Source organism: Rutidosis leptorrhynchoides, chromosome 3, assembly GCF_046630445.1.
Source record: "Rutidosis leptorrhynchoides isolate AG116_Rl617_1_P2 chromosome 3, CSIRO_AGI_Rlap_v1, whole genome shotgun sequence".
Classification (NCBI taxonomy): Eukaryota; Viridiplantae; Streptophyta; class Magnoliopsida; order Asterales; family Asteraceae; genus Rutidosis; species Rutidosis leptorrhynchoides.
The window spans coordinates 664,160,912-664,305,090 of NC_092335.1; the positions used below are offsets into that span (position 1 = coordinate 664,160,912).

Genomic DNA, 144,179 nt, shown 5'->3' on the forward strand with positions numbered 1-144,179 from the left:
TGTTCTGGACTACATCTTCTAACATAAGTTAGCAAGTGTGTCATTTTGGAAGACTTTACTTTCTTAATGAGATATTCAGGTTTGTACATTCCAAAGCGATGATATCTGCAATACTTCATAGAAACATGTGATAAATAGTTCTAAACATATGGGGTTTTTAAATTCTGTTATACTTGGTTTTCTTTTATATATTTCAATCAAATAAACTTATGTATTTTTAATGTATGGAGACAATAATTTCGGTTTTTTGACACCTAATCTTTAATTGCTCGTTATTACCTTAAAAATTGATTAGTTATATTTGTTTAAAAATTGTAAAAATTTTCATAAAAACCACTAAATTATAAGTTCTCGAGAATTTATATACTCCCACCCCACACTTAAGATTATGTAATGCCCTCATTACATAAAATCAGATTAAATGTATAAATTTGAGAGGACAAAAAAAATGTAAAGTGTTTAGAACTTCCTTTGTTAAGCAATTGGAGATTGTAAAATGCTTAATGTATGAACATATCCAATCCTTTTTATCACAATAATGCTTTCGTGTTTCGCTATGTCGAATCTTATCATCGTAAGTACCTGTCAACAAATATGTCAAACACAAACGAGATGGGGTTGTACTTTAGTAGTACAAAAATTTTACCCCACACTAAAAGTTTTTGTAGAAATAAAATAAATAAAGGTAAAAGTAAATTAACACACCATAAAAATTATTTTATACAAACAATTACAAAATAAATAGTTCTAAAACTAAAAAGAAACTAGAAAAATGACCACGCAGGGCCTCCCTGATCTTCCTGTTCTCGCTCCTGTTGCTGCCGTTGTTCATTTAGGCGTTGTTCCTCGTAAAAACGCCTATAAGCTTCCTGACTTGCGGTTAGGGCAGCGTTGGGGTCATAAGGTGGAGGTAGAGGGTCACCGTGTCCTTGCCATTGGGGATATGAAGGAAAGACTGAGGGTGCGTATTGTTGTGGGTTAGCTGCGTATAAATATGCTTGATGATGCGCCCACTCTAACTGTGCTCCCTGGCCCCTCTGATCGTATCGGATGTTTTCTAACATATTATCCTGAGCCAGTTGGGTATGTCTAATTTCCCCTATTTGCCTAGACAAACTAGTGTATTGTTCTTCTGATCTCCGTCCCCAATTATCATACGAGTTCCTTAAATCTAAACTCAAAGAATTAAATGAATTTTGTAGCATATCGAAATCAGAAATACCTGCATTAGACGAACTAGCCTGATCTGGCTGTCCTCGTCTCCTCCTAGTTTCCCTAGCGGGTTCCTCATCCTCCTCCATAGGAGCTGGAGCGACAACTTCTTGTCGTCTTAAACTAATTACCCCACCCCTCACGTGTATAGCCTTTGCTGTCCTATACACATCCAATCCTAAAGTTTTAACAGCTTGATCTACCAGTTGGATTAGAGGTTCTGATTCACTCGGGTCGAGTCCGAACCAGTTTCCTAGGCACGTTATGTAGTGACCCCCCGACATGTCACTTGTTCCTCTAGCCCCTTTACCAACATGGGCCAAAAAGTAAGTAACTCCATAGGGTATACTAACAAATGTATTCCTGTCTCTGATCGCATCTAAGTACCAAAGGTCGATATAATTAATTTTATCTGTATTAGTGAATGACCTTTGGTTTATTGTGTTCGCTATAAACTTATGAATTATTCTAAAGCGAACATCAGAGATCTTTAGGTATAATTCTTGGCCTGGCTCATATGTATTTCTATTAGTGAAAGATTGTCAGACTGTCGAAGAATCATAATTTCCTGTATATCTAGCTCCTGTAATAATATACTCCCTAAAACCTGGAGTCAACATCTCCTCAACGGTGTAAATCCCTAATGCGTCAGTCACGTTACTTAGGGACATACTTCTATCTACCCCACCCAGTCGAAATTGTAGAAAATTAAGGTCATTGATAGTTTCTGAGTGTAAACTTATTCTAACAGTAGAATAGAACTCTAAACACCATTCTCTATATACAGGGCTATTTAAACTAAACAATCTCTCAAAATCATTAATAACCAAAGTCATTCCAAATTCGTTTGTAAAACTTTGGTTTAAAATTCCCCTTATTTGCTCATCTAAGTTGACTGGGGGTCCTAAAGGAGCCCAGTCCACAACGTATACTGGAGAGATGTTTCTACTGACCAGAGAAAGTAAGTCCTTAACCTTTTGTAATCGGTTAGGTACATCATCAGGAAATCTCAGGTTTGGGTGTAGATTCTGAAGTTGTTGTTCCATTTCTGGTGTTACTTGTTCTTCCCCTTGCTGTTGGTTAACAGCTCTCATTCTAAAGAATCCCTGAATAACATTTTAAAACAAGAGAATTGTCCCGATTGGGTATGTTAATGTTAGCAAAGAATTCATCCTTGACATACAAGCTTGTTTCAACACCATAGGAATTAATCAACAGTTTACTTCTAAAAATTAAAACAAACAACAATAAAACAAAAAATCATAATCATAAATCAAGTTTCAAAAACAAAGTTTAATTCCCAAGTGGAAACATGCAATGAGCTAAGCATATATAATCTAATTCAATCACATTGCGTATAATCCAGCTCCTAATCATCTTTATACTTGATTCATGACAATTACAAAAAATTATAAAATTTAGCCGAAAATTAAAATCACAAAATCAATCAATCAAACTTAAATTCAAAGCTTCTACTACTATCAAAACATCTTAAAACATCGAAAAAGACCCAAAATAACACAATTCAATAGCAATTCCTCAATTTCCCCAATTTACATAAACCCTAACTTTTCAATAATCAATTAAACATCAAATTCTTATGCTAATCGGGTTTAACATCACACTAACAACATAGATATAGCATTAATCAAGCAAAAATTCAACAATATCATGCATTAATTCGGATTAAAGCCATAAAAATAATAAATAAAAAAATTGAAAAACAAGTGGTAAAAACGGGTTTAGGACCCTTATCAATCTCGGCATGTTGAAAGGTAGATGAATTGGAGGAGATTGATATTGTTAATTTAGTGTTTGGGTGTGATTTTTGGGGTTTTTGGGATTTTCTCTCGTCCACAGCAAAAAAAAGAATAAGAGAGTGTGAAGAACAAGCTGCTGCTCGATCTGATATCTGGACTGATTTTAAACTTTACGCGTTTCGCGTAGATTTTATTTTTACGCGTTTCGTGTGGATATCCCCACGATCCGCGTAACTATTCGGCTCTTTTTTTTTCAACTTTATAATTAATCAAACTTATAAAATTTCTTTTTATAAATTTATATTTGTTGTTACGGAAATTTCGGTTGTTATACCTCGTCTTTATCCGTTTATAAATTTTTAAAAATTAATTTATAAAATTTAATAATTTAAAAGTTAAAGTTTTTAAATATTTTACGAAAATAAAAATAAAACAAAACATTCTATTTATTTATTTATATATATTTTATATATATATTTTTTTTCAACTTTATAAGTATTTAAATTTCAAAATATCAATTTTAAATTTATATTTTATGTAACGGAAATTTCGATTGTTATACCTAGTCTTTATCCGTTTAAAAATTTTTAATTTCAATTTATAATTTAATACTTTAAAAAGTTAAAGTTTTTAATATTTTCCAAAAACAACTTAAAAATAAAACACTCTATATTTTTTTTTCTTTTTAAATTTTATAAAAGAAAATTAATATTTAGAATTAAAAACAAGTACATGAAAAATAAAAATTAAATGAATTTAAAATACACTCTATATTTGTTTTTTTTTTATTATATATATACTTTTAAACCAACTAATTTTCAAACTTAAAACTTTGTTTCCTATCAACTAGGTAGAGACAATCTCGGTTGTTACACCTATCATTACCCACGATAAAAGTTTACAAGTTATATATCTTTACGGTTATTGATAAAAAGTATATTTTTAGTAGTTTTAATTTTTCTTTTGTTTTTGGTGGTTTACTATTTAAAAGATATATTATGAATCCAACAATTAATTTCGTGCAATTTGAAAAACGACAATTCAGTTATTACACTTAGCATTATCGTTTTCAATGAAAACAGGTTAAACTCAAGGTTTATCAATTTTAAATGGTAGACCCTTTTTAATAAAATCACAACAAACAATTACAAACTAAAACACACCAAAACATAAACAAAAAAAAATTCAAAAACACAAAAATGCACAAAAACACAATTGGCGAGAAAAAGAATTAGATTGTGAAACCACGTCGACTTGCCTCATAGTGGAGTCGTACCATTTCGCCTCCCATGGCTTCGTAGGCATAACCTCGTTGGTTTAAGAGGTTTTAATTTGAACATTTAAAAGGCCCTTCTCGGCATAAGGTTACGTACTCGAAATTAGAGTCAGTCTGGTTCCTTGGGCACTTTCCTTAATGAGCTGGTTTTCCACATTTTACACACTTGCCCAAATGACGCGCTCGACGTTTCTTAGCTGATTTTGATTTTCCTTTAGCATAATTTTTCTCGTTAAGTTCTTGCCTTATTTCTTTACTCGCCTGATCGCATCTTCTTTTTATATCTAAAACTACATCTCTCGGTAAAATTTTATCGCATATCAAAAAGAAGTGGTTGTAGACATATTGATTGCGCATCTTGAAAATAAACAATAAATAAAAACGAAAAGAAGAAAATAAAAATAAAAAAGGTAGAATAGAGGGAGAAGACTAGTTCTTTAGTGTCTGCTAGGGAAAAACCGAACAAACCCCACTCTTAAAAATGAAAATAAAGCTCGAGAATGGAGTTGAAAACCTTAAAGTTACCCTGAATTTACTTGTCCTTAGGGTAGAATGTGATCTCGTCTCTTTTCGTAGTATTGATTCCTTCAAAGTATAATTTGAGTCGATGACCGTTCACTTTGAAAGTTCCACCGTCTTTGCTATATAATTCTGCATATCCAGATGGAAAAACTTGTTTTATTATATATGGTCCAGTCCATCGAGATCTAAGTTTCCCAGGTGAAAACTTAAAACGTGATTGGAATACTAATACTTTATCCCCTTGTTCAAATTCTTTCTTTTCTTTTAACCATGCATCGTGCCATCTTTTAGTTTTCTCCTTGTATGTTTTAGAGTTTTCATATGCTTGTAGTCTTAATTCATCTAATTCATTTAGTTGTAAGAATCGGTTTTCTCCGGCTTTCACAAGATCGGTATTACATTCTCTCAGAGCCCAGTATGCCTTGTGTTCAACTTCGACAGGTAGATGAAACGCCTTACCGTAAATCAATCGGAAAGGTGTAGTACCGATGGGCGTTTTGAATGCAGTTCTAAATGCCCAAAGTGCATCATCTAGCTTTCGATGCCAGATTTTTGGATTATTTTTAACCGTTCTTTCTAATATTCGTTTAAGACCTCTGTTTGTGTTTTCAACTTGGCCACTCGTTTGAGGGTGGTAAGAAGTTGATAAACGATGATTAACTCCGTACTTTTTAAGCACTTTCTCGAGTAGTTGATTTGTAAAATGAGTTCCACGATCACTGATTAATGCTTTTGGAATCCCAAAATGCGAGAAAAGATTTTTAAGAAAACTGACAACAACTCGAGCATCTTAGTGGGTAGGGCTTTTGCTTCAGCCCATTTAGAAACGTAATCGACTGCCACGAGAATGTATTTGCATTTGTTAGAAGCGGGGAATGGACCCATGAAGTCAATACCCCAAATATCGAATACTTCGCATACTAAGATGCTTTGTTGTGGCATTTCGTCTCTCTTGGAGATATTTCCAGATCTTTGACAAGAATCACAAGTTTTTATCATATTGTATGCATCTTTAAAAATTGTAGGCCAGTAAAAACCTGAGTCAAAAACCTTTTTGGCTGTATAGCTTGGTCCGAAATGTCCACCAGCCGGTCCTTCATGACAGTGCTCTAGAATTTGTAGCGCTTCTTTACCGTATACACATCGACGAATAACTTGGTCAGCCCCTATACGAAAGAGGTTAGGGCTTTCCCAAAAGTAAAACTTCAGATCAGCAAAGAATTTCTTCTTTTGCTGATAAGTTTGATTTTTAACAAGAATTCCTGCAGCTAGATAATTAGCATAGCCCGCAAACCATGGAATTTCTTCTTCTATTTCAATTCTCATAAGGAACTCGTCCGGAAAAGTATCGTGAATAACAGATTCGTCGAGTGTTTCTAAGTTAGGATTTTCAAGACGGGATAAGTGATCCGCAGCGAGATTTTCAGCACCTTTTTTATCCTTAATTTCAATGTCGAATTCTTGTAGGAGTAGAATCCAACGAATTAGTCTAGGATTGGCATCTTGCTTTTTGAATAAGTACTTTAGGGCTGAATGATCGGTATAAACAATTGTTTTAGATAACACTAAGTAAGATCTAAACTTATCGAAAGAAAAAACTACTGCAAGGAGCTCCTTCTCAGTAGTCGTGTAATTCAACTGAGCTCCTATAAGTGTTTTACTTGCGTAGTAGATTGGTTGAAATTTGTTATCTTGACGTTGACCTAAAACAGCTCCCATCGCGAAATCACTAGCATCACACATTAGCTCGAAAGGTTTGGACCAGTCGGGTGATACCATAATGGGTGCATTCGTAAGTTTATTTTTTAGAATGGAGAAAGCTTGTAAGCATTCATCATTGAAGTCGAATGTACTGTCTTTCTCGAGAAGTTTAGTCATGGGTCGAGCGATTTTGGGAAAATCCTTTATGAATCGTCGATAGAATCCCGCATGACCTAAGAAACTTCGAATTCCTTTAATGTTAGTTGGAGGAGGAAGCTTTGATATTACATCGATCTTAGCTTTGTCTACTTCCATTCCATCTCGAGAAATCTTGTGTCCTAAAACAATGCCTTCCTTCACCATGAAGTGGCATTTTTCCCAATTTAAAACAAGATTTGATTCCTCACAACAAATTAACATTCGCTCGAGGTTGGAAAGGCATGAATCGAAGGAGTCTCCAAAAACAGAGAAATCGTCCATAAAGACTTCCATACTTCCTTCTATCATGTCATGAAATATTTCCATCATACACCTTTGAAAGGTGCCTGGCGCGTTGCATAATTCGAACGGCATTCGTCGATATGCGAATGTACCAAATGGACAAGTAAATGTTGTCTTGTCTTGGTCTTTTGGATCAATGGGAATTTGAAAATAACCGGAGAATCCATCAAGGAAACAATAGTATTCTTTTCCCGCTAAACGTTCTAGCATTTGGTCAATATAAGGAAGTGGGAAATGATCTTTCCTTGTGGCGTCGTTTAAACGACGGTAGTCTATACAGACTCTCCAGCCAGTGACTGTTCTTGTAGTAATAGGTTCATTATCATCATTAAGAATGACAGTTGTACCTCCTTTCTTGGGTACTACTTGTACAGGACTAACCCATGGGCTATCGGATATAGGGTATATTAACCCGACATCAAGTAACTTGATAACCTCCTTCTTGACAACTTCTTTCATGTTAGGGTTTAACCTTCGTTGTCTTTATACCACGGGTTTAAAATCTTCTTCCATTAGAATCTTATGAGTACAATAAGCGGGGTTAATCCCTGGAATATCGATTGTTTTCCAAGCAATCGCTTTCTTGTGAGTTTTTAGAACGGACATTAACCTACTCTTTTTGTCATTGGAAAGTTTTGATGAAATTATAACAGGTAATTGTGATGTACCTTGGAGAAAAGCATACTCCAAATATTCCGGGAGTTCTTTAAGCTCCAAGGTTGGTGGTTCTTCCAAGGAAGATTTTATTCGGAACCTGTTACCATCAGTAATTTCTTCAAAGGGTTCATCTTCCTTGAGAATTTCTTCCTCACAGCAATCTTCATAGATTACTACTTTCAATAATTCGTCAAGTTCAAGTTCTACATCGAATTCATCACCTTCACTCATTGAGGTGAAGTTCGAGGTGTCGACATTTAGTAATTCTTGCAATTCTTTTTCGACACAACAATCAACAATGTCTAACTTATAACACTCGTCATCGGAGGAGATAGGTTGTTTCATAGCTTTGTCTATGTTTAAGGTAACTCTATCTTCCCCTACACCTAGACTAAGCTTTTTATCTTTAACACGCACAATTGCGTCAGCGGTATTTAGAAATGGTCGCCCTAGAATTAGGGGAACCTTACTATCTTCTTCCATTTCGAGGACAACGAAGTCGGCAGGAAAGATTAAATGATTGACTTTGACTGGTAGGTTTTCGGCAATACCAATAGGATAGTTAAAAGTTTTATCTGCTAGGCGTATACACATCCTAGTTGGTTTTAGATCACCTAGGTTTAGTTTTAAGTATAAGGAGTGTGGCATAAGATTGATACTTGCGCCTAAGTCAGCTAATGCATCGTACATTACTGAATCTCCCATCAGACACGGAATAATGAAACTACCAGGATCTCCAAGTTTCGGTGGCATCTTTTGCTTTTGCAAAATTGCTGAGCATTCCTCATTGAGGAATGTGGTTGAAACTTCTTCATATTTACCTTTATCGGCTATGAGATCCTTAATAAACCTTCCATAATTTGGCATACCCCTAAGAACTTCCGTGAGTGGCATGTTAATGCTAATTTGTTTGATCATATCTGCAAATTTCTGATATTGGCTCGCGAGTTTGTCTTTCTTTAATGCCTTCGGGTATGGAATAGGTGCTTTGTGCACCTTTACAGGTGTTTCTTCAATTTTCTTCGATATGATCTCAGGTGGATCATCTTTTTCTTGTTCTTTCTCAACATGCTCATCTACATCAATGGGTTCTTGTAAAATAGGAGGAGATAAAGGAACTTCTGAGGTTTTACTAGTTTCTGGGTTAACAGTTAAACCACTTCTAGTAGTTATAGCATTTACATGCTCATTCCTTGTTTGATTGTTGCTGGGATTCACTTGAGTATTTGAGGGGAGAGCGCCTGGTGGCCTCTCTGATAGTAACTGTGAGATCCTTCCAACTTCTCTTTCTAAATTCTAAATCGTAGCTTGTTGATTTCGAATTTGTTGAGTTTGAATTTCTGCAGTTTGTTCGTGCTTAACCATAAAATCTCTTAAGAGATCTTCTAAACCGGATTTCTTCTCGGGTTGTGGTTGTATAAGTGCTTGTGGTTGTGGTTGTGGTTGTGGTTGATTGTGTTGGAAATTATTTTGATAAATTCGTTGAGGTTGATTTCGGTTGTTTAGGTTATTGTAACCTGGTGGTGCATTTCTTTGATTTTGATTTTGATTTTGGAAATTTAGGTTATTTTGGTAAACCAGATTTCCTCCTTGATAGTTATTATTATTTAAACCTGAAGGTCCTCCTGTTTGATAGTTGTTAATTGGAGGATATTTTCGGTTATTTGCTTCTATCGCTGAAAAATCGTTGAAATTCATTTCACCTTTTCGCAAGTAACCTAGGAAATTTGCTTGTTCTTCCATCGTTGTTTTATCACAATCTCTAGTAAGATGGGGGCCTTGGCACATTTCACATCCTACCCTGATAGCATGCATATCCTTGGTTACTTTCTCAATTTGTCTTGCTTGATTTGCCATTTGTACTTTTAAAGAAGCAATTTCATCATTGCTTTCTATATTAGCAACGGTTGATGATCTAAAGAATTCTATCTCTTGATGCCAATTATGGGAATGTGCTGCTATATCGGCAATGATTGTGTGAGCGTCTTCCGGTGTTTTCTTCATTATCGAACCACCAGCTGCAACATCGATATCTTTTCTAGTAGCAACATTTACTCCTTTATAAAATATTTGGACTTTTTGGAATGTATTCAACCCTTGTTGAGGACATACCCTAAGCATTTTGTTGAATCGGGTCCAAGCTTCATAAAGGGTTTCGTTAAGCTTTTGTTTGAAGTGATTTATATCACTTTGCAATTTTGCTGCTTTTGAAGCAGGGAAGAATTCTGACAAAAATTTGTCCATCATGTCATTCCAGTTTTCGATATAACCTTCTGGTAATGAGTCTAGCCAGTCTCTTGCATCGTCCTTTAAGGACCATGGAAAGATTTTCAAACATGCGACTTCATCGGAGACATCCTTAATTTTGAATAGTTTGCAAATGCTTACAAACTTACGAAGATGCTCGTTAGCATCCTCATTTGGAGCTCCACCGAATTGGCATGTATTAGTCACCATGTGAAGGAATTGACCTTTTATTTCAAAGCCGTCAGTCATCGTAGGTTGAATAATTGTGTGGCCTTGACCTGTTCTTGTCGCCTTCATTAATGCGTCCATCGTTTGATTTGTAAGAGCCATATCTGGTTCTATGATTTGTTGAATATCTGGTTCAGAGTTAGAATCTAATGAAAGTGATTCTAAATCCTCGGCGAGAGATTCTACTTCTTGAGCTCTTAAGCGTTCGTGAAATTCTCTTTCGGGTTCAGGATATGGAGAAGTTAATTCAGTGTTGGAGGAACGTAAATTCATGCATTAATTTCTATCATAACACTAAAAACTTTTCTAGGAATGAATTCCTATAAAAGGATCGAATAACCTAAAGTCTATTAAAATCTTTTAAACATAACTGTTCCCCGACAGCGGCGCCAAAAAGTTGATGGTTTGAAACAGTACCTTTATTTATGAACGGATTTGAGTTGTTTTGTTACACGAATTGGTATTTTAATGATTTTAGGTTGGTTTCAAACATATATAGGCAACTGGTCCTATCCGTGTAGTTTAGTTTGTTGGTAAATCCGGTTCGTTCCACAGGGAGACAGTGTTCAATGGTTTTTTTAATAGTCTTTGAAGTTAAACTTATTTTAAGGGGGTTTTGGATTAGGAATTGATAATACTACATAATAATAAAATATAACTCAATCCTAATTTAATTGAACTACTTATTAATTTATACGAATACATTATTTATAATTATTATCTTAAAAGTGAATTAATTGAAATTATACTAATAAATTTATTACTAAATGATAATTAATAAAATAATAACTTTTAATAAAACTAATTGCTTAGAATTTTTGTTTTGCGCAATTATAATATAAATTTATTTAAATTAACTAAATAGCATGTTTTAACTAAATTAATATAAATTAAGAGGAATTATAATAATTAACTAATTATAAACTAATTACTAATTATAAATATCATAATTAATACTAATTATAAATTAATAACTTAAATATAATAATAAAATATTTAAAACCCTAGATTTTAACCTAATTCGCTACAGTACCCATATCTATACTTACGCATTTCGCGTAGTATTATACGCGTTCCGCGTATGTTTTAAATCGTACACGTATCGTGTAGAATTATACACGTTCCGCGTATGATATGATTGATGTGACAAAACAATGACGAATAAACTGAATTATAATGTTGTGTAATAATTTTTTTTAGTTTTACTTTACTGAATAAATAAACATAAATAATAATAATAATAATTAGCAATATATAAATAGGGAGTGTTTACTTAAATGTGTCACCTCTAGATCCATGGATTGTTTTAAGTTTAAGCTCGTATTAAAATGTTTAGTATAAAACTTATATTTTCCTTTCGAATAAATAAAAAGTTTTGACTAACTAAATTAAATCTAATTTTCATTGGATTATATTTAGATAGTTACTAGTCCTTAAGTATTTAAATTGAGACCCAACCCAGTTTTGACCTTCGCCAAAACCTAAATCATAACGGTTTCCCTTTTTACAATTTCACTATTATATGACTAGTGATATTACTCAAACCACCGAACCTTACTTTTAATTTAGTGTTAGTAAATTAGTCATAAATTCGTCTAGATCACTTTTAATGTTGAAGCTTAATTTATATAAATAAAAATAACTTTCGTTATTTTAATCTAACAAATTAAGTGACAGGGGTTAAATATCCAAATACGTAATAATGGTTCTTTTAATTAGGCTCAATGTTAAAAATACTAAAGTTACCTTTTAATTTTTACAAATGATAACAATCCATTTCACTAGGGGCTCTACATCTAAGCAAACACTAGGGAAATTAGCTACTCATTATACTAGGGAAAACGTAAAATATAAATATACAAACATAATAATAACGATAAAAATTGATAACGATAATTTTAATAGAATATACTTACGAAAATCTTCACTCTCATTTACTTTAAACGGTAGAAAATTACAATAATAACACCCCTTTAGCGCGTACAATAATACCCTTAATCGCGAACAATACACCCTTGAAATAAAAACTATCCTAAATATTGAATTTTGAAACTGAAAATAAAATACAGTAACTGAAAATAATTGTGATATTTTATATGGATTTTTTCTTTGAACTGTGTACTACTCCTCTCTCACTGTATCTGCCTGTATACTGACTCCTCTCTGTATCTCTTTTTCACTGTATCAGTACTCCGTATTATAAGAGTTTGAGATTCAAGTAGTAGGTGAAATGAGTGTTAATTGGCTTTCCTGCTGTACCACTGAAAAAGAAGGTATATTAAAAACACAAAAGAAGCCGTCCCATTTGTATTTGAATTTGGATCTGGACAGGATATTACGCGTTTCGCGTAGATTCCCACACAATACGCGTACGGCTTAAATACTACGCGTTTCGCGTAGACCTTCACACGTTTCGCATAAGTGTAACCGACAGTTTTCTAATTTTTATTTTATGTTTTGCTCTATGTTGATCCCGTGTTTATGTATATCGACTTGGAACTTTTTATTTGAACTCTTCTCTTCGATCATCTTGAACTTGCATTCGGGTAAACATTATCTTGATACATATTTGGTTTGAATCCGTCGTTTTATCGTTGTTTTATCAAACTTCAAGCTCGTGTTTACTTTTGTAATTTTTCTCATGAATTATACATTTGAATGTCTTAGTTTCGGTAAAAGCTGATGAAATATAAATGATATTGCGTCGGAATATATGTATGTTTAAAGCAATATCAACATCCCATACATAGAGATAAAAATCATTCATACGGTGAACACACCTGGTAACCGACATTAACAAGATGCATATAGAATATCCCCATCATTCCGGGATACCCATCGGACATGATAAAATCGAAGTACTAAAGCATTCCAAATTTCAGAATGGGGCTTGTTGGGCCCGATAGATCTATCTTTAGAATTCGCGTCAATTTGGGGGTCTGTTCCCAAATTCTTAGGCTACCAAGCTAAAAAGGGACATATTCGGCTTCGATCATTCACCCATATACAGTAGTTTCATTTACTTGTGTCTATTTCGTAAAATATTTATAAAATTGCATGTATTCTCATCCCAAAATATTAGATTTTAAAAGTGGGACTATAACTCACTTTCACAGATTTTTACTTCGTCGGGAAGTAAGACTTGGCCACTGGTCAATTCAAGAACCTATAACAAATATGTACATATATATCAAAGTATGTTCAAAATATATTTATAACTTTTTTAATATGTTTTACTATTTTAAGTTTATTAAGTCAGCTGTCCTCGTTAGTAACCTATAACTAGTTGTCCATAGTTAGATGTACAGAAATAAATCGTTATATATTATCTTGGATCAATCCACGACCCAGTGTATACACGTCTCAGGCTAGATCACAACTCAAAGTATATATATTTTTGGAATCAACCTCAACCCTGTATAGCTAACTCCAACATTACTGCATATAGAGTGTCTATGGTTGTTCCAAATAACATATATACATGGGTAAATATGATATGTCAAAACATTTGCATACGTGTCTATAGTATCCCAAGATTACATAATATATTAGAATACATGTATAATACAATATGAGTTAGCTAGGATATGATTAATATAGATTTGTTACCAATTTTCACGTAGCTACAACAAGCAAAAATATCCAATCTTGTTTTACCCATAACTTCTTCGTTTTAAATCCGTTTTGAGTGAATCCAATTGCTATGGTTTCATATTGAACTTAAGTTTATGAATCCATACAGAAAAAGTATACGTTTATAGTCATAAATACAGGTTACAAGTCGTTTTTGTAAAGGTAGTCATTTCAGTCGAAAGAACGACGTCTAGATGACCATTTTGAAAAACATACTTCCACTTTGAGTTTAACCATGGTTTTTTGATATAGTTTCATGTTCATAATAAAAATCATTTTCCCAGAAGAACAACTTTTAAATCAAAGTTTATCATAGTTTTTAATTATCAAACCCAAAACAGCCCGCAGTGTTACTACGACGGCGTATGTCCGGTTTTACGGTGTTTTTCGTGTTTCCAAGTTTTAAATCATTAAGTTAGCATATCATATAGATACATAACATGTGTTTAGTTGATTTTAAAAGTCAAGTTAGAAGGATTAACTTTATTTGTGAACAAGTTTAGAATTAACTAAACTATGTTCTAGTTATTACAAGTTTAAATCTTCGAATAAGATAGTTTTATATGTATGAATCGAATGATGTTATGAACATCATTACTACCTTAATTTTAGTAGGTAACCCTACTGGAAATGAGAAAAATAGATCTAGCTTCAAAGGATCCTTGGATGGCTTGAAAGTTCTTGAAGCAGAATCATGACACAAAAACAAGTTCATGTAAGATTTTCACTCGAAATAAGATTGTTATAGTTATAGAAATTGAATCAAAATTGAATATGAGTATTACCTTGTATTAGAAAGATATCTTACTGTAAATAAGAAAGATTTCTTGAGGTTGGATGATCACTTTACAAGATTAGAAGTAAGCTAGCAAACTTGGAAGTATTCTTGATTTTATGAAACTAGAACTTAGAGAATTTATGAAGAACACTTAGAACTTGAAGATAGAACTTGAGAGAGATGAATTAGATGAAGAAAATTGAAGAATGAAAGTGTTTATAGGTGTTTTTGGTCGTTGGTATATGGATTAGATATAAAGGATGTGTAATTTGTTTTACATGTAAATAAGTCATGAATGATTACTAATATTTTTGTAATTTTATGAGATATTTCATGCTAGTTGCCAAATGATGGTTTCCATATATGTTAGGTGACTCACATGAGCTTCTAAAAGCTGATCATTAGAGTGTATATACCAATAGTACATACATCTAAAAGCTGTGTATTTTACGAGTACGAAAACGGGTGCATACGAGTAGAATTGTTGATGAAACTGAACGAGGATGTAATTGTAAGCATTTTTGTTAAGTAGAAGTATTTTGATAAGTGTATTGAAGTCTTTCAAAAGTGTATGAATACATATTAAAACACTACATGTATATACATTTTAACTGAGTCGTTAAGTTATCGTTAGTCGTTACATGTAAATGTTGTTTTGAAGCCTTTAGGTTAACGATCCTGTTAAGTGTTGTTAACCCATTGTTTATTATATCTAAAGAGATGTTAAATTATTACATTATCATGATATTATGATGTATTAATACATCTTAATATGATATATATACAATTAAATATCGTTACAACGACAATCGTTACATATATGCCTCGTTTCGAAATCATTAAGTTAGTAGTCTTGTTTTTACATATGTAGTTCATTGTTAATATACTTAATGATATTTTTACTTATCATAATATCATGTTAACTATATATATATATATATATATATATATATATATATATATATATATATATATATATATATATATATATATATATGACATCATATAGTTTTTACAAGTTTTAACGTTCGTGAATCACCGGTCAACTTGGGTGGTCAATTGTCTATATGAAACCTATTTCAATTAATCAAGTCTTAACAAGTTTGATTGCTTAAAATGTTGGAAACACTTAATCATGTAAATATCAATTTCATTTAATATATATAAACATGGAAAAGTTCGGGTCACTACAGGACCGAACTCGACAAACGCAATATCGACCTCGATTCAACACTTTGTCCTCTTTGTAATACACATATCGAAACCATTGAGCACATACTCTTCCATTGCCCATCCATAACATCTGTATGGTGCTCAATCCTAAAATGGTGGAACATACCCATTAATAATTTTACATCACTTCTCGACGTGACCACCAATAGCCAAACTTTCACTACATCTCAACTCGGCTCGTGCATATGGCAAGCCACCAAATGGGCCTCGATTTATATTTAATGGAAACATCGTAACATCAAGGTTTTTAATAAAAAGGAATGGAACATCACCACAATCCTATCCGAGATTCAAACTCAAACTTTCGCATGGATCTCAAAAAGGTCAAAGAAATCATCAATCGAATGGCAACAATGGCTAGTTAACCCCTCATACTACACTTCATCAAACGCCCAAGGAACGGGTATTGGCTAACTCGGAAGCATAGGCGCTGTTGGCCCACCGTTGGCCAAATTCACGTGTACTCCCTATATTTTTTCTTGGCTTGGCTCCCCACTTTCACTTGGTTAAATGGAAGTATCTCTCAACTTTGTCATCGCAAATGCAGTACTGTATGGGTGCTACTTTCCAGCTCGTTTTTTTAACAAGTGACGTGGTGTTAGTGGCCCCTTGTCCAAGCAAAGATATAGGAATCCGATTGTATCTTTTAGTTATATCCAAACACGGTAAATTATTGTATAGACTATAGGGCCTTGTAATATTCTGAGATATCAATAAAAGTTTTTCTTGCTTTTCAAAAATAAAAATAACTAAAATAAATATAATATTTAATTAATATTAATGACATCATTAAAATGGCTTAAATTTTTTTCTTTTTATTTTTGATTTTTTCTTAACAAAGGAATTAACCTAGGGGGTGTTTGGATTTGCGTTACGAAAATTAATTATGCATTTTAGATAATCATAATCAAATAATCAGCTGCAGCAAAACGTGATTGTGATAAATGATGCTTGGATTTAATTATGCAGTTTTAAATCATTATAATTAAATAATTACTTTATGAGTGTTTGGAAAAATAAGATTATTTAGTAATTTAACGTGTATATTTACCAAAAAGGACATCTTTTAAAATTTATAAAATATATAAATTCAATACTTAATGATACATTTATTTATGAATTTAATATTTAATGATACATTTCAATATGAATTGTAATTTATACCAACATAAAATTACACTAATTATATATATGATTGATTTTACTTCAACATATGTGAAATATAATCGACATTTTTATTTATTATTTTACGAGTAACATATGTCATCTGTTTAACCACTAGCACTTGTTTCTAAGTGGTACCTCAAGGTTTTTTTTGAATTTTGAGAGATCTCGGGTTCGAGCCTCGTCGGGATGATTACCATGATTTTTCACATGATACATGCTCATATGGAATTAATATGTGTGTGAGGATTATTGAGAATATCTTTGAAACATGTATGTATAGAATATGATCACGAACTTGGTTAATACCCCTCCGGGTTATTCTGTAAGCCGATACTTGGATCATAGGTTTATTATGTTTAGGTTTTGTAAGCCCAAAATTATAAGGGCCCATATTCTAGTATCTTCCAATTGGTTAGCCAGCTAGGATTCAGCATCTATTTATGTACTGTATGATCTCATTGGAAAATTATCAAATCAATTATTCAATACTCAATATCATGTGGATGTTTATCTACGAACATGGTATCAGACAGCTTGCTTCAAAAACCCTAATCACAAAATCTAAACCTGCAACTTCTCTTTTACGTTCAATTTTTTTTTTTTTTTTTTTTTGGTTCTTCATCATGTCTACAACAAACAAATATGAAAAAATCTATACTGTAACCTCTGTAACTCATCTCATCCCTATTAAACTAGATCTCACCAAATTAAACTACACTCATTTAAGCCAATTATTTAGCAATCATTGTGCCGCGTTCAACGTAGACTCTTTCTTGGCTGCTACAACATCATCTGATCCACCATCAGAGGAATGGAAGAAAGCCGATACGGTCGTTATGGGGTGGATATTCCTCACCATCTCCGAACCTTTGCTTGAACGCCTTCTAAACTCTCACCCAACATCATCTCATGCCGCATGGGAGTTCTTAAAAAATGTTTCCCTTGATAATTCTCGCTCCAAAATCATCAAGCTCATAACCGAACTACGTTCCCTTAACATCGGGGACTCAACCACCGAAGCATACTTCAGACGCATAGACTCCATATCAGCCATGCTCACTAATCTAGGGTCTAACATCAAAGATGAAGAGCTTGTCACATATGCAATCAATGGTTTAAACGACCGGTTTCCTCATGCCACTCACATTATTCGTCACCGATCACCGTTCCCTGACCTAAACATCGTTCGATATATGATTACTCTCGAAGATATGCAACTTCAACGTAAGAATCGTGTCTTAAATGATTCACAAGGAACACCTTCGGCACCCACAGCCCTCCTTGCCCAAGCTGCTTCATCTATCTCGCCTCGGGCCTCGAACACCACCACTCAGGTTTGTCACAATTTTTCCCGTGGTCACTGCCGATTTGGGGAAAAATGTCGATACATTCATCAGGTAACGCAACCTTCTCGGACAGGAAACTCAAATCCTGTAAACAATAACATTTTTAATCGAACTACAGGTAATAGCCAGGCCAAATTGCTAAGTATTATAGCAGCCCAACAGAATCTATTAGCCCAACAACATTTTAATCGGCCTAGTTTCCAGAATATTTCAGCTTTTGGGCCACGGACTCCTCTGGCCCAAGTTATTGGCCCACCAGGATTCTGGCAACTCCTCAAGCTAATTATGCAGGCCTTATTTCCTCAGTTACCCCAAATCACTTACTAAGTCTAGCCCTCAATAGTCCATACGGATTTAATTTTCCTGGGCAGTTTTTTCCTGGACCGCAAACTACTCCTACTTCTAACCAATCAGCCCAATTCGCTAGTGGGCCTGGTCAGGCTCTGTCCGGTTCATCTCAGCCAAGTTCACTCTTAGTTGGGCATTCGCAAGTCAGCCCATATGCGTTAACAGCCCAATCCACTCAAGAGACTTCAATTCCAAATGCTTTTTCTACCACGACTCTTCCTGATTACGGTAATTCGGGGTGGATAATGGATATCGGTGCGTCCACTCACCTTACCTCAAGCATTAATAATTTAAGTATTGTGTTTAATCATTGCATGTACCCCTCAATCACCGTTGGCGATGGGAATTCTATTCCCGTCACTAACACTGGCCATAGTGTGTTGTCTAACATAAACCGACCCTTACACTTGCCCAATGTCCTCGTCACCCCTAATATTGTCAAAAACCTTATATCTGTACGTAAATTTGCCCGTGATATCAAAGTTTCTGTTTCCTTTGACGAATTTGGTTTTTCTGTGAAGGATTACTTGACCCGCCGCCTACTCCTCCGTAATGACAGCACCGGAGATCTCTATCTGCTCACGCCTCAGCCACCTACCGTAGCTCATCATGCTCTTCTCACCACTCCTAGCATCTGGCATCAGCGTCTCGGACATCTCAGCACTGATGTGTTTCGTCATCTTATTTCTAGTAATTCAATTGCGTGTAATAATACGAAATATTCCGTACTTTGCCATGCATGTCAGCTTGGTAAACACGCGAGACTTTCATTTAGTAGTTATGTTTCTCATGTTACTTCATTGTTTGATATTGTTCACTCGGACTTATGGGCCTCGCCCATACCGAACCTAAGTGGTTATAAATATTACGTCTTATTTCTTGATCATTATTCACACTACTTATGGGTTTTTCCTTTAAGAAATAAATCGGAAGTATTTGAAAATTTTAATCAATTTCGCACATATATAAAAACTCAATTCAACTCTGAAATAAAAGCTTTTCAATGTGATAACGGTGGTGAATTCGACAATAAACAACTTCTTCAACTGTTCAAAACAAATGGCATTCAAGTCCGCTTCTCATGCCCCTACTCCTCCCAACAAAACGGGAAATCCGAACGCATGATCCGCACCATAATTAACCTCATCCGCACCCTCCTCTTTCAAGCACACCTCCCACCGACTTTCTGGGTCGAGGCTCTACATATGGCCACCTACCTACTCAACCTTCTCCCATCATCTGCCATTAACCATGAAGTTCCTCACACTCACCTGTACAAATACCAACCTAATTACTTTTCCCTCCGTATCTTCAGGTGCCTATGCTACCCCCATCTTCACACCACTCACAAACTCGCACCCCGCTCCACTCCATGCATATTCCTCGATTACCCATCTAATCACCGGGGGTACCGTTGCTACGAACTCTCTACCCACCTGTGACAACCAGAAAATTTTCGACCAAATTTAAACTTAATCTTTATATGTTTTCGACACGATAAGCAAAGTCTGTAATGTTGAAGTCTCAAAAACTTTGAACTATGTTCATGTATTCATTTACCCTTCGACTGTTCTCGACGATTCACGAATATTTATGTGTATATAGTTGTGTATATAATATATAGTATATTAATTAAAAACGTTAACAAAGTATTGGATGTATAATACTTTACATGAACGTATGTGTTTCAATATATGTTTAATATATTTATCAACGGAATTAAAAGATAATATCAAATGATTGAATTATCAGATACATTGTGTAACAACCCGAATTTTTCCGTTTACTATCGTTAATTATCCGTTAAGTATTTAACAGTGATTACTTAGATTTATGTGTTTAATAGAATTAAATACATACTTATTAGAGGAATGTTTGAATTAATATGTTATATTAATTTACGAACTTATTTCGGTTAGCGAAATAACTAGAAACGTTACGATTAAGTTTATCGTCTAGAAAGCTTTTCAATTTACGGAACTCAGAAAAATGACACAATAATTATTTACGATAATTATTGACTTTAAGAAAATTATTTTTAATTTATTATTTATTTAATGAATTAAACTCAGTGATTGCGTTTCAACGACTAGTTAATGTTTCGGAGACCCGGTACGATTAACGGCGATGAAACGGACCACGCGCGTACAAGTAAATCAGCAAAACGAGCCCAGGATACCCATAAAAGTGCCCCATGGCCGAACCCTTCCCCATGCACCCATTAGTGGACTTGTTTGATTAAGTGGGTCATTAGTTTAATTAATTTAGGCCCTAAACTCAAAGTATAAAAGGCTAGTTTTGAGGAAAACCCTCATTATTTTTTTTTTTGTCGATCATTTTTGCTCTCCCCCTCCCCTCCTTGCTCGTCGACTGCAGCCCCCACACACACACAACCCAAAACTAAAAATTAGAAGAAAGCTTGCACACGAACGTTGTTTAAATCGTCGTTCTCTACGCGTTAGCGTGTTCGATTTAATTGTTTGAGGTATAATTAGTAACCCTAACTTTATTAATTCAGTTTTTTTGATCAATTACATAGTGTATTAGAGTCTAGTGCTCAATTAATGATGTCTAGTGTTGTTAATTGTTGATTGATTTCGTAATTAACGTTGTTTGATTGAAAAATGAATTTGATTAATGATGATCTGATTAAATTGATATGAAATCTGACTTTGTAATATGTTTAATTAGAAAGATATCGAAAAGTTATTAATTTTAGACTCCGATTTTGCGTGATTTCGTTATCGTATGCTCAAGATATGCTTAATCGAAGTTTTCGTTAGGGTTTGCATGAAATCCGAATTTTCTGAGTTGCATGCTATGTGTTTTAGCTTATATAAAGTGTACTAATGTATTCCTTGTGAAAATTTATGCAATTTGGACTAAAGATTCACATCGAAAGGTTATGTAATGCTCCCGTTATGATAAAACGAATATTTGATTTGTAAAGTATGCTGGATCTGTTTTTAAGTTCACATAAAAATTTCTAGAATGAACTAGGAATTGATTTAGACTTTTATCTTCTGGAATATGTTATTTGATATGTTACTTGACATGTTTCATTTGTATGAGAACTTACGAGAACGTGATTTTCCATGAGATAAATGCTCGTCTATATGATATGTCCGATTGATGGTCAAAAACTGATGAGTCTGTAATATTTTGAAAATCTATACGAATTTGCTAAAGAAATGCTTCTGATTATTTTATCACTTAAATTTGAGATATCTTGAGATGACACCAATTAGCCGTTCGTTAAAATCTATTTTCTATATTTTTTGAAAAATGTTTAAAAACTGACGCGCGAGCAGAAATTTCTGTAATGAACTCAGACTTGATCCCTTCTGAATTCTAACTTTTAATCATCGTATGAGGCTTTGGTCGGACTTTTTGGAATAAATTTTAAGTCTAGTTATGATCTAGAGTTGATCATAATTATATGATTTATGTGCTATGTGTTATGGATGTATCTCTTTACGACGTACGAATTTCTAAAGTATGTTACAAGGTGCGGAAAATGCGATTTGCTAAACTACGAGCTATAACATGTTATATGACCTAGGTTTGACTTATTGACTATGTTTGCATGACCTACTGAGATGTTTGACTTTAGTTGACCACTTTGACCGAGTTGACTTTTGGTTTGACTTTGGTTGACTTTTGTTTACTTGCTTGGATTAGTTGACTTTTACTTGTTCGTTGAGTCAGTCTGAGCACTAGGACTTTGCGTACACTATGGGTTAACAAATTTTGACCTAGTATACTTAAGATGATTTACTTGATTAGGTTGCGTTGTTCAGTCGAGAGTTTCAACAACAGTACGATTTGCTAAGATCTTTACGAGTGCTTTTGCTAAGGTGAGTCTACAGTCCCTACTACATTTTTACAGGGATGAGATGCATGCTTTTTACAAATGTTTTACGTGTTTGGCACAAGTAACTTACAAAGAATATATATATATATATATGAGTTCAGATCAAAAATCCCTTAGCTTGATTATATTAATTACTTTGTAAGCTCGACTTATAGGGACGGTACCGTTAGGTTTGACAAACCTCACCGCAACGTTAAACAGGTGCTTATGTAGTTGTAACACGTACACTTGATCGGTGTATCGCCAGTATAGGGTAAACTAAAGACGTGTGCTCGGCTCACGCAAAGGTTAAAGCTTTATAATCAAGTGCTCATGATAATGTATACTTTTTCAATGATGTTTTCTAAGAAAATCTTGTGGCCTTACTTAAGAAATGATTTACTAAACCTGTAGATTCACTCAACGTTTTTCGTTGACGTTTTGCATGTTTCATCTCAGGTACATAGAGCTAGTGCTTCCGCTTTATTTGAAGTTATATGTTGTTTGATGTTAGAACTGGACGGCGTCCAGCATGTTTATCGTTTTCATTTCAAGAACATATATTCGCATTTAAACAGTTTTCTTTTAAGATGTTGGGTTCATATACATTAGTCATTGACGTCAAATGTTTCCAGTTACATTTTCTTTAATAAATGACTTTGTTTTAATGATTAATGCGAATACTTTTCGAAAACGTCTCATATAGAGGGCGTGACCGCGAAACTGTGGGACCAAGAGTTAATATTCCGTTAGTGAATTCTGACGGGGTATTATACATTGTGATTATGATTACGGGTCTCTGTTATGAGGTCCACTATAATTTAAGAAATATGTTCTTTTTAACAATATTCGAAAAAAATGGTAAAGTGATTTACAAGTAAGAACAAATGTGTTAATTAACGGTAACTAGACAAAAGTTAGTGGAGAATTGGATTTCATAATATTCAATTCATTTAGTTTCAAACGTGCGGAAACATTTTTTTTTATTCAATAGAATTTGATTATTAAAATGTTTGTATAAATAACATAATTTGAATACATACAATAAGTTGGAATGTTGGTTATTAAATATGTAAATAACTAGCAACGTGTATTTAAAACATGTTTATGAATATTGAATATATATATATATATATATATATATATATATATATATATATATATATATATATATATATATATATATATATATATATATATATATATATGTTTATGAATATTGAATATATATATATATATATATATATATATATATATATATATATATATATATATATATATATATATGATTTCTATAGATAACTAATATTATATGTATATTGTAATATATATAAAATATATAAATGTTAAATATTCAAATATGTTATTATATAAAATAAGTATTACATAATTAATGAAATGTAAGGTTAATATATTATATGTAATTACCAATTAAGGTATAAATGTTATATTAGTATTATGATCATTACTTTCATTATTATTATTAATGTTATTATTAATATTAATATTTGTATCATTAATATCATTAATTCTAATATAATATATATATACATGAAACTTGATATGAACTTGTGGGCAATGCCCGTGCGTTGCACGACTTGCTCCAAATTTTAATGTTTTAAAATTTATGTATCGAATCGTTAGTGAGCAAGAGTTGGCAACCATCATAAAAGATAAAAACAACTATCAAAGAAAGTGCACTCATATATACATATATTAATAAAACTACACACAAATCAAATGTACATCTTTAAGTGAATTCTAAACAATTATCAAAAAAGATAAAAATTACGTGAAATAAGATAAAAATTTATTCCACACCAATTATATATATATATATATATATATATATATAATGTGATGGATGGATGTTTGACATTGAAAGAACAAATCATTCATGATGACGATGACAAATAACTAATGTCTATAAAACTCTATCAATTACTTCAATTGCAAAGTATGACTAACTTTAGTCACCTATACCAATTCTATAAAACTCTACAATAGTCACCTATACCAATTCTTTATTTTTAGGGTTATATCTACTTAATTACCCAATTATAAACGGTAATGTGCTATGAATGTTGATATAAATCTCTCTTTAATTCTATATATTTAAATATATTTATTAAAATTGATAGATTAGTTTTAAAACTTTTTAACTATGATAATATAAATTTATCTATAAGTCTATAAATTTATTAGTATGGGTAGATTTTATTTTAACTTTTTTACTATGATGATAAATGCAAGAGGTAATTCATACTTATGAAAATCAAGAGCTAAGTTATTCATAAATGATACGTATTTAATAATCTAATAATCATTATATTCATAAATAATTCATAATTTTTTACTTTACTATTTTATATTTTTTTATTTAGTTAATTCTATTTATTATAACATACTTAATTTTCTAGGACTAAATATATATATATATATATATATATATATATATATATATATATATATATATATATATATATATATATATATAGAGAGATAATAAAATTATAAATTTTTACCATGTTGTTAAGTGGTTATATTGAGTAAAAAATAATAATAATTGAGTTGGGTTAATGAGTATATAGACATATTTATAGGCTAAAAAAATTACTTACGTTACTTAGAAAATGAAAGGTTTTACATTTATTGATTATTAATTGCTTAAAATTTATTTATGATATTTTTATTTAATATGGTTTTTATTTTTTTACATTTTTATCATAATAATTTTAACCTTTTTTACCAGTCTATTAAATTACGTGGGTAAATTTATTAATGTAAATGTATTTAATACACCATACTTATGATTCTAGGACTCAATTACTATAGATATAGATATATATATATATATATATATATATATATATATATATATATATATATATATATATATATATATATATATATATATATATATATATATATATATATATATATATATAGAAGATAGATATAGATAAGTGGTTATATTATTATTATTATTAATATTATTATCATAAATAATATTAATATTATTATAACTAGTATTATTATTAGTATTATTAATAATACTATTATTATCATTATTATTATTATTATTATCATTATTTTTAAATTATTATCAAACTTATTAAAATCATTATTATTGTTATTATTAATATCATTTTTAGTAGTAATTGATAATATTAATATTATTATTATTAGTTATATTATTATTATTTCTATTAATATCATTATTAGTATCTTTATCTTTATTTTTTTTAAATTATACTTATAAATTGATTTTCAGATGGAAACAAATTATTGATAACAAAAGTCTCTGATTAGTATGAATCTGTTAAAAAAATCAATTTCCAGTTAATTTTATCTGATCAAATCCCTTTCATCAACTGCTCAAGATTGAATACTGTTGTTATTGTTATCAGTCGATCTCAACTAATCACATCAGGTTTCTACTTCAATTATTCAATTCCATCTACATATTAAATGACTGCATTGTGGAAATTAAAACAAAAAACTCAGATTTATAAAGCTCGTACCTCTGTTCTTACTCCATTTTATCAAAAACTCGAAATCAAACGAAATTTCAAAATCTAAAAATGTAGAGTTGTTAGGAATATTTTACTAAAACTATCTGCAAAGTTTCAGCCTTCAATTCTTCAAAATTAGTTCGAATTCGCGAGTCAAAGTTTTAAAATAAAAAAGTCAACTCATTGTTCTTCATTAAATTCGAGTTCGTTGTAAATTTTCTGGATCAATTAATGATATAGGAAGTTTCTATGGATGATTTATTACATATTTCATGTATTAATTTTTGTCTAAAAGTGTTCGGATTTCATAATCAAAGTTTGTGTTCTTGTATTCTTCGCGTAACAGCTACTGCTGCTATTCTATTATATATTTTTTTCTTTTCTTTTGATTCAATTCTCCTAAACTGGTCACTTCTGTTTCAATCAAAGAACATAAGGTATTTAGTCATTGATTGTTTCAATTGTTAAAAGCTTTGAACAATTTGAATATTGTGAAGAAGAAAAAGAAACTGGAAACAGATAGAGATGGGATATATATATATATATATATATATATATATATATATATATATATATATATATATATATATATATATATATATATATATATATATATATATTTTCGGGTATCATATCAGAAGACCAAAAATAGACGGATGGTGGGGAGTGTTGCGGGTGAGCGGGAGGTCGCGGGTTCGAGCCCGGGCAGTGGCGTTTTTTTTCTAGCTTGTCTTCAAAGGTTGTATTTTTATATCATAATTATTATTATTATTGTTATTAATATTATTATTATTATTATTATTATTATTATTATTATTATTATTATTATTATTATTGTTATTTTTATTATTAATATTAAGTATTTGTATTATTATTGTTAGTATTATTATTACTAAATATTACGAATATTATGATTATTAATATTATTATTATTATTATTATTATTATTATTATTATTATTATTATTATTATTATTATTATTATTATTATTATTATTATTATTATTATTAAGACTATTCTTACTAATATGAGTATTATGATAGAAATTTCATTTTATTATTATTATGATTATAGTTACAAGTATGATTTTTTTTAATGTTATTACTAATATTATTATTACCATTTAAAATATAACTTTATCATTTTACTACTAGTATAAGTATTATTATTATTATTATTATTATTATTATTATTATTATTATTATTATTATTATGATTATGATTATGATTATGATTATTACCATTTTATTATTATAAAGATAATGAAATTTATTATTATTTTCATAAATATTAGTATTGGTATCATTTTATAAATACTAGAATTATCATTATTAACTTAAGTATGATTATTAATATTATCATGAGTATTATTATTATATAATTATCAAAATCATTATCAAAATTGTCATTAACAGTAAAATTAATATTTTTACAATTATAATTATTAATATCAATATTATTATCATTAATAGAATTATTAACATTAATATCTTATTAGTATTATTAAGTATTATAATTATTATCATTTTTACCACTGTTAATATTATTTTGGTATTATTATAACTACTATTATTAATATACAAATGATATATATACATACATACATATATATATATATATAGACACACACACACACACACACACACACATATATATATATATATATATATATATATATATATATATATATATATATATATATATATATATATTAAAAATATATTTAATTCATATAACTTAACAAAATTAATATTTTTATATACAAAATGAATATATGAAACATATATATATTATTAATATAAAAAGGATATAACTAATAAATTTATATATATATATATATATATATATATATATATATATATATATATATATATATTTGTTTGATTAAAACTATGTATATTAATAAATATACAAATGATATAGGTTCGTGAATCCGAGGCCAACCCTACACTTGTTCAATGCCGTTATATGTATTTTTACTACAAAATACATTAACGTGAGTTTCATTTGCTCCCTTTTTAAATGCTTTTGAAATATATATTTTTGGGACTGAGAATACATGTGCTTTTATAAATGTTTTACGAAATAGACACAAGTAATCGAAATTACATTATATGGTTGGATTATCGAAATTGAATATCGCCCTTCAAGTCTGGTAACCTAAGAATTAGGGAAATGGCCCCTAATTGACGCGAATCCTAAAGATAGATCTATTGGGCCTAACAACCCTCATTCATGTTTATGGATGGCTTTAGTACTTCGAGATTATTATTATACAGACGATGATGTCTGTGGGGATATTCTATGCATTATGGTTAATGTCGGTTACCAGATGTTCAGTCCATGTGAATGATTTTTATGCAGATGGCTATATGCATGCATGATGTTTATGAGAAATTGAAATATGAAATCTTGTGGTCTATTAAAATTATGGAAATGATTGATTACGATAAACTAATGAACTCACCAACCTTTTGGTTGAGACTTGAAAGCATGTTTATTCTCAGGATTGAAAAAAATCTTCCGCTGTGCATTTGCTCATTTTAAAGATAATACTTGGAGTCATTCATGGCATATTTCAAAAGACGTTGCATTCAATTCGTTGAGTTCAACAAAGATTATGATTAATCAAATGACAGATTAGGTCATTTATAGTTGGATTTTATGAAATGGTATGCATGCCTGTCAACTTTCGATGTAATGAAAGTTTGTCTTTTAAAACAAATGCAATGTTTGTAAAATGTATCATATAGAGGTCAAATACCTCGCAATGTAATCATATGTTATTGTATTCGTCCTTATGGAATAGGACGGGTCGTCTCACCACCAAATTATCCTATCTCGTCACGTCACCTTTGACGAAACCTCATTCCCGTATGGAACCACTACGAGCTCTCCTTCTCCAACTTACGAATTCCTAGACCCACCTCCTCCTAATCTATTTTCCCGCACCCTGTCTAACCCAGTCACTGCCACCTCAAATAACACATAAACCACAACTATTCCAGATCCACCTACTCCACCTACCCCGCCCTCTCCTCCTACACAACCTATACCACCTAATCCCAACCGTGAACCCCAAATTCCTGCTCCCACTCAAAACACCAACTCCACTCACCCCATGGTCACCCGTCATCGTCTCGGCACAACCAAACCTGTTCAACGTCTAAACCTTCACGTCTCCACTATCTCACCCACTCCTAAAACATACACCCATGCCTTTAAAGACCCCAATTGGCAACAAGCTATGACCGAAGAGTATAATGCTTTAATTAAAAACGGTACTTGGACACTTGTGCCTCGCCCCTCGGACACGAACATAGTTCGCTCTATGTGGCTCTTTAAGCACAAGTTTAATGTTGATGGTACTTTGAGTAGGTACAAGGCTTGTCTAATTGATAACGGTCACAGTCAACAGGTTGGTATTGACTGCGATGAGACATTCAATCCAGTTGTTAAACCGGCCACGATTCGGACAGTTCTCAGCTTGGCTATCTCACGGCATTGGCCGGTTCATCATGTAAGACCCAGATCCAAATTGTACATTTGTATATACATAAAAGAAGCTGGAATGTGCGAAACAGGAAGTGTGCGGCGCGCATAACGCGCTGACAGCTCATTTTGTCCTTTTTAGATATTTTAAAGGGGCATTTTGGTAGTTTCACTTGTTGAACGAGTTTAAGGCCCCAAGGTCAGTTTGGTGGGTGCCATAACTTCATTTTCACCCACCTTATCACTCCCACATTCAATTTAGAGAGAGAGTAAGGATTTAGTGAGAGAAAGCTCATTTTGAGGAAGAAGAATAAGGAATCTTGCATAAGCTCAAGTTTTAAAGTTGTTCCCTACGTCTCTAGCTATGGTTTGATAGTATTAGTAAGTCTTAACTCTATGTTTTGAGTTTTAATTGGTTTATGGCTAGGGTTTTGTTTACTTGAGACTTGTATGACCCATTTGGGGGTTAAATGGGTGAATTTGGGTATATGGATGAAAGGAAAACCCTAATAACTATAACCTAGGGTTTGGTCTTGTAGATTGGGATTTGTGAGTGTTAATTGTGTTGTTAGGCACTAATACACTTGTTAAATGTTGAAAGATTTGTAAATGGGTAATGTTGACCTAGTTTGGGCAAGATGGGTATGAAAATACCCTAGATGGTGTTAGTTGTTGATATCGGGCTATAATCACTAGCTTTTAGTGATTTATAATGAGTCTTGGCCATTAATGGGCGGTCTTGGTGTAAATGAGTTATTTAATGCAATCGGGTCATTAAATGCTCAAGTGTTAAATGTTGGAGACTAGTCCAACTAGTTTGTGTGTTGAAAGTATACTTATTGTAATAGGTACTTTGCTTTGAAGCTTTCGGAAGTGCATAATCATCATCTTGGCGTTAAGGTGAGTGGGATAAGTATACATGTACGTATATGATGTGTTTATTAGTATGAATGGATATGTGTTGTCCGAATTAGTGATATATGTTGTTGTACACTAACGGATTTTATGAAAGGATATGTGTTGTCCAATTAGTGCTATATGTTGTTGTACACTAACGGTTTTATGAACGGATATGCGTTGTCCAAGGGTTAGTGATATATGTGGTTGTACACTAACGGTTGTTATGAACACCGATGAGAAATTCGAGTACCATCCCTTTGTGCGATTGGTTAACCATGGTTGTGTGTTGTAGTGTCGCAATATTATATTGTTCGAGTTATATGTTATTGCTATGCTAGCTTGTGTGATCGGGGATTTGTAGCATTATACTTGAGAGTGGTATGCTAATTAAATTGCTAGCTTGTATGCGGTATTGTGTAAGTGAATGCAAGTAGATAGATTATATATGCATATGTATAATTATGGCACTCACTAAGCATTTGTTACCCTCTCGTTGTTTACCTTTTAGGCTCCTGCGTGGACAAGGGAAAGGGTATATGCTTGGATTAGAGATTTTACCTCTTTGGAATTGTTAGAGGAGGCTTTTGTAATTCGACCTAGGGTTTGGGTAGTTTAATCCCAAACACCATGCTCGTCTTTTGTTTGGTACTTAAACTTATGGGTCGAAAATACTTTGGTGTTGTATGGGTCGTGGTACCCTTTTGTAAACTCTAATCTTCGATAGATGTAAACTACTTCGGGTTGTGACCGAGTTTATGTTATGTGGTTTTGGGTTTGGAGGCTTCTATGTGAAAACTTGGCAAACAGCCCGTTTTATGTAGTAACGCGCGCCGCGCATACTGGGGCGCGCCGCGCATACTGGGGGGTGCCGCGCATACTGGGAGTGCAGGTGCCTGACCCAATGTTTTAGTTCTGACATGGTTTCATGCTTTAATGCGCGCTGCGCATGTCTGCGCGCGCCGCGCACCTGGCCTGGCCAGTTTACTTGATTTTAAAAAAAAATGTGTCGAGTCTCGGTATTCGATGTTGGGTTATTACAAGTGGTATCAGATCATGGTCTAAGGGATTTAGGCAACTTGAGATAGGTGCCTAGACTAAGACTTGATCGTGTGTGCGCTTTATGCGGGACTTGTAGGACTTCGGGTCGGATAGGGAATTGTTAGTGCTTAGGTTTATGTGATCTAACCTTGCACTAATTGTTTTGTGTTGTATTTGCTATCATCAAGCGAGATAGACGTTGTACTAGTGAGTTAATGCGATGTGCTCGCATAGTAATGACTAGCTACCATTATTACGGGTGCAAATCGTGTCAAACAAGATTTGTACAACGATTGTTGAGCGAGATGGGGCGGTAAGGTAAATATGTGTTTATGTATGTGTCATGTCTTTTCGTTTCATTGTTTAACCTCTTCCGTTTTATAGAATGAAGATGAGAAACGGACACGACACCGATAATGGGGGCACGAGCGAGGACCCCGAGTTCACGGCCAAGGTTTAGGCCATTTTGAAAAGTTATCATGCGTCTTTCCTAGAAGATGTTTCTAGATACCATAGAAGATGTTTCTAGATACCATTGACGAGCAACTAGTCAACGTAGTAAAGGAACAAATTAAGGTTTTCCTTCAAGAGGATAACGTTGGAAAGCGAGACTTTTTCTATAAGAACTTCAAAGATGCTCAACCTCCTACTTTTGAGGGTGAACGGGACCCACTTAAGAGTGCCCGGTGGATCTCCGATATGGAGGGGGCTTTTCGTACTTGTGAATGCCCTCTTGATAAAAAGACGAGGTATGGTTGTAGCATGTTGAGAGGTGATGCTAAGTTGTGGTGGGATGCGAAAATCCAACTTTATGGCGAAGAACAATGTATGAATTTTACTTGGGATGAGTTCAAGGCGGAGTTTTTCCAAGAGTACCGAACTTCGGTCGAACTTACTAGACTTAAGGACGAGTTGCGTGCCTTGAGTCAAGGGTCGATGGATTTGAACACTCTCAAATCCATTTTCTTGTCAAAGACCCAATTTTGCCAGGAGTATGTTGGGAATGATAAAATGTTGAAAGAAGACTTTTACCGAACCTTGAACGATAGTTATCAAGAGAAGATTAGTGTGAACGTGGTGAAAAGTTTTGATGAGCTGTTTAATATGGCCAAAGGTTTTGAGTCGCTCGTTTTGAGAAAAAGCGGCTTTACTTTTGGCAAAAGGAAATTTGAAGCTACTAGTCATTCGAACAAGAAGAGTAAGGGTGTGAGTGAGAGTGTTGGTAGTGTGAAGAAGGGTGTCTCCGGTGGTCACGTGGTCACTTGCTATAATTGTGGGCAAAAAGGTCAAATTTCTCGTGATTGTCCGAAACCATCATCTACAACCAAGCTCACTTGTTTTAATTGTGGTAAGGAAGGGCACCGAAGGACGGAGTGTCCTGATTTGCGGGGTGATCATGTTAAGAAATTGGAGAAGGCGGCGGGTACGGCTCGGGGGCGAAATTATTTGATGACCAATGATGAGGCCAAGCAATCCAATGAAGTTATCTCAGGTACTTTCATGGTTAACTCTAATCCGGCAAGGATATTATTTGATAGCGGTGCTAATTTGTCTTTTGTGTCACCTCTATTTGTGTCTAAGCTTAACAAACCGCTAGCTAAGTTAAGTCATCCGGTAGAAGTCGAAATAGCGGATGGTAAGACGGTGCTAGGGGTTGATGTGTGTAAGGATTGTAATGTTGTGTTTGGTACCGAAACATTTAAAATTGATCTCATTCTGATGACTTTGGGTGAGTTTGATATTGTTGTGGGTATAGATTGGCTCGATCGTTATAGAGCCGATATTGCATGCCACGATAAGTTCATTCGTGTGAAGACCCCAAGTGGGGGAGAGTTGATTATTCATGGCGATAAGCGGAGAAGACTCGTACCATTATGCACTTATGCACGGGTTCGACGTTTTCTTAAGGGTGGTGGTATGGTTTTTCTTGCCATGTAGTTGATACTCGTGATGAGCCACCATCCATTCGTGAAATTCCGGTGGTTAATGAATTTGAAGACGTTTTTCCGGATGAGTTACCAGGTGTTTCGGCAGAAAGACAAGTTGAATTTCGCATTGAGTTGGTTCCGGGAGCTACTCCCATTGCTAAAACTCCTTATCATTTAGCGCCAACGGAAATGCAAGAGTTGTTAAATCAAACCCAGGAGTTGCTTGAAAAGGGTTTTATTCGACCGAGTTCCTCGCCATGGGGTGCCCCGGTTTTGTTTGTGAAAAAGAAAGATGGTAGTATGCGGATGTGCATCGATTATCGGGAGTTGAACAAAGTGACGATTAAGAATCGTTATCCATTGCCTCGGATTGACGATTTGTTTGACCAACTCCAATGTGCAACGTATTTTTCTAAGATTGACTTACGGTCCGGCTATCACCAAGTGCGGGTCCGTGAGGAAGACATAGAGAAAACGGCTTTTCGAACCCGTTACGGGCATTTCGAGTTTGTAGTTATTCCTTTTGGTCTTACGAATGCACCGGCGACATTCATGGATCTTATGAACTGAGTGTGCCAACCTATGTTGGACAAGTCGGTAATTGTGTTCATCGACAACATACTTGTTTATTCTAAGAGTATGAAGGAACATGAACACCATTTGCGTGAAGTGTTGAAGACATTACGGAAGGAGAAGTTGTATGCTAAATTCTCCAAATGTGAATTTTGGCTTAGGGAAGTGCAATTCCTTGGCCATATTGTGAATCGAGAAGGTATTCAAGTAGATCCGGGGAAGATAGAAACGGTGAAGAATTGGGAAAAACCGACTACACCTACAGAAATTCGAAGTTTTCTTGGATTCGCCGGTTATTATCGTCAGTTTATCCAAGACTTTTCTAAGATTGCTTCTCCTTTGACGAAGTTGACGAGGAAGAACGTGAGGTTTAATTGGGAAAACGAGCAAGAAATTGCTTTCCAATTATTAAAGGAGAAATTGTGTCAAACTCCGGTGTTGGTATTACCGGAAGGGATTGAAGATATGACGGTTTATTGTGATGCCTCATTAAATGGAATCGGGTGTGTTCTAATGCAAAGACATAAAGTCATCGCTTACGCCTCTCGACAATTAAAGGAACATGAAAAGAGATACCCGACTTATGATCTTGAATTGGCGGTGGTGGTTCATGCGTTGAAAATTTGGCGCCACTACTTATATGGTGTCAAATGTACGATTTATTCGGATCATAAGAGTTTGAAACATCTCTTTAATCAACGAGATTTGAATTATCGTCAACGTAGATGGATGGATGTGGTAAAGGATTATGATTGTGAAATACTTTATCATCCGGGTAAGGCGAACATGGTCGCGGATGCGTTAAGTCGAAAGAGTCAACATCCGACAATACGAGTAGGATCGTTACGCATGATTATTACTAACGATTTTCTTGTGAAGCTCGGTGAGATTCAAATTGAAGCTTTTGTTAACAATAAACATGAGGAACGAATCGTGGGGCAAACGGAGTCCATTACCTTAGGCCCGCATGGTTTGTTGTCTTTTAAAGGAAGAGTGTGGGTGCCTAAGATGGGTGGCTACCGACAAGTGCTACTTGATGAAGCACATAAGTCAAAGTATTCCATTCATCCGGGTGCAAAGAAGATGTACTATGATTTGAAGAAAGAGTATTGGTGGCCCGGTATGAAACGTGATGTTGTTAAGTATGTTGAATAATGCGTCACGTGTTTGCAAGTTAAAGCCGAACACCAAAAGCCGTATGGTAAGTTACAACCATTGGAAGTCTCGAAATGGAAATGGGAGCACATTACCATGGACTTCATTACTAAGTTACCAAAGACGGCGAGAACCCAATATGATACGATTTGGGTGATAGTTGATAGATTGACGAAGAGTGCTTTGTTTCTTCCCATTCGGGAAACGATATCGTCGGAGGCTTTGTCCAAGTTGTTTATCAAGGAGGTGATATCGAGACATGGGGTTCCTATATCTATTGTTTCAGATCGAGATACTCGTTTCACGTCTCGGTTTTGGAATAAATTTCATAAAGATATGGGTACTCAATTGAAAATGAGCACGGCGTATCATCCTCAAACGGACGGTCAAACCGAACGTACGAATCAAACGTTGGAGGATATGTTAAGGGCGTGTGTTATTGATTTCGGTGGTAGTTGGGATGAGCACTTACCATTGGTGGAATTCTCGTACAATAATAGCTATCACACTAGTATTGGAATGCCACCTTATGAGATGCTTTATGGGCGTAGATGTCGAACTCCTATTTGTTGGGGTGAAGTGGGTCAACGGGAAATCGGGAGTACCGATTTGGTTTTAGAGACGAATAGTAAGATTGAGATGATTCGGGCTCGACTTAAGGCGGCGCAAGATAGACAAAAATCTTATGCCGATAAAGGAAGGCGAATGATTGAGTTTCAAAAAGGTGACATGTTTATGCTTAAGGTTTCGCCATGGAAAGGTGTTATTCGATTTCGAAAGCGAGGAAAGTTGGCTCCTCGGTTTATTGGTCCTTTCAAGGTTTTGGCACGTGTTGGTGAGGTTGCTTATAGACTAGAGTTGCCCGAAGAGCTTGCGGGGATCCATAACACGTTTCATGTTTCCCATCTCCGTAGGTGTCTTGCGGATGACTCGACTTGGGTGCCATTAGACGAGATTACCTTGAACAACAAGCTAGAGTATGTGGAAGAACCGATAGCTATCCTTGATGAAAAGGTTAAATTGTTGCGTAACAAGGAGGTGAGGACCTTTAAAGTTCAATGGCGTCTTAGTAAGGGTTCCGAGTTCACATGGGAATCCAAAGAGTTTGTTTTGGTATATCTTCCTGCTTGTCATGCGTCGTGGATTGCGAGGACGCAATCCGAATCAAGTGGGGGAGAGTTGTAAGACCCGGATCCGAATTGTACATTTGTATATACATAAAAGAAGCTGGAATCTGCGAAACAGGAAGTGCGCGGCGCACACCTTAACGCGTGGCGCGCATAACGCGCCGACAGCTCATTTTGTCCTTTTTAGATATTTTAAAGGGGCATTTTGGTAGTTTCACTTGTTGAACGAGTTTAAGGCCCCAAGGTCAGTTTGATGGGTGCCATAACTTCATTTTCACCCACCTTATCACTCCCACATTCAATTTAGAGAGAGAGTAAGGATTTAGTGAGAGAAAGCTCATTTTGGGGAAGAAGAAGAAGGAATCTTGCATAAGCTCAAGTTTTAAAGTTGTTCCCTACGTCTCTAGCTACGGTTTGATAGTATTGGTAAGTCTTAACTCTATGTTTTGAGTTTTAATTGGTTATGGCTAGGGTTTAGTTTACTTGAGACTTGTATGACCCATTTGGGGAATAAATGGGTGAATTTGGGTATATGGATGAAAGGAAAACCCTAATCTCTATAACCTAGGGTTTGGTCTTGTAGATTGGGATTTGTGAGTGTTAATTGTGTTGTTAGGCACTAATACACTTGTTAAATGTTGAAAGATTTGTAAATGGGTAATGTTGACCTAGTTTGGGCAAGATAGGTATGAAAATACCCTAGATGGTGTTAGTTGTTGATATCGGGCTATAATCACTAGCTTTTAGTGATTTATAATGAGTCTTGTCCATTAATGGGCGGTCTTGGTGTAAATGAGTCATTTAATGCAATCGGGTCGTTAAATGCTCAAGTGTTAAATGTTGGTGTCTATTCCAACTAGTTTGTGTGTTGAAAGTATACTTATTGTAATAGGTACTTTGCTTTGAAGCTTTCGGAAGTGCATAATCATCATCTTGGCGTTAAGGTGAGTGGGATAAGTATACATGTACGTATATGATGTGTTTATTTGTATGAATGGATATGTGTTGTCCGAATTAGTGATATATGTTGTTGTACAATAACGGATTTTATGAAAGGATATGTGTTGTCCAATTAGTGCTATATGTTGTTGTACACTAAAAGTTTTATGAACGGATATACGTTGTCCAAGGGTTAGTGATATATGTGGTTGTACACTAATGGTTGTTATGAACACCGATGGGAAATTCGAGTACCATCCCTTTGTGCAATTGGTTAACCATGGTTGTGTGTTGTAGTGTCGCAATATTATATTGTTCGAGTTATATGTTATTGCTATGCTAGCTTGTGTGATCGGGGATTTGTAGCATTATACTTGAGAGTGGTATGCTAATTAAATTGCTAGCTTGTATGCGGTATTGTGCAAGTGAATGCAAGTAGATAGATTATATATGCATATGTATAATTATGGCACTCACTAAGCATTGTTTACCCTCTCGTTATTTACCTTTTAGGCTCCGGCGCGGACAAGGGCAAGGGTATTTGCTTGGATTAGAGATTTTACCTCTTTGGAATTGTTAGAGGAGGCTTTTGTAATTCGACCTAGGGTTTGGGTAGTTTAATCCCAAACACCATGCTCGTCTTTTGTTTGGTACTTAAACTTATGGGTCGAAAATACTTTGGTGTTGTACGGTCGTGGTACCCTTTTGTAAACTCTAATCTTCGATAGATGTAAACTACTTTGGGTTGTGACCGAGTTTATGTTATGTGGTTTTGGGTTTGGAGGTTTTGGCCTTCTATGTGAAAACTTGGCAAACAGCCCGTTTTATGTAGTAACGCGCGCCGCGCATACTGGGGCGCGCCGCGCATACTGGGAGTGCAGGTGCCTGACCCAATGTTTTAGTTCTGACCTGGTTTCATGCTTTAATGCGCGCCGCGCATGTCTGCGCGCGCCGCGCATGTCTGCGCGCGCCGCGCGCCTGGCCTGGCCAGTTTACTTGCTTTTAAAAAAAAAATGTGTCGAGTCTCGGTATTCGATGTTGGGTTGTTACACATCAGTTAGACGTTAAGAACGAGTTTCTCAACGGAAACCTTTCTGAAACCGTCTACATGTTTCAGCCCCAGGTTTTCGAGACCCTACACGCCCCGATCATGTATGCCTTCTTCACAAGTCCCTCTACGAACTTAAGCAGGCACCTCGTGCCTGGTATCAACGATTCACGAGCTACGCCCATCGCGTCGGTTTTCAGCATAGTCGATGTGATCCATCTCTCTTCATTTATCAAAAGGGCACCAACACTGCTTATTTACTACTATATGTGGATGACATCGTCCTGACCGCCTCATCACCAGACTTTCTTCAGACGATTATAGCTTCTCTTCACAAAGAGTTTTCCATGACTGACCTTGGCCCTCTCAACTACTTCCTCGACATCTCCGTTCAGCGCACCTCTTCTGGGATGTTCCTCTCTCAGAAGAAGTATGCCGCTGAGGTTCTAGAGCGCGCCGATATGGCTAGTTGCAATCCTTGCAAAACACCTGTAAACATTGGCACCAAACTCACCTCTTCTGGTCCTCCTGTTAAGGATCTGACTTATACCGCAGCAGAGCCGGGGCTCTTCAGTATCTCACCTTCACTCGCCCAGATATTTCATATGCCGTTCAGCAGATTTGTCTCTTTATGCACGACCCTCGCGAGCCACACCTTGCTGCCCTCCGCCGTATCCTACGTTACATTCATGGTACTATGGATCTTGGCCTCCAGTTACACGTCTCCTCCACTACATCTATGGTTGCATACTCTGACGCCGACTGGGCAGGCTGCCCGACCACTCGTCGATCCACCTCCGGTTACTATGTGTTCTTAGGTGATAACCTACTGTCCTGGTCATCCAAACGACGACAGACTCCATCCCGTTCCAGTGCTGAGGCAGAATACCGTTGCGTAGCTAACGCCGTTGCAGAAACATGTTGGATTCGCAACCTTCTTCGTGAACTCCACTGCCCGTTATTTTCTGCTACTCTTGTTTATTGTGACAACGTCAGTGCCGTTTACATGTCGAGTAACCCGGTTCAGCATCAGCGCACCAAACACATAGAGATTGACATCCACTTTGTACGCGATCTTGTCACCAAGGGCCACGTTCGGGTACTTCATGTTCCATCACGCTATCAGTACGCCGATATCTTCACCGAAGGACTTCCTACTGCACTTTTTAACGAGTTTCGCACCAGTTTGAGCGTTCGTGCTACTCCCGCTCCAACTGCGGGGAATGTTTGCCGATATTTGGATCATAGGTTTATTATATTTATGTTTTGTAAGCCCAAAATTATAAGGGCCCATATTCTAGTATCTTCCAATTGGTTAGCCAGCTAAGATTCAGCATCTATTTATGTACTGTATGATCTCATTGGAAAATTATCAAATCAATTATTCAATACTCAATATCACGTGGATGTTTATCCACGAACAATTTCGAATCGGCCGTTCTAAAAAAATACATATAAAGTTGACGTTTTAAAAATAGAGGAATATTCATTTGAGTCCATAAATTAAGTTGAGATTCAAGGGATCAATGAGAGCGCGACATGTGTCGCGAAAATCACATGTGATTGGGAAAAAAAATTCAAAATTTTTTTTCGAAAAAAAATTTTTAAATTTTTTTTTGAAATTTTTTTTTAAATTTTTTTTTTACAATCACATGTGATTTACCTGCACAATCACATGTGATTGAATTGTACAATCACATGTGATTGGATTTGCCATGCATAATCACATGTGATTGACATGCATAATCACATATGATTTAAAAAAAAAATCGAAAAAAAAATTCAAAAAAAAAAATTCGGAATTTTTTTTCAATCACATGTGATTTTCGAGCCACATGTCGTGTTCTCATTGGTCCCTTTGTTTTCAAGCAAATTTATGAATGCAAGTGATTACAACTCTTTAAAAATAATTTAACAGCGGTAACATCTAGGCATTTTGTAATATATTTCTATAATATAATAATGCGGAGTATATAATTTTAATTTGATATTTTTTTTACAATATATAATACTGTATATAACATTTTTAATATATACATATACTTCGTAATATATAATATATAATAATAATAATTGTAGTGATATATATTTATTATAAAATAACAATTAACAATACACATTCACCTATCAAATGAATCTACCTTTCAATTATATATACTCAACGTCACCTAAATATAAAGGTACTACAGTAATTTTAATAACCATCCTAACAAATCCATAATGTCGTTTTGTTTGCAGTAGGTATGAGTATGCTGCAGGAAATCCACGATTTGAAGCGGAAAAAATGCAGAAAATCAATTCTTGCTATTTGTTTGCTAAACACTAAATTAAATTATTTGTGATTTATAAAACGTGATAATCAAATAATCAGACTTAAATCGCAAAAACAAACACCCCATAATGATATCATCACTATAAAATTTTAATAAAAACTATAGATAGATTTTAATAATACCTCTAAAAGAAATTGAATCTCTCTGCAACTCGCAAGTGAAGATAACCCATTTTTCTACCGAAAGTAGTAGGAATAAAATTCCCACAAAAGTTTTCAAAAAAGGTAACTTTTTATTAATATGCATAAACATAAATCAAATCAAACTCTACAACTTCACACACACAAACACATACCAGTTTTATCCCTTTTTCATAATTTTATTTCACAAGCAAACAATTAATCAAAAATCAATCCTAATCCACCTTCATAACCATTAGTCACCGTCACCCTAATCCTTCAGTTAATCAATTAATGCATCACCAAACCCTAACCCTAAATCCCCACACTCTAATACCCAATAATGGATTACGTTATTCTCATCCATTCTCCATTCAAAACCCTAATTCAAGAATTTCACAATTCAGAATCAATGGATACAATTGTCGCCGTAGTTATGTAATTAGGAGTAATTATGTTCCGGTTAACTGTAAAAGTTATGGAATTGAGGTTCCGGTTTCTGAAAAACGAGCTATTTCTTCGATTAATTTAAGCAGTGAGAAGGAAATTGATGTAACTACGCTTGGAAATTTATGTGTGGATGTTGTGCTTAATGTTCCTGAATTGCCACCTTCTTCATTTGATGAAAGGAAACATTATATGGAACAGCTTTCTAAATCACCTCCTGATAAGGTTTTTTAGTTTTCAATTTTTATTTAATTTTAATTTTAGTTAGTATTACATAATTGAAAAACCATTGGCATGCTCAGATGGTAGGGTTGTTTGTATGAGTAAGAGGGTTTTATTTATGATAGGGTTTATCTGGTTATTGCTTATTTTTGTAACTGATATGCAATTGCTTAAAAAATTGGTTATTTCGTTATTTTTGAGGGAATAAGCACATGTTGGTGTATACTTACTTTGAAGTATACCTGGCAAACGGGTCGAGATGGGTCGGCTTAGGTCAGGATCAAATGGGTTTGGGTTGAAACGGGTCATGGGTCAAAATGGGTCAGAATTAAAAGGGGTCGAACAGGTTGGGTTGAGACCCGGGTCGGGTTGGGTCAAGACCCAGATCGCTTGGGTTGGGTCGGGTAGGAAGCGCGGATCGAAAATCGCTCGTCGAAATCTCCTCAAACACGTCGAAAACGCGCGTCGAAAATGTGTCTCGAAAAACCCGGCTTGAAAATGCTTCTTGAAAACGTGCCTCGAAAAACGCACCTCGATTAAATTTTAGTAGGACCCAATTGGGTCAAGCCTAGGACCCATTAAACTTTGAAAAGAAGTTGGGTTTTGATGAGTTTTTAAAATGAACTCCTCCTTTTTAATTTCTAATATGTGCTTGGACCCATTTGAGTCTTCAAGTAAACACAATAGATCTTTTTTGAGGCTTTGGGTCTTGTTTGCCATTTCTACTTTTAAGTGAATGTTTGATGGGCAAATAGAAATGAATAATTTTAGGTTCAGTTTTAGTGCTTACTATTTGGCTTACCAATAAGTTTTTATTGTAATTTACTTTATAGGTACAATGTGTGGTTTTTTTCTTGTAAAAATTCACAACTGTTGCCGTTTAATAAGCTGTAATAGGCAGTGTTTGGATGTTTATTTGTTACTGTAATTAAACTAATATAACTTTTTTTGGTGTTGCATATATTGTAAGTTGTTATATTGTTTAAAGATAGGTAAAATGAGTGTGTTATAGGAGTATATTCACCTATTTAAGTTTTTTACTTTAAGTCTTGACTTATTTGGCTTTACTTATAGAAATACTGGGAAGCCGGTGGTAACTGCAACATGGCTATAGCAGCAGCAAGGTTGGGTCTTCGTTGCAACGTGATTGGTCATATTGGGGATGAAATTTATGGGAAGTTTCTTTTAGAAGTGCTTCATGATGAGGGGATTAATGTGATAGGGATGAGAGAGGAGGAGGATGATATAATCAACAAAATGAGCAGTGAATATGAGACACTATTATGTTGGGTATTGGTGGACCCGTTGCAAAGGCACGGGTTTTGCAGGTACAAGTGTTTAAGTTAAGGTTCGTGCAAGTTTAAGTTGGTTTTTATGTTGAGGGGTTCCAACTTTCGGAAATAAAATTTCATCAGTGTAGAGATTGTAGTAGTGGTGGGTTGGTAATGGGTCAAGCTAGATCGGGTCGGAATGATAACCTTTAGTGTGGGTTGGGTTGGGTTGGGTTGGGTTGACCCATGGACATTATTTTTTTCCATTTTCTTTTAAATAGTCTATAGATATAGATAGATATAGATTTATAGATAATTAATGTGTTAGTTATGATTACAGTCTTTTGTCTTCATACTTTCGAGTAAAATGTTTTCGGAGCTTCTATGCAATAAAATCTTACATGGACAATTTTAACCCGTTTGGCCCATTTCATATGTTCTTTATTTATAGCTAGTTATATTTGATTTGATTTGAACTATTTGACTTGAGATAAATTACAATCGAAATATATGAAATAACTATGAGAGTCAAATTTAACACCTTTAGTAGTTGACCATGATTTGTTTATTAGTCGAGCAGATTTTAGCAAGGAGCCTGCATTTTCTTGGATGCGAACATTATCTGATGAAGTGAAGTCAAATATCAAGAAGTCAAAAGTCCTTTTCTGTAATGGCTACGGCTTCGATGAGCTTCCTGCAGGTCTGATTTCACGTGCCTTGGAGTACGCTGTTGAAGTTGGGACGTCTATATTTTTTGACCCTGGACCAAAAGGGAAGTCTCTAGCTGTTGGATCACCTGAAGAACAAGACGCACTTGTCAAGTTATTGAGGCTGAGTGACGTTCTTCTTTTAACTTCAGACGAGGTTTGCTTCATACTTTGTTCTCATTAAAGAATTTACTTTCCGGTCTTAAACGGGAATATTTTGGTAGAAATTCTGAAATGGGAGTAACTATATTTCTCAGTTCGGTTACATACAAAAAGATAACAACGGGAACAAAATATTGTAATCTTTCCTTAGAATTTTTAATTGATGTTAAGTGTTAATATTGCAAGTGAAACAGAAGAAAAAATTGTTGTAAATGTTGCATATTTACTATCACCTCTTGAATAATCTTGTACTAATTTTCAGCCACAATTTTTGTGTACTAGGCTGAATCGATGACTGGTTTGCGGAACCCTATAGCGGCTGGAAAGGAGTTGCTTAATGAAGGAGTTCGTACAAAATGGGTGATCATTAAGATGGGATCCAAGGGCTCGGTTCTAATCACTAGATCAGGCATATCATGTGCACCTTCATTTCAGGTAGCTGTTTTGTTCTTTTGTTGTATTTAGATCAATATAAGATAGTTGATGCTTTTAGTTTATCAAAATCGATGATAAATATATGTTCATAATGAATCAAAATAACAATTTAGATGAAAAACAAACTTGAATACATTTTTTGAAGTATTTGCAGACCTGAAAAGAAAATCACAATGCTCTAAAATCATGATGTAAAATCGTTAATAATTGTGGTACCACCAAGGCCACACAGCATAAGTGTACTAAAAAACGGCCGAGACGGCCGTCGCAATGGATGTTGCAATGGATTTACTTGTGTAGTGTCTGTAGTGTCGCAACGGATCTAAAAACGGGTAAAAAACGGTCAACGTCAGAACAACGGTTAATAATGGTCGAGGCGGGATGAGATGGGTTCGAGACGGATTTTGTCCAACGTTGACTTTTAATATATTTTTTAAACATAAACATTATTTCAAATTACAGGCAAATATTTCAAATTAAACATAGATATTTGCCTTTAATTTTAAATATTTATGTTTGATATATATATATATATATATATATATATATATATATATATAAAAGAGAGGGATGACTTTCTCTACTCTTGAGAGTGGTGTTTCACTCTAGGTGGAAAAATGACTTATCTTTATTCTCGGATAGGGGAAGGATTGTCTACATATTACCTCCCCCATACACCACTCATGTGGTATTGGGTATTGTTGTTGTTGTTGTATATATATATATATATATATATATATATATATATATATATATATATATATATATATATATATATATATATATATATAGGGGCAGGATCAATGGGGAAGTAACCAATCGGGGGGAAGCGGGGTGAAGCAAAATTATTTTTTTTTTTCGTTTTTTTGGAATTTTTTTTTCCGGCATCAAGATCACACGAAAATATGAACATTTAGAAGAGATGAATGTTATTATTTAGGCGGGAAAACGATCTTAAAAAATAACATTCAAGATAATATTGTTCGTGAAGAATATGAACGTTTTTTTTTCATGTTTTGTGAAGTAAAATTTAGCCCGGTTTAGGGTTTAGGGTTTAGGGTTTGGTGTTTTGGGTTTATTCATAAACCCAAAACACCAAACCCTAAACCCTAAACCCTAAACTCTAAACCGTTCGTGTTAAAAACTCAATCTAAGAATAAACACCAAACCCTAAACCCTAAACCCTAAACTCTAAACCGTTCGTGTTAAAAACTCAATCTAAATCCTAAATCTAAACCCTAAATCTAAACCCTAAACCCTAAATTTCTAAACCCTAATATCTAAACCCTATAAACCCTAATATCTAAACCCTAATATCTAAACCCCAATAGCTAAAACCTCAATATACGCTCGAAAAATACGATAATTGTTATACATTACTTCTTCGAGCGTTTTCCCGCCAAAATAAAAACATTTATCAAAAAGTGTCTCTACTAAATGTTCATATTTTCATCTCATCTATAATGTTCGTCTATAATGTTCGTGAACAAAGTTTTTTCAAAAAACGGAAAAAAAAAAAAAAGTTTTTGCTTCCCCCCGCTTCCCCCCGATTGGTTACTTCCCTCTTGATCCTCCAATATATATATATATATATATATATATATATATATATATGCATCTCGACCCCGTTTTGACCGTAGCGACGCTCCAAGGTCCTGACCGTCTCGTGTTTTTACAACCTTGCACAGCATCAGAATATAGACCAAAATACTGTATTATTTATCTGATAGATATCCCTTAAACCTATTATTAATTGTCAGTAGTATGTGACACTATAGAATTAGGAATTTGAGCTGATTTCTTTGGCAAAAGAACTTATGGCGGGGTCTTCTTTTGTCGCTTTGGGCTAAAAGTGTTTCGGGTCTCCTGACTCGACCTTCCTTGTTTGGATGAAGACCAAATGTCCCTTTTTAACCCAAACCTGTATTGACCCGGTACCTAACATATGTAACCCGCTAGTATCTTCACATTCTAATAAAAGTATGGCAAAACTCTCTTAACAGGTAAACGTGATCGACACTGTTGGATGTGGGGACAGCTTCGTGGCTGCAATTGCCTATGGCTACATTCACGATATGCCATTGGTTCATACATTAACAATAGCCAACGCTGTTGGTGCAGCAACCGCCACAGGTTGTGGGGCCGGTAGGAACGTTGCAAATTTGCAAAAAGTCACGGAACTTATAAAGGAATCAAATCTCAATGAAGATGAAACATTTTGGAAAATAGAAGTCGATGAAAATTCGAACAGAGGAGACGTCACAATTCTCTCTAAAATAGAAGTGAACGGAAACGGAAATGGATTTTTTAACCGTGTCAACCTCCAAAAGGTGGTTAGTGAGGTTCTGCATAGGCTTGAACTTCCATTAGCAGATGGGATATTGTCTTCTTGAAATTTATGATTTTTTTGTATGTTTAATTGTTTAGAGCAGGTAATGGAAATGTTAGAAACTGAGTTTTTGAGTTTGATGCATATTGATAGATCATTATTGATCATTTTCTTTTTTCTTTTGAATACTGAGTTGATCCTTGGTGTTTCTACTTTTACAAGACAAATATGGTGAAGCTTATATTATATTATATTATATTATATTATATTATATTATATTATATTATACATACATTACATTACATGTTCGAATCTGAGTGATAATTTGAAACAGATACAATGGTACGCATGAAAACATTAAAACATTTTCATTGGTACACTAGTCCCGTCGCCCTCGTGAGGAAGTTGATCATTCCCTAGTCCTCCAATTAGTCCTTGTCACCTTCAATGGTTCTGCCCTCCATTTTGTGGTCCCCTTCGATGGTTCCGTCCTCCATTTTGTGGTTATTTAAGGACGGATGGTTTGGAGTATTTACTTGTACTAATAGGTTTATTAATTGTAGAGTTAATTACAACTAGTTTCTACGGATTTATATCATATTATAGTATTATACCGATAATCTTTTTCTTTTAAAAGTTATACCAATATACCAATACCAATAGTCTTATACTTTATAAAATGCACAGTGATTGGTCCAAATTTTACTTGCATAATTCTTTGTATTGACAGTCGTTATAAAAATATCGTTAACTCAAATCATGGGCAATGCATCTAGAATGTGCCTCCATCTGTGCTCGTTTGCTTCTCATGAAGTATCGGTCAGAGTAACGTAGATGTAGTTAGTTAATGAAACAAACTAACCTGCGTTAAGTTTTGGACTATCTTTGTGCATTTTATAAATTACACGGACTACAGGTATACTTCTAAAAAGAAAATAAACTACCGGTGTAAGTCACATGAACCAATGATATCATTAACTCTTAATTGTACATTTGCTAATTAAATAATATAACCAGGTTCCAATATTAATGACTAAATATGTCATGGTTTAGAGTGATTTAGACTTGAGATAGTTTTGGTGAGGTGATGGTTTCCAGCCATACACCAACTTCACCTTCTAGATGCCGTAATCAAGATTTGTTTCTAGATATTCAAAGTAGGCAACTTTGAACACCATGTGGAAGTAGCAAAGTTGAAAACGGTGACGGCCGCCAACCTTCCACGTTCACACGTCACCTTCCTCGTTCACACCATTCACCGCCATAGAATTTTAGCTATAAATAGAGGTGCAAACCTCAGTTGTAAATCATCCCAAAATCACTCAGAGAAGTGTAATCACAACCTAGAGAGTGTGTGTGAGTTTGAGAGTTTTTTTTAAGAGTTTTGTAATACTCTGTAAATCTATTCTTGTAAGTAATAGAGTTATTTTCTCTCAAATTTGTATCTCCCAACGTCCAGGCGATCCTCTCTTCCTAACATGAGGAAGTCATGACGTGACAATTAGTTACTTAGTCCTGGTGAAGAAGATCTAATCTTTCACCCCTACTGAAAAAGGGCAATTAGCTTTGCGCTAGTGATACACTACTTAAGATTCAATTCGTAGGTTCTGCTTAGTTTTGCAAGCCTTTGTCATTATAATCAACCAAGTCAAATCCCGAATCTACCCGAATTTTGGTTAAGTTTTTCATTGTTGGTCTGAAACTCATGTTGTACAACCAAGTAAAAAAAACATCGAGTTGTAGCTCAATTGGTAGTGTCTACCTCTCTTATCAAGAGGTCAGGAGTTCAACTCCGAAATATTGCACTCAATGTTATCTCTGACTTGAAATATCTACTCAGGTCGCCTTTCGCTTAGTACGGGGGCAGCGGGGAGGGAGTTTCACCAGCCGTGCTCTTGGATTGGTTCGGGTTTCCTCCAGGGCAGTAGTTGGGGGCGGGTTATGCAACTACAGGAGATGAAAGCGTGGATGGTTTAGTCCCCTGAGTGATCCCAAATTGATGTCTAAAAAAAAAACATTGAAGCTGAGGAAGTACAATAAGGGCAAGCAAAATACACAATGATTTTTAAGTATCCGTAATTTATACGAGTATTTAATAAGGTCAGAAAATTTTTTGATACTACTACGTAATATTTACATTTAATAGTTAGTAATTTATTATAACTTTTATAATTTTATGTATATACTAATTACAAATTTTAATATTTTAACAAATTAATAAAAAAATACATTAACAAAATCCATATATTTTAGATTTAAACTAGATTATAAACGGCCCGCGCGTTGCGACGGGCATGTTTAGGTTCGCCTTTCATGTAGTTGATTTGTAGTAACCGTTGGTGCTTTTGTTGGCTGTTTACATTAACAAATTAGAAGTGGCTAAAGGGAGCCAACAGTGTTTACATTAACAAAGTGAAAGTGGCTACGACAAAATATGTAGTGTTGGTTAATGGCATTTGTTCCCGGCTTCAGTCCTTTTTTTCTTTGGGTTAGTTATTGTCACTTTATGGGGGTTACATTCTTCACACAGCTGGATTTTTTTCTGATTCTTGTTTTATTGTTGGTGTTGGTGCTATTTGAGTTGCAGGGTGAGCCTTTACATACAGGTTACGTCTATCGCTCAAATACCTACAATAATCAATAGATGAAGCAATTAGTGAATCTAAAGTTTAGCCCATAGATGCATATACAATTACAGTTTACAATTACAATCAATAGATACCAAAAAACTACATCATCTTTTATAGATGCAATTGATGGTGAAAATTCTAAAATTACACCCTACAAATCACTATCAAGTCTTGTAACAACATTTTGAAACAACTTGTCTTAAAACCTACTGCAAATTAGAAGGAAAGTATTGGGATTGTAACTTTATTGTATTGTGATTGTAAAATAGATTAAAGTAACATAGATGGCATAGCTTTAGCTTTTTCAATATGAACATAGTAGTAGCCCGAATAACAATATCCCAAAAAAAAAAAAAAATTACATTAACATAAAGCAACAAATATTTTTTACTTTGAGGATTGGACGAATTTAATATATCATTTGTGGAGTATGTTTTTGATCATTATCCACTCCAAGTTCTGGAATTCCCTTACCTGCAAACCGTGATACATGACAAATTAATCTTACATAATACAATTTTTTTCAAAGGATATCCAAAGAAATGTCATTTGAAACATACACGATGGAAATATTAAAACTTACATACCCATCAGTGGCAAAACTAATTTAGTTTTTACTTTTTAGGCAAAATTACATCCTAGTATATTTAATACAATTCGAATGTCCTAAAGTATTTTTTGTATATAGCTTACATGGATATCCAGAAGCAGACATACATTAGACATCAGTACATAATGATCTGTGAGGTAGTTTAGCATTGCGGGTTGATGCACCTTCACTTCTATCTTTTTTGTACTTGTGATTCGGACAAAGGTTGCATATAGCTTTTGGTTGTTCAATTCTGTAATGATCAAAAGATAAATAAGATGTGGCTATAATTATATTATATTCATAATCTATTTCATATAGTTTCTAAGAGGCTATTCCAGTCTCTTAACAGTCAGTTAAAATTCCAGTTGTTTCGGTTGGTTAACGGTCAATTGATATGTTAGGGTAATTGAACGTAAAAATAAAGGGATGAAAAGGAGGGTAAAAAAAGACCAATATTTAATCCATACGTGAAGCTAACAAACAACAAATGCATACACAAAAACGCAGTATTATCAACGATAAATAATTTATTAGTCAAAGTTCCGAAGCATCTGATAATAGCAATTTACAATTCCTCTAAAGAGTATTCTCACCGAATCCGTACATCCTATGAGCACCAATATTCAATCCGTATATTGTATTATGTATATGTCTTATGTCTTATGGTATACATGGTACCATGAATATAATGTTAAAGGCGGTGATTTATCCATGAGCAAGACTATAGTAAAAAAAGGTAGCGTAAACATTGGTACAATGAAGTGTTAATTATAACACTATAGTTCAAACAATATCAATACCAATGGTAAATGAGAGTTTGCCAGCAAGAAATGTTATAAGAGAAAGACATAATCTTCATAAATACTTTTGAAGTCTATTAGTAATTAACCGGAGTAGGTGTTTGTCAACCATAGTATTTCCTACCAATAAATGAACCACCAAAAAGACACTAATCTTGCTAAGTTAGCTGTTAATGTGTCACATTAGACGTAATTGATCCAATATTTGGTAAAATTTTCAAATATTAAAAGTAATCAAGTTTGTTGAATATTATACCGAAAGCAAGTGACATGTTGATTAATTTTTTTAATTGATAAAACTTGCTTGCCATAAGCCGTTTCTTCAGAAAGCATAATGACATCCGCACCTTGTCGTACTCTTATTGAAAGGGCAGAAACTTCAGCTCTTCCAGGCGTTGTGTGCACAATCAGGATTTCTAGGATGGAATTCGCTACTATGACCAGCATCTGCAAGTGTTCGTACCTTCTAATGTTGTAACCTGGTCAAATAATAGACAATCATGACATTAATTCGGCTTTGATATCTTCTGAATAATTCAACCAGAACAATAGAAAACTTCATTGACAGCGTGACCACATTTGGTTGCTTCCCTAGTACACTTGCATGACTACTTGAACATAGGCTTAAAATAGGTTAGCGATAGAGACACATTAGAGGTAGAAAGTAGTTATCTCATACTAATGCAATCTAAAATCATAAAAATATTCTTATTTATATAAAATCATACAATCAAACGTGCAATCTAGTAAATATTATCGATTATAGACCTGCAAAAATTCACGCTTACAAACCTTATATGTAAACACAAAAAACATATATATATATATATATATATATATATATATATATATATATATATATATATATATATATATATATATATATATATATATATATGTTATAATAATAATAATAATATAGATATGGATAGTCAATTTTGGTGTATACATATAGTCAATTTTGGTACACAAAGTATGTATTTTTATATTGAGATTTTAGGCTATAAATACTCATGAATGCAAGCATTAAACTTGCACCATTTCTCACACTTACAAAGTGTTTCTTTCTTTCTCTCCATTATCATCTTTGTTCTTACACTTCATTATTAGTATTCTAAATCAAGAATCAAATCACTAAAGGTAGTTATAAGCCTACTGAATTATAACATCAAGAATCAAACCACTAAAGGTAGTTATAAGCCTACTGAATTATAACACGTTATCAGCACGATAATCTTAATACTAAATATGGTTGGCTCTGCCACCAAAATGATATATGGTCGGTTATACCACCAAAATGATATATGGTCGGTTATACCACCAAAATGATATATGGTCGGTTATACCACCAAAATGATATATGGTCGGTTATACCACCAGAATGATATAGGTCGGTTATACCACCTGAAAAAATATATGGTCGACACTGTCGCCAAATTTTCATTTATGTTTACTAATATTTATATTTTTGTTATATAACATTTATTTATGATTGCTTACACATGGTCGACACTGTCACCTACTTATCATTTATGTTATATTAAATTTATGTTTAATGTTTATATACTTATGAATATAAATTGACTCTAATTTATCATGATGTTTGTTTTAATTTTTGATAATAGAAAATGTCGAATCTGGAAAAGCTTAAATTTACTCCTTTAGAATCAACTGGAAACAACTACATGCCATGGGTTATAAAAGTAAAAATGCATCTTAAATCAATGGGCATTCTTGAAACCATAAATGAAAACAACACTTGTTCTGAAAAAGAACAAGCTATGGCATGTTGCTTTATTCATCAACATATTGATGAATGCTTACAAAATAATTATGTGACTGTAGAAGATCCCCATGTTTTATGGGAAGGTCTCAAAAGCAGATTCAATAATCAAAGAGAAATTTTACTTCCAGCTGCAATGGAACAATGGAGAACATTAAGGTTCCAAGACTTTAAGAAAGTAAATGAATACAGCTCAGCTCTGTATAATACATGTTCACAACTTAAATTCTGTGGACATGAAATTAGTGATGCAGACATGATGGAGAAAACTTTCTCCACAATGAATGCTGCAAACATCACAGTGCAAAGAAATTTGAGAATGCTAAAGTTCAAAACATATCCTGAACTTAATTCATATCTCTTAGTTGCAGAGCAAAATGATGAGCTATTAATGAAAAATCAGCAATCCCGTCCTACTGGTACACTTGCAATCCCTGAAGCAAATACTGCAAATAATTATAAACAGGGACAAGGACGCGGGCAAGGTCGTGGTTATAATAACCATCACCATCATCATGCCAAAAGCCATAACTATGGTAGAAACCATCCTTATGGTAATGGTAATGGGCGTGGACGTGGTCGTGGCCGTGGTGGTCAAAGAAATAGTAATCCACGAAAATATAAATATCAACCACAAAACAAGCCCATTAAACAAGATGTTGAAGAAAATTCTTCTAAAAAATTCTGAAGAATCTTGCTACAGATGTGGTAGAATGGGCCACTGGGCTAATACTTGCCGAACATCTAAACATCTTGTTAAGATGTATCAGGATTCGCTGAAAGGTAAAGAAAAGGAAGTAAATTTTGTGGATAATATTGATCCAACAGTCACTGAGAAACCATCTGATTTATATGAAGATTTCTTGAATGTTTAAGTTGTGTGTCTTTTGAAAAATAAACGATTTAATATCGTCTGTCTTTGTCATTATGTTTGCTAAATGTTTCAGTACTATCTATTTGCGTTTAAAATATTGTGTAATATTAATGTACTCACTATTTATTTCTTATATATAAAGTTCAATATGAATTTTGCTGGAATTCAACATCAATCAAGTGGTGGAGATCTCTGTATAGCAGACAGTGGAACTACACACACTATACTTAAATCCGAGAAATATTTTATTGATCTAAAACCAACGGAAGGAACTATACATACAATATCAGGACCTGCTAACTTGATAAAAGGGATAGGAAAGGCAAATTTCATACTACCAAATGGTACAAAATTTTTAATAAATGATGCCTTATTTTCTCCCAAGTCAAGCAGAAATTTATTGAGTTTCTCCGACATATACCTTAACGGGTATGATTATCAGTCAGTGACAACAGAAAATGAGAAATATTTAAGTATCACTGACAAGAGTCATGTGGTTGAAAAACTGCCAAGACTTAGTTCTGGATTACATTATACACATATAAATGTACCAGAAATACATATGGTAGTTAACGAAAAATATATTGATCCTGGTGTATTCAGTTTATGGCATAACAGATTAGGCCATCCAGGATCAACAATGATGAAAAGGATTATTGAATGTACTCATGGACATCCACTAAAGGATAGAAAAATCCATCATGATACAATGGTTCCATGTACATCTTGCTCTCTTGGAAAATTGATAACTAGACCCTCACCACTTAAGGTTGAGAAAGAATCACCAATGTTTCTTGAAAGAATTCAAGGTGATATATGTGGACCAATTCATCCACCATGTGGACCATTTAGATATTTCATGGTTCTAATAGACGCATCTAGCAGATGGTCTCATGTTTGTCTGTTATCAAGCCGTAATGTGGCATTTGCAAAATTTCTTGCCCAAATTATTAAATTGAGAGCTCATTTTCCTGATTACACCATTAAAAGGGTGAGACTTGATAATGCTGGTGAATTTACATCTCAAGCATTTAATGACTATTGCATGTCTATAGGAATTGTTGTTGAACATTCTGTTGCTCATGTGCATACACAAAATGGTTTAGCCGAGTCATTGATTAAACGTTTACAGTTAATCGCTAGACCATTGATAATGAGAACAAAACTCCCTGTATCTATATGGGGTCATGCAATTTTACATGCTGCTGCATTGATTCGCATCAGACCAAGTGCAAGTCATAAATATTCCCCCCTACAACTTGCTTTTGGTCAAGAGCCAAATATTTCCCATCTTAGAACATTTGGTTGTGCAGTGTATGTTCCAATTGCGACACCACAACGTACAAAAATGGGTCCTCAAAGGAGGTTGGGAATATATGTTGGATATGAAACATCTTCAATATTAAGGTATATTGAACCTATGACAGGTGACGTTTTTACAGCACGTTTTGCTGATTGTCATTTTAATGAAACATTGTTCCCTAGATTAGGGGGAGAAATGAAAAATAAAGAAAATGATGTTTCATGGTGTGAACCTCAATTAAAGTATCTTGATCCTCGCACAAAAGAATGCGAGACAGAAGTTCAAAAGATAATGCATATACAAGAACTTGCAAATCAATTGCCTGATGCATTTACAGATACAAAAACGGTGACAAAATCATATATACCAGCAGTAAATACTCCAGCTCGAATTGAAATTCCAAAAGCTGGCAATAACGTCACTCATGAATCTTTGCCACGTCAGAAACGTGGAAGACCAATCGGTTCAAAGGATAAAAATCCTCGAAAAAGAAAATCAGCTGATAATGAAGTAAAAGAAAGTGTTCAAGAAGAACCACAAATCAGTACTCCTACTGCAGAGGAGATTGATGATGTCAATACAGAAATTGCAATCAATTATGCATATTCAAAAATATTATGGAACCGAAATGAAATGAAAAATCTTGATGAGAAATTTTCATTTAATGTTGCATATGACATCATGAATAATGATGATGATCCAGAACCAACATCTATGGTTGAATGTCAAAATAGACATGATTGGGCTCAATGGAAAGAAGCAATACGAGCTGAATTAGAATCACTCAATAAAAGAAAAGTTTTCGGATCCATCATTCTCACTCCTAAAGATGTGAAACCTGTAGGATACAGATGGATTTTTGTCCGAAAAAGAAATGAGAAAAATGAAGTTACAAGGTATAAAGCTAGACTTGTAGCTCAAGGTTTTTCTCAAAGACCGGGAATTGATTATGAAGAAACTTATTCTCCTGTTATGGATGCAATTACTTTTAGGTACTTAATCAGTCTGGCAGTTTCTAAAAATTTAGAAATGCATCTCATGGATGTTGTGACTGCTTATCTATATGGATCACTTGATAGTGATATATATATGAAGATACCTGAAGGATTTAAGGTACCAGAAGCATCAAATGCAAAACCCAAAGAAATGTATTCGATTAAATTACAAAGATCTTTATATGGGTTAAAACAATCGGGACGTATGTGGTATAACCGATTAAGTGATTACTTGATAAGCAAAGGGTATACAAATAATCTTACTTGCCCTTGTGTTTTCATTAAGAAAACAACATCCGGATATGTAATCATAGCTGTTTATGTTGATGATCTTAACATCATAGGTACAAATAAAGAGATCCATGAAGCCATTCAACTTCTAAAGAAAGAATTTGAAATGAAAGATCTCGGAAAAACCAAGTATTGCCTTGGTTTACAAATTGAGCATATGCCTAATGGTTTACTTGTACATCAAACAACATATACTGAAAAGATTTTGAAACGTTTCAATATGGACAAGGCAAAACCATTAAGTACTCCTATGGTTGTTAGATCACTCAATGTTGAAGCTGATCCATTTCGTCCATGTGAAGATCAAGAAGACATTCTTGGACCAGAAATACCATATCTTAGTGCAATTGGAGCTCTTATGTATCTTACAAATTGTACAAGACCTGACATTTCTTTTGCAGTTAATTTGTTGGCAAGGTTCAGCTCTGCTCCTACCAAAAGACACTGGAATGGGATCAAACACATATTTCGATACCTTCGAGGAACTACTGATTTAGGATTATTTTATTCTAACGAATCAAAACAAGATTTGGTTGGTTATGCAGATGCAGGTTATTTATCTGATCCACATAAAGCTAAATCTCAAACTGGATATGTATTCCTAAATGGAGGTACTGCAATATCATGGCGTTCTCAAAAACAAACACTTGTTGCTACATCGTCAAATCATGCCGAAGTGATTGCATTACATGAAGCTACTCGAGAATGTTTTTGGTTGAGATCAATGACACAACTCATTACTGATTCTTGTGGACTAGAACGCGATAAAAGTCCAACAACTATCTATGAAGATAATGCAGCTTGCATAGCACAGATGAAAGAAGGGTATATCAAAAGTGATCGAACAAAACACATACCACCTAGATTCTTCTCATACACTCAAAATCTCATTAAGGACAACCAGATTGAAATGAGATATGTGCAATCTAGCAAAAACTCTGCTGATCTTTTCACGAAAGCACTTCCAACTGCTATTTTCAGAACACACGTTCATAACATTGGCATGAGACATGTTCAAAAGATGTAACAGCTGAAGCGATGTCTACTTGAGGGGGAGTCAACTCCATGCTGCACTCTTTTTCCCTTAGCTAAAGTTTTTTCCCACTGGGTTTTCTTTAGCAAGGTTTTTAACGAGGCAGTAATTTATAGTTGATCTTCAACAAAATAAAATTGCTATCCAAGGGGGAGTGTTATAATAATAATAATAATATAGATATGGATAGTCAATTTTGGTGTATACATATAGTCAATTTTGGTACACAAAGTATGTATTTTTATATTGAGATTTTAGGCTATAAATACTCATGAATGCAAGCATTAAACTTGCACCATTTCTCACACTTACAAAGTGTTTCTTTCTTTCTCTCCATTATCATCTTTGTTCTTACACTTCATTATTAGTATTCTAAATCAAGAATCAAATCACTAAAGGTAGTTATAAGCCTACTGAATTATAACATCAAGAATCAAACCACTAAAGGTAGTTATAAGCCTACTGAATTATAACAATATATATATATTGTTATACCTCAGTTAATAGTGAACTTCGGGAGAGGCTTCGTAGTGGAAGAACAACATGCCAATAAATCACAATTTCAAAGCAAATTATTCAAAATCAAATAAGACAACATTTTAAGTGAATTGATAGCAAATATTTTACCTGTATTCAGTCATCGAAATACTTCTCAGAGTATTGGATATGAGCATAATTAATAAAATTAAAAAACTGTAATGAAATTAGGGATGCATTAATGGTCTATAATGACAAATTAAGCAAATAGTGTGTAGTTTTAAGTGAAAACTAAGAAATTTAGTTGATAGGTTATAAACCCTAGATATATCTACCTGTTGGTATGTATGTGAAATAGGGCGAAGTAGCGTGATTGATGAATGGCGTTGAAAGCAATTACAACGGCGACGATGACAGCGGCGCAAACGGCAGCGGTGACGGTGACGGAGAGGCAAGCGGCAACGGGACGACGATGCAGACGGCAGCGGTTACGATGAGGATTTGAGATGAAGTAGCCTGAGATTTGAGATTCATAGTTTTAGATATAAATTTGTTTGAAGGTTGGGTAGAGTTAAATAAGAAAAGAGTAGGTGAAGATGTGGTTGTGACTTGTGAGTAAGAGAGATGGAGGTGATTTGTTTTGAGAAGATGAAGAAGGTGGTGGAAGGGATGGAGGTTTTTAAGGAAGAGGTGAGATGTTTTGAGGGTTTTAGTGAAGGAAACTATAGTTTTTTTTTTTTTTTTTTGGGCTCTTTTAGCATGCAAGTATAATATAATATAATGACAAAATTTCATTCCTTGTCCCTGAATTTTATATCGATTTTGACTCCTTGTCCTTTTTCTTTTTTTTTTGTACATTCCTCGTTCCTAAACTATCAAAAGAGTACATCCCTCGTCCCCCCGTCTACTTTCTGTCAAAACCTGCCGTTACCCCTTATCACGTACATGTCATGTGAGGGTATTTTTGTCACTTCGTCTTATCCCTTCTCTTTTTTACTTCTCTCTTCCTAATTCATTCTGCAAAATTCTAATTTTGTCATTCTCCATATAATCCACCAATATCTATCATTATCATCAGATTCAAAATCGAAATTAAATCATCAAAACAAAACAAATCCAAATAAGAAAGCCAGATTCACAAGCTTCATACCCGCAGCTTCCAGAAGTAGTCAAATTGATTCATCTTATTTTCTTAATTTTTTTTTTCTTTTTATGTATTACTATATAAAATCAAAGGGAGAAGGATAAGCACCTCATACTCTCACTTTTTCTTGGCTTTCTTCTTACACTCTTCAACTTCTTCATCACTCATGACCTTCTTCTTTGAACCTTTCTCGGTCTCCTGAGGTCCCGATGTAATAAAGAAACCCCTAAAATCAGACTCCTGAGGTCTCCTGTTAGATCTACACAATTCAAGTAGATCTGCTAGTTTGAGTAAGAGCATATCTAATGGCGATTTGAGTAGATCTGCTCGTTTGATCGGTGTTGTTGACCATCGAAAAAGTTGAGCGAGAAGACAAAGGACTACTTGACCCGACAGGAAATGAGATATGGTTAGTGAATTTGATGATGATGATGTTTGGCTCTCATTTTGAATTTGATTTAGTTAATTGTTTAGAATTATTTTTTTTTTCTTTTTGGGTTCTTATGTTAATTTACATTCAGATTCATCATTTTAATATGAAAAATGAAATGGCCTAGAGAGCTGATATTTTTAATGGAATATTTGTAAATTTATTAGATTTAATCGTTTAATGTGGTTTGGATTTGAGTGTGTTTGTATTTGTATTTGGATTTGTTCATATGTAGCTTGAAGATAAAGATGAAGATGAATTGATTACTTGTACTATGTGTTTTAGTAGTAGTATATTTTATTTGAGAAAGAAGATCAGTTTGGGGAAGAAAACATCAAAAAGACTAAAATACCCTCACATGACATGCACGTGATAAGGGGTAACGGTAGGTTTTGACAGAAAGTAGACGGGGGACGAGGGATGTACTCTTTTGATAGTTTAGGGACGAGGAATGCACAAAAAAAAAAAAAAAAAAAAGGACAGGGAGTCAAAATCGATGTAAAGTTCAGGGACGAGGAATGAAATTTTGTCATAATATAATATAAGGATAAGATTTAAATTTAACTTTAACTCTTTTATAATAAATTAGTGAAATAACCCATGAAATTACGGATTTATTTAAATAAAATAATTTAATGACATGTTTTAGGTATTAAGTGAATGTAAATGTTAAAGTTATTTATTTTAATGACTTGTTTGACTAAGAAACTTGTAGTTGTTTTTACAAATATATAGAGACATGTATTTTTGCATACATTATGTAACGTAATTAATTTCGTAAAAAGAATCTATATTTGAATATTAATAATATAATAATAATTATTATTATTATTATTATTATTATTATTATATTAAAAGTAAATAATAATAATAAAGTTCGCTCAAAGTTAAATATTTATATTTTTAATAATAATATTAATAATAAATATCTTTTAAAAAATTTTAGAAAATTAAAATACAATACAATTATTATATAAAAGTCGTACAATATGCTTTAAAATTTGGGTGTTCTGTAAAAGATTTTACAATTTATGAGAGATTAGTACTTCTTTTTATAAAAGATTTCGTATTATTTTTTTAATTAAATTAATATAAAATTATGATATCATCATTATAAAAATTAAAAGGTACAATAGTTAGCTTAATGATGACATCATCAGATAGATAGATATTTAAATTTTAAATAATTAATAATAACCTATAAATAAAAAGCCAACAACAAAATTGTAGAGGGGGTAAAATAGAAAAGTCCAAAAAATAAAGCAGATACCGTAAAATAGTTCAGATGACCTAATTGCCCTCTTTATTACGAAGAAAAAGCCCTAAAAACAACCCCTATCTTTCTCATTATTGATTTGCCCTTTGTTTAATCCCCTATTCCATCTCTACCCTCAGCCCCGTTTCAGGTATTTTCACTCCCTTGCCCCCGCCAATTTTAATACAAAATCGTTTTTTTTTTACAAGATGAATATTTTCTGTTTATTTTTGCTGTTTTGTATGGTATGAATGTTAATGTACGGATACTAAATTCTCTGAAGTTATAGGATTGAGCTTTTTAGGGTAAAATCTAGGGCTTGTGATCTCAAATTTTGTAGGTTTATAGATCTTTTAGCGCATCAAAGTATCTGTTTTTTGCTGGATCTGTGAAAGTTAGTTTCATGAACAATTCACAAACTGGATAATCAACACCTAATTGATTTTATCAAATCCAGCACTATAAAAATTGGAACTTTTTTATTTTTAGCGTCTTATAGTATTTTTTTTTTTTTTTTGTTTTCAAATTTATTCATGGTAAATATCAGAGCATAGTATTAGTTTTGACGAATCATAAATTGACGTAATCGTTAAAAGTTGAACAACTTGAAGGTATGGGTAGCTGTAGTTATGGTCCATTAGCTATACTTAAGTGTAAATTTCGGTTGAAAAATTGAATTTTTTTGTTGCATTCTTTGTGCTACGGGTTAACAGAAGTTAAGATAGTGGTGCTACGGGTCCCGAATCATGGATCCGCCCTTGTCGCCTAGTGGTAAAGGCTAAGATTTTTACAAAGAAAATTAAAATCAGAAAAAAAAACTGCACTCTGGTTAGTATAATCTGATTAATGACAAATAAGTTTGTTTATAACAAGCATTGAATTTGACAGTCAGTAAATTAACATTTTCTTAGTTGTCTGGATAACTTGCTGAGTACTTAGTTTCTGTAAATACACAATGTGAACATTTTGCTTTGTTTAGGCGTCAAATTTGTTACATGCTTATTTTTTATAATCTATATTTGTTATATAATCAATATTTGTTATACAGTTCATTATAGTGTAGTTCATTGTAACATGCTAATTTGTGCTGTTATGTTATTGATGATATAGTAAAGATGGAATTTTGATTTGAAAATTTTGTGCTTTGTTAAAACAGGTATATTTGGTTCTCTATATTGATCATTGATGCTTTTTGTCTCTCGGAATTCGGAACTTTTTCGAGATTATCGTTAGTTGTATATCATGGAACATCGTCAAATACCTATGTCACATCATCATGATCATCATAAACTTCTTTTAGATCACGAGGTGACAATCATGCCACATCGAAACACAAATCTTCATGGTAATGAAGATGCCACTGAATTCGATAATAGCAATCAACACGAAAATAGATATGATGATGGTAATGTAGCTGCTGATGATGATAATGTGGATCATGGTATAGGTCAACAATTGGTCAACCATCCCGATTCACAGTTGGTTCTTCCTGATCAACATCATGAGATGGTCCTATCTGACGATCACGATCAAGATCACGATCTTGTTGTGCACCAAAACCCTGATATCGATGTCGATCATGTATCTTTTCAAACCCCGCAGCTCGTGCACACAAATGGAGTAATCCAAGCCCGAACCACACCTCCTCCAAACTACGAATTAATGGTCGGTCAAGAGTTCGCTGATGTCACCAGCTGTCGTAGGGCGTTACGACACACTGCAATTGCGCTTCATTTCGAAATACAAACCGTTAAATCAGACAAAACACGGTTCACTGCTAAATGCGCAAGCGAAGGCTGCCCGTGGAGAATACATGCTGCAAAACTGCCAGGTGTACCGACATTTACTATTCGTACAATTCAAGCAGAACATAATTGTGGCGGAATCGCACATTTAGGTCATCAACAAGCGTCGGTTGATTGGGTTGCGAATACAGTTGAACAAAGATTAAAAGAAAACCCGCAATGTAAACCGAAAGAGATTTTAGAGGAAATTCATCGGGCCCACGGGATCACGTTATCGTATAAACAAGCGTGGCGGGGTAAGGAGCGGATCATGGCTGCTTTACGTGGATCGTTCGAGGAAGATTACCGTTTGTTACCTCAATATTGTGAACAAATTAGACAAACGAATCCCGATAGTATTGCGTCAGTTTATGTTGACCCTGCAGACAACTGTTTTCAACGTCTTTTTATCTCGTTTCAGGCTTCGATTTATGGGTTTTTGAATGCGTGCAGACCACTTTTGGGGCTTGATAGAGCGGTTTTGAAAAGCAAGTATCTTGGAACGTTACTTTTGGCAACGGGATTCGATGGTGATGGTGCGATGTTTCCTTTGGCGTTTGGTGTTGTTGATGAAGAAAACGGAGATAATTGGATGTGGTTTCTTTCGGAGTTACACAATTTGTTAGAAATCAACACCGAAAACATGCCGATGCTAACGATCTTATCGGACCGACAAAAAAATATCGTTGACGGGGTCGAAATTAATTTTCCAACTGCTTTTCACGGTTATTGTATGCGCCACCTCAGCGAGAGTTTTCGGAAGGAATTTAACAACACGATGCTCGTTAACCATCTTTGGGATGCAGCAAATGCGTTAACGATAATGGATTTCGAGTCTAAAGTTATTGAAATCGAAGAGATATCTCAAGAAGCGGCGTATTGGATCCGACGGGTCCCACCACATTTATGGGCTACTGCGTATTTTGAAGGCACCCGGTTTGGTCACCTAACAGCCAACATTGTCGAGTCGTTAAACGTTTGGATTCTAGAAGCTTCCGGTCTCCCTATAATTCAAATGATGGAGAGTATTCGTAGGCAGTTAATGATATGGTTTAACGAGAGACGTGAGACGAGTATGCAATGGACTTCGATTCTCGTTCCAACTGCTGAACGACGTGTTTCAGAAGCAATTGAACGCGCACGAACGTATCAAGTTCTTAGAGCAAACGAAGCCGAATTCGAAGTTATTTCACACGAAGGGACTAATATCGTCGATATTAGAAATCGTCGATGTTCGTGCAGGGGATGGCAACTTAATGGGCTTCCTTGTGCTCATGCTGTTGCTGCACTTTTGTCGTGTAGACAGAATGTTCATCGGTTTACTGAAAGTTGTTTTACAGTGGCATCGTATAGGAAAGCGTACTCGCAAACAATTCATCCGGTTCCTGATAAGACTTTATGGAAGGAAATGACGGATTTAGCCTCGCAAGGTGAAGGGAGTAATGTTGTTGAGATTGTTATTAACCCACCGAAGTCTATTAGACCGCCTGGTAGGCCCAGAAAGAGGAGGGTTCGATCGGATGATCGGAGTTCGGTTAAGCGGATTGTGCATTGTAGTCGGTGCAACCAGACGGGACATTTTAGAACTACTTGTTCTGCTCCAATATAAGCTGAGGCTGATTCGGACAATTTCAAGTGATTAAAACCTCGACAAGGATAATCATGATTTTCGACTATAGTTTTTAGACTTGTTTGGGAAAAAGGTCAAGTTAAAAGTGAGTTTTTGTTAAGGTTTGTTTATGGTTTTATGGAATAATAGTTGTTGGGGTATATATTAAGGTTGAAGAATGTAGTTGAGATTTGTTTAATATGTCTACAGATTCTAGGCTTGAATGTTAAATATATGTCTAAAATATTAACTATGATGCATACATGTTGAAATGAAGGTTGTACGTTTTCTGCATACATGTTGAATTCAATAGTTTAAAGTTTTTTTTTTTTTTTTTTTTTTTAGAACAGCGAATTTGGGATCACCCGGGGACTTAACCACCCGTTGCGATCATCTCCCGTTTCGACTATGCCGATGCAGTGATATTAACTCGCCCCCTATCGCTGCTCGGGAGGAAACCTTGAACCGATCCAAGGGCACGGCCAAGTAAAACCCCCCTCCCCTTTACCCCCAACACAATGTGAGAAAGGTGTCATTGGTGAATTCTTACATGGCAGGGATAGAATTGCATTAATTGTTGCCCTGGAGTGGAGTCGAACTCCTGACCTCAAGTGTGTTAGAGGCAGGCCACTACCACTCAGGTACAACTGCAATCCTAATAGTTTAAAAATATTCAATATGTTAAATGAGCACGACTATTGCATTTTGGACTTGGCACACCAACATTATGAAATAGAGAGAACAGCCGGAACACAAATAACAGAAAACGGTCATTTAAAGCACGTAATAATCCTAAGATAAAATGATACTCCGTAAAGAAGATGCACAATGAATCTCGTAAATTCAGTATACAGATCATCACCCAAATATTTCTAAGAAAGGGAAAAGCGTCATGCACACAAAAGTTAACAAAATTCTATCGATTCGCCTTCTAACAAACTGAAATCCACTCAAGCATTTTGGGATTTTTTATTTTTTTAATAGCCATAATTGCCATACATGGTGTTGCTATAGTCTCCAGCGGCAGGTGCATGGCCAGGTGGGGCGGGCTGAGTTGGGTAGCTAGCAACTGTACCAGGATATGGGTTATACCCTTGAGTTGAAGGTGGAGCCGCAGCTGAATTCTGGGCTGCTGTCGCAGCATCAGCAATAAAATTCTGCATAACCATGGAAATATGTTACCACAACAGAACGTTTCCATAAACACAAACACCGCAAACTTTATTTCTTACAAGGGAGGCACCAAGGAGTGTTGTTGAAACAACTTTGTTACCCTATCAAAATATTTTTTTTGCCACGTCTAGTGCATGTCCCAGTAAACATTAACCGATGATCTACTGGCCAAAATATAGGCACCAGAACATAACAAAAACGAAAGGAACACATGCACTTGTGATATTATGAAATGTAGACTCCAAATCTTTTTTAATAGAGTACCTGTATCAACTGCTGAGCAGTCTGAACTTGTGAAGCAGATCCATTGATTTCAACTGTCATTTCTTCTGGATTTCCCCTTGATTCTTGTATAGCAATAGTAGCACCACTGGCACGACGGATGTAGCTGATATTGGCTCCCGACGTCCCAATAACAGCATCGGCATATGTAAGAGGAACTTGCATGTTTTGTGAGACCTATATAAGAGTTGCAGTTAATTATCTTGTTAATCAATTTCCAAGTAAATTACTCTGACATAAATAGAAGTTAGCTTTTAATCTTTTATGTGTTAGTCATGACATATATGATTAATATTAATTGCATCAGCATCAAATTACAAACCATGCATGTCCAAGATTTGATTTTTGAGATATTAGACTACACCTAAAAATGAAGTAAGTCTAGATGATGTTCAATTTTGTTTGGTTTGAATAGGATTTTTCCTGTTCAAGTTTTGAACCCGCAATTTACTTCGAGCACTAGGCCAAAATCTACAACGACACAGTAGGTTAATTAAATCATGCTCAAGTTCTTTACAATCTATAGTGCAGATATTGAAGAAACAAGTAATACCTTGGTGACTATCGATTGTTGTGGCTGCATGGTTGCAGTAGGAGCTGGTCCACCAGGCAGATCTCTACCATACGAAGGTGGAGGTTGACGAGGCTGTTTATCCATTGGTGGAGGATAGTAGTTGTCAAACTGATGCTGAGGTGGCATATACTGAGTAGGTCGAAATCCGGGCCCACCAGCTGCATTCATAGGAAAACTAGGTGGAGGTCCCCAAGGTTGGGGAGCACCCATCTCCTGGTTTGGCCTTGCATTTGACATTTGCATCTGTAAAAAAAACAAAGCATAAACACATCATGTGAACCAACTATTTCCAAATAAGATATTTGATTTGACTTACCAGGGGAAATAAGTATTATCTAACACATTTTAGATAAAAGGAGAATTCTACAGGTTGAAAGAGAGTTAATAGGTTAAATTTTATATTCAATGGATATAAAATGGCTTAATCGTTGACCAGTTCCTTAGCCTAAAAAGACAAACTTACTTGCTTCTCAAATATCCCAACAACACTGCGGTCAACCAAAAACTTCCTTAGATGAGTGGCAATCAGTTTGATAGCCTTGTGTACATTTAAAGGTTCACCTTGTACCTCCACAACGCTATCATCAGGTAGAGCAAAAACAGGAAGGTTCTCTGCAAACATATATCAGATAAAACCTCATTAAATATTAGCAATATAAACCATACAGTTAGTAGTACATACAAATATTAAAGGAAATTGTGCACGTAAAAAGGTATCCAACAAACCTTCACCAAGTACTCGTAATATACAATTTGAAGAATCTTGAACGGTTTTTATGGTGGCACCTTGCTTCCCTATCAAGTTTCCAGCTTGTGTAGCAGCCAAAAGCAGCCTAGTGCAAAATGTGCCTCCAGGTAGCGCACGAGTAGGATCAATATCATCAAGTATCCGTTGATGAACCTTCAATAAACCGTCCATAGCAGGGGGAATAGCAGCTTCAGGTTCTTCCTTTGCAGAAATCAAGACCTAAAATAACCGTATATATGATCAGTAAAGCAGATTTAACACAGTAAGTTCTGACCAGTAGTTTCATTTGAACAATATCATAAAAACCAATTTCAGATTTCTTTAAGATAACATTAGTTAATCAATACCGCTTCCAGTAATTGAATCTTTGGAAGATATCTTACTAATGGAACCAATAAAAGATAAAGTGAATCGTATAAGAGTCAAATGAGCACAGAAATGCAACAGTCCGATAAGCAGGGTAGTCATTTTCTATGTAAAAGACAACAAAGCCTCAATGATAGTTTTAAATCTCTATGAGCTTACTTATTAGCGGTTTCATATATTTTATGAGATGGGAAATGATTAGCCGGAAAACCATTAAATTAGCTAAAATTCACTATAACTATAATAATCAATGACTAAATTCAAAATACTTGATATATTGTGGATATAAACCATATGGTTCAAGAGTGTCACACCTTAATTAATACAGAAAGGGATACACAATCGCATGATTCTTTTATATATCTCTGTTCGAATTAATTAGTATATTCAGTGCGTCCTGGTAAAACTTATTCCTGAAGGACTGAGCATAAATAATAATATCTAACTTGAGTTCAGATAATTATAACAAGATAATTCGCCAAGATTAGCAGCATTTCGTTTGGAGATGTTTTGATTTCTTCACTTATGTAAGATATATTTGATTTGATACTTCATTTTCATTTAACATTTTGTAGATAGTTTCATACTTGTTAAGCTTCTTGACTTGTTTGTATTTCGTATAACAATGTGAGCCAAGACATCAACCAACCAATTCTAAAGTTACCAGAAAACGTACGAGCTTGTTGGTACTGACATCCACCCAATGAACTTCTAACATTAAATCAGATTGACTTTTCAGCACTTGCAACACTCAATGCCGATCACCGCAATCTGAATCTTTGGCTCTTCAATATAAAACCACTTTGACAATTGAGTTGTTGCCTTATATTTGAGAAACCTGCACACATCCATCTAAGTTATTGTGATAAAATGAACCTCTTTATATGTTTACCCTTACTCTTGATTGTTGTTATGTTTGTAATTTCACTTGTATCAAATACCCCCTTTTGCAGCACATACAAGTTTTATATTAATATGGTGACTTCATATCTTCTATGACCACTTCTTTTGCTATACCCTTTTACAAAACAAGAATGTTGGTTCTTCTCAGTTACACACCGTGAAAAAAGTTGAAAATTTTGATCATCCCATGTACTTAATACATTAAGAGTAACAGCCTGAAACTGATGAACATGCCCACACTTATAAGACATTTGTTTTTAGACCTAAATACCATAACATGATATTCTTATGGATATAACAACTTGTCTTCTACAGAGCAACACAACTCCATCACCTCCATATCCAAGGTATGACCTCACCAACCAGCTTAGTATATTAAGGCTTTTTATAGTTGCAAACTTGCAATAGTTCAACAATAACATCAACTCAAGGTTGCCAAAAGCCTAAAAGTGTAATTTAGCTACTCAAATTGTATAATTTGCTTCAATTGTGAACCACACATCATGAATCCCATTAGTACACCAACCTTTTCTAGAGTACTATCCAATGGTAAAACATTTCTCATTTCAGGGTCCGGACATTCTTTTTACCAATTCCAACTATGATTGTATTTGGGCATTGAGTATGTAAATTTTATGGAATTAAAATTATCTAGTAGCCTAGTAGCCGAATGAATGTAGAGATATCTTGTATTCTTGTTTATATATTTTGAGTAGATTTTGATTTGAACATCACTGAGATGCTTACTTTTTCGGTAGGTACGAGTGTGTGTGTGTGTGTGTAGTAGTAGTATAGTACTCCGTAATTTTTAATTCATTTCACATATTAACAAATAAGGATCCAATAGACACATTTGTGATGTATATCAAGAAAGACGTAACGGTTCTCTAAGGGAGCGAGAGAGAGAGGAAACATATGGATCAAACTATATGACATTAGCCTCTCGAGGGAGACAATTGCATGATAACACGGCTTGATCAAACATGCAACAACAAATAAGAATTTCAAAGTAAATAACTCTTTAAGAAAACTTACACATCTTTCCACAGATCCAGGAGGACCATCAAGAATCTTAATGCGTGCCCTTGTTTCTTCAGTAGTTTTCTTTATATACTCTCCCTTACGACCGATTATGCTACCAACCTTTTGCACAGGAACTAATATCCTATAAACATTCTCTCCCGGCCATCCAGGCCATCTCTTATCTAAAGGCACATCAGCAAAACTGTTTCCTTGTTCCTTTTCAGTAACAGCTTCAGTCTCCGCCACATCATCAACATCACCTTGCTCGTTATCGGTCACCTGAACTTCTACCGGAACGGCATTCTCTGGCATCACTTCCGTCTCTTGTTCGTTAAGGTTCTCTTCTGCCATCTTTTAAAATATCCATGTATATAACCAACATACCTTTAAGCATATACACAAAATAAGGTACCAAGTTAAAACACTCATAACAGCTAACTATAGAATATCGACATTAAAATACATTGTACTGGTAAAGAAGTTAATGCCTAAAATAAATGTGAGTGCACAACGAAGTATTAAGTACACTACAAAACCTAGATAGAAATAGAAACATGGAATACGTCGTAACTTATCAATTAAGCGGAAACTTATAAATTCAAGCTAAGCATATAGCTCAAAAAACATACAGAGGGCATTATTAATCTCTTATATATAGAGAGCATAGCATAAAACATACTTCATATTTACCAGCCAATTGTTCACCACGATATAAGTGATCAAAATTGGGCAGATATAACAAAGAAGAAAAAGCAAAAAACACCCATAATTTACTTAAATATACAACAAAATGTGCGTCTCATCACAAAACCCTAGAGATATATAGAAACACGTCAAATTTATAAATTTAACGTAAAATTATAGATCGAAAGCTTAAAATTGAACAAATTTAGGCAATGCGAGACAAATATGTACAGAAGAATTGATTATCACATAATAAAAATAGCACGAACTAAAAATAGATCCAGCATAGAATAACATGGAAAGGTAAGCTTTTCATTATAGACGAATTTTATATACAGAAATATAATGCAATGCATACGTATGTAAATTTATTACATATATTTGAAAAGCGAATAATAATAATAATGAGTAAAAATTGTGGTGAACTTACTGGCTAGGGTTTATAGCGAAACGGAGAGAAAGAAATTTGGGGATTTGTTTTATTTGATTTGAAGAATCCAAATCCAAATACTTCTACAGAGAACAAAAGGGGCTTATTCGTATTAACTTCCATATGCGGTCCCTGTTACTTTTGTTTTTATTCATTTTGCCACTTAACTTTTCTTATAATGATATTAAAACTTACAAGACCGCATAGTCTAAACTAGTTGGGCGATCTGGTTTTGCACCGGTTCTTCACTCTTAATTAACATTAAATACATAGCTAATTATTGAAAAAGTAATTATTTATCATTTTTTTTCGTTTTGTCGAGTAAGGACTAAAAATAGTTATGTGATTGATTTGTAATAAGCGTGAAAGAAATTATTCATCACTTTTACTTTTCGTCTTGTCGAGAGAAAAGATCCAAATGCTCAATCAACAAAGTGAGACGTACATCAACGATTGATACAAACTATTTATATATTATATGTGTATATATATATATATATATATATATATATATATATATATATATATATATATATATATATATATATATAATAACAATAAAACAGTTATTAAAAAATGAGTTACGTAGTTAATTTATAATAAGAAAAAAAGTTAAACAATAATAAAGTGGAAAATTATGTGATTGGTTTAATAATAATAATAATAATAATAATAATAATAATAATAATAATAATAATAATAATAATAATAATAGTTATTAGATAGTAAAAATTGTGTGGGCGATTTATAATAAATGAGAAGTTTTGTGGTTAAATTATGAAATGTGAAAAGTTTGTGATAAATTTATAAAAACTATGAAATTAACTTTTATAAAGAATGTGGTTGAATTATAAAAAAATGAAAAGTTTGGAGTAAGTTTGTGAAGATACTAAACTTCCCTATTCACTACCCCTATCTCTTTTAGATAAATAGATATAACTAGTTATTGAACCCTCGCTTCGCGCCGGGGGTTCGATTTTTAATGTATTTTATTGCATTTAGTAAAATTATTTTGTGGCTAACGATGATGTCGTTGAAGCGCAACTCGAGTCGAACTAAAAGGTATAACCCGTGAGATATTTAAATGTTATTTTAAATTAACAATATATGTGCATCTCCGCGTTTCGCTATGGAATTGTCGACTTTTAAAAATTTAACGCAAAATCAACGTGTATGAAAAGCACCCCAAATATTTAGCGTTTTTTAAAAAGCGTCCGTTTTGCGTATAGCTAGTGACATTGTGTTCCTAAAATTATTTCGAGTTTAACGATGGTGTCGGAAAAATTTAACTCGTTGCGAGCGAGAAGATATGACCCGTTGAATATTTGGGTGCAGTTTATTTAAGATTTTTTATGAAAATGGTTATTTGACACTTTATCCTCCTGTTTGGGGGGTCGATTTGAATTTTAAAAAAAAATGTGGGGACTTTGTTGGTAAAATGAAATTTAGTTAAAATTTAAAAAAAAAAAAGTGGAAAGTCAAAAATGCCCCTGGTACTATTCATAACATTTGTCTGTTAGTTAATATGTAAATATAATGGATTTATAATTTATTTCTCACATTTGTTAAGATTCATAAAAAAAATAAATTTCGAAAGGCCAATAAATTTCATTAACACGTTGGGCTAGAGGGAGCCCAAGCCCATGTACAAGACTCGCAAAATAGATGCATCAATGAAGATTCATAAAAAATTTACATTTACATTAAAGTAATGATACAGTCATGTGGACAAGTAGATAGAATCAATTAAAATTGTGTTTTTACTTCGGTGATGGCTAGGCAAGGTACGGGAAAACTAAAAGAATTCGAGGACCAAACCTAGCAAGGCGGGATTGGAACTGAGTATTTCCAAGGAGTTTTGGAATGGTCCATAGTCCCTAAATTTTACTATATTTATTCGGTCCTAGATGCGGGACGGACCGAATCCAAAAAATGTGAAAACATACCAGACCGAAATATATACATTATGTAGATCTAACTTGTTAATATTATCTAGCTTCTATTAATAATTAATGGGTAGATCTTTCTGTCAAAAAAATTTTATAACCAACGAATCTTATTACATTTAGTGTTCACGAATCTTCAATGCATGTAATCTTGTTCACGGATTTTTTTTGAAGACCTAGTGATTCGTTTAATAACCAACGGATCTTATTTGTTTAACCTAACATATGAATATTAATTGGACATTTATTTTATTTTATGGCAGTGCCAATAATTAAATTTTCAAGCCGTTTATTGTATCAAACGTCTGTTAGTCACTTTTCATATATTATATTCGTATAACATTTATATATCATATGATCATAAAACGGGACGGTTTATTTTACACAACCGAACCGAATCTTCAGGATCGAGGCGAACCTATATTATGTGGTCCGGTCCTCAATCGAATTTTTTGCTATAGATTGTGACTCGTGAGGAAGCAAACTGTGTTAGTTTGGTTCAGTCCCGTACCATGCACAACCTGAGAACCCTACTTCTCTCTCAGATTAATACATATGATTGTGTAAATATATATTTTTGTGTAAACTTTGTGTGAATCTAGTATTATTTAATTTGTTTTAAACTACTTTTTTTTTTTTTTGAACGGCGATTTTTTGGCATCAGTAGATCATTTATTTCAACGACCCTCATCATTTGCACGTAACACACACGTTCGGGAAAACCCGAACCCGATCGACGGTACTCGGGAACACATCCCTTCGGGCAGTGGTTCCGGGTAGAGGTCCGTGAACGAATCCGGTAAAACCTCCCTATAGGGTCAATATGTACCACCATTATTGGTGTTCAATTGGTTTAAAGAAAATCATGTCATCCCTAAGGATCGAACCCATGACCTCTCCCTACCCCATGACACAAAGTACATGTGGAGAAGTGTGGGCTATGCCCGCAAGTTCGTTTTAAACTACTCTTTTATTTATTATTTTTACAAAACTACATAAGTTCCTTAATTACATGAAGAGTTTACACTAAACACCCTTCCCTCCTAATCACCTTTCACTCCATTTCCGTCTCCATCTCTCACGCTCTCCATTTGATTAATTCTATTCAGCAATTTAGATCTCAACATTATCATCATCTTACCTTACCTTAATTGTTCTGCATTCTTATTATTATTCATCTTAAAAACTTACACCGAGTAGTCATGCCACAAGGTAATTTCACACAAAGATCTCAACTTTTTTATCAAATCAATACAAGTTTCTATAAAAATCTTCTTTTTCGCAGATACTGATGATTCCAGCGACGAAAAAGCGACGTACAAATACATCATTGTAGCATCTTCTATAGGTTTAGTCATTGGTGCAACCGTTTTCGGCTTTAAAAGGAAACGATATCAGATCGTTCCTCGTATACGTGTTTCAGACACAGGCCAACTGCTAAAACTAGAAGGGTTCCCTCATTATGTAGGTGAGATCAATATATTCATCTCATTTATTTACATTTTAGTATTTTACGGACTAGAATTCGTACGAGTATTGTGTGGATAAAGTATGTGTGTTCATGCAGCTAGACAAATGGGATTTTCTAGTAGTAGAGATTGTCCACATTTGTTTAAGTTTGCGGCTGAATATATAACGAAAACCGAAGGGTGTGAAGAAGAAATGTATATGTTTTTTGCCGAAGAACCGGATGCGGATTCGTTGTTTATAAAGCTGGTTGAAGAGTTTGAGAGATGTATTCTTAGTTACTTTGCATTTCATTGGAGTAATGCTCATTTCATGATTAGTCAGGTAGATGTATCTGTTATTTACAGATATAAAAAAGGTGGTTATTTTGACCCTGATACTGATGAATGGGTCAATTTGGGTTATGCTTCATAATTTCAGGCACTGGCTGGTTCTGATTCTCAAGAGCCGAAAAAAAAGCTTAAGGACATAGTCATGCAAGCCACCAGGTATGATACTTTGAAGTTGTTATTATCAAACTTTATAGTGTTTGTCAGTGTTTTAATTATGATACTAATTAAAGATGAACGGCGATAAATATGCAATTTTGGATTAATTGTGATGGTACAGGGAACAAAGATTCGAGAGGGTAACGAAGAACCTGAAAGTGGCACGAGTGTTTACGACGTTAGTGGAGGAAATGAAAGCGATAGGGCTTGTATCTGCAGACGATTCACAATGCACTGACGTTATGGTTCCGATGGCCCACAAAGATAGAAGTCCGGTCCTACTATTCATGGGTGGCGGTATGGGTGCCGGAAAAAGCACAGCTCTTAAGGACATTCTTAAAGAGTAAGGAATACAGTCAAAATGGGTTGGGTCGACCCAAAAAAACCTTTTGTCCATTTTTATAAAATTATATAATCTATGTGATGTTTACAGAAACATTACTGTTATCCTAATAATCTACATCACTGGACAAAAACAGTTAAAGAAGTTATATGCATTACAAATTGACTATGGTTGACTTTCAACCTGTTTGACCATTAGACCCATTTGATGCATTCCAGATTTTAGTTAAAAAGATTTATTGAATTGAATGTAAACAGACCATTTTGGGCTGGGGCATCAGCAAACGCGGTTGTAATCGAAGCAGACGCTTTCAAAGAATCCGATGTTATCTATCGAGCTCTTAGCAAACGAGGCCATCATGATATGCTTCAAACAGCTGAATTGGTATACTTTCTACACATAAGTTATACTTTTTATTAAGCGGTTAAATGATTCAATCGATAATATTTAGGCATTTAGCTAAAGCAAAACAAGTCAAATGAGTAAAGGTGGCAATTTCGACCCACTGTATAACAAACACATAAACGATGTGATTGCAGGTGCATCAATCGTCTACAGATGCAGCATCATCTCTCCTTGTAACAGCGCTAAACGAAGGACGAGATGTGATTATGGATGGAACGCTTTCATGGGTCCCGTTTGTTGTGCAGACGATAACAATGGCAAGAAGTGTACACCGCAAACGTTATCGTATGGGAGCCGGGTACAAAGTGAATAACGATGGAAGTGTTACTGAAAGATACTGGGAACAACTTGAAGAAGAAAGCGAACCACTCGATGGTCATACAAAAAGAAGACCGTACAGGATAGAACTGGTTGGGGTTATTTGTGATCCTTATTTAGCTGTTATAAGAGGCATAAGGTATTCAACTATATATCTTTAACAAGTAAAGAGGTGGCAAAATGGGTGGGTTAGGAGATTTGTCAACTGGTCAAGTTGACATTAGTTTAGAACGGGTCATTCTGTTCGGGTCTGCCCCCCAAACACTTTGATCAATTTTTAAGTTAATGGGTCAAAATTCCCACCTTGGCTACCACATTTAGGAATGCAAATGAAACTGGGTTTTAACTACTAATATTATATTTTTCCGTCCAATTAGAGATGGTGAAACTTTTTCGTGTCAAAATGGGTGATTTTTCAGTTATACGTAGTCGACTCAGATTAGGCCGAGCCAACACTATTTCTCCCAAACATGAAACTTACTTTTCACATAAATCTTAATAATCTAATAATAATGACTTGGCAGGTTTTTGCATACAATATATAAACAGTGTGAATATCGACCTATTTGACCCACTGTAATTTATCTTTCTGATTTTCCAATTTGACCCGTTACAGATAAAACGTGACCCATATTGTCATATTGAACCGTTTATCAGTTACCAACTGAACATCCAACTAATCAAGTTTCGGTTATTCATTAACAGGAGAGCGATCGTGTGTAGAAGGGCAGTGAGAGTACGATCGCAGTTAACATCACACAAAAGATTTGCAACAGCATTCATGACGTATTGCCAGCTCGTAGACAGCGCCAGGTTATATCTAACCAATGATCTTGATGGACCACCAAAGGTAATATATCCAACTTAACGCGCTCTTGTTTGCCTTAAAAAAAAACTCTTGTCTGTATGCAATTGTTTCTTTGTTAATTTATTAAAAATGTATGTATGAATAAAGTGGGAAAAATATGTTTGTAAAGTTGATAGGATGGAAAGAAAAAGAGAGGACATTGTTGATTGATCCAGATGAAATAGGATGCTTAAAGATGATACAAAGTTTGAATGAGAAAGCGGATTCGATATACGAACTTTATAATAAACCGAATCCAGCTAATGAAAGTGGATCGGTGTGGCATGATATCGTGATGTCACCTTCAAGATTGAGTACGCAGAAAGAGCTAAAGTATTCAATTCAGAAAATTGAAAGCAAGAAAGGATGATGTTATAGTGGATATATAGATAAATGATGATGACATTATGTATGTGATGGTGACTAAAGTTACAAAACTTTTAATTGTATCAAAGGTTTTGTTAAAATGAAAAATTTTGAAATCTGTAAAAGTAAATTAGATAATGTGAACGCTTAGTTCAAATAGTTTCATCTCAAGAATGTTGTTTTGCAGAAAACAACAGATCCTGTTTATTGCAAATTAAACAGCATATCTACAAATTAATTTTTTTTCGGGCTTATTGTTTTATAACAATCGGAATTGAGATTGAGAATGTCAAATGTTAGAATGAATTTAGTTTTAGTATATGAGAATCAGCATCTTTTATGATTGTTCGTTAGCCACGGATTTATGGAGGAAGATTCGTTCCTGGATCGATATTGACGCCCTTGTGTTGATTCTTGGCAATTGTGGCTCTCGTGGCTTGATTCGTATTATTGTACGGCTGATGCAAAGATTCGATTGCAAATTATCATCGCGTCTTTGGTTTGGAATATTTGGAGATTTCGTAATAGTGTTCTTTTCGGATAGCCCTTCAAAGTTTATTTCCACATTTTCTTGAGTTGCTAATTTGGTGTGGATCTTTGATTTTTCAAAACATTCTCTTCTTTCCTCTTCTTGGTGAGTGAATCATCTTCATCTTAAATCGAGGTAAACACAATTCAAGCATATGTATTAAGTTCAGTCTTGTTTGGTATTATACAAGATCTAGTATTGCTCGAGTTCAACTCATTTATTTATATAAATAATATACTCTATGGTTTTTAATATTAATATTAATTAAATTACACACTATATCATTATAAAAAATGAATAATAAAAAATAATGTATATAAATTAAATACTCGCTTAGACCCGTGTATAGTTTATTTGTTCAAGCTCCATATAAAAAACTTGAACTCATTTACCAAATGATCTATAAAATATGTTAAAGTTTGAGCTTTAGTTCATTAAGCTCGACTCAGTTAAGCTTTAACATGTCGAATTAGAATAGCTCGTGAATAGCTAAGCTCTAAACCCTACAATCAACACTAAACTTATACAATAATAAAAATTCAAGGCAGTGGTTAGGGACGGATTGTGCAACTACAGGAGATGATCGCGTGAGTGGTTAAGTTCTCCTCGATAATCCCAAACAAACAACAACAACAAGACTCGATACCACATAAGTGGTGTATGGAGGAGGTGAGATGTAGACAATCTTTCCCCTATCCGAGAATAAAGACAAATCATTTCTCCATTCAGAGTGAAAACACTCTCAAAAGTAGAGAAAGTCATCCCTCTCTCTATTCGACGGATAGAGAGATTGCTTTCGAGTGAACCTCCGGCCAATAAGTATGAAAAAAATTCAAAAAATAAAAATAAAAATAAAATTTAGACGCCATGAAAAATGGTAAAATTAAATTTTCATGGGTGATCCAAACTGATTTTAAAAAAATATTAACAACACAAAGATTGTGTCAAATAATACTAAATGAAACCTTTTTTTACATTCACTTTTTTATATTTAAATTTAAATTGAACTTATAATCTTCTCATAAGATTTATGTTTAGTTCCATTAATTAGAAAAGTAAAGTAATTATGCACCATCTTATTACAATAATGTCTTTCAAAACTCACACAATAATAATCTCATAACTATAAATATAAATAAATAAATAAAATTACAATTACAATTACCTTCAAATACTTGTATTTATAAGTGTATATGGATTAAAAAACATAGGTTAAAATAAATGTGTAAAGATCATCATACATATATAAAAAATACGGAGTACCAATTTTCAACCACCAATAAAATCTCATGTTAGGATGCTTTTTTGTTTTTGGTTTCGTTCTTCAACGTGTTAGTGTTCAGCCCCTTGCATTAATTTTGTTGTTCGATAAAAGTTCACTCTCTTTTACGTTAGTTTTATTTTATGTTTTAAAAGAAAAACTTCCCTTGAAAATCCAGTTGATCTTTAAATTTTTTTTATTACTTTTATGTAAAATTAGATTAGAATCAGAATGTAATTACTTTGAATTTAACACAACATACATTAAATATGACAGGAATCAGAATCAATAAACAAGTCAACATTTTTTACCACTATGTATTAACTTATGCAGAACTCTATAAAGAATTCAAAAACTCACGTATCGTTAGTATAAACAACTGTCAGCATTGCATAAATTACAAGTAACCCCTTCAACATTATAACGAATTTGATGCTTCACACGCGCGTAAACATAACATTCTCAACATCTCCGTCACTTTCATTAAAACCGCTGTAATAACACACGCGCCATCCACGTCAGATTCTCACGTAACAATCATCGTCCAAATTTGCAGTTTGCAATTATCATTAACAGAAACATTTAATAAAATAAAAGACAATTAAACTTCTAAAGACTAGTTAATATTGCAATTAAGATCCAAACTCTATCATTTCCATACAAATCCAACTTCATAACATCTGAAAACTTTACAACTAATTAACTAACAACTTCAATTTCAATGTCTCATATCAAACCCTTAAAACTATCATTACTTCGATCTTCTGGTTGTGGCCCCACCGGTCTTAGCCGCCGGTGTTGCAGCCCTCTTTGCTGGCGCAGCTTTCTTCACTGGAGTCTTCTTCACAGCCGGCTTGGGAGCCACCGCTTTCTTTCCTGGTGAAGATCTAGTCGATGTCCTGGCAGCCTTAGCCGCCGGCATAGTCTCTTTCTTCGCCTTGGCAGCCGGTTTAGCCTTGGCAGTCGGCTTAGCTTTTGGAGCTGCTTTTGCTTTTGGAGCCGGCTTCGCCTTAGCAGCCGGTTTAGCTTTTGGAGCCGGTTTAGCCTTTGGAGCCGGTTTAGCTTTCGGACCAGGCTTAGCCTTCGCAGCCGGCTTAGATTTTGCAGCTGGCTTGGCTTTTGTTGCCGGCTTAGATTTTGCGGCCGGCTTAGCAGGAGCTTTAGATTTTGTAGCAGCAGCCGATTTCTTCTTCGCAGGTGCCTTTTTAGCAGCCGGCTTCTTCTTAGCCGGAGCAGATCCAGCGGCGGCTTTAGCCGACGGCAACTTGTAAGAACCTTTCACCTTAACAAGCTTATCTCCGGCAACCAGTTTCTTCAGCTGAGTTAACAACATCTTCTTAAAATTTGCAGGCAGATTCTTGTGTTTCTCTTCAATAAACTTCGCAATTGCAAACTGACTAGATCCATTTCTTTCCTTCAAGGTCACAATTGCATCCTTGATCATCTGCACAATCATCATTTCACAAAATTAGATTCAAAAACCTAATCAATTCATTTCAAATATTTCATAAAACCGTAACGAAATGCGTTTGAATTACCTCCAAGTAAGGTGGATGCTGAGGAGGATTCTTAGGTTTTCTCGGAGCGGCAGCTTTTTTCGTCGTCTTCTTGGATTTCGTTTCGGTGGCGACGGTTTCCGCCGGTGGAGTCTCAGTCGTATCGACGACGGCTGGTAAAGGATCCTCCTCGGCAGGTTGGGGTGGTACAATCGGTTCTTCCGTCGCCATTGAGGTAGTGTTTTTGTTTGTGCTAGGTTTAGGGTTAGGATTTGCAGGTATGTAAGAATGATGAATAAATTTGGGGATTTAAATAATGTGATTAAAATGAGGGCATATCCAAATAGTGAAATCTGATTGGCGGATAAACCTACACACGGATACAGTCAGTTTAAATCTTGTCCGTTGGATTAGATTTAATCAACGGTTTGGAAAAGAAAAGAGTGAGGCAATGGATGGAGTTGTAATGAAGATTTAAATGAGATGTTAAGGATGGTGTGTTTCTATGCTCGATTAATCAGAGCATAACTTGAACTACAGTTAATGAATTTAAATGAAAGTTTTTTAGTTCGGTAGGGAATCTTGTTAGCTTTAAGATGAATATTTACATTATCACTAAGAATAATTCATTAAGGAGATAATCGGATTTAAACCTATGATGGTCAAATTGTTCGGTTTCTAGTAGTAAATGACAGTTTCAAGCTTTTTTGAGAAATTATTTGAGGTCGTTGAGTAATTCGTTTGTATTGCGTGATGATGTGTTGATCGAGTAACACATAGATGCAAGAATTACTAAAAACCGACAAGAATTGAATATGATAAAGTTGCCTACGAAGTCATGCAACATGAACACTTCAAAGAACTTGAACAAAGCTAAATGTATCTTAATAATGGCACTTGCTATAAATTATTTTTGGAGTAGATATTTTGTTTTAGATAACAATAACAATGTTCATTGTAATTGGAATTTTATGGATTTTAACTATTGTACGAATCTATTATAATCAAGTCTTTAATGGTTAGGCGTTGTTTATATTTCCTATTGCGGGTAAAATGTTTTCTTTTGTTTCAAGTTTCAGATAATGTACGTATAGTAGAAGGTAGTGCATCAATGAACCGCGTGCACGATTATTCTCTAAAAGTGTACGCAAATGATTCATCGACAAAGTTAAATAAAGTTACACGCTCAAAATCACACAAATCTATTACAACAACCCAAAACTCATATCACGTGAATTTAATAAAAACGTTCTTAAACTAAAGAGATTTGCTTGAGTGTTACCAATAAGCTAAATGAGATCACGTTTTAAATCCAAGAGATCAACATCGCATCATGCCATTTGGTACTCGTCGTGGCTAGCTCATAAAGGCTTCGAAAACAGGGTAAAATGTATTTCTAACTAGTTGAATTTTTTGTTGATCGTTATAACGTCCAACTAGAAAGCTTGAAATTTACTCGACTAATATTGATGTGGTTGCCAACGATATCTTTGATCACGACACTAGGGATCGAGGTTTTTGTTGACAACTAAGTTACACAACCACCTATTATCAAATGGCGATTAAAGAGAGAAAATTAATCCTTCTCACGCATTGTTCGCTTAACATGAGGTAACAATATTAACGCATTCTCAAACATTAATATTTATAGTAAAACAAAATTGGTTGATGTAGTTATTTAAGTTTTAGAGAATAAGTACCAAACATTTAGTTTAATTTCAATAGGACCCATTTCTAGACGATCAATTAGCTTCCATTTATTCCACTCTAAACAATTTGTAACATTTCATACAAATGTGACGATGTTTAAAAATAAATAATTGTACCGTCAAACACAATAAAACACAATGCCTATCCAATTGGCGGATCCATAAATTTATATTGACGGGGCAAAAATAACTTGTAACAAAATCATAAAATATAAACATTAAAACTTTGATTTACCATTTTTTAACACGTTTTATTCATTTGAATTTCTTCACTTTTACTATAATACTTTCATTTTGATAAATGACTTTCGGATTGAAAGCGCGCTCGATGTCATTTGGTGGACGTTTGACTCTCGCGAAATCGGTGTTAAATAGTATTCAGTTGTATTATTTCTCGCTCTTTCGTGCCCCACCATGTGTGATTAAAAAACTCGAGTGTGTAAGATGTTTTTTTTTGTAGGTCGGGTAACAAATCAAAGATTTCTTGAGTTAAATGCGAGGAAACACTTCTCCCATATGGGTTGGGCGGGATAAATTTGGGTTCCCTCAAAAGCAAAAATTTGGCCTTAATCAGTAGGTGGTGGTGGTGGTGGTGGTGGAAGTTTAAAATCGAAACCGACTCATTATAAATCTTACAAAACTGTGTGGTCTAATGTTATTGGGAAAAGGTCCTTGATTGACTCACTCGATTTAAACTTCAGAAAATCATTTAGTAAGTCGATCGAGGACGGGGCTTCTACTTCATTTTAGGGTGAGACGTGGCTAGGTGATATTCCCTTCAAAGGCATATTCAAGAGACAAGCTCATATGGAATCTAACTTGGAGGTTTCGATCAAAGAGAGGTTGATACGGGACGGATCAAAGTGTGTTGCGGATTGGAGTTGGATAAGAACACCAACAGGACGCGCGAATGGTGAACTAGAGGAGTTAACGGAGTTATTGAAGTCGGCTCCTATGAACCCATAATCGAAAGACTCGTGGATATGGAATTGAAACAACCCAACCCGTAAGAATACGACAACTTTTTTTTATAAAATTAATTAACCATTAGCGCTCAATTAAATGGTTACATATATTCCATTTAAACAATATCACAATCGTAATGTTTACAAACGGCACAAAGGCCCTTAACAAATGTAACACAAGTTCGACCCATTCAAAAGATAGTTTTAATCCAAACGACACTTGAGCATGATTTGGGGCTAAACTACCCGTAACACTAGGTCGACTTCCAAAAGCTTCATCCAAGGCATCACCTATCAAAACAAAACGGAAGGCCACTAATCCAACCGAATACCCTTGCCTTTATCCAAGCCGGAGCCTAAAAAGATAAACAACAAGAGGGTAAGCAAAGCTTAGTGAGTGCAACAATTATACATACACATATATAACCCATCTATTTGCGTTCGCACCCACCAAATACCGCATACGAAAATACAACTCGAATAGCATGCCGTCTTACTCATAATGCTAGCAATTCGTACACTATCACAACATCACATTAGCATATACTCGCACAATATATATATATATATATATATATATATATATATATATATATATATATATATATAGCATGCTAAACAATATCCATCAACATAATATGGCTAACCATAACGCTATGGTGCTACCGGCACGTGGTTCACACCATACGCATTTGAGTCTCACTCTTTTATAGTGCTACCGGCACGTGGTTCACGCTTTGACACTACCGGCACGTGGTTCACGCCTCATTTTACAGTGCTACCGGCACGTGGTTCACACTTGATGCTACCGGCACGTGGTTCACATCCAAATTTTATAGTGCTACCGGCAGGTGTTCACACTTGATGCTATCGGCACGTGGTTCACATCATGTTATGGCACTACCGGCACGTGGTTCATACCATAACATTCACAAATACATATGCCATATACATATACGCATAATTATTCCACTCACCTTATATACTAGGCGATGAATTAACAACTCCGCAAGCTTCAAAGTGAAGTACCTAATACAATAAGTACACATTCAATACACAACTAGTGAAATTAACCACAATACTCCCTCTTGAGCATTTAATGACCCAATTTGCATTAAATGGCTCAACTACACCAAAACCGCCCATTAATGGCTAAGACTTGTCATAAATCACTAGGAACAAGTGATGTAAGTCTACTAACACCAACTAACCCGAACTATGGGCATTTCATACCCATTTCACCCAATTAGGTCAACTATTACTCATTTGACTCATTTTGACACTTACACTTGCAATTTTAGTCAAACATGACCCAAGATGATGCGTACGCACTACCGTGGTCAGCATTCAAGCACTTGATGAACGAGAAGTACCGTCCCAGAACCGAGGTCAATAAGCTCAAGACATAACTTAGAGGGTTACGAACCCAAGGATTTGATATTACCACGTACGAAAGACGATTCACAGAATTATGCCTATTGTGTCCGGGAGCGTTCGAAGATGAGGAAGAGAAGATCGACGCGTTTGTGAAAGAATTACCGGAAAGAATCCAAGAAGATATAAGTTCACACGAGCCCGCCTCCATATAACAGGCATGTAGAATGGCTCACAAACTAGTGAACCAGATTGAAGAAAGAATTAAAGAACAGACTGCTGAAGAGGCCAATGTGAAGCAAGTCAAAAGAAAGTGGGAGGAAAACGGTGATAAGAATCACCAATACAACAACAATAGCAATTACAACAATAATCGCAACAACTATCCCAACAATCGCAACATCAATCGCAACTACAACAAAAGGCCCAACAACAACAACAACAACAACAACAACAACAGCAACTACAACAATCATCCCAACAACAATAATAACCGCAACAACAACAACAATCAGAAGCAGCTATGCCAAAGGTGTGAAAAGTATCACTCGGGGTTCTGCACCAAATTTTGCAACAAGTGTAAAAGAAATGGTCATAGCGCGGCGAAGTGTGAGGTCTACGGACCAGGGGTTAACAGAACGAAAGGAACAAATGGTGTCGGAACGAGTAATGGTGGAGCAAGTAGTGTCGGAGCAAGTTATGCCAATGTAGTTTGTTATAAATGTGGAAAACCGGGCCACATTATTAGAAATTGCCCGAACCAAGAGAACACGAATGGACAAGGCCATTGAAGAGTTTTCAATATTAATGCGGCAGAGGCACAGGAAGACCCGGAGCTTGTTACGGGTACGTTTCTTATTGACAATAAATCTGCTTAAGTTTTATTTGATTCGGGTGCGGATAGAAGCTATATGAGTAGAGATTTTTGTGCTAAATTAAGTTGTCCACTGACGCCTTTGGATAGTAAATTTTTACTCGAATTAGCAAATGGTAAATTAATTTCATCAGATAATATATGTTGGAATCGATAAATTAAACTGGTTAGCGAAACATTTAAGATTGACTTGATACCAGTAGAGTTAGGGAGTTTTGATGTGATAATCGGTATGGACTGGTTGAAAGAAGTGAAAGCAGAGATCGTTTGTTACAAAAATGCAATTCGTATTATACGAGAAAAAGGAAAACCCTTAATGGTGTACGGAGAAAAGGGCAACACGAAGCTACATCTTATTAGTAATTTGAAGGCACAAAAACTAATAAGAAAAGGTTGCTATGCTGTTCTAGCACACGTCGAGAAAGTACAAACTGAAGAAAAGAGCATCAATGATGTTCCCGTCGCAAAAGAATTTCCCGATGTATTTCCGAAAGAATTACCGGGACTACCTCCACATCGATCTGTTGAATTTCAAATAGATCTTGTACCAGGAGCTGCACCAATAGCTCGTGCTCCTTATAGACTCGCACCCAGCGAGATGAAAGAACTGCAAAGCCAACTGCAAGAACTATTAGAACGTGGTTTCATTCGACCAAGCACATCACCATGGGGAGCTCCTGTTTTATTTGTCAAGAAGAAGGACGGTACATTTAGATTGTGTATTGACTACAGAGAGTTGAACAAACTTACCATCAAAAACCGTTATCCACTGCCGAGAATTGACAACTTATTTGATCAACTACAAGGCTCGTCGATTTATTCGAAGAACGATTTACGTTCTGGATATCATCAAATGCGAGTAAAGGAGGATGATATTCCAAAAACTGCTTTTAGGACGCGTTATGGTCATTACGAGTTTATGGTTATGCCGTTTGGATTGACTAACGCACCAGCTGTGTTCATGGACCTTATGAACTGAGTGTGTGGGCCATATCTTGACAAGTTTGTCATTGTTTTCATCGATGACATACTTATTTACTCAAAGAATGATCAAGAGCACGAAGAACATTTGAGAAAAGTGCTAGAAGTATTGAGGAAAGAAAAATTGTACGCTAAGTTTTCAAAGTGTGCATTTTGGTTGGAAGAAGTTCAATTCCTCGGTCACATAGTGAACAAAAAAGGTATCCAGGTAGACCCGGCAAAGATCGAAACCGTTGAAAAGTGGGAAACCCCAAAAACTCCGAAGCATATACGTCAATTTTTAGGATTGGCTGGTTACTACAGAAGATTCATCCAAGATTTATCCAAAATAGCAAAACCCTTGACTGCATTAACGCATAAAGGGAAGAAATTTGAATGGAAGGATGAACAAGAGAAGGCGTTTCAATTATTGAAGAAAAAGCTAACTACGGCACCTATATTGTCATTGCCTGAAGGGAATGATGATTTTGTGATTTATTGTGACGCATCAAAGCAAGGTCTCGGTTGTGTATTAATGCAACGGACGAAGGTGATTGCTTATGCGTCTAGACAATTGAAGATTCACGAGCAAAATTATACGACGCATGATTTGGAATTAGGCGCGGTTGTTTTTGCATTAAAGACTTGGAGGCACTACTTATATGGGGTCAAAAGTATTATATATACCGACCACAAAAGTCTTCAACACATATTTAATCAGAAACAACTGAATATGAGGTAGCGTAGGTGGATTGAATTGTTGAATGATTACGACTTTGAGATTCGTTACCACCCGGGGAAGGCAAATGTGGTAGCCGACGCCTTGAGCAGAAAGGACAGAGAAACCATTCGAGTAAAATCTATGAATATAATGATTCACACTAACCTTACTACTCAAATAAAGGAGGCGCAACAAGGAGTTTTAAAAGAGGGAAATTTAAATGATGAAATACCCAAAGGATCGGAGAAGCATCTTAATATTCGGGAAGACGGAACCCGGTATAGGGCTGAAAGAATTTGGGTACCAAAATTTGGAGATATGAGAGAAATGGTACTCAGAGAAGCTCATAAAACCAGATACTCAATACATCCTAGAACGGGGAAGATGTACAAGGATCTTAAGAAACATTTTTGGTGGCCAGGTATGAAAGCCGATATTGCTAAATATGTAGGAGAATGTTTGACGTGTTCTAAGGTCAAAGCTGAACATCAGAAACCATCAGGTCTACTACAACAACCTGAAATCTCAGAATGGAAATGGGAAAACATTACCATGGATTTCATTACTAAATTTCCAAGGACTGCAAGTGGTTATGATACTATTTGGGTAATAGTTGATCATCTCACCAAGTCAGCACACTTCCTGCCAATAAGAGAAGATGACAAGATGGAGAAGTTAGCACGACTGTATTTGAAGGAAGTCGTATCCAGACATGGAATACCAATCTCTATTATCTCTGATAGGGATGGCAGATTTATTTCAAGATTCTGGCAGACATTACAGCAAGCATTGGGAACTAGTCTAGACATGAGTACTGCCTATCATCTACAAACTGATGGGCAGAGCGAAAGGACAATACAAACGCTTGAAGACATGCTACGAGCTTGTGTTATTGATTTCGGAAACAGTTGGGATCGACATCTACCGTTAGCAGAATTTTCCTACAACAACAGCTACCATTCAAGCATTGAGATGGTGCCGTTTGAAGCACTTTATGGTAGAAAGTGCAGGTCTCCGATTTGTTGGAGTGAAGTGGGGGATAGACAGATTACGGGTCCGGAGATAATACAAGAAACTACCGAGAAAATCATCCAAATTCAACAAAGATTGAAAACCGCTCAGAGTCTACAAAAGAGCTACGCGGACAGTAAAAGAAAAGATATAGAGTTTGAAATTGGAGAAATGGTCATGCTTAAGGTTTCACCTTGGAAAGGCGTTGTTCGATTTGGTAAACGGGGGAAACTAAATCCAAGGTACATTGGACCATTCAAGATTATAGATCGTGTCGGACCAGTAGCTTACCAACTGGAGCTACCTCAACAACTCGTGGCTGTACATAACACTTTCCACGTCTCAAATTTGAAGAAATGTTTTGCTAAAGAAGATCTCACTATTCCGTTGGACGAAATCCAAATCAATGAAAAACTTCAATTCATTGAAGAACCCGTCGAAATAATGGATCGTGAGGTTAAGAGACTTAAACAAAACAAGATACCGATTGTTAAGGTTCGATGGAATGCTCGTAGAGGACCCGAGTTCACCTGGGAGCGTGAAGATCAGATGAAGAAGAAATACCCGCATTTATTTCCAGAAGATACGTCAACACCTCCAACTGCTTAAAATTTCGGGACGAAATTTATTTAACGGGTAGGTACTGTAGTGACCCGAACTTTTCCATGTTTATATATATATATTAAATGAAATTGTTATTTACATGATTAAGTGTTTCCAATATGTTAAGCAATCAAACTTGTTAAGACTTGATTAATTGAAATAGGTTTCATATAGACAATTGACCACCCAAGTTGACCGGTGATTCACGAACGTTAAAACTTGTAAAAACTATACGATGACATATATATGGTTATATATATAGTTAACATGATTTTATTATAAGTATGTATCTCATTAGGTATTTTAACAATGAGTTATATACATAAAAATGAGACTATTAATTTAAGAAACTCGAAAACGATATATATAACGATTATCGTTATAACAACGTCTTACTAGGTACATATGAATCATATTAAGATATTGATACACTTGGTTAATTATATTAAATGATAAGTAAATATATTATTAAGTGTATTAACAATGAAATACATATGTAAAAATAAGACTACTAACTTAATGATTTCGAAACGAGACATATATGTAACGATTATCGTTGTAACGACATTTAACTGTATATACATCATACTAAGATATATTATATATCATAATATCATGATAATATAACAATTTAACATCTCATTTGTTATAATAAACAATGGGTTAACAACATTCAACAAGATCGTTAACCTAAAGTTTTCAAAACAACATTTACATGTAACGACTAACGATGACTTAACGACTCAGTTAAAATGTATATACATGTAGTGTTTTAATATGTATTCATACACTTTTGAAAGACTTCAAGACACTTATCAAAATACTTCTACTTAACAAAAATGCTTACAATTACATCCTCGTTCAGTTTCATCAACAATTCTACTCGTATGCACCCGTATTCGTACTCGTACAATACACAGCTTTTAGATGTATGTACTATTGGTATATACACTCCAATGATCAGCTCTTAGCAGCCCATGTGAGTCACCTAACACATGTGGGAACCATCATTTGGCAACTAGCATGAAATATCTCATAAAATTACAAAAATATGAGTAATCATTCATGACTTATTTACATGAAAACAAAATTACATATCCTTTATATCTAATCCATACACCAACGACCAAAAACACCTACAAACACTTTCATTCTTCAATTTTCTTCATCTAATTGATCTCTCTCAAGTTCTATCTTCAAGTTCTAAGTGTTCTTCATAAATTCCAAAAGTTCTAGTTTCATAAAATCAAGAATACTTCCAAGATTGCAAGTTTACTTCCAAGTTTTCTAAATCCATTCCAAGTAATCATCCAAGATCAAGAAACCTTTGTTACTTACAGTAGGTTATCTTTCTAATACAAGGTAATAATCATATTCAAACTTTAATTCAATTTCTATAACTATAACAATCTTATTTCGAGTGGAAATCTTACTTGAAATTGTTTTCGTGTCATGATTCTGCTTCAAGAACTTTCAAGCCATCCAAGGATCCTTTGAAGCTAGATCTATTTTTCTCATTTCCAGTAGGTTTATCCAAGGAACTTGAGGTAGTAATGATGTTCATAACATCATTCGATTCATACATATAAAGCTATCTTATTCGAAGGTTTAAACTTGTAATCACTAGAACATAGTTTAGTTAATTCTAAACTTGTTCGCAAATAAAAGTTAATCCTTCTAACTTGACTTTTAAAATCAACTAAACACATGTTCTATATCTATATGATATGCTAACTTAATGATTTAAAACCTGGAAACACGAAAAACACCGTAAAACTGGATTTACGCCGTCGTAGTAACACCGCGGGCTGTTTTGGGTTAGTTAATTCAAAACTATGATAAACTTTGATTTAAAAGTTGTTATTCTGGGAAAATGATTTTTATTATGAACATGAAACTATATCCAAAAATTATGGTTAAACTCAAAGTGGAAGTATGTTTTCTAAAATGGTCATCTAGATGTCGTTCTTTCGACTGAAATGACTACCTTTACAAAAATGACTTGTAACTTATTTTTCCGACTATAAACCTATACTTTTTCTGTTTAGATTCATAAAATAGAGTTCAATATGAAACCATAGCAATTTGATTCACTCAAAACGGATTTAAAATGAAGAAGTTAAGGGTAAAACAATATTGGATAATTTTTCTCATTTTAGCTACGTGAAAATTGGTAACAATTCTATTCCAACCATAATTTAATCAACTTGTATTGTATATTATGCAATCTTGAGATACCATAGACACGTATACAATGTTTCAACCTATCATGTCGACACATCTATATATATTTCGGAACAACCATAGACACTCTATATGTGAATGTTGGAGTTAGCTATACAGGGTTGAGGTTGATTCCAAAATATATATAGTTTGAGTTGTGATCAATACTGAGATACGTATACACTGGGTCGTGGATTGATTCAAGATAATATTTATCGATTTATTTCTGTACATCTAACTGTGGACAACTAGTTGTAGGTTACTAACGAGGACAGCTGACTTAATAAACTTAAAACATCAAAATATATTAAAAGTGTTGTAAATATATTTTGAACATACTTTGATATATATGTATATATTGTTATAGGTTCGTGAATCAATCAGTGGCCAAGTCTTACTTCCCGACGAAGTAAAAATATGTGAAAGTGAGTTATAGTCCCACATTTAAAATCTAATATTTTTGGGATGAGAATACATGCAGGTTTTATAAATAATTTACAAAATAGACACAAGTACGTGAAACTACATTCTATGGTTGAATTATCGAAATCGAATATGCCCCTTTTTATTAAGTCTGGTAATCTAAGAATTAGGGAACGGACACCCTAATTGACGCGAATCCTAAAGATAGATCTATTGGGCCTAACAAACCCCATCCAAAGTACCGGATGCTTTAGTACTTCGAAATTTATATCATATCCGAAGGGTGTCCCGGAATGATGGGGATATTCTTAAATATGCATCTTGTTAATGTCGGTTACCAGGTGTTCACCATATGAATGATTTTTATCTCTATGTATGGGATGTGTATTGAAATATGAAATCTTGTGGTCTATTGTTATGATTTGATATATATAGGTTAAACCTATAACTCACCAACATTTTTGTTGACGTTTAAAGCATGTTATTCTCAGGTGAATACTAAGAGCTTCCGCTGTTGCATACTAAAATAAGGACAAGATTTGGAGTCCATGTTTGTATGATATTGTGTAAAAACTGCATTCAAGAAACTGATTTCGATGTAACATATTTGTATTGTAAACCATTATGTAATGGTCGTGTGTAAACAGGATATTTTAGATTATCATTATTTGATAATCTACGTAAAGCTTTTTAAACCTTTATTTATGAAATAAAGGTTATGGTTTGTTTTAAAAATGAATGCAGTCTTTGAAAAACGTCTCATATAGAGGCCAAAATCTCGCAACGAAATCAATTAATATGGAACGTTTTTAATCAATAAGAACGGGACATTTCATTGTACACCTCGTTCACGCTTCCTATATTCGTTTAAACTTCGTATTTAAGTCTCAATGGCCTAACGCTATCAAAACCTATGTATATACTTATACATGCATCCAATCTCAAACGTAAAATGTGAATATATCTCGTATACATCGAGTTAACACTCTATATCGTTTAATCACATAAACAAGCGAAATATAAATGTTCTAACGATTTAATAAGTACCTTAAGACACGTATGAAGAATACGGGATGTTACAACTCTCCCCCACTTGAATCAGAGCGTGTCCTTGCAATCCAAGCCGCATGACAAGCCGGAAGATACACCAATATTTTAACGACCCGTCAAAGTACACTTGACGACCATCGTTATCTTGGTCCCACAGCTTGATCATAACTCTATATGAATTTAATAAATAACCTTGCATTCTTTATTTAAAAATGATTTCCTACAAAGAAAACCTATCAAAATATGTAAGTTTAGAAAAACCATACATTATTACTGAACTAAAAGTTGACCAAAACAAAGTCAACAGCATCCACTATTAAATGTATCAAAATAGAATGCAAGTTATTGTTTAACAAAAGCTGCCATCAAAAATATGCAGACTCTCTAAGCACAGCAGAAGCAATCTATCATGAACCTGAGAATAAAACATGCAAGTAACTGTCAACAAAAAATGTTGAGTGAATTATAGGTTTAATATTGCAAACAATATTTAATTTGAACAAATAAAACTTTATGTTTGAAAATATAAAAACTCCTTTCTGGACCACAAAATTATATGCTAGAAAACATATAAAAACATTATTCCATTTACCGTGAGCCACCTGGTAACCACTTAACTATTTATTTACCCTTGCCAAATACAATAAATAATATACACTGAACAAGTGTATCTACAACAAATTACGAAGTACTAAACATTCCGATTATAAATTGCTAGCTCGACTAGCTCGAAATGGGGTTGTCAAACCCGATAGATCTATCCGTAGGATTCGCGTTCACCAGTAGAAACCAGTGATTACAGTTACCAGACTAGAGAATATTTTTGTTCAACTCACAATGAATAATTTAAACCAACCTCCACTTGTGTCCAAAATATAAAATAAATTGCATGTATTCTCATCCCAAAAGATTTAAAATAGAAAATGGGACTATAACTCACCTTAATAGCAAACGAAGTAACCACACAAACATGCGAACAACAAATGAAGTAAAGTGATCAGGAATGATCACAACGCCGACCTATAAATAAAGCAGGTCGATATAAATAATTAACTTAGGTCAAGTCTTAGTATGATAGCTATTGTACATGTTGCAAGTAGACATAGAACAACACTCAACATGCATCGGTTTGATCGAAACAGCGTACGGACACACACTTTCTATTTTTGGAAAGTTTCTATTTTTAGAAAGTTTCTATTTTTGGAAAGTTTCTATTTTTGGAAAGTTTATAAGTTAGGAAAATTTCCTTAATTAGAAAGTCAACAAAAGTCAACTGAAAGTCAAAGTCAACTGAAAGTCAAAGTCAACTGAAAGTCAACTCAAAAGTCAACCTTGGTCAAACATAGTCAACGTTAATTTTAAAAGTGTAAGTTATAATAATAATGTAAGTTATAACGTTTATTAAAGTTAAATATGTCTAATTATGTCATAACATAAGTTTAATTAAATTAAAATGAATTATTAAAGTTAATATAAGTTTAAATGATATAATTAATATAACATAAGTATTTAATTAATTAATTAAATATTAGTCATAATATAAGTATTATTCATTAATAATAAATTTTAAATTATATCATAAGTATTATTAATTAATAATGAATTATTAATCATATCATAAGTTTCTAATTATAATCATTAAATCATAAGTATTTAATAATTAAATTATAATTAAATAATAACTAAGCCTTATAATAATTAAATAATTAATTAATCCTTATTATAAGTCTTATTATAATAATCTCATAATATAAGTTTAATACTTATCATAAGTATTTTCCATTAATAATGAAAGTATTATTAATCACAAGTTTAATTAAAATGTTAATTAAATCATAAGTATTAATTAAATGATATACGGAGTAATAAATATATATCATAAGTCTTAAATAATAATAATAATTACTTTTTATATCATAAGTAATTAAATAATAATGAAATCCATTATTTATATCATAAGTTTAATAATAAATCCCAAGTTTTAAATCAAAAGTTCATCGGGTCGTATCCTGAGCCCCGGGTGTCGGTTTTCGGCGAGCCTTACATATATCTCCGCCTAAGCAAACCACCCGACACTTTGGTACACTTAAGAACACACCATGAACAGCCCACAAGTCGTGATATACAGCCAATACACTACTTGGAACTTCAATTCAATCAAATACGTGTTTTAGACGTAACGGGTGATTCGTGGCTCGGATTGAGATGACCCGAACATGAAAGTTCGCCCCACCATCAGTCCTAACACACTAACACACCCTAAAGTCACCAAATATGGTCACAAAGTCTGACCAAACCTGGTTCATACCAAAATCACATTTCAATCTTAACAAAATACCACTTTGCTCGTATCTAGGGCTCCGGGAATCGAAACGACATGAATCCGGAGTCTAAAATTAATGTCTTGATGAGAAGAACTCATTTATATACTTTATTTTATGATCAAAATCAGTTACAATATCAGAAACACACAAAAAAGCCGCTGTCCCAATTTTATCAAACCGAAAAAATATGCAATCGAGCAATTCTACGCATACAATCAACAATACAATAACATATTATCATCATACTATCAATATAACATGTAAAAACAGAAAAATAATTGAAAAATTGAAAATCTAGGGTTAGGGTTTATACCCTAATCAACAATCAAGTAATATGAACGCGTAGAGATCGTTGTGTAGAATCCGAATATGTGAATGATTTCTTGATCCAAGTATTATTTGATGAAGATGATGATGGATTATGGTGGTGGTGGTGACGGCTAGGGAGGGAGAAGAGGAGAGAGCACCAAATGAATTTTAGGGTTGATAAAATTAGGAATAAAATGTGAAAATGAGGAGAATTGCAAAAATGAAAGGGGTATACCCCCTCCCCATGGGGTGTCCGTCTAAAATCTATGGGGTGGGCCCCATTTCTGGGCCTAATTGATGCTAATATAAATTGCTTGTGGCCCGGATGCCCGAACGAAGCCCTAAACGCGAAAACACCGCTACGCGATTGATTTTTCGGAGAGATAACAAATACGTGACGAATAAAATATATAAACACTATATATGATCATATGACATTAAAATATCATATTTAAAATAATTAGGACTTAAAAATCCCAAAAGCTCGACCGTTGGTTTGAAAACCGAAAAGATTCGCCGGATAGAAATCCGCGACACGTAGAAACGTACAATTAAAGATATGAATACAAATATTCATATAACACATAATAATTAATATATTATTACAAGGATAATAATATAGGTCATAGAAATGACGTGGCACGAATAATAGTTAACGATCGTTAAATAATTAACGGTAAAAGATAACGAAAAAGGTAGGGTCGTTACAGTACCTTCCCGTTACGGAAATTTCGTCCCGAAATTTAAGCAGGTGCAGGGGTTGACTCGGCATCTGGGAACAAATGCGGGTACTTCTGCCTCATCTGATCTTCACGCTCCCAAGTGAACTCGGGACCGTGTCTGGCGTTCCATCTAACTCGAACAATAGGAATTCTACTTTGTTTGAGAGTCTTAACATCTCGATCCATAATTTCAACAGGTTCCTCAATAAAATATAGTTGCTTATCAACATGAAGCTCCTTCAGAGGAATAGTCTTATCGGCCTCGGCCCAACACTTCTTCAAATTTGACACGTGAAAAATGTCGTAAACAACACTGAGTTCTTGTGGCAATTTCAAACGATAAGCCATGGGTCCAACTCTCTCAATAATCTCAAACGGTCCAACAAAACGAGGATTCAACTTTCCTCTTTTACAAAAACGTATCACGCCCTTCCAAGGTGATACCTTCAACATAACACGATCACCGACCTGAAATTCAATATCGTTCCTTTTCTTATTGGCATAACTCTTTTGCGACTTCTGGCGGTTCTCAAACTTTCTTTAATCTGTACGATTTTCTCGGTAGTCTCATGAATAACTTCTGGGCCTGTGAGTTGAGCATCCCCAACCGCATTCCAACAGATAGGAGACCTACACTTTCTACCATACAGAGCTTCAAACGGTGCGGCTTCAATACTTCCATGATAACTATTATTATAAGAAAATTCAGCCAATGGAAAGTATCTATCCTACCCATTACCAAAATCAATCACGCATGCTCGTAACATGTCTTCCAAAGTTTGAATGGTCCTTTCACTCTGACCATCCGTCTGCGGATGATAAGCGGTGCTCATATCCACTTTAGTTCCTAAAGCTTCCTGTAAGGGTTGCCAAAACCTCGATATAAATCGACTGTCTCGGTCTGAAATAATAGATACAGGAACACCATGCCTTGAAATAATCCCCTTCAAATACAAACGAGTAAGCTTCTTTATCGAATCCGTTTCCTTAATCGGTAAGAAATGAGCTGATTTTGTGAGTCGGTCAACAATCACGCAAATGGTATCATAACCACCCACAACTCTCGGTAACTTTGTAATAAAATCCGTTGTAATACCTTCCCACTTCCACTCGGGAATCTCAGGTTACACCAAAAGTCCAGACGGTTTCTGATGTTCAGCTTTAACCTTAGCACAGGTCAAACACTTAGCCACATACGTAACCACATCAGCTTTAAAATTAGGCCACCAATACAGCTCCTTAAGATCATGATACGTCTTTCCTGAACCAGGATGAATAGAGTACCTAGATTTATGAGCCTCATCTAAAACAAGTTGTCGCAGATCACCAAACTTCGGAACCCAAAGGCGTCCCGTAAAATACCGAGTACCATCGGTTCGTACCTCTAACTGTTTACTCAAGTCTCGGACCTTCCGTTACAAAATTCTCCTCCTTCAAGGCTTCTTGTTGTGCCTCAAGAATCTGCCTTGCGAGGTTTGTTCGAATTGTCATATTCAAGGCCCTAAACCTGCGAGGTTCAGCCCCTTTCTTTACGACTTAACGCATCAGCCACAACATTGGCCTTTCCCGGATGATATAAAAGTTCACAATCATAATAATTCAATGTCTCAATCCATCTTCGTTGCCTCATATTCAACTGTTTCTGATCAAGGATATTTTGAAGACTTTTGTGATCAGTGTACACAGTACTTTTGACCCCATATAAGTAATGTCTCCAATTCTTGAGTGCAAACACAACAACTCCCAATTCTACATCATGGGTTGTATAATTATGTTCATAAATCTTCAACTGACGTGACGCGTAAACAATGACTTTCTTTCGTTGCATCAAAACACAACCAAAGTCTTGACACAAAGCATCACAATAGATAACAAGATCATCACTACCCTCAAGTAGTGATGATATCGGTGCAGAAGTTAACTTCTTCTTTAGAGTCTGGAAAGCAGACTCTTGTTCACTCTTCCACTCGTACTTCTTCCCCTTATGCGTTAAAGCAGTCAGAGGTTTCGCTACTCGTGAAAACTCTTGAGTGAACCTCCTAAAATAGCCTGCCAAACCGAGGAACTGACGAATCTGAGTAGGAGTTTTCGGAATTTCTCACTTCTCAATTTCCTCAATCTTGGCAGGATCAACTTGTATTCCCTGTTTACTAACAATATATCCAAGGAATTGAACATCTCTTAACCAGAAAGCACACTTAGAGAACTTAGCATACAACTCTTCTTTCCTCAACAAATCAAGCACCAACTTCAAATGTTCTTCGTGCTCTTCATCACTCTTGGAATAAATAATGATATCGTCGACGAAAACAATAACGAATTTCTCCAGATAGGGTCTACAAACATGGTTCATGAGGTTCATGAACACAGCAGGTGCATTTGTCAATCCGAACGGCATAACAAGGAATTCGTAGTGACCATAACGGGTGCGAAAAGCAGTTTTCAGAACATCAGGTTCTTTAACACACAGTTGATGATAACCGGAACGAAGATCGATCTTAGAATAAATGGACGAACCTTGAAGCTGATCGAACAGATCATAAATTCTTGGAAGAGGGTAACGATGCTTAACAAGCTTGTTCAACTCGCGATGATCAGTACACAATCGGAACGAACCATCTTTCTCCTTAACAAACATAACAGGAGCTCCCCAAGGGGACGAATTGGGATGAATGAAATATAGTTGCAACAATGAAGGAAGAAATATATAGAGTAGTCACTTCTGTGGCATAGATATATAAGGTAATTCTCTCAAGGGAGATAATGAGGATCATGGACTTCAAAGTAAATTTTCATTACATTTCCGAAAGGAAGACGTACGAAAGGTGTGATATTTCAATGAGAGTGAACTTCCTTGTACAATGGGCGAGAAAATCTAGGATTCATCCATATTCTTAAACTTATATGCGGATGAAAGGAAACGTGAATCGTGGACTATAAAGAATGGCCGGCTCCAGGTGAGATGAATCTCCAAAAATAATTTCGTGCACTTCAAAGTATTGAATCCTAGGATTGATGTTTACGAGGGTGTTGCGGTTGACAGCGACATATTGAGAGTAGAAACTCCTCAAACGGTCTAGTGTAATATATATCCATGATACCCACTATAACAACAGTTGGGGTAGAAACCCACCTAGCACCTTTTCTACAATAGGGTGACCACCGAGTGTACCTTAGAAAATTGATTTATCGGTCTGCGTTTCGGCAATGTCCAACCATAAGAGGAAAAATTTTATGAACGCGAAGACTCTCGCACAAATTTTATAAAACCGGCATCCAAAGTGGTGTAAGAGCTTCTATCAATGAACTTAATGGTAAGTTTCATCCTTAAATGAAGGATGAGAAGAACTGTGATCCAGACACTCTGTAGAGTAATGCAAAAATTTGATAAAATCAATCAAAGGAGTTTTGAAAAAGCTTTAAACGTTTGATGTGACAACATAAACGGAACGAAGTTCTTAGTAAATTTAGAAGCATGTACAACGTGTACCATTTTATATAAAAACAAATTGACTTCATTAAACAGCTCAATAAATGAGTGGTTTTAAAATAATTTTGGAGGTATAATTTAGTATATACTAGCCAAAATAGGTAAGGGTAAATTTATTCTTTTGAATCCATACATACATATATGATTTTATAAATTGTATACAAGACAAAATATTTCATTACTTCTATTCGCCTATAAATCTCGTGAGAACCGCCCAATTAAATAAATGTTTAAAACTCCCGATGATAAACAGAGTATCTGTATTTCAGAGGTTACAAGTTGAAGTAAGATTGTGGAAGATCGAGTAAAGGACTTGAATCGTCATGCGACATTTGACCAACAAATGTTACGGGGTCATGAAAACCAATGAGTTAAATGTTGTTTTGACTATTATCAGGACATAAGTCCTTGGCCAAAACTGTTCCCGAGCGAAGCTGTTGCTAACAAGTGAGTTATGAAGGATAGAGCATGAGATACATAATTTGGTTAAAACGAGCTTCTCGTATATCAACAAATAAGATAATGAATATTTTCCCTGCCCATGTAATACATCGGAATTTCTGAATAAGTAGTGTAAAAATTTTCTTTGACTCGCTTTCTATTCCTCATGTCACAATATTGGGACTTCTTTATGAATTAACGTAATATAATCACGTTGGCCTGACGTCATTATATTTCACTAATTCATAGTTCCATTCCAATAGCACTACATGAGGTCAGGATACGCGACCAACCTCGAATTTCCACACAATTTCTCTGAAATAATTTCTTAAACAATGTGCTAAGGATAGCACAAGAGACAAAACATCAAAAGTAATGAATAGGAATAACGATGACATAAAAATGTCTTCGAAGTACCAAGAATATCTAAAAGTCAAGAATGACTTCTTCCGGTTCAAAAACCAAAGCACATAGGCACAACGGCACAAAGGCACGTAATATAACAAGAATGTTATATACCTAAAATAATAGCTGACATTGAAATGCCGAGCATTTAGAAGTCAAGAATGACATCTCACGTAATATAACTCAAACATTATATACATAACCATAATAGATGACATAGAAATGTCTAGAATTTCAGAAGTCAAGAATGACATCCCTCGGTTTCACTTTCCGAGGTGTTCTTATAATGATAAACTCGCATGAGTCGGAGAATACGTTTAAATCAGAATGGGAGTTCCTCTCTGATTCAGAACATAACCAGATGTATGTATGATAACAATATACATACTAATACGATACAAATAATCATATATAATAATACATTATAGGTCGGGCTGTAGACTAGACTCACTAATGCACCCTATTGACTCGGGGTGACGACATCAATGCAGCCTGATTCCCTACAACCAAGGCTCTGATACCAACTTTAACGACCCGTCAAAGTACACTTGACGACCATCGTTATCTTGGTCCCACAGCTTGATCATAACTCTATATGAATTTAATAAATAACCTTGCATTCTTTATTTAAAAATGATTTCCTACAAAGGAAACCTATCAAAATATGTAAGTTTAGAAAAACCATACATTATTACTTAACTAAAAGTTGACCAAAACAAAGTCAACAACATCCACTATTAAATGTATCAAAATAGAATGCAAGTTATTGTTTAACAAAAGCTGCCATCAAAAATATGCAGACTCTCTAAGCACAGCAGAAGCAATCTATCATGAACCTGAGAATAAAACATGCGAGTAACTGTCAACAAAAAATGTTGAGTGAATTATAGGTTTAATATTGCAAACAATATTTAATTTGAACAAATAAAACTTTATGTTTGAAAACATAAAAACTCCTTTCTGGACCACAAAATTATATGCTAGAAAACATATAAAAACATTATTTCATTTACTGTGAGCCACCTGGTAACCACTTAACCATTTATTTACCCTTGCCAAACACAATAAATAATATACACCGAACAAGTGTATCTACAACAAATTACGAAGTACTAAACATTCCGATTATAAATTGCTAGCGCGACTAGCTCGAAATGGGGTTGTCAAACCCGATAGATCTATCCGTAGGATTCGCGTTCACCAGTAGAAACCAGTGATTACAGTTACCAGACTAGGGAATATTTTTGTTTAACTCACAATGAATAATTTAAACCAACCTCCACTTGTGTCCAAAATATAAAATAAATTGCATGTATTCTCATCCCAAAAGATTTAAAATAGAAAATGGGACTATAACTCACCTTAATAGCAAACGAAGTAACCACACAAACATGCGAACAACAAATGAAGTAAAGTGATCAGGAATGATCACAACGCCGACCTATAAATAAAGCAGGTCGATATAAATAACTAACTTAGGTCAAGTCTTAGTATGATAGCTATTGTACAAGTTGCAAGTAGACATAGAACAACACTCAACATGCATCGGTTTGATCGGAACAGCGTACGGACACACACTTTCTATTTTTAGAAAGTTTCTATTTTTGGAAAGTTTCTATTTTTGGAAAGTTTCTATTTTTGGAAAGTTTATAAGTTAGGAAAATTTCCTTAATTAGAAAGTCAACAAAAGTCAAATGAAAGTCAAAGTCAACAAAAGTCAACTGAAAGTCAAAGTCAACCGAAAGTCAACTCAAAAGTCAACCTTGGTCAAACATAGTCAACGTTAATTTTAAAAGTGTAAGTTATAATAATATAAGTTATAACGTTTATTAAAGTTAAATATGTCTAATTATGTCATAACATAAGTTTAATTAAATTAAAATGAATTATTAAAGTTAATATAAGTTTAAATGATATAATTAATATAACATAAGTATTTAATTAATTAATTAAATATTAGTCATAATATAAGTATTATTCATTAATAATAAATTTTAAATTATATCATAAGTATTATTAATTAATAATGAATTATTAATCATTTCATAAGTTTCTAATTATAATCATTAAATCATAAGTATTTAATAATTAAATTATAATTAAATAATAACTAAGCCTTATAATAATTAAATAATTAATTAATCCTTATTATAAGTCTTATTATAATAATCTCATAATATAAGTTTAATACTTATCATAAGTATTTTCCATTAATAATGAAAGTATTATTAATCACAAGTTTAATTAAAATGTTAATTAAATCATAAGTATTAATTAAATGATTTAATAAATATATATCATAAGTCTTAAATAATAATAATAATTACTTTTTATATCATAAGTAATTAAATGATAATGAAATCCATTATTTATATCATAATTTTAATAATAAATCCCAAGTTTTAAATCAAAAGTTCATCGGGTCGTATCCTGAGCCCCGGGTGTCGGTTTTCGGCGAGCCTTACATATATCTCCGCCTAAGCAAACCACCCGACACTTTGGTACACTCAAGAACACACCATGAACAGCCCACAAGTCATGATATACAGCCAATACACTACTTGGAACTTCAATTCAATCAAAAACGTGTTTTAGACGTAACGGGTGATTCGTGGCTCGGATTGAGATGACCCGAACATGAAAGTTCGCCCCACCATCAGTCCTAACACAATAACACACCCTAAAGTCACCAAATATGGTCACAAAGTCGTACCAAACCTGGTTCATACGAAAATCACATTTCAATCTTAACAAAATACCACTTTGCTCGTATTTAGGGCTCCGGGAATCGAAACGACATGAATCCGGAGTCTAAAATTAATGTCTTGATGAGAGGAACTCATTTATATACTTTATCTTATGATCAACATCAGTTACAATATCAGAAACACACGAAAAATCTGATGTCCCAATTTTATCAAACCGAAAAAAATATGCAATCGAGCAATTCTACGCATACAATCAACAATACAATAACATATTATCATCATAATATCAATATAACATGTAAAAACAGAAAAATAATTGAAAATTTTAAAATCTAGGGTTAGGGTTTATACTCTAATCAACAATCAAGTAATATGAACGCGTAGAGATCGTTGTGTAGAATCCGAATATGTGAATGATTTCTTGATCCAAGTATTATTTGATGAAGATAATGATGGATTATGGTGGTGGTGGTGATGGCTAGGGAGGGAGAAGAGGAGAGAGCACCAAATGAATTTTAGGGTTGATAAAATTAGGAATAAAATGTGAAAATGAGGAGAATTGCAAAAATGAAAGGGGTATACCCCATCCCCATGGGGTGTCCGTCCAAAATCTATGGGGTGGGCCCCATTTCTGGGCCAAATTGATGCTAAGATAAATTGCTTGTGGCCCGGATGCCCGAACGAAGCCCTAAACGCGAAAACACCGCTACGCGATTGATTTTTCGGAGAGATAACAAATACGCGACGAATAAAATATATAAACACTATATATGATCATATGACATTAAAATATCATATTTAAAATAATTAGGACTTAAAAATCCCAAAAGCTCGACCGTTGGTTTGAAAACCGAAAAGATTCGCCGGATAGAAATCCGCGACACGTAGAAACGTACAATTAAAGATATGAATACAAATATTCATATAACACATAATAATTAATATATTATTACAAAGATAATAATATAGGTCATAGAAATGACGTGGCACGAATAACAGTTAACGGTCATTAAATAATTAACGGTAAAAGATAACGAAAAAGGTAGGGTCGTTACAAATACAAACTCTTCGGGTTCCCATGTAAACTCGGAACCCTTACTACGACTCCATTGAACTTTAAAAGTTCTCACCTCTTTATGTCTCAACCTCTTTACTTTTTCATCGAGTATATCAATCGGCTTCTCAACATACTCTAACTTGTTGTTTAGCTCAATCTCGTCTAATGGTACCCATGAAGAATCATCCGCAAGACACTTACGGAGATGAGAAACATGAAATGTATTATGGATCCCCGCAAGCTCTTCGGGTAATTCCAAACGATACGCAACTTCACCAACACGAGCTAAAATCTTAAACGGACCAATAAACCAAGGAGCTAACTTTCCTCGTTTTCGAAACCGAATAACACCTTTCCATGGCGAAACTTTAAGCATCACCATGTCGCCTTCTTGAAATTTGATCGGTCGCCTTCGTTTATCGGCATACGACTTTTGTCTATCTTGAGCCTTTTTCAAATGAGCCCGAATCATATCGATCTTGCTATTCGTCTCTAAAACCAAATCGGTACTCCCGATTTCTCTTTGACCCACTTCACCCCAACAAATCGGGGTTCGACACCTACGCCCATAAAGCATCTCGTACGGTGGCATTCCAATACTAGTATGATAACTATTATTGTACGAGAATTCCACCAACGGTAAGTGCTCATCCCAACTACCACCGAAATCGATAATACACGCCCGTAACATATCCTCCAATATTTGATTTGTACGTTCGGTTTGACCGTCCGTTTGAGGATGATACGCCGTGCTCAATTTCAATTATGTACCCATATCTTCATGAAACTTTTCCCAAAACCGAGATGTGAAACGGGTATCTCATCTCGATCAGAAATAATAGATATAGGAACCCCATGCCTTGATATCACTTCCTTGATGAACAACTTAGCCAAAGTCTCCGATGATATCGCTTCCCGAAGGGGAAGAAATAAGGCACTCTTCGTCAACCGATCAACTATCACCCAAATCGAATCAAATTGGGTTCTCGTCGTCCTTGGTAACTTTGTAATGAAATCCATGGTAATGTGCTCCCATTTCCATTTCGGGATTTCTAACGGTTGTAACATACCATACGGATTTTGGTGTTCGGCCTTAACTTGCAAACACGTGACACATTGTTCAACATACTTAACAACATCACGTTTCATGCCCGGCCACCAATACTCCTTTCGTAAATCAAGATACATTTTTGTTGCGCCCGGCTGAATGGAATACTTTGACTTATGCGCTTCATCAAGTAGCACTCGTCGATTATCACCCATTTTAGGCACCCACACTCATCCTTGAAAGGATAACAAACCATGCGGTCCTAAGGTAATGAACTCCGTTTGGCCCACGATTCGCTCCTCATGTTTGTTGTTAACAAAGGCTTCGATTTGAACCTCACCAAGCTTTACAAGAAAATCGTTAGTAATAATCATGCGTAACGATCCTACTCGTATCGCCGGATGTTGACTCTTCCGACTCAACGCATCCGCGACCACATTCTCCTTGCTCGGATGATAAAGTATTTCACAATCATAATCTTTTACTACGTCCATCCATCTACATTGACGATAGTCAAATCTCTTTGATAAAAAAGATGCTTCAAACTCTTGTGATCCGAATAAATTGTACACTTGACACCATACAAGTAATGGCGCCAAATTTTCAACGCATGCACAACCGCCGCCAACTCAAGATCATGAGTCTGATATCTCGTTTCGTGTTCCTTTAATTGTCGAAAGGCATAAGCAATGACTTTACCCCTTTGCATTAGAACACACCCGAGCCCATTTAAAGACGCATCACAATAAACCGTCATGTCTTCTACTCCTTCCGGCAATACTAACACCGGAGCTTGGCATAAATTCTCTTTTAACAATTGAAAAGCAATTTCTTGCTCGTTCTCCCAATTAAATCTAGCATTCTTTCTTGTCAATTTCGTCAATGGAGAAGCAATCTTAGAAAAGTCTTGGATAAACCGACGATAATAACCGGCCAATCCGAGAAAACTTCGGATTTCCGTAGGCGTAGTCGGTCGTCCCCAACTCTTTACCGTCTCAATCTTCCCCAGATCTACTTGAATACCATTTTTGTTCACAATATGGCCAAGGAATTGGACTTCCCTTAGCCAAAATTCACATTTGGAGAATTTAGCATACAACTTCTCCTTCCGCAACGTCTTTAACACACTTCGCAATTGATGTTCATGTTCCTTCATACTCTTCGAATAGACAAGTATGTCGTCAATGAACACAATTACCAACTTGTCCAACATAGGTTGGCACACTCGGTTCATAAGATCCATGAATGCCGCCGGTGCATTCGTAAGACCAAATGACATAACTACAAACTCAAAATGCCCGTAACGAGTTCGGAAAGCCGTTTTCTCAATGTCTTCCTCACGGACCCGCATTTGGTGATAACCGGAACGTAGGTCAATTTTAGAGAAATACGTTGCACCTTGGAGTTGGTCAAACAAATCGTCAATCTGAGGCAATGGATAACGATTCTTGATCGTCACTTTATTCAACTCCCGATAATCGATGCACATCCGCATACTATCATCCTTCTTCTTCACAAATAAAATCAGAGCGCCCCATGGCGAAGCACTCGGTCGAATGAAACCCTTCTCAAGCAACTCTTGGGTTTGATTTAATAACTCTTGCATTTCCGTTGGTGCTAAACGATAAGGAGTTTTAGCAATGAGGGTAGCCCCCGGAACCAACTCAATGCGAAATTCAACTTGTCTTTCCGCCGGAACACCCGGTAACTCATCCGGAAAAACGTCTTCGAATTCATTAACCACCGGAATTTCACGAATGGGTGGTGGCTCATCACGAGTATCAACAACGTGAGCAAGAAAAGCCAAGCCACCACTAACAAGGAAATGACGTGCCTGTGCAAAAGTTCATATCGGCACAAGTCTTCTTCGTTTATCACCGTGAATAATTAACTCTCCCCCACTTGGAGTCTTTACCCAAATAAACTTATCATGGCATGCAATATCGGCTCTATAATGATCGATCCAATCCATACCAACAATGATATCAAAGTCACCCAAAGTCATCGGAATGAGATCGATTTTAAAACTTTCGGCACCAAACACAACATTACAATTTTTACACACATCAACCACTAGCGCCGTCTTGCCATCCGTTATTTCAACTTCTACCGGACGACTTAACTTAACTAGCGGTTTATTTAACTTAGGCACAAATCTTGGAGACACAAACGACAAATTAGCACCACTATCAAAAAGTATTCACGCCGGATTAGAGTTAACCATGAAAATACCTGAAACAACTTCGTTGGATTGCTTGGCCTCCTCATTCGTCATTAAATAGTTGGGACCCCTAGCCGTGCCCGCCGCTTTCTCCAACCGTTTAACATGATCAGTGTTCAAACCGGGACACTCCGGCCTCTTGTGCCATTCTTTACCACAATTATAACAAGTAACTTTGTTCGGCGCATTGGTACAATCACGGGCCATGTGTCCTCTTTGTTTACAATTAAAACACGTGGGCCCGTAACCCGGAGTATCACCCTTCTTCACGCTATTTGCACCTTCGGACCCCTTCTTTGACTGCTTGTTTGAAAAGTTCGAATAACTTAATCCTTCAAACTTTCTTTTAGAAAAAGTGAAATCGCTTTTTCTTGGAACCTCCGGCTCAAAACCCCGAGCCAATTCAAATAACTCTTCAAAAGACTTAGCCGCTCCTCGACTAATCTTACCCTTAAACTCATCATTCATGGTACGGTAGAAATCCTTCATCAACTTGTGATCATCGCCAATATATTCCGGACAAAAACGAGTCTTTGCCAAGAAGGTAGACTTGAGAGTGACCAAGTCCATTGAACCTTGTCGCAAATTATGCAACTCGTCCTGGATTCTATCAAGGTCGGAAGAAGTTCGGTATTCTTTGAAGAATTCTTTCTTAAACTCCTCCCACGTCAAGCTCATGCATTGCTCTACACCATATAATTGGATTTTATCATCCCACCACAACTTCGCCTCTTCTCGTAACTTGCTAGAACCATACCTCGCCTTCTTCTCGAGAGGACATTCCGCGGTACGGAAAGCTCCCTCGATATCGGAAATTCAACATGTGCTTTTCAACGGATCCCGTACTCCATTAAACATCGGGGGTTGAGCATCCTTGAAATTTTTTGTAATGGAAGTCCCGCCTTCCATTCCCACCATTACCATCACCCCATTCGCCACGAGGATGCATGTTTTTAGCTTCTAATGCCTCCTCGATCGCGGCATTCATTTGCTCATTAATCATTTCGGTTACTTGCCCATCAACCGATTCTTGGAAAACCTTTCGGACATCATCAAGAAATTCCGTTTTTAGCCTTTTAAAGATGGCCTCAACCTTGGCCGTGAGTTCAACGTCCTCGCTCGTGCCCCCTTCATTGGTATCATGTCCATTTCTCATCTTCATTCTATAAAACGAAGTAAATTAAGCAACGAAACGAAAGGACTTAACACGTATGTATATACATATACACCACACTACCCCATCTTGCTCAACAATCGCCGTACATCGCTTGTTTGACACGATTTGAACCCGTAACAATGGTAGCTAATCATTGTTACACGAGCACATCGCATTAACTTGCTAGTACAACGTCTATCTCGTTTGATGATTGCTAAACACGACACAAAACAATTAGCGCATAGTTAGTTCACCTAAAACTAGGCATTAACCTATCCCCGGTCCGACCCGTCTCCTACAAGTCCCGCATAATGCGCATACACAATAAAGTCTAAGTCTAGGCACCTATCTCAAGTTGCCTAAATCCCTTAGACCATGCTCTGATACCACTTGAAACAACCCAACCCGTAAGAATACGACAACTTTTTTTTAAATTAATTAACCATTAGCGCCCAATTAAATGGTTACATATATTCCATTTAAACAATATCACAATCGTAATGTTTACAAACGGCACAAAGGCCCTTAACAAATGTAACACAAGTTCGACCCATTCAAAAGATAGTTTTAATCCAAATGACACTTGAGCATGGTTTGGGGCTAAACTACCCGTAACACTAGGTCGACTTCCAAAAGCTTCATCCAAGGCATCCCCTATCAAAACAAAATGGAAGGCCACTAATCCAACCGAATACCCTTGCCTTTATCCAAGCCAGAGCCTAAAAAGATAAACAACGAGAGGGTAAGCAAAGCTTAGTGAGTGCAAAAATTATACATACACATATATAACCCATCTATTTGCGTTCGCACCCACCAAATACCGCATACGAAAATACAACTCAAATAGCATGCCGTCTTACTCATAATGCTAGCAATTCGTACACTATCACAACATCACATTAGCATATACTCGCACAATATATATATATATATATATATATATATATATATATATATATATATATATAGCATGCTAAACAATATCCATCAACATAATATGGTTAACCATAACGCTATGGTGCTACCGGCACGTGGTTCACACCATACGCATTTGAGTCTCACTCTTTTATAGTGCTACCGGCACGTGGTTCACACTTTGACGCTACCGGCACGTGGTTCACGCCTCATTTTATAGTGCTACCGGCACGTGGTTCACATCCAAATTTTATAGTGCTACCGGCACGTGTTCACACTTGATGCTACCGACACGTGGTTCACATCATGTTATGGCACTACCGGCACGTGGTTCATACCATAACATTCACAAATACATACGCCATATACATATACGCATAATTATTCCACTCACCTTATAGACTAGGCGATGAATTAACAACTCCGCAAGCTTCAAAGTGAAGTACCTAATACAATAAGTACACATTCAATACACAACTAGTGGAATTAACCACAATACTCCCTCTTGAGCATTTAATGACCTAATTTGCATTAAATGGCTCAACTACACCAAAACCGCCCATTAATGGCTAAGACTTGTCATAAATCACTAGGAACAAGTGATGTAAGTCTACTAACACCAACTAACCCGAACTATGGGCATTTCATACCCATTTCACCCAATTAGGTCAACTATTACTCATTTGACTCATTTTGACACTTACACTTGCAATTTTAGTCAAACATGACCCATTAACAATTCTTTCATCATTTACAAGTGTATTAGTGACTAACAACACCATCTAACACTTACAAATCTCGATTTACATAACCAAACCCAAGATGATAGTTATTAGGGTTTCCTCACATCAATATAACCCAAATTCGCCCATTTAACCCCCAAATGGGTCTTACAAGTCTTAAATGGCCCAAACCCTAGCCATAGATTAACTAAAATTTAAAACATGGAGTTAAGACTTACCAACACTATTGGGTCGTAGCTAAGAACAAGGAGAACAATTTTACTTCTTGCTCCAAAGATCGATTCACAATTCTTCGCTCTCGAATCTTACTTTTAAATTAAATGGGTTTTATGCTTTGAGAGTAAATAGAAGAAGAAAAGAGAAAAGAAATAGAATAAATGAAATAAGTGGTTGAGGTTTAAAGCTCTAATCAGATCCATACATGAAAAGACGAAAATACCCTTGGACCACCCCTTTTTAAATAGGAAAAACGGGTCAGATTTGCAGCTTTGTCGCGTCGCGACCTCAATTTTCGCGGCGCGGCAATACACTGGATTTTCGAGCTGTCTTAATTCACTCCTGACTTTGATTTGCTTTATTTGTCGCGGCGCGCCCAAGATCTACGCGGCGTGGCAATGGCCTGTAACTGGCCATTTTGACTATTTTAAATCAACAAAGATTTACTCGACTTGTACACCTCGTTCACGCTTCCTATATTCGTTTAAACTTCGTATTTAAGTCTCAATGGCCTAACGCTATCAAAACCTATGCATATACTTATACATGCATCCAATCTCAAACGTAAAATGTGAATATATCTCGTATACATCGAGTTAACACTTTATATCGTTTAATCACATAAACAAGCGAAATATAAACGTTCTAACGATTAAATAAGTACCTTAAGACACGTATGAAGAAAACGGGATGTTACAGGAATACAAATTAAAATGGAAAGTTTACAACCAATAAGTTAACAAATGTGATCAATTTGAAGACTCTGAGTGCAGGTGCCAATGCAAACACTACGTAACAATTTGGTACCTACAAAAGTTGAAGTTGTTATTTGAAGAACTAGAAATGGACGCTTACCAGTACGCACAAAACTTGATAAACATGGGATTGATCTCTACTCGGTTTGTTGTCCCTTATGCGATGATGATATCGAGTCGGTGGATCACTCCCTTTTATTGTGCAAAAAAGAGTATGATGTGTCGTGCAAAGTGTTCAATTGGTGGGGGATATGTGGGTTATCTAATACAAATATAGATGATCTTCTACATGGCAAATCATATCTTGTGAACTCGGACTCGGGAAAAAACATTTGGCAAGCGTTGGTTTGGACGAGGGCTACCTTATTTTGAAGAATCAAAATCAAATGGTCTTTAAAGACAAAACTTGGAATACTCTGGTGGCATTAAACGAAATCCAAATCAAAAGCTTTGAGTGGATCGTGAAGAGATACAAAGGGAAATCAATCGATTGACATAGTTGGTTTCATAATCCATCTTGTTTCATTGTATAGTTAATTTCGTGTGTTTTTTATGTTGTCTTAGCATCTCAATGCGAAGCACTATATGTTTCATGTATGTATCATCATGCTCAGTGAGCTGTAACTCATGTACCTCATTGTTTGAATGTTAATAATAGTTTACTGCTTTTAAAAAAAAAAAAAAAAAAGCTAACTATAATCAATGGACGGTAACAGAATCTTAAAATCCCCATGGATTGCAAAAAAAAAAATATGTACAAACGTATAATTTGTTAACAGTCAATCGATGAATTGTCTGTTCATTTAATATGTACTCATTTTCACACTATTTATTCTCAAAATTAACATCTTTTTTTTTTCGGGCAAAAGTTTTTATTTTATGAATCTAAACTTATTAGTCATCTCACCAGTTTCTCTACAATATCCACAAAACTTTTGCATACAAGATTCCGATCGTGTTTCTCTGCAATACCCACGAATATGTCTTTAGGTCGACGTGAGCAGCATCAATATGAACGTAGTTCTGGTTTGACTGCTTATGGATAAAAAATGAAAGACACAAGACTGTTAGGAATTTTAGTGAGCCCCAACAAAAACTTGATAACCCCAAGTTATCAAACCCACGAGACAATAAACGAAAAATATGATGAACGCGAAGAAACTAGCAAGAACTTAAAAACACGAGAATTTAACGAGGTTATATGTAAGCAAAACTTGATTACTTTAATCCTCGGCCAATCAAAGAGTATACTTATTAATGAAATTTGTAGGTACAATTTACAAGTTACATATGAAGTTATTTATTGGGGAAAAAAATAGCATGGGTAGCAAGCTAAGATATTCTAGAACCACGAATCAAATCTTCTACGGACCTAATTACAATTCATATAAGCAAACACCTTATGGCTAAATGTCACGTTTGGTGACATTATAGTCACCATTGGTGATATTTAGAATCCAAAAGAAGATTTAAGCTCGATCTTAAAAGTCACGTATTGGAACAATTGCTCACGTTTGAGCATATTCAATTTATTTAATTCTCATTCACTTTTACTCCAACAAAGACAAACTAAAGCATTGGGTGTTACAAGGCACGGGAGATAAACTTATTTGTTCATTGTGTCATATTCTTGATTCTCATAATCATATGTTCTTATCAAGTTCGTTTGCTGCAAGTATGGGATAAGTTTAAGCAGATAAGCGGAAAAATGATGTAGCGATGAAAATTACGTATAGAAGAAATACATGCCAGCAATAAAAATTAAAAAAGATTCTATTGTGTCGAATTATATCTCAATTGAATTAATTTTCAAATCAGACATCTTTTTACACACTGAATTGAAATTAAACTCCTTTATGGGTAAAAAAAAACTTATACTCGTATACCCTTTATTACCAAAATGTGGCTTTCATGTTATTTTGTGGACAATTTTCCCCTTAGTTAATAGACGTATTGATATAAATGAAATTATCATTTTCGAGTAATTCAATAGTAACCGACCGACAGTTTAAACCAATGAAAGGAGAGATCCCATTTCTTCCAATTGATGTATTGTATAATTGATATAAATTTGATCACTTGGAACTTAGACGTATATTGGTATAAATGAAATTACCATTTTAAAGTAATTCAACAGTAACGGTAGTTTAAATCAGTGACAACCGAAATCCCATTTGTTTCAATTGATGTATTGTATAATTATCATATTATCTAACAGCCAAAGTTACGAATAGTAACTAGGGTCATTTTCATACCTTTTTTTTAACTAAATTTCATTACACCAACAAAGCCCCCTACACTTTTTTCACAAACTCAAATCGACCCCTCAAACAGGGAAGTAAAGTGTCAAGTAACCATTATATAAAAAAAAAAAACTTAAATAAACTACACCCAAATATTCAACGGGTCATATCTTCTCGCTCGCAACGAGTTAAATTTTTCCGACATCATCGTTAAACTCGAAATAATTTTAGGAACACAATGTCACTAACTATACGCAAAACAGTCGCTTTTTGAAAAACGTTAAATATTTGGTGTACTTTTCATACACGTTGATTTTGCATTAAATTTTTAAAAATCGACAATTTCATAACGAAACGCGGAGATGCACATATATTGTTAATTTAAAATAACATTTAAATTTTTCACGGGTTATACCTTTTAGTTCAACGACATCATCGTTAGCCACGAAATAATTTTACAAACTAAACGCAATAAACATTGAAAATCGAACCCCCGACGCGAAGCGAGGGTTCGAAAACTAGTTATTACTAATCTATCAGTTAATAACCCAAATTCACGAAATTGTAACATAATTTGACACTAAATCTCATGTAGTATTACTCATTTTTGTTGAACATCTTAAACACTTACATGATTCCCTAAAACTATTACTACTGTACTATTCTTTCAATTAACCATAACCTACTATAACAATTGCTAAACCTACTACCATTAATACAATTAAGAGCACTGGGAGTGGTGACCGAGGTCACTTGACATGTCAGGCGTGACTTGTTGAGTCAGGAAAAGTGGGGAGTGGTGACCTATGTCAGTTAGTGTGTTAGTTAGTGTGTTAAAATAATATTTTATTATATTTAATAAATTATCCCTTTGAAAAAAAAAAGAAAAAAAATAAAAAATGGGTAACCTCCGTCGCCCCTGCGACTGACATGGGGTTTTGTTGGGAGACTGACATGGGGTAATATGGAGTGGGGAGTGGGGAGACTTGTGACTGGGGGGACGGAGCAAGTGACAAGCTCCACTCCCATTGCTCTAATACACTTCTATATTACAAAACAGTTTTTCAACAAAAACTAGGTTAAAAACGATATCACATTAAATCAAAAATCTTCACTCTGCTCGGTATTAGGTATTCTTCGCCCGTCTATTTCACAATCATCAAAGTGTATCAACATAATAACTAATGAATAAGAGCAGTGAATACATATATACTAAACGAAACAATAGGATTAAATTTATTTGGGGCGACTCCTCATTACTATAATGGCTCCATCCAAAACTTGGCGGATCGTGTTTTAATTCCCTCCTCATCGGGCACTTTGATTAAGGATGGCTCCTCATTACTATAATGGCTCCATCCAAAACTTGGCGGATCGTGTTTTTCATCGTTTTTCAGTTCGATTTCAATTCGTTTAACTTTGTTTTCACTTCGTTTATACTTCTATACATAAAACGCGTCTTCGATTGTGTAATCATGTCACCCAATCGCAGATCAAAACGAAAAATTAAGATACCGATCAAATTTACAAAGAATGTACATAATTTGAGATCAAAATAAAAAGAAGTCGATAGTGTACAAAGCTCTGAAAGTGATGGAACAGATCGTTTGAATGATGCTAGTGATGATTTTGTGGCTGAATCTGAAACAAAACTTGCTGAATCTGGTGATATGGAGAATCTTGACTGGTTGAAGGAAAATTTTCCGCCGTTGCATAATAAGAAATCAAATAAGGCATCTACAACAGATTCTCCTGATGTTCACACTACTGTAAGTATGAATGAGACTAACTCTGAAAAAGTATCCTATGCTAAAGCTATTAAGTCTGATGATGATGCTAGTAAATTGAGTTTTATTCCACTATCTGTTGATGATGATAGATATGAAATTGTAGTATTTGATGAAATCTATGTTGAGGAGAGTAGTAATTTGTGGAATACTACTGCGTATGGCTATGTTATTGGTGGTCATATGTCATTTGGTATGCTTAGATTTAATCTAAGGAAAATGTGGAGTAGGTTTGGGATTAAGGATATAATAATGGATAATAAACAGATCTGTTATTTCAAGTTTAAGGATGTGGAGGGCATGAACAAAGTTATTGATTAAGGACCATGGATAGTGCAAGGTAAACCTTTATTTGTGGCTAAATGGTCCCCTGAGTTGAATATTGAGAAGATTGAACCAAGTAAACTTCCTGTTTGGGTCAAGTTAACTGATATGCCTTTAGAGGCATGGAACAAGAAAGGGATTAGTGCTATTGCTAGAAAATTAGGCAAACCTATGGTAATGGATCAAATGACTACCACAATGTGTTCTAAGGGAGCTGGTAGGGCAACTTTTGCCAGGGTTATGGTGGAAATTGATGCATCTAAGGGTTATCGGGATCATGTAGATATACATCATAAGGACAAACATATGGTTACTAAGGGGATTAAGAAGGTAAATGTTGCTTATGATTGGAAACATGCCTTATGCACTTTCTGTGCAGTGATTGGGCATAATCATGATGAGTGTAAACATAGGCCTAGAACTAGTGTGGAATTAAAGAACCCTGCACTTTCTGACATTAAGAATGGGCAAGATAAAGATGGTTTTCGGGTAGTTCAACCTAAGAAGTATAAGGAGAAGAATGATGGTAATAAATTTGTCAAACCAAAACAAGCGTATGTCCCTAGAGTTCTTCCTGAAAAAGTTGTTACTCCTTTAAGGCAATGGCATCTAAATGGTAAAATAAAAGAGGCCTTTCAACAGAGTATTAATAAGTATGATGTATTGTCTGATAATGATGATGAGTATGAAACTAATGATGGAAGGAATGAAAAGGCTAGGGGTACTCCAGAAGAGGATGTCATATATGTAGATAAAGGTGGTACTAGTCCTATTGAAGCCAATGAATTGAATGGTGCAGATCCAGGTATTCTGGATGAGAATTAAATTGTTTTTTAATGGAGTTTAAAGCTGCTTGTTGGAATATTAGAGGTATGAGTAGAATTGATAAACAATATGAGGTTATCAAGTTTATAAGAGGAGAAAATGTTAGTATCTGTACATTAGTGGAAACTCATTTAAAGCCTGATAACATTAATAATGTGTGTGATAGAGTATTTGGTTTATGGAAGTGGCATTCAAATGTTAGTTTAAGTGCTAATAGTTGCAGAATTATCGTGGGGTGGGATTCAAATAAGATCAATGTTATGGTTTTTCAAATGACCAGACAAGTGATACTATGCTTAGTTGAATCTGTTGATAAAAAAGTCAAGTATTATTGTAGCTTTATTTATGCTGGTAACACTGGTAGAATCAGAAGAGATCTATGGAAGGAGTTAAGGATTCATGCAGTCATCACTAAAGGTTTTTCATGGATTCTTATGGGTGATTTTAATACCACTAGAGTTGTTAGTGAGCATAGTGCTGGAGGATCCTTCTGACAGAGGAGATGAAGGATTTCAATGATTGTATTAATCAAATTGAGATTGATGATCTTAGAAGTTCAGGCTTTCACTTTACCTGGACTAAATCCCTTAGAAATCCACATTGCACTACTCTCAAAAATCTAGATAGAATCATGTGTAATGATGAGTTTGGTGCCAGTTATCCTCAAGCTTTTGGTATGTTTTTGCCCTACTTGATATCTGATCACAGTCCTTCTATTCTGAATATTCCTAACAGCCTTGTCAAGAAGAAAAGAGCTTTTAGATTTATGAATCATTTAGCACATAAAGATGATTTCCTTGATATTGTTAAGCAAAGGTGGAGTGGCCAGGTTGTGGGTTATAAAATGTTCCAGGTTGTCTCTAAGTTGAAGTTACTAAAAAAAGACTTAATTATGCTTAACTGGAGAAATGGGAATGTTTTCATCCTTGTTAAAGAAAAGAGGGAGCACTTAAGTGTTTGTCAAGATAGAATTGATAAAGATCCTCATGATGCTAATGTCTGGAAAACAGGCTATTCAAGCTTTATTGGAATATGAAAATGCCAAAAAGGATGAATCAATTCTATTGCAACAGAAAGTTAAAATTAAATGGCTTGCTGAGGGAGATAGAAACACAAGATTTTTTCATAACATGCTAAAGAAAAGGAAAATGAAGAACAAGATTGATAGCATATGTGATGATGATGGTGTTAACTATGAAGGTGATCAAGTTGCTACCCAATTTGTAAATCATTTTATGATTTTTTTGGGTGATCATGGTAGATGTAGAAGTATAAAGGATTTGGGTGATATTTTTTTCCAACAAGCTCACTAGTGAAGAAGCAAATGAGATGGTTATTCATGTTACAGATGATGAAATTAAAACTGCCATGTTTGACATTGATGATAATAAAGCTTCAGGCCCCGATGGTTGCACCTCTTTATTTTTCAAGAAGGCATGGGATATACTTGGTAAAGATGTTTGTGATGCCATCAAAGAGTTTTTATCTAATGGCAGGCTGTTGGGGGAGATAAATGCTACCACAATTTCACTTATTCCAAAGATTGATACCCCTCAAAAAGTGTTTGATTTCAGACCTATTGCTTGTTGTAATGTCCTCTATAAGTGTATTAGTAAAGTTCTTACTAATAGGCTAAAAAGTGGACCGAATAAGCTTGTAAGCTGCACCCAAAGTGCATTCATTTTTGAAAGGTCCATACATGATAACCTTTTAGTTGCTCAAGAACTTCTTAAAGGTTATAATAGATCTAGAGGGACAAAGAGGTGTGATATGAAGATAGACATACAAAAGGCATATGATACTATCAATTGGAAGTTTTTAGAAGACATCTTGTGCAGTTTTGGTTTGCATAGTAAGATGATTCATTGGATAACGGCCTGCATTACTAATCCCTCCTTCTTAATCTGCATTAATGGTGAGATTAAGGGCTTCTTTAAGGGTGGGAGAGGTTTAAGACAAGGAGACCATATCTCTCCTTATCTCTTTACCCTAGTAATGGAAGTGTTCTCTCTTATCCTAGCTAAGAATATATATGAGGAGCCTAGCTTCAAGTATCACATCAGATGTAAACAAATGAAGCTTACACATATCTGTTTTGCTGATGATCTTGTGGTTTTTTGCCATGAGGATAACAAGTCTGTTAGAATAATTAAGAAGGCATTGGATGAATTTGGCCAGGTCTCTGGATTATTTCCTAACATAAGTAAGAGCACTGTTTTCTTTAGAAGTATTCCTACTGCCACTCAGCTCAAGATTATTCAGGTTTTACCTTTCTCAGTTGGTAAGTTACCTGTTAAATACTTAGGTGTCCCTTTATTATCCAAGAAATTAAATATTAAGGACTGTAAGTGTTTAATTGATAATGTTAGGAAGGATTATCATTTATAGTTAGCACATAAGTTAAAAATATGTCCGTTCCCCCTCTTTCTTCCTCACCCATTCAAAATTCGAATTCCACATCCCAAGACGACCGTTCTTTACCATTTTCTTCTCCGATCGATGCTTCTCACAAGCTCGATCCTCCTTCCCTTAAGTACTCTGTTCTATCCGTTCGTTCTCAGAAGGTTTTTTTCGGTGGTCTTCCTGCAGGTCGTGGTGTTCTGGTGACAGAAAATGGTGGTTCCTCATCGAAATCAGGCAAAGCTGATGAAAGTGAGACTCCGGGTCGCTCTGTGTTCGTCAGAAGGTTGGAACAGGTGGTTACTCGTCAAATGCTTGAAAGTACGTTCGGGAAATATGGTATATTAACGGAAGTTAAGTTTTGGACTTTCCGGCGATATGCCTTTGTTTCTTTCCAGTCGTTGGAGTCGGCTGCTACAGCGGTGAAAGCTTTAAACGGGTCTAATATATTTGGCAAACCTATTTTTGTTGGGTGGCCACATAGATCTATAGGTTTCAAGGGTGTTCATCATCGGCAAAGTCAGGCTCATGTCTTTCATAGCAAGCTTGCCTCCAATTCCTTCGTCTCTAACATTCTTGATTTAAGTGTGGTCCTGGTTGATGTTGTTCCATTTGCCGAGGAGAAGCTGAAGAAGTTCTTGTTAACTCGTAAGGTGGTGATATCTCATGTTAGTAAGCTTGGTACTTATGGTTATGTTTTGGTTTGTAAAGATCGAGATACATTTTCCAAAATTATTTCAACTTCATCTTCTGATTCGGAGTATGTCTATATTGCTCCATTTGCTGATATGGTAACAAAGTTTACTCGTTTCTCTTGGGTCGAGATTACCGGGGTTTCGGCGAAGTATGTTTCTATTGAAAATATATCAAAGATTGCAGGGCATTTTGGTAAGGTGGTCTCGGTTGCCAATGTTTCGGCGAATCTTGGTAACTTTGGTTCTCTTTTTGCTTCCATAGAAACAGTTTGGGTGAAGCATATTCATGATTTAGTGGAGGTCGAGGTAGATGACAAGGGCTGCTCTAACACCCACGTGTGGGTCAATGAAGTTTGTGATCGTTTGGTTGTCGAAAGGATTGTTGGTGATGGATTCTCACCGGGTTTGTTACTCGATTCTAATCGTGATGTTTTCATGAGCTTGGAGCCGATTATTTGTGAGAGTGGAGCTTCAGATAGTGGTATGCGTGAGGGTGAAGTTGATTGTGGAATGAGTATGGATAAAGTTGATTATGTTGGGGATAAAGTTGCTCCTAACTTGGTTGTAGATGGGAGTCAACAAAATATAGGATCTGTTGTTGTGGACAAGATTACACCTAAATTAGGTGTAGATGGAATAGTTCATTTTGGTCAGCAAGATAGGATATTTGCTTCTTTATTTAAAGATTTGGACGTGTCTGCTAATAATATTGGTACTAATGATAATGTTGGAGCAAAGGTTAATGTTAGTACTGGGTCACCTATGGTGGATGATGGAACAGGAGTGGTAGATGCGGTTATGATGGCTTCGGGTTGTTTCGATGGATGTCAGGAGCTCGTTGATGTGTACAAGGGTGTTGGCAAAGATAACGGGGGAGTGAAGGACACCGAGGGTATAACATCGGGTGTTGACAAAGGAAAAAAGATTTGTGAAGAAGTTGGAGTTGCAAAAAATGCGTATTCGATTGACTTCGTTGATCAAAAGCTTAATGGTTTAAGTTCGGGCCCTTCATAAAAAAAAAAAGACGACTTGAGGAAATTTTATCATCGGTTGCGGGCGATGAAGTTAATTGTGAACTCCTTGATAACTTGGCCAAAGTCGCTACAGGTAATAGTGCGGGTCGAAAGTATTGCATTTGTGCGGATAAAAACTGTAAAGGGCATTGTAGGGGTTGGCATGTGCATGCTAATAAATTCCATTTTTACACGAAGAAGAAGGGTGATACGAAGGGTGCGGGTAAGAGGAAAGGTAAAGAAAAGAAAAGAAAAGGAATGTAAAGGACGGAGCAGTTTGTTTGCATGATTCGAGTGACGGGGACGAGATCGAAGGGGCGGCTCAAGGGAGGTCAAAAGTTGATAATACTTTTTGAAGTGTTATTGTGATGACCCGAAAATTTCTGACCAAATTTAAACTTAATCTTTGTATGATTAACATTTCCAACACGATAAGCAAAGTCTGTAAAACTGAATCTCAAAATTTTTGAACTACTTTCATATATTCAAATACCTTGCGGTTGTTCTTGAGAATTCGCGAACAATTATATGTATATATATACTATAACTTGAAAACGTAACAATGTATTAATTGTTTGATACTGTACATTAAACTTATTGGTTTAAATATTTATTTGAATATATATGATAAGTTGGAATATTAATTGTATGAATAATTTGCGACGTATATTTAAAACGTGTTTATGAATGTTAAAAATATATATTAACTTGGTCATAAAACGATTTGTTATTATATATATATTAACAAATAGCGAGACAATGATTTATAAAAGTAAATGACCAAAACACTCGAAAGTTTAAGATACACTTTGAATGATATAGTTTATTGATAATTTAAGACTATATTTTGACAAAGGTACGAGTCACAAAACGTAAATTGCGAGTTTTTTAAGCGTACGAAAATGCGTTCGAGAAACCGGAACCGGGACATAAGTCGAGTGACAATGTATGAGTCATCGGAACGAAAATTACAAGTCAACTATGCACATGAATTTAATATAATATATAATTAATTATTTAAATTAAATATATTATATATATTATATTTAAATATGTCGACAAACAAAACAACAAAAAATTGTGAGCTGGATTTTGGGGCCATGCGATCGCATGGAAAATAGGCATAAAACCCATGCGATCGCATGGGGTCAGATTTTAGGAAAAGTCTATAAATTGAATTCGTTTTTGCTCGATTACACACACATATATCCTCAGCTCTCTTTATATATTATTATTATTATTATTATTATTATTATTATTATTATTATTATTATTATTATTATTATTATTATTATTATTATTATTATTATTATTATTATTATTATTATTATTACTATTAATTAATATTATACATAAAATACTACGACGAGGTCATGAGTGTGTCACTTCAAAACAAGCTTTTCGAACGGGATAGAGCTAAGGAAATTATGGGTTATAGCTATGGAGGTTATGTGTAATATTCGTAGGTATTGTTTGCAAGTCAAACCTAGTGTTTATCATCTCTGTTGCGTCTACGTACTTTCCTACAATATTGAATCACAATATTGATACGTGAGCATTCATATCTTATCTTTTATATATTAATAGTGTATACATGTCTAGTGCTCGAGTATATATATTTATGCATGCTTGTATGCTAAATTTCATCGTTAAACAGTTTATGATGAATCACGAATTAAATACATATATTACTGATAAAAGGTATATGATATGCATGTTTTTAGAAAGCTGGCGAAAAATCAATAACTTTTCATTTAGAAATCGCGTAATTTCGATGAACGAATCAAAAGATATGGTCAACTGAATTATGATTGACGTTAATTGGAATTGCTTTTGAATCTGCAATTAATATTTAAACAACTTGTTTGTAAGATTGATAAATTGTATTTTTGAATATTACCAACCGAGTAAATGAATCCTTATATAAGGTACGTCTCGTTTTGTTGAACTATTGTCAAAATTGACCTTTTGAAACGACTTTGGATAACTTTTGTATGTTGATCTCGAGCATTAGGATTGTGATACACTATGACCTGACCTAGCTTGATAGACATTTATTGACCAACATATGTTCTCTAGGTTGAGATCTACGGTTATTTGGTAATCCGAGTTTCGGTCACATTTTGGTGAACGACATTATATGCTGCTAAGGTGAGTTTCATTTGCTCCCTTTTTAAATGCTTTTGCAATATATATTTTTGGGCTGAGAATACATGCACTTTATTTTAAACAATGGACACAAGTACATACTAAATTCTATACTGAGTTTGAACCGAAAATCCCTTAGCTTTGGTAACTAGTAACTGCCGGTTATAAGAACTGGTGGGCGCGAGTAGTAGTATATGGATCCATAGGGCTTGATATCCCCGTCCGAGCTAGAGCACTAGCCTTTTAACGGACGTATGCTATTTGAGAAGCGTACACATTGGTTTGCGTGTATTATTAAGATGATTATACAAAGGGTACAAATTATATATACGTTAAGTTTAGTTACCAGGGTGCTCAATTTCGTAGAATATTTTGATAAACGTTTCTGGATTGAACAACTGAAATCTTGTGATCCACCTTTATGTACAGATTATGCAAAACATTGAAAATATGAACTCACCAACCTTTGTGTTGACACTTGTTAGCATGTTTATTCTCAGGTTCCCTAGAAGTCTTCCGCTGTTTGCTTATATGTTAGACAAGCTATGTGCATGGAGTCTTACATGGTATATTTTTCAAGAAAACGTTGCATTCACCAAATCATCACCATGTATATTATTTTGACTGCATTGTCAACGGAAGTACTATTGTAAACTATTATTTACAGTGATTGTCTATATGTAGAAATCATCAGATGTCGAAAACCTTTGATTTAAATATTCATTTATGGTGTGGCTTTTCAAAAGAATGCAATGTTTACAAAACGTATCATATAGAGGTCAAATACCTCGCAATGAAATCGATGAATGACGTGTTCGTCCATATAGATTTGGAGCGATCGTCACAGTTGGTATCAGAGCTGGTATAACCGCGTCCATGTGTGGCGGGTTAGTCGTATAGGAGGTTCTCACAGTGTGACCTGTGGTGAAGCATTGGCTCTTACTCCTTGCGATCCCTTACGAGGGTTGGCAGTTGCCGAGAGGCAGACCCTAAAATCAGTATCTGAGGTACACTCAGTGGTCGCCAGATAGTTAAGGCACTGGGTGGGACAGTGGTATTCCCCACATGAGTTTCAGTTGGTATCAGAGCGTTGGTCCTAGCGAACCAGGTCTTGCATGAGTGTGTCTAACTGATAGTTGTTAGGATGCATTAGTAAGTCTGGACTTCGACCGTGTCTGCATGTTAAAAGTTTTGCTTATTATTTCTTGTCGGAAATTACATGCTTATCATTCTTAAAGTCTAGACATGTTTTCCTGCATTTATTGCATAAATAGTGTATAGACAAAAATTCATATCTTAGCGTATCTGTTACTGTAAACTTTTCCTGACACCTTCTGAAAATTTCTCCGTATTATATATACATATGTAAATTATGTATTGAAGAGTATCAATCTAAATTCTATAATCTATCTTATATCAAAAATCAATTCCCTGATTATATAAGATGGATCACGTATCTAGTTCAAATTCCTTAAACTCCGATAGCTATTCCGATATGGATATTCACCTGAACTCCGAAGACAGTGTAACCGGAATGGATCAACTAATTAGCCATCATCTATTTTGGATGAATTGGGGATGGGTTCGTAGCCTACTTAGTCATTGGAGACAAGAAGAAGGTGATCCCTTCCATCTACCACATTGCCCTCTTGGCGAAGAACCTGAAGCACTTACCGACGAACCTGTTCGAGACACCATTTTCTCTCTCATTTCCAGAGTATCTCGTCACGATAATATACTATCTCAAATTATGAATCTTATTCATCCGCTCGTCCGAACCGACAATCATCCCGGTGTAGTAGAAGAAGTCAACGAGCTTCGTGCTCGAGTGGTGACTTTAGAGAATATGGTACAAAGGTTACAAGCACCAGCAGCATCACCAGCATCAACAGTACCACCATCATCAACGCCAACAGTATCATTACCACCACGAACAACAATATCCGCATCCCACACCTCAACATCACAATATGTACCTCGAACATCAACGTCATACACACCATAGATATCAAGGAATACCAACAACAACAAACGATGAAGTATTGATTCATAACTTCATCGAAGAAATATTCTGCAGAAAATATGTAGTTTCTAAAAGTGTTAGAGATTATATATTCTAGTCCTAGTCGAAAACCAGATGAGATTAATATTATGTTAACTCATTAAATCCATGATTACATCTAAGGAAACTATATATATATATAGGTATATTTTCATAAAGATTGTAATTAAGAAAATTATTTTGTACAAGCTGTTAATGGTGAGAATATTTTAACGGGTAGGTAATGCCCGGAAAATATATAAGTTCACAATTAATATGTTACACTGTACATTCTTCAACTTTGATTCAAAAATTATTAACTATGCTCACTGCAATATACAATCGTTTCCATACAAATTCAATTACATATTCTGATATTGACGGATCAGAATCCAAGCCATAACTCTGAACCGGTGACATCATTCTTAGATCTCTACATCTTTCAAAGCTATACTTTGACTTCAAAACTGTGCAAGATCCTTTAACGTTGTTATTACCGAAAATAATCTTGCAATTCTTTTCAAGATATCAAATTTTCATCACACTTCAAACCAGTCAACTTCGACTTTTCAGATTAACCTTATTATAACCTTGACATATACGTTCTTGTTACTGGGGAACCTTTCATGTTCCACCACATTAGCAATAAACTTACCAACAACTTCACTGATCTTTGACTTTTCGAAAAATCATTATATTTATCGAAACCCCATCATTTACTCATCTGCATCTTATAACAAGAATTGTCTTGCCAATTACTGGGAATCAGCAATCAGTATTTTGAAATCTCGCAGCATGTCTACTCCAACAGTTATATGTGTACATATAACATCTATCTCCTATACTTACGTACTTTGAATGTGAAGTTTTCGAAAAACACCTTAAACCGCGAACTAGTTCTCGAAATTTTGAAAAGTACTGATGAAGCAGCAACAACTGTAAACGACCTTAACAGTAAAAAGTTTGATGATAAAGAATAGTGTGTTAGCAAAGCTCAGAAAAAGAAAAGGTTTGGAACTTGAAAACGGATTGAGCAAAGTATGAAGGAGGCTGTGGATAAATCACAAGGACGAAGCCTGCCTTCCAAGAATCCAAATGATTCAGTATTTGCTGAAGCCATTAACGAATACCTTGCTTCCGAATCTAAACCCTTGCGGATAATATTCTTCATCATCCTCTGATATTAGAAATTCTAAGATATCATCATATCTTTCATTATAAATATCCTCTATATTTCTGGAAATAATTCCATAATCATTCTTATCGGAAATCAATTTTCTCCTTATGATATCTGTGTTACATCATAAAAGAAACTATTTTAGTTTCTAAATTCTAAAACCTCTGAGTTTAAAATATGAATATTTTTGAAGTGGTGTTGGGAGCTGAAGCATGAGTTAGTATAATATAATGACACTTGATCAACGTGATTATATTACAGTAAGTCATGCTGAGTTTCTAAATGGAACGTGATGATTCACAGATCATAACGTCATCATGTGCTATGTCATACGACTCTTGTATTCTAGTTAATCTCTAAGAATATCAAGAAAATATTTTCTTGATGATTCGGTCTTTTCCGGATATTCTGGTAATTTGATAAATCAAAATCGTGCCATTGCAATTTCCTTCTTAGAACATTAACTATGTTCATTTCAAAATACATACCTACGGATTCTGGACCATTACAAGCAATGCTTAGTCACAAGAAGAAGAAACGAAGGGACAAAACTCTGAAATAGAAATTGGGGTATAAATTGCAGCAAATAAAAGAAAGCATTAACTAGGGATGATAATAATTATAGAAGACAAAAACAGGAACTTTGAAATATAAGGGAAAATATAAAGCCTGACAACAACACATATATTACAAACCGTATATATCAATGCGTATAGCAATATAAAGACACGGGAGAATGAAAAATACTATAACCCCAGGGTAATAGTAGAAGAAAATAATTTCCTCTGGTGGCAGATGAAAAAGAAGAATGAAGGATACGATAGCCAAGAAAATATTAAGAATCAGAACTGGATTAAGCATTTCACAATCTTTTGGAAGTATGAAATAAGGAAGAAGATGTAGGAGTGGTGAAAATAATGAAACGAAAGTGGTTAATTTATAGCAAAATATCAGACATAGCAATCGAGGCAGATTACGTATTTAAAGGAAATCTTAATTTCCTTAAATTTCGAAGAATCAAATCTTATTTAGATTAAGAAGATTTTCTATTCCTTAAATTACGGAAATCAATCGTTAATATGTCAAGAGTTAAGACGAATCTCTATTCTTCATTTCACTCTTTTACGATAACTTCTCTCATACGCTTCGAATAATCGGATTGTTTTATCCATATTATTCAACGGTGATAAAACTCTATTTATCAACACATATACGTCATGAAAACATTTTTATTGTTAGTCATGACGACCTCACTCAAATTTCGGGACAAAATTTATTTAACGGGTAGGTACTGTGATGACCCGGAAATTTCTGACCAAATTTAAACTTAATCTTTGTATGATTAACATTTCCGACACGATAAGCAAAGTCTGTAAAACTGAATCTCAAAATTTTTGAACTACTTTCATATATTCAAATACCTTGCGATTGTTCTTGAGAATTCGCGAACAATTATATGTATATAGATACATATATATATACTATAACTTGAAAACGTAATAATGTATTAATTGTTTGATACTGTACATTAAACTTATTGGTTTAAATATTTATTTGAATATATATGATAAGTTGGAATATTAATTGTATGAATAATTTGCGACGTATATTTAAAACGTGTTTATGAATGTTGAAAATATATATTAACTTGGTCATAAAACGATTTGTTATTATATATATATTAACAATTAACGAGACATTGATTTATAAAAGTAAATGACCAAAACACTCGAAAGTTTAAGATACACTTTGAATGATATAGTTTATTGATAATTTAAGACTATATTTTGACAAAGGTACGAGTCACAAAACGTAAATTGCGAGTTTTCTAAGCGTACGAAAATGCGTTCGAGAAACCGGAACCGGAACATAAGTCGAGTGACAATGTACGAGTCATCGGAACGAAAATTACAAGTCAACTATGCACATGAATTTAATATAATATATAATTAATTATTTAAATTAAATATATTATATATATTATATTTAAATATGTCGACAAACAAAACAACAAAAAATTGTGAGCTGGATTTTGGGGCCATGCGATCGCATGGAAAATAGGCATAAAACCCATGCTATCGCATGGGGTCAGATTTCAGGAAAAGTCTATAAATTGAATTCGTTTTTGCTCTATTACACACACATATATCCTCAGCTCTCTTTATATATTATTATTATTATTATTATTATTATTATTATTATTATTATTATTATTATTATTATTATTATTATTATTATTATTATTATTATTATTATTATTATTATTATTATTATTATTATACATAAAATACTACGACGAGGTCATGAGTGTGTCACTTCAAAACAAGCTTTTCGAACGGGATAGAGCTAAGGAAATTATGGGTTATAGCTATGGAGGTTATGGGTAATATTCATAGGTATTGTTTGCAAGTCAAACCTAGTGTTTATCATCTCTGTTGCGTCTACGTACTTTCCTGCAATATTGAATCACAATATTGATACGTGAGTATTCATATCTTATCTTTTATATATTAATAGTGTATACATGTCTAGTGCTCGAGTATATATATTTATGCATGCTTGTATGCTAAATTTCGTCGTTAAACAGTTTATGATGAATCACGAATTAAATACATATATTACTGATAAAAGGTATATGATATGCATGTTTTTAGAAAGCTGATGAAAAATCAATAACTTTTCATTTAGAAATCGCGTAATTTCGATGAACGAATCAAAAGATATGGTCAACTGAATTATGATTGACGTTAATTGAAATTGCTTTTGAATCTGCAATTAATATTTAAACAACTTGTTTGTAAGATTGATAAATTGGATTTTTGAATATTACCAACCGAGTAAATGAATCCTTATATAAGGTACGTCTCGTTTTGTTGAACTATTGTCAAAATTGACCTTTTGAAACGACTTTGGATAACTTTTGTATGTCGATCTTGAGCATTAGGATTGTGATACACTATAACCTGACCTAGCTTGATAGACATTTATTGACCAACATATGTTCTCTAGGTTGTGATCTACGGTTATTTGGTAATTCGAGTTTCGGTCACATTTTGGTGAACGACTTTATATGCTGCTAAGGTGAGTTTCATTTGCTCCATTTTTAAATGCTTTTGCAATATATATTTTTAGGCTGAGAATACATGCACTTTATTTTAAACAATGGACACAAGTACATACTAAATTCTATACTGAGTTTGAACCGAAAATCCCTTAGCTTTGGTAACTAGTAACTGCCGGTTATAAGAACTGGTGGGCGCGAGTAGTAGTATATGGATCCATAGGGCTTGATATCCCCGTCCGAGCTAGAGCACTAGCCTTTTAACAGACGTATGCTATTTGAGAAGCGTACACATTGGTTTGCGTGTATTATTAAGATGATTATACAAAGGGTACAAATTATATATACGTTAAGTTTAGTTACCAGGGTGCTCAATTTCGTAGAATATTTTGATAAACGTTTCTGGATTGAACAACTGAAATCTTGTGATCCACCTTTATGTACAGATTATGCAAAACATTGAAACTATGAACTCACAAACCTTTGTGTTGACACTTGTTAGCATGTTTATTCTCAGGTTCCCTAGAAGTCTTCCATTGTTTGCTTATATGTTAGACAAGCTATGTACATGGAGTCTTACATGGCATATTTTTCAAGGAAACGTTGCATTCACCAAATCATCACCATGTATATTATTTTGACTGCATTGTCAACGGAAGTACTATTGTAAACTATCATTTACAGTGATTGTCTATATGTAGAAATCATCAGATGTCGAAAACCTTTGATTTAAATATTCATTTATGGTGTGCCTTTTCAAAAGAATGCAATGTTTACAAAACGTATCATATAGAGGTCAAATACCTCGCAATGAAATCGATGAATGACGTGTTCATCCATATTAATTTAGAGCGATCGTCACATGTTATAGGGAAGCGTATTGGAGCGGGGGCGGGAGAGAAGTTCGTTGGTGTCAGCTTCTTTGACGAATTTAGAAATGGAGGTTTGAACTCGGATGGGATTGGGATCGAGTCTACTTTTTCATTTAAGGCGAATGCGGAAGATGGCATCAACATTTCAAATAGTGGTACTTGATTAGTTCTTTATTGTTTGTGCGTTGTTAGGTTAGGTTTAACTACTTTGTTCGTGGTTGTATTCTTTAGTGTTGTCTTGTCCACGTAAAGGTTCAGTTTTAGTTAACGTCTCGGTCTTTGTTTTGGTTAGAGTTTTTTTTTCTGTTTTCGAGCCTCTTTTCTGTCGATCCTTTGTATCATTATTTTCTAGTCTCCTTTTTGGAGATTAGTTCTATTTATATAGTTTTCGTTTCTTTGCCAAAAAAATAAAAATTAATAAATAAAAAATAAAAAAAATGATAAGGTTAGAAGCAAGGTGAGTAATTGGAGACATAGAAAGCTTTCTTATGCATGTAGATTGCAGTTAGTTACTTCTGTATTGTCTTCTATGCAATTATATTGGGCTTCTATGTATAGATGAAATGACCCGTCCATATTACTATAAACGCGGTACGTTATTCATTGGTCCCATAACGAGGTATTTGACCTATATATGATACGTTTTAGAAAATATTGCATTCGTTTCTAAAAAAAACGCACAATTATTATACATAATGCATGTTTTAAACAAGTGGGCGATTATTTAAGAAATATTCCCCAAAATACATCGATTTCCAAATACTACACACGTGACATAACAGTCGAATATAATACATGACAAAGGTTTTATTGAATGCAACACTTTATTTAAACCAAAGCATGAGACTCCATGCACAGCTTGCTCAGATAATGCAACAGTGGAAGACTTTCTTAAGGACCTGAGAATAAACATGCTTAAACAGTCAACACAAAGGTTGGTAAGATATATAGGTTTAGCATCGATATAAATATAGACCACAAGATTTCATAGTTATAAATATATGTACACTCGCAAGTGTATAAAAGTATTCTATAAGTTGTTGAGCGCTTCGGTAACCATACTTAACCATTAATGTGGCATATTCCCTTTATTATGAAATCTCCTTACACTGTACCAAGTGTAGTAAAAATGAAGTACTATGCAACCGTTTACGATACTAGAGCGACTAGCCCAGTTGGGGTTGTCAAACCCGATAGATCTATCAATAGGATTCGCGCTTACATGTTCTTACAACATGTAAATATTAGTTACCAAGCTATTAGGGAAGATATGCAAAGTGGTACAACTCAACGTAGAATATATTTTAAGTACTTGTGTCCATAGCGTAAAACATAAAATGCATGTATTCTCATCCCAAAATATTTTTAGAGTTTAAAAATGAGACTATATACTCACAGTAGTAAAAGTATATTAATAATAAGTTTTCAACTTATTAAAAATATGACCGTCGTCCTTGGATTCACGAACCTATAACAATAATAACGATTCAGATAATAATACGACATATGAATAAAATAAAGCAAGTTCATAGAATACTTATATAATAATTTTTAACATTTTATGTTAGTAGTCCATTGTTAGTAGTCCTTTGTTAGTAGTCCAAAATAGTCCGAAAAGTCCAACAGTCCAATAATCGGTATATATATATATATATATATATATATATATATATATATATATATATATATATATATAATCTTAGAATTACCCCACAACGTATTGTATACGTATTGTATTTGCATCAACCCAGAGATGTATTGTATACGTATTGTCTTAGAATTAACTAAGACATATTGTGTACGTATTGTCTTAAGATTTATCAAAACGTATTGTATACTTATTGTGTTAGGACGTACCAAGAATATTATTATACATATATACAATCACAGAATTAACCAAGATTATAATATTTTGTTATACTACTGATAACATGTCTAAATATATATAGGATATAGGAAAAGTTAAAAAGGATATGGTTAATATAGTTTTTATAATATAAATTTCGTCCATACAACGTTAATTTTAGCAGATTTTGTTTTGCTCGCCAAATATTCATTACAACTCCGTTTAAAGTGAATCAAATTGCTATGGATTCCTTAAGAAGTAAATTTTACAAAACCAATTCGAAAAGTTCATCCCAAGTAGTAATTTTTAGAGCTTTACCATCTTTTTGTGTCAGTGGACAGATTTGGAAAAATCCCGGCATCCACCCAATATATGATTTTTGATAAAATACTTTCACTTTGTCTAAAATCATGAAAAAAAATACTGGAAGTCTTATTTACATATATTAACATATTTCCAAAGTCTTAGCCTCGAACTCAAAGTCTAAGATAGGTTTTTAATTCCCAACCTAAAACAGCCCGCTTTTTGCTGAATGGAGATTAAAGGATATATGTTAAGTTTCAAGGTGTTCTTCATATGTACAAGTTATAAGTTCTTATATTAACTTAATATAACATCATAATACATATAAATAAGTGTTATTAGAGTTAAGTTAGAAAGATTAGATTAGTTTTTCAAAAAAGCTTGGTGTTCACCAAAACAAGTTCTAGTTTTTACAAGTTTTATAAGTATAATAAGATAGCAACTATACAAGGAATTGAACAAGAATTTTGAGAAGTATTTTACCTTGATTATGAAGAGGAAAGTTTCTGAAATTGAAGTATGATATGAGAGCATTCAAGTGTGTGTTTTTAGTTTAAGAAAATGTGGAGTAAAAATGAGTTAAAATGGTCCTTATTTATAAGCTTATAATTTTGGCTTTTAGTGAAAATATCTAAGATAAGTTAAATTGTATTAAGTCATGCATGACATATTAAATTTATTAAGTCATGGATGACATATTACACAAATAATTGGAGATTTCTATTGGTATATACCAATAGTAAATACTTCTAGAAGCTGTGTATAATACGGGTAAAAATACCGTATGAATGCGAGTAGAATTCTTGTGGAAATTGAACGGAAATACGAGTATAGCTATCATTTATATGTATTGATATATTATAAAGTGTATTCAATACTTGTAAGGATGTATTTACACTCGTAATACATTATATGTAAATACATTTTAACATAAGTTAATTACGTCGTTTAAATAGTAACATATATATTGTTCAAAAATTATTTAAATTAGTAGTATGAAAATATATATATGTAATACTTTGTTAATATACTTAATGAGATATTTAATTATCATATTTTCAAGTTAAATATATATAAATCCATATATATACACAATAATTAAACAATTAAACAATTAAATCAAGTTATGACGTTCGTGAATCGTCGGAATAAAAGGGTGACCAAAAGCTTGTGTAAAACTCTTTCCGAAGGTTCAAGATTTATTAAAATTCATTGCTTATCGAGTCGGAATTATATAAAGATTAAGTTTAAATTTGGTCGAAAATTTCCGGGTCGTCACAATAGAATTCCCTTTGGAGATATAGATGAAATTGATAGACTTCTTAAAGGGTTTTTATGGTGCCAAGGTGATAATATTAAAGGCAAAGCTAGGGTTGCCTGAAAAGATATCTGTGTGCCTAAGGATCAAGGGGGATTACGTGTAAAGCCTCTTAGGGAATGGAATGAAACATTATTGGTTAAAAACTTGTGGAGGGTGTTTGCTCATAAAGATACCCTTTGGAGTAAGTGGGTCAATTTGGAGAAATTAAAAGGTGGTAGCATTTGGGATGCTGTTTATAAATGCAATGATAGTTGGGGTTGGAAATGTATTTTAGATATGAGACATAAAATTCAGGATCATGTGGTTATTGTTAATGGCAGTTATAAATGGAAAACCAATAATGGCAGTGTTGTTAATTACTCTACTCAGCAAGTTTGAAGGGATTTGAAGAGTAATAGAACTAAGGTTGAGTGGCATCATGTTATATGGTTTAAGGGGCTAGAGCCAAAGCATGCATTCATTATGTGGTTGGCTACTCTTCATAGGCTCAACACTCAAGATAGAATACAGTCCTGGATGCCTCAAGTGCAGTTGTTATGTCCTTTTTGTGAAAAAACTAATGATTTAGTTAATCATCTTTTTTTCAATGTGAGTTTAGTGGTTGTGTATGGAAAAATATTAAGGCCAAACTGATGTTTAGAGGTCTGCCGAATAAATTGGATAGCATTGTGCAAAGGATGGCAGTTTATCCATTTACTAAGAACATATGGAATGTAGTTAACAAGCTTGTAATAGCTGCTTGTGTATATTTTATATGGCATGAAAGAATGCAAGGTTATTTTGACACCAGAAGAAGGAAGCATCAAAGGTGGGTGAAGATGTCCAGAATTACATACGATGGAAGTTGCTCTCTCTTACAATTAAGAACTCGAGTGCAGTCAAGAAAGTAGCAGATTTATGGAATCTGAAATGGGTTAATAATCGTTTTAAGTTTGTTTGATTGTTTGGGGCTGTATTTGTTTTGTAGTGTTTTGTTGTTGTTTGGTGTTGGGTCTTTGTGTTTGTATTTGGGCTCTTTGGGTATATCCTGGCCCTTGTTAAATAAAATATTCCTTTTGCTAAAAAAAAAAAACAAAAAAAGATGGCTCCTCTAACGTACTCTCATTTTAGATCGAAAATCGTTCGGGTAAAGATATTCGTCGAGAGATTATTAACGGTAACATGTTAATAGTCAGGGGCGGTTTTATTTAGGGGCAAGCGGGGGCAGCCGCCCCCAGTGGATTTGCAATTTTCAGTGTAAAATTTTTTGGATTTTTCGACTTTGCCCCCGGTGGATTTTTTTTTTGCCTCAAAACCTACATAGTTTGCCCCAAAATCTTCAGATTTTGCCCAAAAATCTCCAAATTTTACCCCGAAACCTTCAAATTTTGCTCACAAACCTTCAAATTTTGCCCAAAAACCTCCATAATTTGCCTAAAAACCTCCATTTTTTGCCTAAAAACCTCCATATTTTGCCCAAAAAAATTGTTACTGTTTTAATTTTTTTTTGCCCCCAGTGAAAAAAAATCCTGGTACCGCCACTGTTAATAGTGGATCAATAAGTTTGTTATTGTTGTGCTTTTTGTAGCGCTTGTTGTACGTTTGCGGTATGATGTTTTTGTCTATGTTTTGTTGGTGTTGTAGATTAGTTAGTTCCATTTTGTTCGAATTTGGTTTGGTTTAGGGTAATTAAGGCTTGGTTATAGATAGTTTGTTTATTCGTCGCTTTCTAGGTACGACCTTCATGTGGTTCTTTCTTGTATCTTTTGTTGAAGATATTTTCTTTTCGAAAACGTGTTCGTATTTATATACTGTAAGTTTTAGTTATTATTGTCATAAAAAAAGTAGATAAATTATTCAATTGGTAACACTAGAGTAGCAACAACAAATTAACAATTGTAACACTTTGCCCATATTAGATGTTAACATAATATATATATATATATATATATATATATATATATATATATATATATATATATATATATATATATATATATATAGTGGTAGGATCAAGAGGGAAGTAACCATTCGGGGGGAAGCGGGGGGAAGCAAAAACTTTTTTTTTCTTCGTTTTTTGAAAAAACTTTGTTCACGAACATTATAGATGAGATGAAAATATGAACATTTAGTAGAGACACTTTGTGATAAATGTTTTTATTTTGACGGGAAAACGCTCGAAGAAGCAATATATAAGAATTATCGTGTTTTTCGAGCGTATTTTGAGGTTTTAGCTATTGGGGTTTAGATATTAGGGTTTAGATATTAGGGTTTATAGGGTTTAGAAATTTAGGGTTTAGATTTAGAATTTAGATTGAGTTTTTAACACGAACGGTTTAGAGTTTAGGGTTTAGGGTTTAGGGTTTAGGGTTTAGGGTTTGGTGTTTTGGGTTTATGGAATAAACCCAAAACACCAAACCCTAAACCCTAAACCCTAAACCCTAAATTGGGCTAAATTTTACGTCACAAAACATGAAAAAAAAACCTTCATATTCTTCACGAACAATATTATCTTGAATGTTATTTTTGTCGATCGTTTTCCCGCCTAAATAATAACATTCATCACGAAGTGTCTCTTCTAAATGTTCATATTTTCGCGTGATCTTGATGCCGGAAAAAAAAATTTTCAAAAAAAACGAATTTTTTTTTTTGCTTCCCCCCGATTGGTTACTTCCCCATTGATCCTGGCCCTATATATATATATATATATATATATATATATATATATATATAAGACACAACGAAGTAACAATTGTAACTCTTTACCCATATTTACACAGAAACTTCTTTGCCCAAAGACACACAACTTTAGACAAAAAAACTTATGCATGATGTAAAGTTTGTGAAGTTATTAATATCCTATATTCAGTTACTCTCTATAGATTAATTCATTACCAATGATTCAAAATCCTAAACGGCTAAACCAACAATGATTTAACAAGATGGTTAAAGTAACAGAAAAGATAACGAAGTCATACACACACCTCATCATTTTCAGGCAAGCTTAAACGCTTCGCTTTATTTTTGTTCAAGTGTGGGCGAGAGCTCGCAGATAAAGCGAACTGTCGAAATACTTCAGGCCATGTTAATGGTCTTAAATCTCTAAGCCAATTGTGCTGAATCCCCACAACGTGATGACAAAAAGTTGATCACGTACTATAAGGTTTAGTTTTGAACAGGGAAGGGTGTTTCATACTACATATTGATTGATTATTGAATTTAAAATTTAAAATTAGAGTTAGTAAAATCCTTCTATAATACAAACTAGTGAAATGACCCGTGTAATCACGAGTTTGTTTAAACAAAACAGTTTAATAATATGTTTTAGGTATTAAGTGAACGTAAATGCTAAAGTTATTTTGTTTAATGACCTGTGGAACCACATAGTCCGACTAAGAAACTCTTCAGCTGAACATTTCATCAAACAACTAAAATGCATATTAAACAATCCACATCCAATCATAAGAGATAATATTGGTTGTCATTTTATTTTAAAAGTATAAATTAAAATATAAATGTAGAATTGATTTCCTTCTGCCTAACTTTTATACCTTGTCGTACTCAATTAAAAATAATTAATTAAAATAATTTAAAATTATTTAATTTTAATAATTAAAATACGAGTAATTATTAATAAGATTTAATATTAATAATCAATTAATAAGATTTAATTTTAATTCAAAATTATTTAGATTAATGACATCACCCACCATGCTTAGATTTTTATCTTTTTCTTTTTTATTTTGACTTAACAAAGGAATTAGCCTAATAATGACACCATCATTTTAGCAATATAATAGAAACTATAGATTGGTGTATCTTGGCGAATTCGTGAAAACAATAATAATAATTAATAACGATAATAATAATGTACATTTTCTTTTTAAATATGACTGAAATGAAATTAAAAATTGAAATTGAATTGAATTTGTTTTGTTTTTATTAATGAGAGTTAGACAGATATATGTACACAACTCATTTTTGTTATGTACACAACTATTATGTTTTACAGTGTTGTACTGTACATCACTGTAAAGCATAACGATTTGTTAGAAATTATTAAATTTAAATATATTGTTTAGATTTAAAAGTTGTAACTAGTTAAAGACCCGCGAATTCGCGGGGTTCTTTAAAAAATTTTTGTTATAGTAAAATAGAAACGGAGTTTTTATATGAGGATTGATTATTACACATTTTATGAATAGTGATATGTTGAACTTGAAATAAGATGAAATACTAATCAAATGAAAATTTTAACACTGCTGGAACACAAAAATGCAATTCAAAATAAAATATCCGTTAAATAGAATCAAATAAACGTTATATAGGTATAGCTTTTCATTGGTGATTAAACAATCTCAATCTTTTGAAGTAGTTGTGAAGTGTGAGTAATGTCATCGATGCTTGTCTTATGGTGAGTATGTCTTGAATTTTTTTCAAAGTAGAAATACGTAAATCATCGGCATGTAAAAAAGGTGAAAATTGATTAAATGAGAAATCAGAAGTGTTGAACAATTGATCGTAGTGTATTAAAATGTATTACATAATCAAAAAAAGGACTACATAGTAACCAAGATCAAATCTCATCTTATAATATGTAGAACTGAAATGCGATCAAGATCTAATTGCATCTTATAAATTGCTAAAATAACAAATGCTTATGACTACACATACATATCAATTGATCACTGTTTCGAAATTTTGAACTCTGGGTGTTTCACCAAAACACCACGCCAATTTAACCATTTTGAACTCTGAAGTTTTTCACCATTACGTTCTATTCAATTATCATATTTAATGGTGGAGATCTTATTTGTAATCATATCATCATATTATATTATGAAAGATTAGATTATCATTTACCAAAGGTATATGGTATATATATCTAAATTGTAACTACACATCTAACCTCAAAAGAATATTAAATATGTATGAATGTTGGAAATACAATATCAAACAAAAATTGCACATGGACGACTTAAGGTGGTCACCAAGCATAACTTGCTATATTACTTGAACCCTCGATTTGAAGGCATGATTAAGTTGGGCAACATTTATAGAGCGCATTAAGAAATTGAAGAAAATAAACAATGAAGATTAACAGATCACCAAATAAGTAAATAAGTATTCGTAATAAAAAAAAACACCAAATGAGGTGCATTCCCAGTCAACATATATGGATTTACAAATTGACTTCTCAAGATCATAAACTACTCGGTACCTTTAAATGCAAGTTGACGAAGCTTTGTAGGCATTGTACTTAAATCTTTAAATGTAACTTCCCTACTTTTAAATATGGATCACATTTTCAGGCATTGGATTAATTGTGGGAACATTACGGTCACATTTATCCACAAGTAAAAATGCATTCTAAGGAGCCTGTAAGAAATGCATAGTAGTTATCATTAAGTAACGACGACATAGAAAGCACATCAGAGTGGAAATTTCAACCCAATTTCTAAACACACTATATATATATATATATATATATATATATATATATATATATATATATATATATATATATATATATATATATATATATATATATAATGAATAAATAGCTTAATTAAAAGAAATGTTGAATACATCGCAAATGTATATTTAATGTTTAAACCCTTCGCAAATGTATATTTAATGTTTAAACCCTTTTGAGTAATGCTATCTTTGAAAAGTATTAGATAGATAAATTATTGAGTAAAGGAAAAGATTATACTAAAAGAGTTGATAAACCAATCGAAACCCTAGGATACATCTTTACCTATGTTGACCCGTTAGACAACCCACCTGACCCGTCCATTTTGCAAACATCTAAAGAACACAAAAAAGATACAAATGTGTACCTTGGATGTATAACATGCTGCTTTTGATAACTACTCACCATCTTCAAGCCCTATCACAGTTCCTGAAGGACACAACTTATCGAGCCCAAGCCCAAACACCACGTCCCTATGAAAAACTAAAAACTCGGGGTGCTCAATAAGTTCATATTATCCAGGCCAATAAGTAATTCAATCATAACCCTGACTGAATTAGCAAATTTACATTATACGCAAACACCAAAAGCATGCTGATGCTAAACAATATCATAAAATTTCATAAAATTCGTACATGTAATTCGTTGTTTCACCAGCTTATCTTTTTTGTCTTTGCGGTTTATAAAAAATATTGCAGTCCTTCTAGCCCAACCCGCTTGACAGAAAAACCAAAGTAACACAAACTATAGTTTATATGGTTGGTTGTCCCTTTATGATCAAGTCAAATTACTTTAAAAATATAAACTTTGGAATTTTTAAACGATTAGGAAAACATCAATCAACAATAAAGATCCTACCTTGACTTTTGTTTATGCGCAGTTGTAGATGCGTTTTTTTGCCCAATTTAAGGGTGATGTGAAAATGATGATAGGTGTCGTTATCAACTATATAGTCAATGACCTCACACTATACCGTTCTACTTCATTTATTATTTATAACCTGCATAAATACAAATCCAATAACAGATACTTTCATGAGCTCTTAGTGGTTGAGAGCTAAGTCATGATCCAAACATAGTTAATTTCATACTTAATCCAAAGAGCTTAGTAATAACGTATTATGCTATTTCATACGAAATATATCATCAACCTTAGTGTACCATATCTTTTTAAGTGGATCAAAATGGTGTGTAAGTGTCGATTCATACAAAAAATGACTCATTTCAACTCAAACCCATCATGGCCCATTATTGAATCTGACCATTTGCCACCTTTATTAGTAACAGTAAGTTATAATAACTTATACGGACTTTAAGTAAATTATCATGACATTAAAAAACATCAAATTATATATTTGAACTAATCTCTTAGTTATATTAACAGATCGATAAACCCATAACCTATCTAACAACAAACAAAATAATACTATTATCCAAAAGTCCATTTTGACTGAATCAAAAAGTAGACGTTCGTATAAATTAACAAGTCGTGTACAAAAATATGACACCATTGCTAATAAGTAATAGTTGAGTAGATGCCAAATGGATTCAGAATATGCACTTAATGTCATCAAGACCGCTATTTTATGCATCTGTGGTAATCAACATTTTTGTTACTTGCAGCAAGAAAAATGTGATAGAACGGTATGCAACCAATGTCCAACTTCTTACGATAAGTTACCATTGAACAATGGTTGCATACCTTCAACCATACCTTTGTATTGCAGCTGATTATACAATTATTGCACTTTCGAGGCAGAAGAAGAAGAACTGTAAGCACACGATAAGATAAATATATATATATAAACATGAAAGAGTAAGAGTATGGTTAATAGATATAAAAGATTTCATTTAATAAAATGAATTGATTTTTGTGAATACAAATACCTGATAATTACCTTCATCATGATCCAAAAGCTGTCTACAAAGGAGATCGTTTCAGGGTCATTTGTTTGTTGCAATGGCAGAACCATATACACACGGCTTTTACGGCAGAAAGCAAGCCCACTACATAGTTAATACAAAGATGAGATAAGCCCGCATAGAAATCATAGAACATTCATCTAAAGAAGCTTTTTTTATTAAGGATAATCAAAAGATCATCAAGAAATTCACCTGGCCCGGAAAGGGACAAACTATTTGGTGAGTATGCCATCCTCTTCATCATCCTCGTCATCATAGCAATGATGCGGAAACTGTCATATGACTTCTTTATTGCTCAACACAATCAAATAATAATAATACTAAGAATAAGAATATATTTTTATTTATCAAATAATACTAAAAATATATTTATGTTTTTTAAACGATACAAATCACAAACAGTAACCAATATTCTTATTAGTCATCCAACATGTATAAAAAGGATATATAATTCGCAAGTATAGAACATAGAATAACTTACAATAAAACAAACTATACCAATGGGGAATGCTATCAAAACCTAAAGCCTGAAAAATGAAAAAATTTACGGATTAGTGCAGACTTTGATGTATTCGAGGATGTTAACGAAATGAGAAAAAGAATAAAACTAATATTTCAAATACGAAAAATACAGACGAAAAATTAAAACGAAATTAAGAGCAACATAGACAAAATTGATTAGCCATATCGAATTCATAACAATTTTATTTTGGATTAAGCCGAAATCATAACCTTAACTTTACCGACCTTTATCAATTATGCAAAGATGAATCCGCCAGATCTGATTCAAAAAATTGATACATGCATTTATTTTGACGATTCTTCATGGTAGATTGATATCAATCGTTACAATCCGTTTATTGGTAATCTCTGAAAAACGGATTACAGATTAGAGGTAGAATTTTTTAGAGAATGATTCGGCAGGGGTTTTTTTTTGTGCGGGTGAAAGTTTAAAACCCTAATGAATTATTGGATGTAAATGACCCCTGATCTGATTCTCATACTCCGTATGAAACAAATATATAAGGGTATAAATGTCTTTATACAAAGACTTCTAAAAATTATTAGTAATTAATTTTTGTAAATCAAATGAATGGTTAGATTTGTTTGTAAAATCTAGATCTGATGGATAAGATTCATTTTGAATGCTTAATTTGAATAATTATTTCACAATTAAGCTTTTCTTTTAATAAGAAGAGAGATAATGTGAATCCAACAATTTCCTTAAATTCAAGGGACCAATCAGAGTGCGACATGTGATGCGACAATCACATGTGATTGAAAAAAATAAATTTCAATTATTTTTTTCAATTTTTTTTTTGCATTTTTTTTTTCATTTTTTTTCTAATCACATGTGATTAGATTTGACATGCAGAATCACATGTGATTGCGTTTTATAATCACATGTGATTGCCATGCAGAATCACATGTGATTTAATACATTTCAAATCCAATCACATGTAATTGAAAAAAAAATTTGAAAAAAAAAAATTTGAAAAAAAAAAATTTCGAAATTTTTTTTCTTGAAAAAAAAAGAATTTTTTTTTCTTGAAAAAAAAAAAGAATTTTTTTTTCAATCACATGTGATTGTCGTGCCACATGTCGTACTCTGATTGATCCTTTAGATCTCAACTTAAAAAGTTGGATTAAATTTACAATTTAAATTAATGATTGATGATTGATTTAAAAGATAGATAATATATGGAGTAATAGATAATAAATAAAAATTAAGTTATTATCATCAGAATAAACTAGATTATTAACCCGCGAATTCGCGGGCTAACACATAATGTTAGGGAGTTACTGTTTCCACTTAAATTTTTGATAATTCACAATATTTATGCATTAACAAATTGTATTGTATAATTTGTTTATACATAAATATAGTGGATTTTTTACGGGTCATAATCTTATTTCAAAGTTTATAATATACGAAGTAGTCCGTATTGTTTATTTTATGACGTAGTTAAGTAATTTTTATAATCTTAAAAAGTTGGTTCTCCAAATCTTCAGTTTGGTTAACATGTAATGGATGACCGTTTAAATCCTCATCCGAGACATCTCATTATTCATGCCTCTTTATAACTTCAAACAAATATGCTCAATTAGTCAATCTGTCAAACATGATACTAAAATGTAACCTCTCTTGCATTTTTGCAAGCCGCAAATCACAAACCATTTACGTATCAGCTATTCAGCTCCCACTAAGAAACCCACATGATCATCGTAGAGCATCTTCAAGTTGACATTGTCCAGATAACCACAGGATTTATAATTTGACAATCTGATTTTTGACCCAATATAATTAATAAACAACACTCACAAAAGTATCAACAATTTATGGAAAGTATTATGATCATATTCAAACCTTCAATTTGTACTACAAATGTTCGAATTGTATACTTCTTTCCAAAGCAAGACTTTATATACTTTAAACTTCATTATCATTATAGTACATATGAATCAATCTTTTATCATGGTATCATCAGTTGGTTTAATTGATATACCTCAACACCAATTCCCAGCAAGTATACCATCATCCATATCTTCCAATTTCCAACTATACTTCTATTCTTTAAACTTAAAAAAAAAAAAAATGTTATCGGATTCAACGATTGATACAAGCCAAGACTTTAACATAAAGACGCTAGATTAAAAAACTTCGACTTAGAAATCCAATGTGTAAAAAATAGCCAATAACACAAGAAGACTTCAATTACAGAAGTCAAGATTCACTAGTAACCAAAATTCTCAATCGTTTGACAGAATACAAAAGATGAAACCAAAATTCTTCAACCTGTTACAGTGAATCAAACCACAATTGATCTAAAACAGAATCAATTACCAGAACATCAAACTACACATCAAGATGATGTGATAGATTAATCAAATAAGATGAAAACCCTAATTTTGTAGTTGAGAGAACAGCTGTGACATCCCGCATTTTTCCGTTAAATTATTTTAACGCCCGTCTTTTTATTTTATATAATACTCTTCGTATCTTCAGTTACTTAGCATTTCTAATATTCACGTTGTTTAATTTTAACATCTCTCGTTTACTCTAGCGTATTTAAAATATTTCGTTCGGTCAATTCCCGCACCCGACTACAAACTTGAGGGACTAATCGTGACTAGTGGCCAAAGTGGTGACTAGGTCAACTAGTCAACCACTTCACCACCACTCATTCATTCACTCATCTCTTTCTCCCTTCCTCCTACTTCCACTTTTTGCTCTCAACTCCTAAATTCATTCAATCATCATCTAAATTCGAGCTAGGAAGCTCACAACAAATCCGATTACATATTTGGAATCCTCTCTTCACCCTCTACAACTTGATACCAACTTCATCTCATTTGGGTAACTTTCTAAAAACTCTAGATTTTATGTTCTTGATGTTCTTGACTTAAAAGTGTGTTAATTAGTATCTATGGCTCAAGTCTAACATGAATATGTGTTTGATTTGTTCGATTTTGTTGTTTTGAGTAACTAGCATGAACTCTTGAAATGGGTTAGTTTAATCCTTGATTTTAGTTGATTAAATGTTGTTAGATGTTAAACCTCATGTATTAAATGTGTTACTAGCATCATTAGCTTCATTTTGGTATGTTGGTTGACTTAGAAAAACTTCATAAACAAAGTAGATGAATTCGTGATTCTTGATTAGGGTTTGATGAACTTTTAAATGAACTTTTGATGCACCAAATGCTTTGCAATGTTGTTGGTAAGTGTTTAGTTGCATTGTATGCGTAATTTCCTTCGAAACAGAATATCGTATGTGTAAATTGGATTCCCGATTCATCTTATGCGTTTTACGAACTTGAAACTTTGATTATGAACTTTTAATGATCATTCGACGAGGTTTTTGTTGTTGTAAATGATTAACTTGATTGATGATATGTGTTTAGTTGTATTCTTTGTCAAAATACCTTTTCAACGATATAAGATACGTGCCTTAAGTTGTGACGACCCGAAAAATTTCGACTAATTTTAAACCAAACTCTCGATACGATTTAATATTTTTGACACGATAAGAAAAGTCTGTTATGTTGCGTCTTAAAATTTTTGAACTATTACATTCATTAGACTTCGACCATTTCCGACGATTCACGAACAATTAATTGTAAATAGATATGTGTGTGTACATATATATATATATATATATATATATATATATATATGAAATGTCCCGTTCTTATTGATTAAAAACGTTCCATATTAATTGATTTCGTTGCGAGGTTTTGACCTCTATATGAGACGTTTTTCAAAGACTGCATTCATTTTTAAACAAACCATAACCTTTATTTCATCAATAAAGGTTTAAAAAGCTTTACGTAGATTATCAAATAATGATAATCTAAAATATCCTGTTTACACACGACCATTACATAATGGTTTACAATACAAATATGTTACAACAAAATAAGTTTCTTGAATGCAGTTTTTACACAATATCATACAAGCATGGACTCCAAATCTTGTCCTTATTTAAGTATGCGACAGCGGAAGCTCTTAATAATCACCTGAGAATAAACATGCTTAAAACGTCAACAAAAATGTTGGTGAGTTATAGGTTTAACCTATATATATCAAATCGTAACAATAGACCACAAGATTTCATATTTCAATACACATCCCATACATAGAGATAAAAATCATTCATATGGTGAACACCTGGTAACCGACAATAACAAGATGCATATATAAGAATATCCCCATCATTCCGGGACACCCTTCGGATATGATATAAATTTCGAAGTACTAAAGCATCCGGTACTTTGGATGGGGTTTGTTAGGCCCAATAGATCTATCTTTAGGATTCGCGTCAATTAGGGTGTCTGTTCCCTAATTCTTAGATTACCAGACTTAATAAAAAGGGGCATATTCGATTTCGATAATTCAACCATAGAATGTAGTTTCACGTACTTGTGTCTATTTTGTAAATCATTTATAAAACCTGCATGTATTCTCATCCCAAAAATATTAGATTTTAAAAGTGGGACTATAACTCACTTTCACAGATTTTTTTACTTCGTCGGGAAGTAAGACTTGGCCACTGGTTGATTCACGAACCTATAACAATATATACATATATATCAAAGTATGTTCAAAATATATTTACAACACTTTTAATATATTTTGATGTTTTAAGTTTATTAAGTCAGCTGTCCTCGTTAGTAACCTACAACTAGTTGTCCACAGTTAGATGTACAGAAATAAATCGATAAATATTATCTTGAATCAATCCACGACCCAGTGTATACGTATCTCAGTATTGATCACAACTCAAACTATATATATTTTGGAATCAACCTCAACCCTGTATAGCTAACTCCAACATTCACATATAGAGTGTCTATGGTTGTTCCGAAATATATATAGATGTGTCGACATGATAGGTCGAAACATTGTATACGTGTCTATGGTATCTCAAGATTACATAATATATAATACAAGTTGATTAAGTTATGGTT

At 34.2% G+C, this 144,179-nt stretch overlaps 7 protein-coding genes and 1 long non-coding RNA gene across 8 annotated transcripts; 5 read left to right on the forward strand and 3 right to left on the reverse strand.

Moving 5' to 3' along the window:
• The first annotated feature begins 17,538 nt into the window (after nucleotides 1-17,538).
• Nucleotides 17,539-39,504, forward strand: LOC139902574 (uncharacterized). The gene is made up of 3 exons (XM_071885181.1): nucleotides 17,539-18,379; nucleotides 18,466-19,882; nucleotides 38,733-39,504. The coding sequence occupies exons 1-3, from the start codon at nucleotides 17,539-17,541 to the stop codon at nucleotides 39,502-39,504; spliced, it is 3,030 nt and encodes a 1,009-aa protein (XP_071741282.1).
• A 1,305-nt stretch (nucleotides 39,505-40,809) lies between these two features.
• On the forward strand, nucleotides 40,810-46,388 carry LOC139899273 (fructokinase-1). The gene is made up of 5 exons (XM_071882095.1): nucleotides 40,810-41,301; nucleotides 42,373-42,626; nucleotides 43,142-43,433; nucleotides 43,721-43,873; nucleotides 45,877-46,388. Exons 1-5 carry the CDS (start codon nucleotides 40,924-40,926, stop codon nucleotides 46,264-46,266), a joined length of 1,467 nt encoding a protein of 488 aa, XP_071738196.1. The 5' UTR covers nucleotides 40,810-40,923; the 3' UTR covers nucleotides 46,267-46,388.
• A 4,146-nt stretch (nucleotides 46,389-50,534) lies between these two features.
• On the reverse strand, nucleotides 50,535-57,676 carry LOC139899274 (uncharacterized). Its single transcript, XR_011777406.1, has 4 exons — nucleotides 57,316-57,676; nucleotides 57,131-57,196; nucleotides 56,999-57,026; nucleotides 50,535-50,703 (listed from the first exon to the last, which is right to left on the reverse strand). It is a non-coding gene; the product is annotated as an uncharacterized lncRNA (long non-coding RNA).
• Nucleotides 57,677-59,913: 2,237 nt separating this feature from the next.
• On the forward strand, nucleotides 59,914-63,480 carry LOC139899275 (uncharacterized). The gene is made up of 2 exons (XM_071882096.1): nucleotides 59,914-59,960; nucleotides 60,966-63,480. The coding sequence occupies exon 2, from the start codon at nucleotides 61,052-61,054 to the stop codon at nucleotides 63,200-63,202; it is 2,151 nt and encodes a 716-aa protein (XP_071738197.1). The 5' UTR covers nucleotides 59,914-59,960; nucleotides 60,966-61,051; the 3' UTR covers nucleotides 63,203-63,480.
• Nucleotides 63,481-64,016: 536 nt separating this feature from the next.
• On the reverse strand, nucleotides 64,017-68,622 carry LOC139899277 (flowering locus K homology domain-like). The gene is made up of 6 exons (XM_071882097.1): nucleotides 68,284-68,622; nucleotides 65,958-66,198; nucleotides 65,695-65,843; nucleotides 65,211-65,474; nucleotides 64,640-64,834; nucleotides 64,017-64,359 (listed from the first exon to the last, which is right to left on the reverse strand). The coding sequence occupies exons 1-6, from the start codon at nucleotides 68,620-68,622 to the stop codon at nucleotides 64,180-64,182; spliced, it is 1,368 nt and encodes a 455-aa protein (XP_071738198.1). The 3' UTR covers nucleotides 64,017-64,179.
• Nucleotides 68,623-72,533: 3,911 nt separating this feature from the next.
• LOC139902575 (uncharacterized) lies at nucleotides 72,534-114,453 on the forward strand. Its single transcript, XM_071885182.1, has 12 exons — nucleotides 72,534-72,543; nucleotides 72,617-72,799; nucleotides 72,899-73,122; nucleotides 73,219-73,286; nucleotides 73,408-73,629; nucleotides 73,887-74,013; nucleotides 74,169-74,491; nucleotides 75,058-75,202; nucleotides 75,330-75,555; nucleotides 84,103-84,165; nucleotides 113,081-113,497; nucleotides 113,627-114,453. The coding sequence occupies exons 1-12, from the start codon at nucleotides 72,534-72,536 to the stop codon at nucleotides 114,451-114,453; spliced, it is 2,835 nt and encodes a 944-aa protein (XP_071741283.1).
• On the reverse strand, nucleotides 77,957-79,127 carry LOC139899278 (uncharacterized). Its single transcript, XM_071882098.1, has 2 exons — nucleotides 78,894-79,127; nucleotides 77,957-78,799 (listed from the first exon to the last, which is right to left on the reverse strand). Exons 1-2 carry the CDS (start codon nucleotides 79,080-79,082, stop codon nucleotides 78,107-78,109), a joined length of 882 nt encoding a protein of 293 aa, XP_071738199.1. The 5' UTR covers nucleotides 79,083-79,127; the 3' UTR covers nucleotides 77,957-78,106.
• A 502-nt stretch (nucleotides 114,454-114,955) lies between the features above and the next one.
• LOC139902576 (uncharacterized) lies at nucleotides 114,956-115,766 on the forward strand. The gene is made up of 2 exons (XM_071885183.1): nucleotides 114,956-115,369; nucleotides 115,464-115,766. Exons 1-2 carry the CDS (start codon nucleotides 114,956-114,958, stop codon nucleotides 115,764-115,766), a joined length of 717 nt encoding a protein of 238 aa, XP_071741284.1.
• Nucleotides 115,767-144,179: the final 28,413 nt, after the last annotated feature.

Excerpts from the sequence above, each read along its gene's own strand:
- LOC139902574 (XM_071885181.1), top strand. The coding sequence starts at position 17,539 with ATGTCTACAACAAACAAATATGAAAAAATCTATACTGTAACCTCTGTA. Across the intron at positions 18,380-18,465 it reads CATTTTTAATCGAACTACAG|AATATTTCAGCTTTTGGGCC; the intron begins GTAATAGCCAGG and ends CCTAGTTTCCAG. Across the intron at positions 19,883-38,732 it reads GAAGTTCCTCACACTCACCT|CAGAGCCGGGGCTCTTCAGT; the intron begins GTACAAATACCA and ends CTTATACCGCAG.
- LOC139899273 (XM_071882095.1), top strand. The coding sequence starts at position 40,924 with ATGCATCACCAAACCCTAACCCTAAATCCCCACACTCTAATACCCAAT. Across the intron at positions 42,627-43,141 it reads CAAAGGCACGGGTTTTGCAG|TCGAGCAGATTTTAGCAAGG; the intron begins GTACAAGTGTTT and ends TTTGTTTATTAG. Across the intron at positions 43,434-43,720 it reads TTCTTTTAACTTCAGACGAG|GCTGAATCGATGACTGGTTT; the intron begins GTTTGCTTCATA and ends TTTGTGTACTAG.
- LOC139899275 (XM_071882096.1), top strand. The coding sequence starts at position 61,052 with ATGGAACATCGTCAAATACCTATGTCACATCATCATGATCATCATAAA.
- LOC139899277 (XM_071882097.1), bottom strand. The coding sequence starts at position 68,622 with ATGGCAGAAGAGAACCTTAACGAACAAGAGACGGAAGTGATGCCAGAG. Across the intron at positions 65,475-65,694 it reads TTGGGATATTTGAGAAGCAA|ATGCAAATGTCAAATGCAAG; the intron begins GTAAGTTTGTCT and ends TTTTTTTTACAG. Across the intron at positions 64,835-65,210 it reads AACAATCGATAGTCACCAAG|GTCTCACAAAACATGCAAGT; the intron begins GTATTACTTGTT and ends ACTCTTATATAG.
- LOC139902575 (XM_071885182.1), top strand. Across the intron at positions 73,123-73,218 it reads CTCATTTCATGATTAGTCAG|GCACTGGCTGGTTCTGATTC; the intron begins GTAGATGTATCT and ends TCATAATTTCAG. Across the intron at positions 84,166-113,080 it reads ACAAAAACTAATAAGAAAAG|AAGTCGATAGTGTACAAAGC; the intron begins GTTGCTATGCTG and ends CAAAATAAAAAG.
- LOC139899278 (XM_071882098.1), bottom strand. The coding sequence starts at position 79,082 with ATGGCGACGGAAGAACCGATTGTACCACCCCAACCTGCCGAGGAGGAT. Across the intron at positions 78,800-78,893 it reads AGCATCCACCTTACTTGGAG|ATGATCAAGGATGCAATTGT; the intron begins GTAATTCAAACG and ends ATGATTGTGCAG.
- LOC139902576 (XM_071885183.1), top strand. The coding sequence starts at position 114,956 with ATGAAGGATTTCAATGATTGTATTAATCAAATTGAGATTGATGATCTT. Across the intron at positions 115,370-115,463 it reads TTAACTGGAGAAATGGGAAT|GCTATTCAAGCTTTATTGGA; the intron begins GTTTTCATCCTT and ends TCTGGAAAACAG.